This window comes from Scyliorhinus canicula, chromosome 3 (genome assembly GCF_902713615.1).
Source record: "Scyliorhinus canicula chromosome 3, sScyCan1.1, whole genome shotgun sequence".
Taxonomy (NCBI): Eukaryota; Metazoa; Chordata; class Chondrichthyes; order Carcharhiniformes; family Scyliorhinidae; genus Scyliorhinus; species Scyliorhinus canicula.
This window is the reverse complement of record NC_052148.1, coordinates 165,244,319-165,388,497: the sequence shown is the minus strand read 5'-3', so window position 1 is coordinate 165,388,497 and position 144,179 is coordinate 165,244,319. Positions and strand designations below refer to the sequence as shown.

The 144,179-nt window shown below is 45.9% G+C and overlaps 1 protein-coding gene across 1 annotated transcript; it reads right to left on the bottom strand.

Annotated features, from left to right (window-relative positions):
* Positions 1 to 35,573: 35,573 nt before the first annotated feature.
* On the bottom strand, positions 35,574 to 112,123 carry wdr1 (WD repeat domain 1). The gene is made up of 15 exons (XM_038791650.1): positions 111,838 to 112,123; positions 105,775 to 105,896; positions 105,598 to 105,688; positions 92,341 to 92,488; positions 90,354 to 90,534; positions 78,739 to 78,816; positions 76,369 to 76,449; positions 75,728 to 75,961; positions 66,890 to 66,977; positions 63,640 to 63,796; positions 56,542 to 56,629; positions 55,950 to 56,060; positions 55,151 to 55,327; positions 50,825 to 50,969; positions 35,574 to 36,231 (listed from the first exon to the last, which is right to left on the bottom strand). Exons 1-15 carry the CDS (start codon positions 111,851 to 111,853, stop codon positions 36,122 to 36,124), a joined length of 1,827 nt encoding a protein of 608 aa, XP_038647578.1. The 5' UTR covers positions 111,854 to 112,123; the 3' UTR covers positions 35,574 to 36,121.
* Between the last annotated feature and the right edge of the window lie 32,056 nt (positions 112,124 to 144,179).

Below are 144,179 nucleotides of genomic sequence, written 5' to 3'. Positions count from 1 at the left end.
GTGAGGGCCCTGGCACCTGACCCTGCTGCCAGGGGTACTGTTGGCTGGCGCTGCCCTTGCCAGTAGTATATTCCGCAGCCCCTGTCTGGCTTTCCGCTGTAACGGCTACTGTGGGCATTGCTCTGGGGTGGGCCGTGTGATGCCCCGCCGGCAGGTGGCAACCGGTTGGGGTGGTGGGATGGTGGTAGAGGGTGTGGTATGAGAGTGGTGTGGTAGTGGAGACGGGGGTGCAGGATGGTGTCTGTGGTATGGTGATGTTGGTGTGGAGGCTGGGGTGTGGGAGTGGTGGGGTGGGGGCATCCAAACGTTCAATGGCACTTTGCAGAATCAAGGCCAAGAAGGTGGTCAGGGGATGTGCAGCAAGATGGTTGCATTGCAGGCGGCGGCAATCGCGGTCCATGTCTGGAAACTGCCCCGTCCTGTGGGGGGGTCACCCTGGCCCCACAATCCGTCCCCTCATCACCTTCCACCCCGGCCCTGGCAGGGCACCTCACCACCAGGAAGTCCTACCATGTCCGGCCCGGTAGCCCATGATCGCCCCTCTGCATGTCCTACCTCCTCTCTCTGCCTCATCAGGCGCAGCGAATGTTTCCCGATTTTTAAAAGCACAAGTGAACCTCATTGGGACTTCCCCCCCCAGTGGAGGCAGTGAATTATGGAGGCCGCGGAGAATACGGGATCAGGCCCGCTAATAATATGCCAACGTGTGGAATGTAAATCATTGACGCCACTGTTGATGCACTGGAAAATTGCGATTTGGCGTAAAACCGTCCCCAGCCACGATTTTGGCGACAAAACTGATTCTCCGCCCAATCCCCTTTTCCCATTCTGCCGTCAGCTGATGGAGAATATCGCCCTTATTCTCAAGAATGGAGAATTCCACAACGGATCTTCCTTTAATAACCCCAGCAGGTATATACTGTGAATGCCCGTCCATAAACATACTGGTGGAATTTCCTCACCGTGAATACAACAGCCTGGCCGCCCTTTTCTATCTGTACATAGTTCCGCTCAGTGGCTTTGAGCTGTAGGGCATGCGATGTGCCAGGACCACACCGACAACGTAAGGCAAGGCATCGCACGTGAGGAGCAGGGGTTTGTCTAGTCTCGAAGTGGGTCAGCAGTTCATCTGATGTGAGAAGCTGCTTCACCTCTTGAAATGCCCTCTAGTTTTTGGGGGCCCCAGTCCCATTTCTGCCCCTTCTTCAGCAGTTGGAGGAGCGGGTTGAGTAGTGTGGCCACCCTGGGTATGAACTTCCCATAGTAATTCACCAGGCCTAGGAAAGAGCAAGCTCCATGTGGTCACAAAGGATGGGGACCTGGCGAATCGCCCACACCTGGTCCTCCACTGGATGGAGGCCCCTGCTGTCCACTCAGTAGCCAAGATATGTGACCTCTGGCACGTTAAAAACATACCTCTCCCTCAAGAGACGGACTTCGGCCTGATCAAACCGCACATGGACCTCAGTTAGGTGCTCTATTTTTCCTGATGCAAGGTCCTGGTGATGCGAGTCCTTGGTAGCCCTCGCAAGATATTGTCGTATAGTCCCCGATGGGTATTGAGCATCACATATTTCCAGGAACTCGGTTCGAACACAAGCTGAAAGTACGTGTGTCTCATGTCCACCTTAGCTACTGTTTTCCCCCCCACTGAGCCGGATGAAAAGACCTTCAATCCGAGAGACTGGGTAACAGTCAGGGCGGGATACACGGTTTATGGTCATTTTGTCATCCCCACAGAACCGTACTGACCCGTCTGGCTTTAACAAGGCGACTACAGGCATGGCGCAATCGGCATAGTGGACAGAGCAAATAATACCCAGCTGTTCCAAACGGTCCAATTCCCGGGATATCTTGGCGTGAAGTGTCTACGGCACAGAGAGCGCGCGATAATGTCGGGGCTGAGTGTTCTCTTCCACATTTAACGCGGCCATTGCTTCTTCAATACTACTGAGGCCTTCGCCGAAAACCAAAGGGAATTTGGAATGCACTCCATCCGGTCCACGGGGGTACATTTGGCGCACATGTTGCCAATCCAAATGTAGCTGACACAACCAATCACGCCCTAATAGGCTGGGCCCGTTTCCGCAGAATACCATCAATGGTAGGCACGCGGACTGGTCTCCGTATGCCAATGGGCATGTGGGCGGTGCTTTCGATTTCTTTAAAAAAAAAATTTTATTCAGGTACTTTCATAAAAAACAAACCAAATCAGAAGCAAAGTTATACAACATTATAAATAAACAACACCCAATCAGCCTCCCGCTCCCCATCCTCGCCCCCCTCCTCCCGTCCTGCCTTCCCCATTTTAAGCCCCTTATCCACCCTTTCCACCCCTTTTGCTGATTTCTCAATCCTCCTTAAAGAAGTCAATTAACGGCTTCCATCTCCGAGGGAACCCGTCAACCGCCCCCTCAGGACGAACTTGACCTTCTCCAGCCTCAAGAATTCTGCCAGGTCGCTCACCCACATCCTCGCTTTCAGCGGTTCCAACTCCCTCCATCCAAGTAACATTTATCTCCGGGTTATCAGGGAGGCGATGGCCAAAATGTTGGCCTCTCCCGTCCCCTGGACACCCGGATCTTCCGAAACCCCAAATATCGCTACCTCTGGACTCGAGGCCACCTTCACCCCCCCGCACCTCCGACATTACATCCACAAACCCCTGCTAGAACCCCTTCATCTTCGGACAGGCCCAAAACATGTGGACGTGATTCGCGGGCCTCCCAGCACACCGTCCACATCTAACTTCTACCCCCTCAAAAACCTACTCATCGCCCTACCGTTATATGCGCCCTGTGAAGTACTTTAAACTAGATGAGGCTTAGCCTTGCACACAAGGACACATTCACCTTGTGCAGGGCCTCAGCCCACGTCCCGGCCACCACTTCCCCAGCCAGATCCTCCTCCCACCTCTGCTTTATATCCTCCACCGAGGCCCCCTCCTAGTCATCAGCTCCTTGTAGAATTCCGGAACCTTCCCCTCCCCTATCTCCTCCTTCGATAATGCCTTATGCTGCAACCCCAAGGGCAGTAACCTAGGAAAGGACAGTACCTCTCTCCTCACAAAATCCCGGACCTGCAGGTACCTGAAACCGTTCTCCCTGGGGAGCTCGTACTCTTCCTCCTGGGTCTCTAATTTCAAGAAACTGTCCCCTACAAACACGTCAGCAAATCGCTCAATCCCTACCTGTCGCCACCCTGAATCCTCGCATTCAGCCCCCCCTTGGTACAAACCTATGACCATCACAGATCGGTGCCCATGCCGAGGCACCCTCCTGTCCCAAATGCTGCCTCCACTGCCCCACACCTTCATGGGCGACACTGCCAATGAGAACAGCAGAGTCGCTGTTAACAATGCCCTTAAGCTCGTTCCCCGACAAGAAGTCTCCTCCATCCGCCCCAGCGCTGACCTCTCTCCCACTACCCATTTCCTAACCATGGTGATGTTCGCCGCCCAGTAGTAATTAATTATAATCGGCAATGCAACCACCCCCCCGACCCCGACTCCTCGCCCCCAGTCTAAAAAAGCCCTTTTGACCCGCGGGGTCTTCCTGCCCATACAAACCCAGAGATCAGTGCGTTAACCTTTTTAAACAACAACTTTGGGGCAAAGATCAAGAGGTTCTGAAATACGAACAGAAACCTTGCCAGCACTGTCATCTTAACTGTCTGCACCCATCCCACCAATGACAGTGGCAGCACATCCAAACTCTTGAAATCCCTCTTCATCTGCTCCACCAAACTAATCAAATGTAACTTATGCACCTGTGCCCAGCCCCACGAGACCTGAATGCCCAGGTAACTAACGCTCGCCTCCCACTATCTTCAATCCCCTAATCTCTTCTCATGCCCTCTGGTCTAAATCGGGAACACGTCGCTCTTTCCCATATTTAACTTGTATCCGGAGAACCGGCCAAAGTCCACAAAATCCCCATAATGCCCCCAATGCCACCCAGTGGGTCCGAAATATATAACAGCAGGACGTCCGTATACAGCAAAACCCTGTTGTGCTCCCTCGCACAACGTTCTCCAATCCCTCGATGCTCTAAGCGCCATTGCCAATGGCTTTATAGCTGGGGAGCATCCAAAATGGAAATGTTGGCCCACAGTTCTGTCTGATGGCCTGGTATCGATGGGGACATTGAAAGGATCATGCACAGCTCTCCGGAGTACCAGGAGCATCAGAAACTCCCACTGGCAGCCTTTCATCTTCCTTGGGAATGGCTGAGATGCCTATGAGTATGCCTGTCCACAGATTTTGCAGGACCGTTTCTAGGCTCTATTTTCCTCGTGAATTCTCACTTGAAGTATCTAGAGGTGTCAGATGGCCTCCACAACGTCCAAGGCCATGATAGAGAAGCTCCCAGGTATATTTAGCACCCATGGAATCCCCTGAGGTTCAAGTGACAGATAATGGGATGTTGTTCACTAGCGAAGAGTTCACCATATTTATGAAGAGTAACTGCATTCGCCATATCAGAACCCATCCATATCATCCCTCCTCCAATGGTCTAGCAGAAAAGGCAGTTCAAACCTTGAAGAGGGGCTTAAAGAAGCAATCCATGGGGTCACTGGTCGTACGTCTGGTGCGGTTCCTTTCTAATTAATAATAATAATCACTTATTGTCACAAGGAGACTTCAATGAAGCTACTGTGAAAAGCTCTCATGGCCCTAATTATCACATGACACCCTATATGACAATGGGAGTCGCTCCGGCGGAACTGTTGATGGGTTTCAGACTCAGAACCTGGCTGAATCTGACATCTCCAAGTCTAGGCAGAAAGGTAGAGGTACAACAGGAAATGCAGAAAAGCCTCCATGACTTGAGGACGCCTGGGCGCACATTTCACTTCGGGGATGCGGTCTATGCTCACAATTCTGGCGTTGTGGCTCCGAGGAGTAGTACTGGAATGAACGGGTCCAATCTCCTATAAGGTCTAGGTTCAAGGTAAGGTCCACCGGAAACATTTGAACCACCCATGAAGCGGGAACCCAGACAGCTCGACACCTGACTGGCGGGATGACCACCTCTGCCGCGGCAGGAACCGCCCGTCAGCCTGGAGACCCAGCTGTCCGGGTCACAACCCCAAATCTAGTGGGAGGAGGCTGAATCCGACATGGACGCAGAGGAAACCAATCTGGTAGACGATAACGTATCGTAGATGGAGGTCCCAGGTCCCATGGAACTCTTCGGCGGTCGGCCAGGAAATGACGGTCAGCAAATGGATACACTCCACCCAACCCAGAGCCGCAACAGGCGGAAGCCCAGGTGCGGGAAATGCGGTGCAGAAGGATTCCGCCATTGGCAGCTGAAGAGGGACTTTGGGGCGGGGAGAGGGGTGTCATAACCCTCACGAGGACCATAGGAAACCACACTGATCTTCCCTTGGGACTCGTGAAGTACCAGCTCCCCAGATAGGGAGCGGAGGCCACCCGCTTGGGGCTCCTTATGTACTAATATAAAAGCTGGCCCAAAGCACGGGCTGGTGTGGTTGGTTCTCCCAGCAAGGTCTGTACTGGGAGATATATGCTACTTTGAGCAGCACTCTGGAAACAGTTTAATAAATTAATGTTCATTTACCATGGCGTCAAGTTACTAAAGAACTGTTTACCTGAGTTAAAAGGCAAGTTAACATCATGTGGGCTCAATATTGTTCAAAGAATAAACACTGCATTTCCTTGGAATCTGTCTGTTATAATTCCAGCTTCTATCAGTGAAGGAAAGAGTTTCCTAACTCCTAACCTTGGTTCATGACTAAGTTCTTACGGAGGATTTAAATTTCATTGCAACATTGTAACTGCTCTTTCCTTGAATCTAACTTCCTACTGTGGCAAGTTCTTGGAATTAGAGCGTTTGGAAACTCGGGAAGGTATCAACTGTTACCATTTTCTTCGTCAACAGAATTCTTACCTGACAGCTTTTCTTAAACATTTTAAGCTTGAAGAATCATTTTCAATAATAAGTATTGTTAAATAATTGTCCCCCGCCTTTTCACCAATTCCATAATTTCATCCACCTCTGCCAGATCGTCCCCTCTCCCTCATGCCTTGCCATCTTTTATATGCCATCCCTCGCATGCCAACCCCCATCTCATTCCTTCCACCCCTCCCACGACACCTCCCACCCTCTTCAGGTAGGATAACCTTGTTGTTGGGATCCCTTTACCTTCCGCTGCTTTTATACGCCACCAGCTCACCAACCCCGTCATTGTTGCCACCATTGGCAGTGGTGTGGGGTGACGATGTGTCAATAAATTGCTTGCTGATTTTACAATGAGTGGGCTAATACTAATTGATTGAGTTTTTCAGTCATTAATTCGGTTAGCCGGCATAATATGATCACACCAGGTGGAAACATATATATGGCTCAAATATGGCTCCTGTAACCCATGGATTCTTTGAGAAAGGACTTAGTTCACTAACTATTTCTCTCCTGAATGTTCTTGAATAAACCACACCAGTCCCTGCATTGGGCCAGCTTTTATATTAGTACATAGCGAGCCCCATGTGGGTGGCCTCTGCCCCCATCTGGGATGTTCGAAATCCACGAATCCCACGGGGAGATCAATGATGGTTTCCCCATGGAAATCATGGGGTTATGGCAAGTTTCCAATTAGGCTTCCCTATTCAGCGACAGTGAATAAGTCACAAGGCCAAGTTTCTGACAAGATTTGTATTCATATTGCAAGCCTGTTTTTACAAATGGACAGCTTTAAGAAGATATGCCAGAGTGGGATGTTTTGATTCTGTTGAAGACTTTGATGAAAGGATAATTAGAAATCCTGCATGCAGAGGAGTACTATTGCAATAAAGGTATAATTTGACCACAAATTTATGCGGTGTAGGTTTCTGCTGGTAATCTATTACTTCCTGGTGCACCAATAAAAAGTCAGATGCTTAGATACCCCTACTGTCATCAGGCACTTTGTAACCACTGTTCAAAAGTTCCTCTATGATTCACATTTTTAATTGTTGCATCTTTTCAGACAAATTGCGTTGATCGTTTAAAACAGTGATGAGTTTTCCCCCTTTCCGTGAGTGGTGGTCAGGAAATGGAGCATGTACAATCATAATTGTTGACTTCCCACACTGACAACAGGGATGATTGTCACTTCCAACGATAACACTGGAATTCCACAGCTCTCTCTCTCTAGAGGCCTGGACCAACAACAACAACTTTCATTTATGTCCCAAGGTGGTTTACAAGTTTAGTGGCCACAGAGAAATCCAAAACGAGAGACGTAAAGAAACTCATTTTATTGCAAAGCACACTATATGCAGAGTACACTCCGGGGACAGCTGGGATTAATCATGCTTGGGCTGACACGATAGACAGGATAGTCTTATCCTCCTTGAAGAGCCCCAACAACAGTTTGTGGTCTGTCAGTATTATAAAACGACGAGGAAAATGTACTGATGGAACTTTTTGACTGCAAAAATTACGGCAATCCTTCTTTTTCAATTTGTGCATAGTTTCTCTCTGCCACAGCCAGTTTTCTGGAGGTGGATACAATTGGCCGTTTTCTACCGTCATCCATGCGGTCTGACAAAATGGCGCCAATACCATACAGTGAGGCATCGCACGTGACTACCAGTGATTTGATGGGATCTTAGTGTGTTAGCAGGCTCGATGAAGTCAATTGCCTTTTTACTTGAGTAAATATCTCTGTGTGATGTTCTACACACCCACGATTGTTTTCTTTTTCAGCTGGACGTGCAGGGGGCGAGTAAGGTTGCGAGTCCAGGAATTAATTTGCCATAGTAATTCACGAGCCCCAGAAATGAGTGCATCTCAGTTGTGTTCTCCAGTGTCGGGGGGTCTATTGAATTGCTCACACTTTCTCGTCTACTGGCTGTAGTCTATCCCGGTCTACGTGGTAACCCAGGTAAATGACCTTCTCTCCTGTGAGGCAGACACCAGATTCTGTAAAGCAGCAGAGCACCTCACCAGATTGTTCAACTGTTCTTGCTACATCGTACCCATGACCAATAAGTCATCCAAATAAACCGCCACACATGGCATCCCCCTCTATTTACATAAGAGACGCAACCCAGCCTATCAATCCTTTCCTGATGTGCATTTCTGGTATCATCATTGATCATTTATTAATAATAATCTTTATTGTCACAAGGGGGCTTACATTAACTGCAATGAAGTCACTGTGAAAATCCCATAGTCGCCACATTCCAGCGCCTATTCAGGTACACTGAAGGAGAATTCAGAATGTCCAAATTACCTATCAGCACGTCTTTCGGAACCAGTAGGAGGAAACTGGAGCACCCGGAGGAAACCCAAGCAGACACAGGGAGAACGTGCAGACTCCACACAGACAGTGACCCAAGCTGGGAATTAAACCTGGGACCCTGGCGCTGTGAAACAACAGTGTTAACCACTGTGCTACTGTGCCGCGCGCCCTACACCCTCTCTCGTGCCTCGGTATACTTTTCATAATCTGGCAACCAGAACTGCATGCAGGACTCAAAAGTGTGATTGAACCAAGATTCGATACAAGTTTAAGACAACTTCCCATGTTTTTTCCAATTCTATCCCTTTAAAAGTAAAGTTTGTGGTTGGATTCCTATTCATATTTATTTATGACCTTACGAGCCTGTGGTGCAATATTTAGTGATTGGTGTATTTGTACTTTGAGATCCCTTTGTTCCTCTACCGCACCTAGACTTGCACCTTCCAAGTAATAATTAACCTTGCTATTTTTTCTGCCATACTGAACTCCCTTGCATGTATTGGTGTTGAACTTTGTTTACTTGTTCATTCTGCAAGCTGATTAATACCCTCCTGTAATTTTTGTGCAGCTATACTCAGTATTGACCATTACCGCAATTTAGTGTCATCCACAAACTTGGAAATAGTTTTTGACTCCAAAGTCCAATCCATTAATAGAAATTGCAAAAACAGTGGTCCCAGTACTAATCTTTGTGGAACATCACTTTTTATTCTTTATAGAATGTTGGCGTCACTGGCTAGGAAAGCATTTATTGCCAGCATTTATTGCCCAATTCATAATTGACCATTAGAAGGTGGTGAGCTGCATTTGTTTCTATAAATGCTTTTATTTGTTTTACATGAAAAATGAAATGAAAATCGTTTATTGTCACGAGTAGGCTTCAATGAAGTTACTGTGAAAAGCCCCTAGTCGCCACATTCCGCCGCCTGTTCGGGGAAGCTGGTACAGGAATTGAACCATGCTGCTGGCCTGCCTGGGTTTGCTTTAAAAGCCAGCGATTTAGCCCAGTGTGCTAAACCAGCCCCAACATTTATTTACAGCAACATTTGCCCCTACATTTATTTACAGCAACATTTGCCCCTACATTTATTTACAGCAACATTTGCTGTGCAGAATACACAATAATAAAAACAAAGAATAATAAAAAATGGGAACCTACAAAGTGGGTATACAAATGGAAATAATGAAGGACAAACAAACCTTTATACATTCACACAAGTAGACCAATGAATGCACAGGAATGGGGAGCCTGTTAATGAGCACCCTGGAGCTAGTTGCCCCTGCTGACCCCTGGTATTAGAATATACTGGGGGTTGGGGGGGGGGGGGGGGGTGCAGTGGCGTGTTTGGGTGTCGGCCATGCATGCCTATGGTTTGCTGCTGTGGTCACTGTGGTCGCCCCCAAGTGTGCCTTAATTCATTGTGCCTTCTGGCTCCCCTCCCCTGCTTGCCCCGTGTTCACCTTGGCGTCCTCACCCCCCCACACTCCTATCCCCACCTCCCTATCCTCCCCCTCCCATCTCTCCCTCCATTGTCCTGTTCACTTGTCCCTCTCTCCCCCCCCTTCCCCCTTGCTTACTGGTTGCTGGTCATGAACAGGTCTTGGAACAGGTTGGTGAATAGTCTCCCCGTGTTGTGGAAGCCTTCCTCCATTCCCTGAATGTTTTTTCCAATTTGCGATATTCTGCCAAGTTGGACAGCCAGTCTGCGGCCTTGGGTGGCGCTGCTGATTACTAAGAGAGGCAAAATGTACAACAAGAACAAAGAAAATTACAGCACAGGAACAGGCCCTTCGGCCCTCCCAGCCTGCGCCGATAATGTAGGGCATCTGCGCCTCTCCCCTTAAAGAGCTCTGGCTGCTCCGAAGCCCCGAAGACCGCCACTAGTGGCCGTGGCCTTACCTTCACTCCCACAACCTTGGACATCACCTCGAAGAAGGCTGTCCAGTACCCGACGAGTCTGGGGCAAGACCAAAACATGTGGGTGTGGTTGACTGGGTCTCCCTGGCACCGTTCACTTTGACCTCCACCTCCGTGAAGAACACGCTCATTCGTGTGCTGGTTAACTCCGTCCTGTGCACTATCTTTAGCTGCGTTAGGCTCAGCCCTGCGAATGAGGAGGCGGAGTTTGCCCTGTGCAGTGCTTCGATCCAGAGTCCTCCCCCCATCTGCATGCCAACTCTTCCTCCAACTTCTCCCGCGCCTCATCCAGGACCCTATCTCCTCTAGTAGCCATCCATACATGTCGGCACAATTCCCGTTCTCTAGTTAGCCCGCAGTCAGAGGTCTGTCCAGTAGGAAGTGTCCTGGTTGCTGGGGGAACGTTGCTGTTTTCTTTTGGAAGAAGTTCCTTATTTGTATGTTTCTTAGCTCGTTCCATTCAGGAGTGGCAGCTTATCCGAGAGTTCCCCCAACCTCTACCATCTATGAATAAGTCGCCTACTGTCAGTACCCCTTCGTCCTGTCTCACTTTTAAAGGGGGTGTCCATAGTCGTGGGGGAACGTATGGTTATTGCAAATGGGGCCATGGTGGACACTGTGGTCAGACCAAAATGGTGTCTCAGTTGATTCCACATTCTCTGTGTGGCCATTACCACTGGGTTTCTTTTTTCAAAAGTATTTTTATTCAAAATGTTTCACATTTGAACATTTACATTGAACAAAACCACAAAACCCGCCCCCGATACTCTAACCAACCCTGCTTTTGGCCCCTCCTCCCCTCCCCCCCCCCCCCCCCCCCTGCCAGCAGCTGATAGTAACCAGCTCCTTGAAGTGCAGTATAAACAAACCCCATCTCTTACAGAACCCTCACTACCTCCATCAGAGCAAATTTCACCTTTTCCAAGTGCCGGAACTCCATTAAATCCCCCAGCCACACCCAGGCACAGGATGGAGAAACTGACCTCCACCCCAACAGGACCCACCTGCAAACACAACTGGGCTTCTTGAATATCTGGCTGGGGGAAATGGGAGTGGAGCTGTGGCCAGTGCTTGAAAGGGTGTCCTGTGCAGCAATTCACCTCCATTTTGACCCATTCCGCTTCCGACTCCTGTACTCATCCCCGTACTCTTTCTGCGGTAGCTGCCCAGTGGTAGAATAGGAGGTTCGGGCAGGCCAGGCCTCCCATGTTCCTCCTTCTTTGTAGCAGATTCCACCCCAAGCCATTCACTCCCCTCCTCCCCCCCCCCCCCCCCCCCTCATGCAAGCACAATGATTGCTTTGTCTGCCTTAGTGAAGGTGGCCTTGGGGATGAAGATCGCGAGGGATCTGAACAGGAAGAGGAACCTAGGTTCATTTTGATTGTCTGCACTCTCCCCACCAGGGAGGGTGGGAGCGAGTGCTACCTCTGCAGATCTCTCTTTACCTCTTCTATTTGGGTCAACAGATTCCACTTGTGGATCCGTGTCCATTCGTGGGCTATTTGGATCCCCAGGTATTGGAATTTGGTTTGGGTCAGCTTGAATGGCGACTTCCCCAGCTCTAATTTCCACCCACACCCCCTCTCCCGTCACGGGTTCATGGGGAAGAGTTTGCTCTTATTCGGGTTAAGTTTGTAACCTGCGAAGGCTCCAAACTCCCTCAGGTGTTCTATTATCCCTCCCATCCGGCCAGGGGGTTTGAGACGTACAGGAGCAGGTCATCTGCATAGAGTCAGAATCTTTGCTCTGTCTCCCCTTCCGAATGCCTCTCTACCCCTTCGCTGATCTGAGATCGAAAGCCAGTGGCTTGATTACCAGGGCAAATAGCAGCGGGTATAAAGGGCATCCCTGCCTTGTGCCTCTGTGCAGCCGGAAGTATTCAGAGCTGGTGGCATTTGTCCATACGCCCGCCGTGGAAGCACTGTACAATATTTTCACCCACGAGGTGAACCCTGGCCCAAACCGTTCCAGAACCTCAATGAGGTACCTCCATTCGACTCTGTCGGAGGTCTCCTCTGCGTCCAGGGAGATGATCACTTCTGGTGTCTCCTCCCCTGGTGGGGTCCTTACCACTTTCAGCAGACGTCTGATGTTCATTGTTAGTTGTCTGCACTTGACAAAGCCCATCTGATCCTCCATGACAATGAGGCATAAGACATGGGAACAGAATTAGGCCACTCGGCCCAAGGAGTCTGCTCCGCCATTCAACCATGGCTGATATTTTCTCATCCCCATTCTCCTGCCTTCTCCCCATAACTCCTGATCCCCTTATTAATCAAGAACCTATCTATCTCTGCCTTAAAGACACTCAGCGATTTGGCCTCCACAGCCTTCTGTGGCAAAGAGTTCCACAGATTCACCACCCTCTGGCTGAAGAAATTCCTCCTCATCTCTGTTGTAAGGATCGTCCCATTAGTCTGAGATGGTGGCCTCTGGTTCTAGTTTTTCCTACAAGTGGAACCATCCTCTCCACGTCCACTCAATCCAGGCCTCGAAGTATCCTGTAAGTTTCAATAAGATCCCCTCTCATCCTTCTAAGTTCCAGCTGCTTCTCATATGACAAGCTCTTCATTCCAGGGATCATTCTTGTGAACCTCCTCTGGACCCTTTCCAAGGCCAGCATATCCTTCCTCGGATACGGCGCTCAAAACTGCTCACAATACTCTAAATGGGGTCTGACCAGAGCCTTATACAGCCTCAGAAGTACATCGCTGGTCTTGTATTCTAGCCCTCTCGACATGAATGCTAACATTGCATTTTCCTTCCCAGCTGCCAACTGAACCTGCACGCTAACCTTCAGTGAATCTTGAACAAGGACTCCCTTTGTGCTTCTGATTTCCTAAGTATTTCCCCATTTAGAAAATAGTCTATGCATCCATTCCTCCTTCCAAAGTGCATAACCTCACACTTTTCCACATTGTATTTCATCTGGCACTTCTTTGCCCACTCTCCTAGCCTGTCTAAGTCCTTGTGCAGCCCCCCATCCCCGCTTCCTCAATACTACCTGTCCCTCTACAGATCTTTGTATCATCTGCAAACTTAGCAACAGTGCCTTCAGTTCCTTCTTTCAAATCGTTAATGTATATTGTGAAAAGTTGTGGTCCCAACACCGACCTCTGAGGCACACCACTAGTCACTGGCTGTCATCCTGAAAAAGACCCATTTATCCCCACTCTCTGCCTTCTGCCAGTCAGCCAATCCTCTATCCATGCCAGAATCTTACACTTAACACCGTGGGCTCTTATTTAACAGTTTCCTATGTGGCACCTAATTCAAAGGTCTTCTAGAAATCTAAATAAATCACGTCCACTGGTTGTCCTGTGTCTAACTGCCTTGTTACCTCCTCAAAGAACTCTAACCTCCCCTAGACGAAGCTGTGCTGACTCAGTCCTATTTATCATGCACTTCCAAGTATTCCGCGATTTCATCTTTAATAATGGACTCTAAAATCTTGCCAATGACCAAAGTCAGGCTAACCGGCCTAAAATGTCCAGTCTTCTGCCTCCCTCCCTTCTTAAACAGCAGTGTTATATTAACTACTTTCCAGTCCTCTGGGACCCTCCCTGCCTCCAGTGATTCCAGAAAGATCACCACCAATGCCTCTACAATCTCCTCCGCTCCCTCTTTTAGAATCCTGGGGTGTAGTCCATCCGGTCCAGGTGACTTATCCACCTTCAGACCTATCAGTTTCCCCAAAACCTTCTCCTTAGTAATGGTCACTGCACTCACTTCTGTGTCCTGATTCTCCTGAAGCTCTGGCATTCCACTAGTGTCTTCCACCGTGAAGACTGATGCAAAGTAGCTATTCAGTTCGTCTGTCGTTTCTTTGCTTCCTATTATATTCTTATCCAGCCTCATTTGCCAGTGGTCCATTGTCTATTTTTGCCTCTCTTTTACCTTTTATATATTGAAAAAACTCTTCCTATCTTCTTCTATATTACTAGCTAACTTACACTCTTATTGTAATATTGCCTTTTTTATATGCTTTTTCTATCTCCAGATTTATTTTCTGCCCCACATCCTGACTACTGCTAGGAGGCCTATACATAACTCCCATCAGGGTTTGCAATTCCTCAACTCTACCCACAGAGATTCTATGCCTTCTGATCCTATATTGCTCCTTGCTATCAATTTAACTTCATTCCTTACTAGCAATGCAACCCCGCCCCCTTTGCCCATCTGCCTGTCCTTTCGAAAGGATAGATATCCTTGTAAGTTAGATCCCAGTGCTGATACCTTTATAGCCACGTCTCTGTGATGCCCACATCATACCGGCCAATTTCAATGTGTGCAACAATCTCATTTAACTTGTTCTGTATGCTGCATGGATTTAGGTACAACACCCTCAATCCTGCATTGACTACCTCCCTTCTCATACTTGTCATGTTCTTTGCTCTGCCTGAGGTTAGATTCCTGCCACCTTCTATACTCTCTGTTTTATTACGTAGTTTGGAAACTACTTACCTCTCCTAAGCCCTTGGTTCCTTTAACTAGTTGAAAGTCCTCATCATTAACCTGCACTTCTACCTTCTCCTTTAACTTTGATTTTCTAATTCTCCTTACAACTGAACCCTCCCCCCCACTATATAATTTGAAGCTCTATCTCCAGCCCTAGTTTTATGATTCGCCAGGACTCTGGTCCCAGTATGATTCAGACGAAGACTGCCGCTGGCATATAATTCTCCAGTCACCTAGAAGGGCCTTTGGCAGAGCTTTGGCATCAGTGATTCAGAGTGAGATGGGTCTGTGTCCTTTTTATGGATCAGTGACATTGAGGCATGCGCCAGGGTGGATGGCAGGGTCCCTCTCGATAGCCAGTCATTGAACATCTTCCACAGGTGCGGGGCCAGTGCTGTCGCGAATTTTAATAGAAGTCCACCAGGAATCTCTCTTCCCCGGTGCCTTCTCTGACTGCATGGAGTTAATGCTCTCCATGACATCCAATCACCAAGTTCTCGTGGTGATTCCAGTCCCTGCTCTTTTCCTCCATCACGACTGGTATGCTAAATTGTCCCTTAGTGTCCAAAGGTTACATTAGGTGGGGTAACAGGGTTACAGGGATCGGGCAGGATTGGCCGAGGTAGGTGCTCATTGGGAGGGTCGGTGCTCGCAGGTGACATGCACACCATCGATCGCCACCTGGACCTGGGGCATCCCAGCGATGGCAGAAAATTGTGCAGCCCAAGCCCATGCATCTTGGTAGGCCTGATCCAGCTAGAAGGTGATATTGTCGGATTCCTGGGCATACAGAGCATCTGTAACCTCCCGGATGCACCTGTGGATGGAAGACTGGGAAATGCTACACTGGTCCCTGATAGAGCCCTGGAAAGATTCAGAGCAGCAGTGAGCTTCCCAGCCACTGGGAGCGGGTGTCCGCCTTTCCTCCATGGGGTGCCAAGTCCGCGAGGATGTGGCACAGATCCGCCTATGGAGAATCCTGCAGGAGGAGCATGAAGTGATATCACAAATAACAAGGCTAATTCATCATTTGAAATAGCCTTCAGCTGTGATTCGAGAGGCTGCTCACAGTCAGATGGAGTGAAATTGAATTTCAGGATAGAAACAGGGCTCTATCCTGGAGGTGTTGGATTGGATTTGTTTATTGTCACGTGTACCGAGGTACAGTGAAAAGTATTGTTCTGCAAGCAGTTCAGAGAGATCATTCCATACTTGAAAAAAAATATGGGGCACACATAAATACACAATGTGAATACAAAGACGCAGATATCGGGTGAAGCATACAGGAGTCTAGTGCTACTCAGTGGAGAAGATGTGTGAAGACATCAGATCAGTCCATAAGTGGGTCGTTTAGGAGTCTGGTAACAGCGAGGAAGAAGCTGTTTTTGAATCTGTTCGTGCGTGTTCTAAGACTTTTGTATCTCCTGCGCAATGGAAGAAGTTGGAAGAGTGAATATGCCGGGTGGGAGGGGTCTTTGATTCTGCTGCTCGCTTTCCCCAGGCAGCGGGAGGTGTAGACAGAGCCAATGGATGGGAGGCAGGTTCGTGTGATGGACTGGGCTGTGTTCACGACTCTTTAGTTTCTTACGGTCTTGGGCTGAGCAATTACCATACCAGGCTGCGATGCAACCAGATAGTATACTTTACATTTTTTAAAATGTATTTTATGACAAACATGTATCAAAACAGATTAAAACACATAAATACCCCGGGAAACATGCTTCCCAGCAATCGACTATACAATCCAAACAAATTTGTGCCCTTTTCCACCCATGCCCCCCCCCACCCTGTGCCGAACAGCTCCTAAAAACATGGTCACAAACATCCTCCACCTTTTCTCAAACCTCTCTGCAGAGCCACTTAACTCATATTTTATCTTCTCTAACCGCAGGAAGTCGTACAGGTCACCCAAACATGCTGCTACCCCCGGTGGCGATGCCGACCGCCACTCCAGCAAAATTCATCGCTGTGCAATCTGAGAGGCGAAGGCCTTCCTCCTCTCCATGAGCTCCGGCTTCTCTGAAACCCCAAATATCACCACCAAAGGGTCCGGGTCCACCTCCTCCTCCACTATCCTGGCTAAGACCGCGAACACTCCCGTCCAGAATATTCCCAATTTTTCACAACCCCAAAACATATGTGCGTGTTTCGCTGGCCCCCGCCCACACCTCTCACACTCACCTGCTACCCCCTGAAAGAACCCACTCATTCTCTCCCGAGTCATATGCACCCTGCGGACCACCTTAAACTGTATCAGGCTCATCCTTGAACATGAGGAGTTCCCGTTTACACAGTACCTCACTCCATGCTCCCCAATTGATCTCCCCTCCCAACTCCGCTTCCCATTTCTCCTTATTCTTCTCCACCTGCTCAGCTCCCTGCCGCCCCCCCCCCCCCCCCCCCCCCCCCCCCCCCCCCCCCCCCCTCCAGCCACTTGTATAAATCCCCAATTCTTCTCTCCCCTTCCACATCCGGAAGCAGCAGTCGCTCCAGCAGGGTGTATCCCGGCAATCTAGGGAACCCCTTCCAGACCTTTCACACAGAGTCCCTAACCTGCAGATACCTGAACTCACTACCCCTCAGCAGCTCTACTCTCTCCCTTACCACCTCCAGACTGGCGAACCCTTCCTCCAAATACAGATCCCTCACTTTGACCAGCCCCACTTCACTCCACCTCCTGTATACACTATCCATCCCCCCCGTCTCAAACCCATATACACTATCCATTTCCCTCCCCCGGCTCAAACCCCTGATTCTCGCACTGCGGTGTTAATAATGACATCCCTTCCACCCCAAAATGCCTCCTCAACTGATTCCATATCTTTACCGTGGACTGCACCACTGGGCTCCCTGAATACCTACTCGGAGCTATTGGCAATGCTGCCGTCATCTTAGCCCTCAAATTGGACCCCTTACAAGATTCCTCCTCCATCCTAACCCACTCTACCCCTTCTCCATCCCACCATTGCCGCACATTGTTCACATTCGCCTCCCAATAATAATGAAGTAAGTTCGGCAACGCCAACCCCCCCCCCCCCCCCCCCCCCCCCCTCTCCTTGCTACCTCTGCCTCTGTAGCAGAGTCCTCCCCACCCTCGGCACCTTCTCCGCCCATACAAAGTCCAAGATGATCGTGTCTACTTTCCGAAAAAAGGCCTTTGGTATAAAGATTGGGAGTGCCTGAAAGATAAACAAGAACCTCAGCAGAATATTTGTTTTCATGACTTGACCCTCCCTGCCAACGTTAAGTGCAGTGTGTCCACCTCTTATGATTCTCCCTCGCCTCCTCCACCAGCTTCGTTAAGTTCCATTTATGGAGCTGCTTCCATTCCCTCGCTACCTGAATCCTCAAATACCTAAAGCTATCCTTCACTAACGTAAATGGCATCCCCCCTAAATTTGCCCACCGTCTCAGCTCATTCACAGGGAAAAACTCACTTTTCCCTCCATTCAGTTTATATCCCGAGAACCCTCCAAGCCTCCCCAGCTGGCCCATAATCCTTTCCATACTCTCCAGAGGATGTGAAACATACAGCAACAGGTCATCGCATAGAGCGACACCCAATGCTCCCACTGTCCCCATATAATCCCCTGTCACACCGTTGACCCCCTGAGACCCATTGCCAACGGTTCTAAGGCCAGCACAAACAATAATGGCAACAGGGCACCCCTGCCTTGTACCCGTGTGTAAGTCATCGCTTCACAAACTCATGTTATTCATCCTCACACTCGCCTTTGGTGCCACATACAGCAAAACACCCATGCCACAAATCTCAGCCCAAACCCACACCTTCCCAAAACCTCGAACAAGTACTGCCACTCCACCCGATCAAATGCCTTCTCCGCTTCCATGGACACCACCACCTCAGGTACCAGAGCCCCCGACGGATTCATCCCTACATTCAACAGCCATCATATATTACCCGCGAGCTGCCTGCTCTTCACGAAACCTGTTTCGTCTTCTGCAACCACCCTCAGGACACAATCCTCCATCCTCCAGGCCAACAACTTAGCCAATATTTTCACATCCATGTTCAATGATGATATGGGCCTATACGACCCACATTCCACTGGGTCCATCCCCTTTTTCGGGATTAGCGTGATTACTGCCTGCATCATCGTCTCTGACAACTCCCTCTTCTTCAGCGCTTCATTAAAACGCCCCCAACAGATGAGGTACCAGGCCAGTCGGAAATTCCTTCTAAAATCCCACCGAGTACCCATGTGGCCCTGGGGCCTTCCCCGACTTCAAACCCCTGACACTATCCAGCACCTCCCTCAGCCCCAGGGGCTCCTCCAACGCCTGCCTCTTTGCTTCCTTCACCTGGGGAAATTCCAGCTCGTCCAGAAACCGCCCCATGTCCCCCTCCTCCCCCTCCTCCCCCCCCGTGGGTACCCCTCGTACAATCCCTGGTAGTATTCCCTAAACGTTTCGTTTATCTTCCGTGGCTCCGACACCACGGACTGAATTCTCCACCGTCAGGATTCTCCGTTTTGCCTGCACCTTGGGGGTTTCCCGGCAGCATGGGGCTGCCCCATGATGGGAAACCTCACTGACCAGCTGGCGGGAGGGAGAAACCTGCCCCACATCTCTAGCCCCAGTCTGTACCTGCAGTATTCCTCTGGACACAGCCTGCCTCCACAGCTGGTGCGCCAGCATGCGACTCACCTTCTCCCCATATTCATATTGCACTCCTCTTGCCCTGCGCAGTTGCCCTACCGCCCTACCCGTTGTCAGCCTGTCAAACTGCCCCGCAACCTTTTCTTCCTCACCAATCCCTCCACGGTGGGCACTCTCAAATATTCCCTGTCCACCCCCACTATCTCGCTCACGAGACGGTTATGTTCCTCCCTCTTTTCCCTATCCGCATGAGCCTTAAACAAAATAATTGCCCCCCGGACCACTACTTTCAGTGCTTCTCAGAAAATGGCTGCCAACACCTCCCCATTCTGATTCAACTCCACATACGTCTGCACCTTATCACAAAAACCTCCATCCACCAAAAACCCCGAATATAACCACCATGCTGGCCTCTGCTCTTGTCCTGACCTAAACCAGCCAATGGGGCGCATGGTCTGAGATAACTATCCCTGCATACTCTGCCCCCTCCACCCCAACCAAACTCCCCTGATTGTGTGAAAAGAAGGAATACTCCCTTCCCCCTGGGTTCAGAAAGTGCCATGGATCCACCATACCCATCCTCTCCATAAACCCCCCCAGCTCCCTTGCCATTCGTACCCTACCCATCGACCTGAGGCTCAACCTGTCAACCCTCAGCTCTAGGACACAATTAAAATCTCCTCCCGTGATCAACTGGTGCGTGACCAAATCCAGTATCGCTGCCAGAAACGCCCTCATTAAACCCACATCATCTCAATTTGGGGCATACACATTTACCAACACCACCGGCTCCCCTTCCAATACCCCACTCACAATCACATATGCCCCACCCGGATCCCTCACCTCCTTCGCACTCACAAATCCCATTATTTTGCTCATTAAAATCGCTAGTCCCCTCGATTTCAGATCCAACCCTGAGTTAAAAACCTGCCCGAACAACCTCTTCCTAACCTAACCTGGTCCTTCACGCGGAGGTGCGACTCCTGCAGAAAGACCACCACAGATTTCAAGCCTCTGAGGTGCGCGAACACCAGCGACCTTCTAATTGGCATATTCAGTCCCCAATCCCCTCTACCGTCCGTCATCTTCCCCACTTAAGCCCCGCCCCCTTTATTCCTATACCTAGCCCATCCTAGATGGCCCCCTCCTCCGCACCTGGCCATGTAATATCTCACCCCCTGCCACATCTCAACAACCTCCCGGTCACCCCCAGAAGGAAATAAACAAATGCTAAACACAAACAGTCGCATAAAATAGTAGGGGGATGGGAGCATCTATCCCCCCATAAATGTAAACAACAAACCCCCAAAATACCCTCTCCAAACCTGAGGGGACGAAAATCCCACTTTGAACATATTCCCAACCATTACAAAGTGCCGGTTCCCCAGAATTGTCCACTCAGTTCTCCCCCAGTTTATGCTCCTTAATGAAGTCTTCGACCGCTTCGGGGGTCTTGAAATAATACTCCCGGCCACCGAACGCCAGCCATAATTTCGCCGGGTAGAGCACCCCAAACCTGATCTGCCGTTATTACAGCACGGCCTTGGCCTTGTTGAACCCTGCCCCCCCCCCCCACCCCCCTTTGCCAACTCGGCTCCGATGTCCTGATAAATTTGGATCTTATTCCCCTCCCAGTCGCAGGTGCGCTTCTCCCTGGCCGAACGCAAAAGCTTCTCTATCTCCACAAATTTGTGGAGTCTCACGATCACCGCCCGCGGCGGCTCCCCAGCTCTATGCTTCTGCCTCAGGAACCTATATGCTCGGTCCACTTCAGGTGCCTTACCTAGCACCCCTTCTGCACCAGCCCTGCCAGCATCTTCGAGACATACCTTATGGCACTCACACCTTCCACTCCTTCAGGCAGGCCCACTATTCGCAGGTTCTGCCGTCCCGAGGTATTCTCCTGCTCCTCCACCTTTGCCCTCAATGTTTTACAGAGGTCTCCGAGGAGCCCCACCTCCGCCTCCAGAGTCACCACATGATCGCAGTAGTCTGAGATCACTCCTTCAATCTCCCGAATCTGTGACCCGTGCACCTCAAAACACTTCTCCACCCGTTCCAAAGAACTCTTCAGGGGTGCCACAGCTCCTTTGATGGCCTTCGAGCGATCCTCCCCCGTTTCCTTCCTCTGCTTCTGGAATTCCACCTTAATAAAAGCCATCAATTTCAACTGGGCCTACCAGATTGCATCAGCCTTTCCCCTTCCTGCATGTTTACAGTGGCTGCTGCAGCACAGGCCTGCTCCAACTTTTCAGCCAAATCTCTCACTGCTTTCTGCCCGGTCAGATAACCAGCAGACATACCACTCCCGGGGAAACTACGCCTCCAATCTTCACCTACGCCATTTCATCAAAATCCCAACAGTATCAGGTAAAAAGAGCTCTTTTTTGTGCCTTCAAGCAGGAGCCACCCTGTGTGCGACCACTCACACCATGGCTACCACCGGAAGTCAGATAGGATGCTTTCTATGGTGCATCTATAAAAGTCGGTAAGAGTCAATGTCAACATGCCTAATTTCCTTAGTTTCCTGAGAAAGCTGTTGTGCTTTCTTGGTCGTAGCTTCGACGTGGGTAGACGAAGACAGATTGTTGGTGATGTGCACACCTAGGAATTTGAAGCTGTCAACCATCTCCACCTCAGCCCCATTGTTGTTGTTACACCACTCCACTAGGTTCTCTATCTCCCTCTTGTATTCTGACTCATCATTGTTCGAAATCCGACCGACTATGGTCGTGTCATCAGCAAACTTGTAGATGGTGTGAGAGTCAAATTTTGCCACGCAGTCGTGCGTGTACAGGGAGTACAGTAGGGGGCTATGTATACAGCCTTGTGGGGCCCCGGTATTGAGAACTATTGTGGAGGAAGTGTTGTTGTTTATCCCTACCGATTGTGGTCTATGGGTCAGAAAGTCGAGGATCCAGTTGCAGAGTCCTCGGTTTTGGAGCTTTTATATGAGCTTGGCTGGGTTTATGCTGTTGAAGGCGGAGCTTCAGTCAATAAATAGGAATCTGACGTGGGGGTCCCTGTGTCGAGATGCTCCAGGGATGAGTGTAGGGCCAGGGAGATGGTGTCTGCTGTGGAGCGGTTGTGGTGGTATGCGAATTGCAGTGGATCTAGGCATTCTGGGAGTATGGAGTTGATGTACCTCATGACCAACCTCTTGAAGCCCTTCATAATGATCATGTCAAGGCCACCGGCGATAGTTGTTGAGGCACATTGCCAGGTTTTTCTTTGGCACTGGTACAATGATGGTCTTCTTGAAGCAGGTGGGGATCATGGAATGGAGTGCGGAGAGGTTGAAGATGTCCACAAACACATCTGCCAGCGGGTCCACGCAGGATCTGAGTGCACGACCAGGGACTCCGTCAGGACCCGTTGCTTTCCGAGGATTCACTTTCAAGAAGACCGATCTGACTTTGGAAGCTGTGACGGTGGGTATGGATGTGTCCGAGGCTGCTGGAGCAGTTGAGCTGGCTGGATCCTAAAGGACATCGCTGCTAGACTGGGAATGCAGCAGGTGGTGAGGGAGCCAACAAGAGGGAAAACATACTTGACCTCAACCTCACCAATCTGCCTGCTGTAGCTGTATCTGTCCATGACAGTATCGGTAGAAGTGACCACCGCACAGTCCTTCTGGAGACAGAGTCCTGTCTTCACATTGAAGATACCCTCCATCATATTGCGTGACACGACCACCATGCTAAATGGGATAGACTTCGAACAGATCTCGCAACTCAAGACTGGGCATCCATGAGGCGCTGTGGGCCATCAGCAGCAGCAGAATTGTACTCAGCCACAATCTGCAACCTTACGTGCAGGGGATCAACCCTGGTTCAATGAAGAGTGCAGGAGAGCAAGCCAGGAGCAACATCAGGCAAACCGAAAAATGGGGTGTCGACCTGGTGAAGCGACAACACAGGACTACATGTGTGCCAAACAGCATAAGCAGCAAGCAATAGACAGAGTTAAGCGATTCCACAATGAACGCCACACCCCTAGCCAAGCTGTTCCAGTATAGCTACAACACTGGCATCTACCCGGCACTATCTTCTGGAGGGCAAGTAGAGATGGGCAATAAATGCTGGCCTAACCAGCGACACCCACACCCGTAAATTAACTTTAAAAAATGATGGTTTCCTGCTCGAACCGAGCAGAATGCATTGAGTTCATCGGGGAGGGGTACGCTACTGCCGGAGATTCTACTCGGCTTCACTTTGTATGATATGTTGTTGAAACCTTGCCACAACCAACGAGAGTCTGTGTCATTAGTCTGTGACTCTAGTGTGGTCTGATATTGTCTCTTGCCATCCCTGATGACTTTGCGGAGGTCGTACCTGGATTTCTTGTCTAGAAATCAGATGTCTGCAGCTGTGGTTGTTCCTATTGTGTGTCTCCACAAAATTTCAAGATAGCTTGAAGACCTCATAGATGCAAAAGCCCCTCACCCCTCCTGGCCCATGGGCAAGTTCCAACCTGGAATGCTTCAGCCTCCCCAAACCACGCTTAACCCCCTGAAAGGCCACCCAGGCTGACACCCACCGTGCCCTTGAGCTGTATGCCGGCAAATAGAAATGGCTACTCACTTCCCCTCAGTGGATATTGCTGCAGGTTGCCATTTTTGAAAAGGAGTACGACATGATGCCCCCGTGACTCCCCGCTGGGGAGTCGGGTTGGGTAATTCCCAGTTGGCTGATGCATTCAACTTCAATTTTGATAATGAGAAAAAAAAATGAATGCAAATGGGGTTTGATGATATTCGCACCATTTGTGGGCATGATCAGGAACTTGCCATCGGGAGCGGGTCAGGTGAATCGCAAAATGGTTTGCACCTGGCTCGAATCTCGATTTTGCCCTCTCCAGATATTCAATCGGCCGAATGGTCCGCGTTGGGTGCATCATGGTCGCTATATCGCGCCCGATATATACAAACTATATAGATGAGAATGTGGGGGTGTTGATAAGTAAGTTTGAGGATAACACATAGATTAGCAGGGTGGTTAATAGTGTCGAAGGAAGTCTTAGGTTGCAGGAAGGTATAAGTGGGTTGGTCAGATGGGCCGATCAATGGAAGATGGTATTTAACCCTGAAAAGTGCAAGATGGACTTCCAGTGGCGGCCATGGACTGAGTGGTCGCACATTTGGTGGCTCCCACTCAAGGTGGATTGTTTTCGGTCTCTCCCCAGAAAAAGGTTGTAGTATTTGAGGGCAATAGGTGCAGGAGTGCCTGGGGAAGGTAACACTCTTCTGAAGTGGCTGGCACATGGACCAGCGGAAGAGGAGCGCCACGAGAACGAAAGAGCATTTAGAGCAGGAGAGTTTTTGCCACAGGTAAAGATGGTGGAGGGCAAGGGGGGAATGCTGCCCACCCAGTGGTTGATGGAGCAGCTTGTGGAGTTCTTGAACAAGTTCCAGCAGCAGAGGAAAAAAGCCATGGAGGACTTGGCCAAGGTGGTGAAGCCGCTGAGATCTGGGATTGAGCGAGTGGAGCAGAGGCTGGAGTCCCAGGGCCGGGCCATCCAGAAAGTGGAGGAGACGGTGGCGGAGCATGAGGAGCAGGTGGCATCGTTGGCAATGGAGTTGGGAGTGATGCGGGAAAGATAGAAGAGGCTGAGGGAGAAGGTGGAAGACATGAAGAACTGCTCCAGGGGGCAAATGTGAGGATTGTTACGATACATAGAACATAGAACAGCGCAGCACAGTACAGGCCCTTCGGCCCACAAAGTTGTGCCGACCACTTAACTTAATCTAAGGTCAACCTGAAGGCATTGAAGGTGCAGAGGCCGTTGTGTGTGTGGTGAGAATGCTGGAGACGTTGATGGGGGAGGGGGCCTTTGATCATCTGCTCGAGGTGGACCAAGTGCACAGGACACTGAGGAGGAGGCCGCAGGAGGGCAAGCCGCCAAGTGCAATGGCGGTGCACCTGCATCACTTTTTGGATAAGGAAAAGATCCTACGTTGGGTGAGGCAGACCAATCAGGAAGTGAGTCGTGGATCTATCAAGACCTGGGTGCGGAGTTGGCGAAGAGGAGAGCCGGATAAAGGTGGCCCTCTTTGAGAAGAGGGTGCAGTTTGGAGTATTATACCCGGCCCACCTGTGAGTGTCTTTCCAGAAACAGGAGCTCTATTTTGACATGCCAGAGGAGGTGACGGACTTTATGAAGGACAATGGACCGGGAGGAGTGTCAGGATATTGGACTTTGGGGAAGTTGGTGCTTTTTTAAGTGTCTGGGGCTTGGTATTCCGGGACAGGTCTTGGCTGGGAAGCACTGAAGGTGAGTGTTCCTTTTGTTACTCTTTGTGTTGGGTTGGTCGAGGGCGGGGGTACTTGGAGCTGGAGGGAAGAGATGAAGTTGGAGGCCTTGGGCGGGGGCCACGATGCTAGCTGGGTGGGCTAGTTAATGGGAGTGAAGCAGTGGGTTGCCAGGAAGCAGGTGGGTGTGGGGGGGGCGGAATGGGGTTCTTTTCTTGTTTGAGGGTGAGCGGAGGGGAGGATTGCTGGCGAGGGTGTGGTTTGTGTGGCGCAGTTGGGAGGGAATTGATGGCGGTGGATATCCATGGGCGGTCCTGGAGGGGTGCGTGTAGTAGCCCGGGGTTTGGCCCAACAAGGGATATGGCTGATCAACCCTTGTGTCTGCGTGGGTGTCGCCCCCACAACCCAAAGTGATGTGCAGGGTTGGTGAAATGGCCATGCTAAATTGGCCCTTAATTGGTAAATAGAATTGGGTACTCTAACAAAAATGTTTTAAATGGCTGATCGGCAGGGGAAGGGAGTCGGGGAGCCCCCCCAGCCAGGCTGGTCACGTGGACTGTGAGAGGGTTGAATGGACCAGTTAAACGGTCGCGTGTGTTCACATATTTAATGAGTCTGAAGGCGGACGTGGTATTTTTGCAGGAGAACCCCCCCCTGAAGTTGGGGGATCAGATGAGGCTGAGAAAGGGAAGGATGGGGCAGGTTTTTCATTCAGGGTTGGATATGAAGATGAGGGGTGTGGCGGTGTTGGTCAATAAGAGGGTTGCGTTCGAGGTGGTGAGCTTGGTAAACGTTTATGCCCCGAATTGGGACAATGTGGACTTTATGAGGTGGGTGTTGGGGAAGATTCCTGACTTGGACTCGCACCGGTTGATTATGGGGGGGGGATTTTAATACGGTCAGATATCCGAATTTAGACCGGTCGAATCCCAAGTCGTTGAGGGTGTCGGCAGTGGTGAGAGAGCTGAGGTAGTTCATGGAGAGCATGTGGGGTGGTCCCATGGAGGTTTGCAAGCCGAGGGTGAAGGGGTTTTCATACTTCTCCCATGTGCACCGGGCATACTCCCGGATTTACATTTCGTCAGGGACAAGGAGCTGCTGGCGGGGGTGGCCAATTGTATTTGCCAATTGTGGTTTCCAACCATGCGCTGCATTGGGTAGATTTGCGGTGGCTCGGGGGTGGGCAACAGCCGCGGTGGAGGATCGACAAGCGGTTGCTGCCGGATGAGAAGGTGTCTGACTGAGTGAGGGCTGCCATTCAGGACTACATGGAGTTGAACGACATGGGGGAGGTCACAGCCGCCATGTTGTGTGAGGCACTGAAGGCTGTATTCGGGGGGGGGGGAGTTTATATTGATCCAGGCTGTTATGGGCCAGGGTTTAGAGAACCCCAAAGTGTATCATGGAGTTCACCTGACCCACAACGTTTACTAGATTGTGGTATGGGGAGCACACGGCCCACTCTACAGGTGTGGTGCAGCAGAAATGGAAAAGTATTTTTTAAAGCAAAACAATGTTTATTCTATGAACTCAAGGTAACCTTTTTAAAACATACAGTGAACATCTTAGCAACCATTAATTCAAATACAACCACCAAAGACTACAACACTAAGTAAACCTTTAAGCTTTCCTTTGTAACCTCCATACAACTGAAAAACAAAACCTTTATCAGAAGCACATCAGGTTAAAGTCACTACTGAGAACATATATAATTCTGAATTCACCAAATGATCAAGAGATAGTCTTTTGATGGCAAAGTGATCAGCAGTACACCTGCTTGGTCTGGCTTCAGCTCCAACACTGAAAACAAAACTAAAACACACCCTGCAGCCTGCTCAAAAACGAAAGTAAAAAGCTGACAGACAGCCCAGCTCCACCCACTCGCTGACACTGCAGTAGTAAACACCCATTTCTTAAAGGTACTCTCAGTGCAGATATCTATATACATACCCATTTATAAACACACATTTCTTAAAGGTACTCTCACATGACAAGGCGCACAAGGAGAAGGTGGAACGGGAGGAGAGGGCAAGGCTCGTTGATGAGATTTTGAGGGGAGACAGGAGATACTCAGAGCTGCAGAAGGCAGAGTTTTGAAGGAGAGGACAGAGGCTCCAGATGGAGTTTTCTACAGGGAAGGCGGGGGGCAGCTGCGGATGGCCAGAGGGGCACCGTATGAGTACGGAGAAAGGCGAGTAGGATGTTGGCTCATCAGTTGAGGAAGCAGGAGGCTGAAAGGTAGAGTGAATGATGATAAGGGTAAGGTAGGTAATGAACCCGAAGTGGGTGAATGGGGTGTTTGAGGCCTGTTGTAGGAGGCTCTATGAGCCATTCCATTGCTTTTCGCCTTGTTGATAGAGCCGCTGGCAATGGTGCTTAGTGTGTTGAGGGATTGGAGAGGGATTGAGCAGGTGTGGGGGGTGCTGCTGAGCATAGGGGTCTCGCTGTACGTGGACGACCAGTTATTGAATATTTCGGATCTGGTGGGTAGCATTTGCGGCATTATGGATATTTGGGGGGAATTCGGCTGTTTTTTGGGATTGAACATGGGAAAGGTGAAGGGCAGGTTTCTCAATCCTGCTGCACCAGAAATTGGGACTCTCCATTTCACCAGCTGGTCAATGGGGTTTCACATTGTGGGGCAGCTCCACACTGTCAGGAAACCCTAGGGCTGCTGGCAGAACGGAGCATCCCGATTGGCAGAAAAGTCAGCCCGAGGTGTTCCCAATAAATGCCAGAGGGCAGGAAAGGAAACCAGGGGATTTGCCGTTTAGGGTGGTGGAGGCGAGTTTCAGGTATTTGGGTATCCAGGTGGCAAGGAGCTGAGTGCAGCTGTATAAACTGAACTTGGTCTGACTGGTGGAGCAGATGAAGGCAGATTTTAAGGTGCAGACAGTAAAAATGGTGCTGCTACCTAGGTTTCTGTTTCCTGATCTTTGTTCCCATTCTTTAGGAAGGTCAATGAGCTGATCTCCAGGTTTGTGTGGGTGGGCAAGGCCCCATGGGTGCGGTGGGCCTTTTTGGAGCGGGATGAGGAGGGGGGCGGGGTCACTGTCCTTGCCGAATAAATTATGACCAAGCAGCGAACATTGCAATGGTGTGGAAATGGGCCATGGGGGAGGAGTCTGTGTGGGGCGGGTGGAGGCGACATCGTGCAGGGGTACGTATTTGAGGGCTTTGTTACCACCTTTCTCGTTTTCGCCGGCCAGATTCTCCGTGAGCCCAGTGGTGATGTCAGCCCTAAGGGTGTGGGGGCAGTGGAGGCAGCATTTGGGGCTGGACAGTGTCTTGGTGTGGGCACCGATCTGCGATAAACATAGGTTTGTGCCAGTGTGGCTGGATGTGAGGTTTAGGAGGCTGCAGCAGGTGGGGAATGACCGCTTTGGAGACAAATGTAGGGGACACATTTGTGGGGCTGGAGGACTTGGAGGAAGTGTATGAGTTGCTCATAGCGAATGGTTTTAGCTACCATAGCTAGCCAAATTCCCCCTAAAGTTTCGGGACTTCGTGAGGAGAGAGGTGTCGTCCTTTCTTGGGCTGTCGCCACTGGGGTGCAGGACAAGGTGCTTTTGAAGGATGGAAAAGGGGAGGGGAAGGTTTCGGAAGTCTATAAGGAATTGATGAAGTGGGAGGGAGCCCTGGTGGGGGACAGTAAGTGTAAATGGGAGGAGGAACTGGGAGGGCAGGTGGGGGCCGAAACATGGATGGAGGCCATGCGGAGGGTGAAAGCCTCATCCAGTTTAAAGTGGTCCATAGAGCTCATATGATGGTGGTGCGGTTGAGTAGCTTCTATGCGGGGGTGGAGGATAGGTGTGGGCGGTGCGCGGGGACCTGCTATTCATGTCCACATGTTCTGGACATGTCCAAGACTGAGGTGTTCTGGCAGGCGTTCTCGGACGTGATGTCCGAGGTGTTGGACAAGGGGTGGTTCCGAGTCCATCGGTGGTGGTATTTGGTATTTGGGGCGTCAGAAGATCTCGGAGTCCAGGGGGTGAGAGCGGTTGATGTTTTGGCCTCAGGACCCGGAGCTGCCAAGGTAGAATCCATTTATTGACTTCTTCAATGAGGATTGAGGGGTCAGCAGAGGTGGGGCGGGAGAGGGGGGGGGGGGTGGTGGTTGTGCTTTGGGGGAGGTAAGGGGGTTAAAATGGGGGTTGGTATCAGGCAGCACGTTGTGGATTTTTATTGAGTTGTTTTGTTCTGATATTTTGTGTACATATGTGAAAATGCCTGGAATAAAAATATTTTAAAAAAGAAAACTGGGAGATGATGCACTTTGGAAGGAGTAACAAGACAAGGGAGTACTCAATGAATGACAGGACACCAGAAAGCTCAGAGGTATCTTGGGGTGCTTCTCCACAGACCCATGAAGGCAGCAGGAAAGGTTATTAGGGTAGTTAAGAAGGCAGATAGGACACCTACCTTTGTCAGTCGTGGCATAGGTTATAAGAGTAGAGAGGTTATGTTGGAGCTGTACAAAACCTTGGTTAGGTCACAGGTGGAATACTGTGTGCCATTCTGGTCATCTTATGATAGGAAGGATGTGATCACAGTGTGCAGAGGAGATTTACCAGGATATTGCCCCGGATGGAGCATTTGAGCTATGAAGAGAGGCTGGGTAAGTTTGGGTTGTTTTCTTTCAGGCAGAGAAGGCTGAGGGACGACCTGATTGAGGTGGATAAGATTATGAGGTGCATAGACACGGTGGATAGGAAGCAGCTGTTCCTCTTAATTGAAGGATCAACAATGAGGGTGACATAATGTTAAGATGAGGGGCAGGAGGTTTAAAGGGAATTTGAGAAAATATCTTTTCACCCAGAGCACTGCTTGGGACGGTAGTTGAGACGGGAAATCTCACAACTTTAAAAAAAGTGCAGGGATGAGCACTTGAAATGACATAACATTCAAGGCTCGGTCATGTGCTGGAAAGTGGGATTAGTGTAAATTTACTGTTCTTTTGTCATAGAATTATAGAATTTACAGTGCATCAAGAGGCCATTCAGCCTATCAAGCCTGCACTGGCCCTTGGAAAGAGCACCCCACCTAAGCCCAGGCCTCCACCCCATCCTTGTAGCCCAGTAACCCCACCTAACCTTTTAGGACACGAAGGGCAATTTAGCATGGCCAATCCACCTAACCTGTACATCTTTGGACTGTGGAAGGAAACTGGGGTACCCGGAGGAAACCCACGCAGACATGGGGAGAATGTGCAGACTCCGCACAGACAGTGACCCAAGCTGGGAATTGAACCTGGGACCCTGAAGCTGTGTAGCAACTGTGCTAACCACTGTGCTACAGTGCAGCCCGTTGTCAGTGCAGACTCAATGGGTCGAAGGCCTTTGCTGTACTGTATGACTCTGGCATCTGTTATGCTGGGGATCTCATGAGGAGGCTGAAGTGGATTATCTTGCTGACGATTGTTGTAAATGCTGGATCATGAGGACATTGATTGTGGATGTTCACAATTATGCTGCCACTGATGAACTACAGGCTTCATGGTTGCCCAATCTTGAATTGCTATATCTGTTAACAGCTATCCCATTTCTTAGAGTGATAGGGCCACACGTAATGGAGGGTACTGACAGGATTTTATCTCAACAAAGCCTACTCGGAGGTCTCGACTACCAAAACTGTCATGGACAGACACATCTGTGACAGGTAGTTTGGTGAGGACAAGGTCAAGTAGGTTTTCCTTCTTGTTGCTTCTCTGACCACTTGCCATACATCCAGCATAGGATCTATGTCCTTTAGTTGTACGCTACCGAGCCACTCTTAGTGATGGACATTGAAATCTCCCACCCAGAGTATATTTGGTGCTCCAGCCAACCTCAGTGTTTCCTATGAATATCACTCAACATGGAGGAGTACTGATTTATCATAATAATAATCTTTATTAGTGTCACAAGTAGGCTTACATTAACAAGGCAATGAAGTTACTGTGAAAATCACCTAGTCGCCATATAGGGGTGGCGGTAAGTGGTAATCAACAGGAGGTTTTGTTGCCCATGTTTGATCTGATACCATGAAACCTTATTGGGTCCAGATGCAATGTTGAGGACTCCCAGTGATTGTATGTCACTGTGCCACCACCCCTCATGGGTCTGTATTATCAGTGACACAGGACATATCCAGGGATGGTGATGTCTGGGATATTAGCTGTCAGGTACAATTCCATGAGTATGACTATGTCAAGCTGTTGGTTGACCAATTTGAGCAACAGCTCTCTCATTTTGGCACAAGACCCCAGATGTTAGTAAGGAGGACTTTGCAGGGTCATCAAGGTTGGGTTTGCTGTTGCCTCGGTTGATTCCATCTTGTTTCATTCCTTCTTGGAAACTTCATAGCAATTTGATACAACTGAGTGGGTATTTCAGAGGGCATTTAGGAGCCAACCATATATTGCTGTGGGTCTGGAGTCATATGTAGACAAGACCAGGTAAAGGTGACAGATTTCCCTCCATGATGGACACCAGTAAACCATCTTTTATTCCCACTCTGCTTTCTGTCATGGCACCAGCTAGCAATCCAGTCTGCTGTTTCTCCCGACTCCACATTCTATATCGGCATATTTTAAAAAGGCCTTTGAAAAATCAAATAAATTGCATCACTCTCTGACCTAAAAAAAAATCAATAATGTTGGTAAAGTGAGATTTTTCTTTTGAAATCTATGCTGAATATTCATTACTACTTGTTTCTAGATGTTGAGATGCTTGATTACTTTCTTCTTTCATTTCATAGAAATAAAGCAGAAATAAACATGTTCCCTCCGTTACGCAAATTTAAAATGCCTTTTTAATATACATTTCCCATGCCCTCTAAAGCTTGAATCTGCTTCTGTTCCATTTGATTGGCTTCCTTTTGCCACTTGACCTACATGGGTCCCCTTTTTCATCAACCTGAAGCTATATTTGCGTTAACATGTAGCTTTCCCCCGATCAGTTTGTTCTCAACTGCTGTCAGTCTGGTTTTTAAGTGAAAATTGCAAAGAAGCAGCTGTGCCATTAATAACACAATTGTTGTTTAAACTTTTTCAGCATAGAAGGTATTATATTACTGGCAGTCAACATTATGACTTATTTTCTGACATTGGGTAGAAAGCAGGGGAAGCATGGTAAACAATCAACGGCTGCTCCCAATGTCTTGGAAAGGACACAGAATACCGGTGTCCCAACTGTTTGCATTGGTAGTCAGAGTCCAAAGCAGGATCCTCTCCCCGGCCTTGATCTTCGGTCGGAGTGACCTGTTGACCCTGTCATTCTCCAGTTGGTTACGGAAGCTGTCCCTTCTGACCAGGTTGCCCAGTACCTGGGCCACATAGTCAGCCGGGTCTCTGCCCTCGATCTCCTCTAGCAGGCCCACTATTCGAATCTTTTGGCCCCAAGACCGGTATTCCTAATCCTCAACTTTCCTCTTCAGGTACCCTTGGGTCGCCACCACCCTTTTTATCTCAGCTTCCATAGCTACAATCCTGTCACTCTTTTCAAGCTCCTGGGACGTCTTTCCCTGAGACTCCAGCTTCTTCCACATTCCATCGAGTGCCATCTGCATGGCTAACAGCGCTGCCGCCAACTTGACCATCATCTGGATCTCCACTTGGACTTCCTCCTTCATCGCGGTCAATTCCTTGGTTGGGAATGTCTTCCATCCCTCTCCAGGTTGGTGGGGATCCAGAGAAAGAGGAAATGCATTGTCCGGGTGATTGGTCTCCCTCTCTCGGGGTAGCCGGGGGCTCCTTGCCTCATGGATCCGCCGACTCACACTGCTCCTGCCTTTTTCCACCGCTTCTGGTTTCCCTGTGGCTTCTTGAGCCACCACTTGCTGGCATATTTCACTTTTTCTCTTCATTTTCTGTTTAAGGGTTGAATAAGTCTGAATTTTCAGGCTAAATCCATCCCTAAAGTGCCTGTTTTACTGTATTCTGGAGGAGAGTCACCTGATATGCGACTGCTCAGCACATCCCCATCGCCGGCCAGAGTGGCTTCATTAACATTTATGCTAAAAGTAGCCTTTACCAGTGTGAGATCCCAACAATAAAAGACTGCCTGAAGAGTTCTCTAGTTAGTGATCATTGTCCTCCGGCTTGAGCCAATTCAGTCAACTCCTACAGTCCATTTGGAAAAGCCCACCGGCATTTCTGGTTCACACTGGCAGCATTAATATGGTTCATACACAAGGCAGGCATATCAAAATTAAGATCCTGTTTATGGGTGTCAGTGCATGAATACTTGGGCCTGAGATCTTAATTATATGCTCACATGCTGCATCTATCACTCTTTCGGACCCACTTCATTTGATGAACTGCAGCAAAACCACTAACCTGACTAGGTTATTTGCTTTTCCAATTAGTCGCCACTCTTGGACTAAAATCACTGTTTCAAACGTTAATGGTCTCTCCCAGAGGTATGCTAATCACACAATAGAATGAATTACACCTGACAACAGCAGTGACGATCTCATGAGGCCTCAGCAATGCTCGTTTACCATAATCTCCAAAATCCTTGAGTCATCCTCATTTTCCTAATCTTTTAAAATATCTCAATGTGGTTTAATCATCACCATTTCCCAGAGTTCAAGTGAGCCACATCTTGTGGTCAGCAAAATTTGCTAGTTGATACATGGCCTCCTGCAACCATTGGATTCGGAGTTCAATGTTCCATTTTTCTGGGTAGGTTTATCTCTCACTTGTAATATTCCAACTCTGCAGCGAGTATCATAGAATCTCTTCAGTGCAGAAGGTGGTCGTTTGGCCCATCAAGTCGGCACCGACCCTCCGAAAGAGCCCTCTACCGTGGTCCACTCCCCCACCCAATCCCTGAAACCTAACCTGCATATCTTTGGCTATACAACAAAACCCATGTAGACATGGGGAGAAATTTCAAACTCCACACAGACCATCACCCAAGGTCGGAAACGAACCCAGGTCCCTGATGCCGTGAGGCAGCAGTGTAAACCACTGTGCGCCGTGCAATGTTTGTTCATTAAAAATCTTTCAACATCATGAGACAATGGAATCAGTCATGTTTCTTTTCTCTGAATTTCCCTGTTTTTTTTGTCTGCTTATTTTCCTCTGGGTGTTTTCTACTTCCTTTCAAATTATGTGTTCCTTATTTTTAAATTCAAACATGTTAGCCTAAAAACAGAAGGGTTCTTTTGCCATACTTTATGCTCAATCCATTTTATGGCCACGTTATAACCCTCATCATTCTCTACAATCTCAGGGATCTATTCCACCAATTCTTTTGATACCTTTAGCCAATTTCCTGAAACATTGCAAATAATTGCAGCAAATGTTTGTAGGAATATGTATCCATTAAATTTGTCTTGCTGCAGTTGAGACCAGAAATGAAATCGTGAAATTATTTAGTAATTATGATAAATCTGACATTTTTTTTAAGCAATGCTCAGGTTAATTAACAAAATTGTCATGAGTTGTACTAGATTGTATTCCTGCTGTGACCCATTTCCAAACTAATTTCCAATCTATCTCAATTGCATTCACTTTCATTTTTACTAAGAAAATAACTACACATTTCAAGGACTGGTTGTATCACTTTGATTGAAGCATCGTACCCCAAGGCAGAAATTAAATACCATGAATGTCCCCCCCAGGCAATAACCAGTTTCTTTTTTTTTACACTTGAGGATTCAAATGATCAATTTATTCTAACATTACCATTGTTACACATATAATAGATGGATTGTGCACAAGCCACAAGAGAAGGTTTGATGGAACCATTTGGACTTTTCTGTCTATATCTGCTCTTAATGTTAAAATACTGAAGGATGCTCTCAGAATGTAAATTTTTCAAAAGTCTGTCAGCATTTTAAAAAGTTTGAAAAGCCACCAGTTTCTTTCCTTTCCCTTTACAAGCCCACTTATTCACACTTTTAAATAGTTGCAGTAATTTTATGAAGACATAAATCAAAACAAACTATCTTTTGTTTCACATTATAGACATTTCTGGAAGTGTTCAGCACCTGAAGTCATGTGTCTCACTCATTTGGCTCACTGAATATCAATTGTACCACCTCATGAAAAAACACAGCAGACTTCACTTAAACTAACCATGCATAGATGAATTTTTAAAGCATTAAAAATTTATTAGGTACTTTTCTGACCATCTGGAGAAAGTCTGAGGCAACAATTGTGCAGTACAGATTTCTAAAGCAAAGAAATAACCATGTACAATATACAGTAGCTGCACTTACATCATTTCAGATCACAATTTTCCAAGAATTTTTGTCACTGTACAGAAATATTCTCTAGTTGCAATTGAGTATCTCTACATTCAACTCAATACAACTTCATAAATCTGGACTTAAACAAAAAAAAAGCTGCATATAGGGCTTTATAGGAATAGAAATAAGGCTGTTGCCTCTGGAATGTTGAACATACGAGGTTAAGCTCCAGAGATTAGGTTAACAAGTGCTTTTCACGTGCAATTTGTTTTCTGCTAAAGCTTTCCAAACACAGTATATTAGATATGAACACTTATGGTGAACTAGGATTGTGATATGAGGCCCAATGGGCAATAAAGAAATATTCCGCTCAATGCTAAGTTTCTACAGCAGCACCCTAGTCCCTGAAATTCTACATGTTCTCCCCAAAAACAGCGATTCTTGTTCAGTTGTAGGTGATGGTCCACTGCTTCACACAAGCATCAGGAGAAGATGTCACCAGAGTATGTTCATCCAACCAAGCAATACAGTTGACGTGATATAATCGATGAGCATCTAAGGAAAAAAGGCAATAAACTTTATATACAAAGTCCACGCAGGATTGGAGAGTTTTGCAAAAATAAAAAGACAGCATCATTGTCCACATTTACACTACAGAAAACAATTAGTCCTACTTCAAGTTCATGAACTTAAAATTGGTGTTTTGCAATTTTTAATTTGGGGCAGGACAGTTGGTACTGAAAACAAAAATCACATTGAAAGCTAGTTGCTGTAGCAGTGTTCTGGATTATTAATCAAACAAATGAAAACACTAACATACTTTGTCACTTCCGCAGGTTTAAAATTGAATTATATTGGGTCTTCTAAATGGTCCTCTTGCATATTGCTGCAAGTCTAAATTTTAAAGTGGAGACGTACCAGGTCACGTGCATTTAGTGCAATTCAGCTTTTATCTGAATCTAACTGCCTGCCTTCACCAAATTGTACATTTTAAATTACAAATTTCACCACAAAATGAAAGGTACTGCATTTTAATATTGATTTAAAAATGTTTTTTTTTTTTAAGTAGCCAATTCTTTTTTTTTTTCCCGATTAAGGGGCAGTTTAGCGTGGCCAATCCACCTGCCCCTCCACATCTCTGGGTTGTGGGGGTGAGGCCCATGTAGACAGAGAGAGAATGTGCAAATTTCACACAGACAGTGACCAGAGGCCAGAATCAAAGCTGGTGCCTCGGCGCAGTGAGGCAGCAATGCTAACCACTGCACTCCCGTGCCCCCCTAGAGATGGATTTTAAAAAATCCATGGACATATGACAAATATTCAACCCACAACACAATTTGGATAATTTGGATAGGGGCTGGTTTAGCTCACCAGGCTAAATCGCTGGCTTTTAAAGCAGACCAAGCAGGCCAGCAGCATGGTTCGATTCCCGTACCAGCCTCCCCAGACAGGCGCCGGAATGTGGCGACTAGGGGCTTTTCACAGTAACTTCATTAAAGCCTACTCGTGACAATAAGCGATTTTCATTTTCATAAACCTACTCAACTAATATGGGTAGTTTCCACCTATGATGCATGTGAAATTATTGTTTGATGATGGCTCAACTTTCTGTTAAAATTAATACACATCACCTCAAATGTGAAATCTTCCTTGAGCCATCAGCAAGTAACAAAATGTAACAGTATATTTATTGTCTAATATAGCCGTTGATGTATTTAAGAGTGATAACCCAATTCAGTTTTATTAGTACAGCTGAAAATCAGCTCATCAACAATAAGATCTTGAAGAACGTTCAGTAGACTTCCGGTGGTGGCAATGTGCTGAGCAGGTGGCTCTCCTCTCAACTAGAGCCAAAAGAGCTAATTTGCAGAGTCTTTTAACCCAAAAAGCCATCATAAATAAAACAAACCCCAATGCGAAGACGAACAATGGGAAAAAGGATGCTAGCGAACGCCTATGAGGGCAGGAGTGAAGGAAAAGGGCAAGATCAGCGAGCGGACGGAACGCCAGAACCACGAGGCAACCTGAAAGCCCTGGCTACCCAAGAATGGTGTAGGCCGGCGACCCGAACGGAGGCACCGAAGCAGAAGGCAACCCCAACCACAACCTCTCCCTCTACCACCAGGGAATGGGTGGAACTGACCACCATGAGGGAAGCGATCAAAACAGAGTTCCAGGTTCCAGTGAAGGAGGTGGTGACGGAGATGATAGCGCACAGTAGAGGGCTTGGGGAAGAAAGTGGAGCAGCAGGAGAGAACAATCCTGGACCTCGAAAAGAGCTTTAGATGCAGAGGTGAAAAGCTTGGTGGCGGCCCAAAGTAACTTGAAAGGGAAGGTCGAGGACCAAGAGAACAGGTCTCAACAGCAAAATATCTGGATTGTGGGTCTGCCGGGCGGCATTGGAGGCAGGGACCCAACAGACTATATCGCACAAATGCTGGGTAATTTAAATCGGGAGGGACAGATTCCCCAACCCCCCAGGGCACACAAGTCACTCCAGCCAAAGCCTACAGCAGGGAAACAGAGCAGAGTGATTATCGCTAAGCTGTCAGGGCCAGAAAAAGATCCCGAGGTGGGCCGGCAGATGAAGTCGAGTGCATGGGAAGGACATAGAATCCGGGACTGCCAGGACATTGGGGTGGACCTTGCGAAGAAGAGGGCCGAATTCAATAGAGCAAAATCTGCACTATAGTGGGGTACGATTTGGCATGCTGTTTCCTGGCCAAACTCTGGATCACATACTAGAAAGAACATTACTTTAACACCCCGGCAGAGGCCAACGAATTTGTAAGAGTCAACGACTTAGACAGAGAACAGGCTCGGCAGCGGTGAAGAGGCGTTGGAGAAGGACGAGAATGGGAGAGAAAAGCGTACACCAGAGATTATTTTATAGACTGTTTGAGCGGGACTGTTCTGCCTCGTTTTGAACCAAGGGTTAGACCACAGAGAGGAGAGAACGGTGATAGGGAAACCAGGTGATGGGAAAATGAAGGGAATGTAGGTAGGTAGAGAACTTGGCCATAGGGCTGAACCAGCCTGGGGAGGGGAGCCACTGTACTAGCAGGGAGGGCTAGCACGGGAAGACAGGCAGTAAGGGGGGGCCACGGCACACCTCTAAGGGGAGAGGGAGCATCTGGTCAAGGTGGGGGGAGAGAACAGCAAAGGGGAGGGTGAACACGAGTGGGGGGGGGGGGGGGTGGAGTAGGGGAGCAGGCATGGAGGGTGCACAGAACAGCTAAGTGACAGAGAGGGAGAAGGGTTGGCAGCAAGGTAAGTATTGGCTTTGGCAGACAGGGAGCAGGCCGAGAATCCAAGATGGCGCTGCAATCATCAACTCTGGAGGGCCCCTAAACAAAGGGAGACCCCAGTGTGCAGGGGCGCACCCACGTGGCATAAAAACAGTTGGTAGTCATATTGGTACACCCTGGACAAAAGGGAAACCCCGGGGCGCAGGGGCCCGATCACCAGGTAAGTATGGGTGATCCCGCAGGAATGGGGCAACAGAACCCCCCCCCAAATCAGGATAGTCACCTGGAATGTAAGGATACTTAACAGCCCGGTGAAAAGATCCAAAGTCCTCACCCACCTGAGAAGACAGAAGGCAGACATAATCTACCTACCGGAGACACACCTGTGGACAGGTTACTGGTAAGGAAGGGCTTTGTGGAGCAGATGTACCATTCACGTTACAGGACGCGGGCTAGGGGAGTAGCCATACTAATTAGCAAGAGGATGAGATTTACTGAGACCAGAACAGTGATGGACCCAGGGGGATGGTACGTCATGGTCAGTGGTGTCCTGGAAGGGGCACCAGTAGTCCTGGTAAACATGTACGTGCACAACTGGGACGAGGCAGAATTTATGAAAAAGACCATGGCGGAAATCCCCAACATTGACACACACCGACTGATTATAGGGGGGCGAATTTAACTGTGCACAGGACCCAGAGGGCACCACGGTGGTGCAGTGGTTAGTGTTGTGCCTCACGGCGCCGAGGCCCCAGGTTTGATCCCGGCTCTGCGTCACTGTCCATGTTTGCACATTCTCCCCCTGTTTGCGTGGGTTTCATCCCCACAAACCAAAAAAGATGTGCAGGGTAGGTGGATTGGCCACGCTAAATTGGAAAAAATGAATTGGGTTCTCTAAATTTATAAAAAAGAAAAAAAAAAGTGTACAGGACCCACTGACCAATCAATGAAACCCCAGAAAGGGGGAAAAAAAAACCAGACATGGCTAAGGAACTGGGAACATTTAGCAGATGGGGGCTGTGGACCCATGGGAGGTTCCTATACCCGGGAGAAAAGGAATGCTTGTTCTTTTCACAAGTACACAATGTATATACCCAATCGACTTCTTTGCAGTGGGGAAAATCAGTGCTTTCAGGAATTGATGGAGCCATCTCAGACCACGCTCCACAATACGTGGATGAGGTTGGAGACAGGCCGTGCCCAGCGCCCCACATGGAGGCTGGGCACGGGCCTCCTGGCCAACAAGGCCTTCTGCCAGAAAACATCACAGGCCATACGCGACTACGCAAGTAACAATCGGAATGAGGTCTCATCCTCCACGTTGTGGGAAGCACTGAAGGCTGTGATCAGAGGGGAAATTATAGCTGACAAGACGCTTGGAGATAGAGAAGAGAGGGCGGCCAGCAACAGCTCATCAACTCCACCTTGGAGGTCAGCAGAAAGTACTCCGAGGCGTCGACTGTAGAGCTGCTGGTGGAGTGAAAAAAAAGCTACAAATGGATTTTAACCTGCTATCCACTAGGAAAGCAGTGCACCAACTCCACCAGACACGGGGGACCTTTTATGATCATGGACAAAAGGCTGGCCGCCTACTGGCCCACCAGCTGAGAAAGCAGGCAGCCACGAGGTAAGTAGCACAGGTAAAAGACAGCAGAGGCTGACTGGTAGCAGAACAAAACGAGCATTCGAGACCTTCTACCGAGGACTGGAAATACTAGTTGTGTGAGGTGGGGGGGGGGGGGGGGGGAAGCACCAATAGATCCAGCAAAATCATGGAGAGCATCAGCTCCATGCAGGCGGGAAAGGGAAAGGCGCTGGGGCCGGACGGGTTCCCGGTCGACTTCTATAAAAAATTTGCACCGGTCCAGGCCTGCATCCAAGGGACATGTGCGCAGACTCACTAGCAAGTGGCACCTTGGCTCCTACACTAGAGCAGGCCACAATTTCACTGATGTCCAAAAAAGCCCCCCCACTCGGGAGAGAACACTAGAGGTGCTCATCTGCCTGGACACGGAAAGGTCTTCAACAGAGTCGAATGGAAGTACCTCCTTGACTGGAACGGTTTGGGCTAAGAGCAGGATTCACTGCCTCGGTGAGACTCCTGTAACAATGCTCCCAAGGTGAGTGTTTAAACTAACACCAACTAGCTCTGAATACTTCCAGCTGCAAAGAGGCACAAGGCAGAGATGCCCACTGTCCCTGCTCCTCGTTGCACTAGCGATCAAACCCCTGGCGATAGCTTGCGGGATGCAAAAAGCTAGAAGGGCATCTAAAGAGCAGACAGAGCGCACAGAGTCTCGCTCTATGCGGATGATCTGCTCCAGTACATCTCAAAGCCACAGGAAGGACTGAAAGCAATCATGCGGATCCTGAAAGAGTTTGCAGCCTTCTTGGGTTACAAACTTAAACTGTGCAGGCAAGAGTGAGGCACGTCCAGTGAACCCAAATAGGGGAGGGTCAAGTGCTGGAGGGGCTCCCGTTTAAAACAGCCCAAAATAGATTACGTTACCTGGGGATCCAAATAGCCAGGGACTGGACACAGATCCACAAGTGGAATCTGACCAGCCTGGTGGAGGAAGTCAAAAAGGACCTTCAGAGGTGGGACACACTCCCACTCTCCCTGGTGGGGAGAGTGCAGACGATCAAAATGAACGTACTGCCAGGGTTCCTCTTCCTGTTTAGACCCATACTGATCGTCATCCCCAAGGTACTCTTCCAAAGCACAGATTGGGTAATTATGGCGTTTGTGTGTGGTGTGGGGGGGGGAGGGGGGTGACGAAACAAGAGTTCCCAAATCAACACTGCAAAGGAGGAAGATCAAGTGAGACCTGGCATTGCCAAACTTAAAATACTACCACTGGACAGCAATAGTGGAAAGAGGGGGTGGGTTCACAAACCCAACTGAGGAGTGGGTGCGGATGGAGGCCTCCTGCAAGGGGAAGACACTTCAGGCCTTAGCCACGGCAGCACTCCCACCCCCCCTTGGCAAAATACACAGAGCCCAGTGGTGGCGGCCACACTGAAAGCGTGGGGTCAACTAAGACAGCACTTGGGGTTGACCAAGATGTCCCCCATACCAATGGTAACCACAGGTTCATGCTAGATGCAACGTTTCAAAAAATGGAGACAGGACAGGGGAAGGCTGACAGTTAGGGGCATTTACATAGGGCACAGACTAGCGACACTGAACAAACTGACGGATGAATGGGAATGGACAATAGGACAGGAAATGAGACACCTGCAAATAAAACAATTCTTCCGCAAAGAGACAGTAGGGCACCCATGGGCCCCAGAGACCATACTATTAGAGTACCCGATGAATAAGAACAGTAAAAAAGGGGGACTCGGTGGGAAAATATATGTACAGCTACTGGACAGAGCCCGAACACCACTGGATGAGACCAGATGGAAATGGGAGCAGGAACTGGGGTGCGGACTCTGGAGCGTAGCACTGTGCAGGGCCAACTCCACCTCCTCCTGCGCAAGGCTCAGCTTCATGCAGTCAAAGTAGTGCACAGAGCACACCTGACCAGAACCAGAATGAGCAGGTTCTTCCTGGAGGTGGAGGATAAATGTGAACGGTGCCAGAGGGGCCCAGCCAACCACACCGACATGTTCTGGGCAGGTCCCAAACTTGCTGGGTTCTGGACAGCCTTCTCCGAGGCAATGTCCAAGGTTGTGGGGGTGAGGGTGATGCAATGCCCAAACGTGGCAATCTTCAGGGTATAAGAGCAGCCAGGGATATACATGGGGAAGAGGGCCGACGCCCTAGCTTTCGCTTCACTAATCGCACGCCGGAGAATCCTGCTCGGCTGGTGATCAGCAGCACCACCCACAGCTGCAGACTGGCTCGCTGACATCTCGGAATTTCTCCATCTGGAGAAGATAAAATACGCCATCCCAGGGTCGGGGGAAGGCTTCCTTACTGCATGTGGGCAATTTGTCGGTCTGTTCCAAAACCTGTCGGTCTGTTTGAGGCCAACAACAGCCAGTAGAGGGGGAAACTGAAGGAATAGAAAGGAAAACGACAAGGAGGAACGTTGGGGGGGGGGGGGGGGGGGGAGCTGCTGCTGCTGAGACGACAGAGCCAGAGAGGGACAAAGAGAAGCAATGCAAGTGGGGTGGGGGAATCCACTGAAAAGGTACAGCTGATGCTGACGGAAGGAGAAACAAGGGGAGGGGGAGGAGGAGGGAAACATCAGGGGAGGTGGGCGGGGAGGGAGGACTCGCCGTATCAGACAACAAGAATATGTAACCAAAGGGAAATGCTGGAAAATCTCAGCAAGTCTGGCAGCATCTGTAGGGAGAGAAAAGAGCTAACGTTTCAAGTCCAATGACTCTTTGTCAAAGCGAACAGACAGAGAGAGTGGGAAATATTTATACTGTGGAGTGAGAATGAAAGATGAGTCATAGCCACAGAAACCAGGGAAACTGGGTGCTAATGGCTTCAGATACTAAGGGGAAAGAGAGAACAAAAGATGTGAAAGGCCAAACAGCAGTGAAACTAACATCAGAGGATTGACTGTGGGTGTGGGGGGAGGGGAAGGAAAGAGGAGAAAGGTGCAAGAAAGGTGGATAAGATTGGGGGGGGGGGGAAATTAAATGTATATTAAGAAAGAAATGGTAAAAGACAGTTAAAATGAAATGAAAACAAATGGGTCGAGGTGGGGCAGATCATCTGAAGATGTTGAATTCAATGTTCAGGCAGGAAGGCTGTAGTGTGCCTAACCGGAAGATGAGATGTTGTTCCTCCATTTTGTGTTGCGCTGGAACATTGCAGCAGGCCAAGAACAGACATGTTGGCATGGGTGCAGGGTCTTTGTTAAAATGGCAGGCAACAGGAAGGTCAGGATCCTGAATGCGTACAGACCGAAGATGCTCAGCAAAGCGATCACCCAGACTGCGTTTGGTCTCTCCGCTATAGAGGAGACCACATTGGGAGCAGCAAATGTAGTAGACCAGGTTGAAAGAGGTGCAAGTGAAACGCTGCTTAACCTGGAATGAGTGTTTTGGGCCTGGAATGTTAAGCATGGAAGAGGTAAAGGGGCAGGTATTACACCTCTGCGATTGTATGGGAAGGTGCCATGGGTGATGGGAGAGGTACTGGGTATGGTGGAGGAGTGGACTAGATTGTCTCTGAGGGAACAGTCTCTGCGGAATGCTGACAGAGGGAGTGAAGGGAAGATGTGTTTGGTGATGGCATCACGCTGGAGTTGGCAAAAATGGCGGAGGATACGGAGGCTGGTGGGATGAAATGTGAGAACGAGGGGGACTCTTTCCTTGTTCTGGGAGGCAGTGGAGGGGGTGAGGGTAGTGGCACGGGAGATGGACCGCACACTGTTGAGGGCCCTGTCCACAACTGTAGGTGGGAAATCACGGTCGAGGAAGAAGGAACACATTTTCGAAGCACCATTTTGGAAAGTGGCATCGTCGGAACAAATGCGACAGAGGCGAAGGAGTTGAGAGAAAGGGATGGAGTCCTTACAGGGTGTAGGGTGTGAAGAGCTGTAGTCCAGATAGCTGTGGGAGTCAGTGAGCTTGTAGTGGATATTAGTGGATAGTTTATTGCTGGAAATGGAAACATGGAGCCGGAGAAGAATATGTAAATAGAGTAAAATAAGAAAATGCCTTTTCGCACTGTATAATAAACGAAGACTAACGACAATGTACATAACTTTCATTTTTCTAAACTTTGAAAATGCCAGTAAAAATATTTTTTTAAATTAAAAAAAATAAATCAAACATTAAGCGTCCAGGTCTCCACTTATGAATGACTGGATAAAAGTGAATAAAAATATAACTATTTGATAACTTGATTTGTGCACAGTTATAGTAAATTAAAACATTTAGGATAATAAACTCTCAAAAATGTGCCTAAGCCATACTAATAAGAATGCCGTTTGAAGAACTTTCCCAAAATCAAACCTGGACAGTTTCACGAGCAGGACCCAAGTCAGAAAGGAAAAGTGAAGCAGCGTGAAAGATTAGCGAAGATAAAAATGCAAGTGGTTTTGAACGTAACCCACTTGCATTTAAATTCACTGCTCTTTTGTGCCAGTTTGGTTAATTCGATCCGAATGACACTGATACAAGACCTAAGCATCTGCTTTATCTTTCTCTGCTCCTTGAATAGAGGTGAACATTGCCTCCTCTTAGTCCTATTTTGGCATAACTTCAAATCTGATATCAAAGTGATTGGATTGTAAATTTGCAGATGCATCACCCAGGAGTTATTGGAAAGTTACACTGGAGGTGTGGACACATTTTGCTGTGTTCAGCTAATTTGAGTGGATTTACCCAGAATCCCCATTATTCTGAATTTAGTTAATACAATTTCATGTTGTGTCAAATGCTTTTGGGACCTACACCAAGTCCGAGGGCTTTTCATTTAGTTCATTTAGAATATTATTTTAAAAGTTCAGCAGTTTGATCAGGCAGGATCTTCTAAAAACTTATGTGGAGTGCAGTTCACAGTATTATTGTAGATAATAAAGTTTGTAATACCCAATTGTTTCATTAGTTTCCGTAAATATTTTTGCAAAGTATATTTTTCTTCTATAAAAATTGAGTGCATCGTTCGTGGCGGAGGAGGTGGTGGCGGATAAGGAGGGTAGGTATGTGATGGTGAAGGGTAAGCTGCAGGGGGAGAAAGTGGTGATGGTCAACGTATATGCCCCGAACTGGGATGACGCGGGTTTTATGAGGCGCCTATTGGGCCTCATTCCGGGACTGGAGGCAGGGGGCTTGATCATGGGGGGGGACTTTAACACAGTGCTGGACCCCGGGCTAGACAGATCGAGCGCAAGGACCAATAGGAGGCCGGCAGCGGCAGAAGTGCTGAGGGGGTACATGGAGCAGATGGGAGGAGTAGACCCATGGAGGTTTGGTAGGCCGAGGGCGAGGGAGTATTCCTTTTTCTCCCACGTCCATAGAGTGTACTCCAGAATCGATTTCTTCGTGTTGAGCAGGGGGCTGATCCCGAGGGTACGGGAAGCTGAGTACTCGGCCATTGCGATCTCTGATCATGCACCGCATTGGGTGGATGTGGAAATGGGGGAGGCGCGGGACCAGCGCCCGCTGTGGCGGCTGGATGTGGGGCTGTTAGCGGACGACGAGGTGTGTAAAAGGGTCCGGAAGAGCATTGAGAGCTATCTGGACTTGAATGACACGGGTGAGGTGCAGGTGGGGATGGTCTGGGAGGCCCTGAAGGCAGTGATCAGGGGAGAGCTGATCTCCATAAGGGCGCATAGAGAAAGAAAGGAGAGGCAGGAGAGGGAGAGGCTGGTGGGGGAGCTATTGGAAGTGGATAGGAGATATGCGGAGGCACCAGAGGAGGGGCTGCTGGAAGAACGGCGCAGCCTGCAGGTCAAGTTCGACCTGCTGACCACCAGGAAGGCAGAGACGCAGTGGAGAAGGGCACAGGGCGCGGTCTATGAGTATGGGGAAAAGGCGAGCAGGATGCTGGCACACCAGCTTCGCAAACGAGATGCGGCTAGGGAGATTGGGGGAGTGAAGGAGAGGGGCGGGAAGGTAGTGCAGAAGGGGCAAGAAGTGAACGGGGTCTTCAGGGATTTTTACAAGGAGTTGTATCGGTCTGAGCCGCCGACAAGGAGAGGGGGAATGGAGGACTTCCTAAACAAATTGAGGTTCCCAAGGGTCCAGGAGGGGCTGGTAGAAGGGCTGGGGGCGCCAATAGGGCTAGAGGAGCTAGTCAAGGGAATAGGTCAGATGCAAGCGGGGAAGGCGCCGGGGCCAGATGGGTTCCCGGTGGAATTCTATAAGAAAAATGTGGACTTGGTGGGACCGGTACTGGTACGAGCCTTTAATGAGGCGCGAGAGGGGGGGGTTCTGCCCCCGACAATGTCGCAGGCTCTGATCTCCCTGATATTGAAGCGGGATAAAGACCCCGTGCAGTGCGGGTCCTACAGGCCTATCTCGCTTCTGAACGTGGATGCCAAGTTGCTGGCAAAGATCCTGGCAGCTAGAATAGAGGATTGTGTGCCAGGGGTAATCCATGAGGACCAGACGGGGTTCGTGAAGGGGCGGCAGCTCAACACGAACGTGCGGAGATTGCTGAATGTAATTATGATGCCGGCAGTGGAGGGGGAGGCTGAGATAGTGGTAGCGCTGGACGCGGAGAAGGCATTCGATAGGGTGGAGTGGGAGTACCTGTGGGAGACGTTGAAACGGTTTGGGTTTGGGGAAGGGTTTATTAAGTGGGTGAAGTTGCTCTACTCGGCCCCGACGGCGAGTGTAGTGACAAACGGGAGGAGGTCGGAGTATTTCGGGCTCCACCGAGGGACCAGGCAGGGATGTCCCCTATCCCCCCTACTTTTCGCACTGGCGATTGAACCGTTGGCGATGGCACTGAGGGGTTCAGGGGGGTGGAGAGGACTGACTAGGGGAGGGGAGGAACATCGAGTATCGCTGTATGCGGATGATCTACTGCTGTACGTGGCAGACCCAGAAGGGGGAATGCCGGAGATAATGGAACTATTAGCAGAGTTTGGGGACTTTTCGGGGTACAAATTAAATTTGGGCAAAAGCGAGGTTTTTGTGATACACCCGGGGGACCAGGGAGAGGGTATTGGGAGACTCCCCTTCAAGCGAGCAGGAAAGAGCTTTAGGTACTTAGGGGTGCAGGTGGCAAGGAACTGGGGGACCCTCCACAAGTTGAACTTTTCCAGGCTGGTGGAACAGATGGAGGAGGAGTTTAAGAGGTGGGACATGGTACCGTTGTCGCTGGCGGGGAGGGTGCAGTCAATCAAAATGACGGTCCTCCCAAGGTTCTTGTTTTTATTTCAGTGCTTGCCCATCTTCCTCCCTAGGGCCTTCTTCAAAAAGGTGACGAGTAGCATCATGAGCTACGTGTGGGCACATGGCACCCCAAGGGTGAGGAGGGTCTTTTTGGAGCGGAGTAGGGACAGTGGAGGGCTGGCACTGCCCAATCTCTCGGGGTACTACTGGGCGGCAAATGTGTCAATGGTGCGCAAGTGGATGATGGAAGGGGAGGAGGCAGCTTGGAAACGAATGGAGAGGGCGTCCTGTGGCAACACAAGCCTGGGGGCCCTAGTAACGGCACCATGGCCGCTCCCCCCCACGAGGTACACCACGAGCCCGGTGGTGGCGGCCACCCTCAAGATATGGGGGCAGTGGAGGCGACATAGGGGTGAAATGGGAGGTCTGTTGGCGGCGCCAATAAGAGGGAACCATAGATTCATCCCGGGGAACATAGACGGGGGATTTCAGAGCTGGAACAGGGTGGGCATACGGCAGCTGAAGGACCTGTTTATAGAGGGGAGGTTTGCGAGCCTGGGAGGGCTGGAGGAGAAGTTTGAGCTCCCCCCGGGAAACATGTTCAGATATTTACAAGTGAAGGCATTTGCTAGGCGGCAGGTGGAGGGGTTTCCCCTGCTCCCCAGTAAGGGGGCGAGTGATAGGGTGCTCTCGGGGGTCTGGGTCGGAGGGGGGAAGATATCAGACATCTACAAGATAATGCAGGAGGCGGAAGCAGCATCGGGGGAGGAGCTGAAAGCCAAGTGGGAAGGGGAGCTGGGAGAGCAGATAGAAGACGGGACGTGGGCGGATGCACTGGAGAAGGTCAACTCTTCCTCCTCGTGTGCGAGACTGAGCCTCATTCAATTTAAGGTGCTGCATAGAGCTCACATGACGGGGACAAGGATGAGCCGGTTCTTTGGGGGTGAGGACAGGTGTGTCAGATGTCTGGGAAGCCCAGCGAACCATGTGCATATGTTCTGGGCATGTCCGGTGCTGGAAGGGTTCTGGAAGGGGGTGGCAAGGACGGTGTCGAAGGTGGTGGGGTCCAGGGTCAAACCAGGATGGGGGCTTGCGATCTTTGGGGTTGGGGTAGAACCGGGGGTACAGGAGGCTAGGGAGGCCGGAATACTGGCCTTTGCGTCCCTAGTGGCTCGACGAAGGATATTAATTCAATGGAAGGACGCGAGGCCTCCAAGCGTTGAAACTTGGATTAACGATATGGCTAGCTATATTCAGCTAGAAAGGATCAAATTTGCCCTGAGAGGGTCGGTACAGGGATTTGCCAGGCGGTGGCAACCTTTCCTTGACTTTTTAGATCAGAGATAGACGTTCGGGGTCGTGGCAGCAGCAACCCGGGGGGGGGGGGGGGGGGGGGGGGGGGGGAGGGGGGGGGGGGAGGGAGGGGGGGGGGAGGGGGGGAGGGGGGGGAGGGAGGGGGGGGGAGGGGAGGGGGGGGCAGCAAGGGTCGTGGGGGGACACGCACGACTGTAACGCGGGCAAGCCTGCTCGCTGCTCATGTCTGAAACTGTAGGCTGCCTTGGTTGTTAAGGTTGCCGGGGGGGGGGGGGGGGGGGGGGGGGGAGGACTGGTGCGCGCGAGAGGGCGGGCGAGGGAGGGACATTTGCCTAGAGGGATTGTGTTGTAAATAATTTAAAAATTAGTAGGGGTAAATGTCTGTATGGAAAAACTCTTTCAATAAAAATTATTTAAAAAAAAAAAAAAATTGAGTGCATAAATTTTCTCAGATGGCCTGTTCTGCAAACATCATGGTAGACAAGCAAGAGACCTCTGTGCAAATTCATCCTCTTAAGTTGTTTTTCTGTGGTGGAAAGCAAGATATACAATCCTGGGAAATACCAAAAAGAAAAACATCTATTTTCCTAAAAAAAAAAAAGAACAGTACTAAGCTTAGATAGTTAGTTGATGCTCAACAGTTTCTAATGTTTTGTTTAAAAATAAGGCACCTTGTCGACTGGATAATGCAGTAGAGAGAGTACATTTTTTCTTGCAATCTGATTAGTCATCAGTTGGTCATAATGGTCGGGACTAGCTAGGTTGCTCTTCCTGTATCTTGTGGGCTTCCTCCAGGTGCTCCGGTTTCCTCCCACAGTCCAAATATGTTCAAGTTAGGTGGATCGGCCATGCTAAATTGCCCTTAGTGTCCAAGAGTTAGGTGGGGGTTACAGGGATAGGGGAGGAGATTGGGCCCAGAGGGTCGGTGCTGACCTGATGGGTTGATTGGCCTACGTCTGCACTGCAGGATTCTAGGAGTCCCAAAACAGATTCTAGGAGGTCTTATGGCACAGTGGTAGCATCCCTACCCTGCATCAGAAGCTCTGGGTTCAAGTCCAATGGCAGGACTTGTTGGCCATGGAAGGAGCATTTATATCGTCGTTCAACAGCCTGAAAATCAGCTCGGGGATCCTTCCACCATGTCCCCACTATTCCCCGAAAGGAAAAAGGTCTGAGAAGAGAAGATACGCTTAAATTTTCTCAGATGGCATGTTCTGCAAACCTCATGGTAGATAAGCAAGAGACCTCTGTGCAAATTCATCCTCTTAAGTTGTTTTTCTGTGGTGGAAAGCAAGACATACAATCCTGGGAAATACTGTACTATTTTCCTAAAAAAAGAACAGTACTAAGCCCAGATCCTCACAAAGATTTTTAAAAATTTAGAGTATTCAATTCTTTTTCCAATTAAGGGACAATTTAACATGGCCAATTCACATCCTTGCACATCTTTTTTATGTTGTGGGGGGTGAGACCCACGCAGACACGGGGAGAATGTGCAAACTCCACACGGACAGTGATCCAGGGCCAGGATCAAGCCCAGGTCCTCAACACCTTGACGATCCTCACAATGATCACCTACAGTGAAAATACACATTGCTCGAGAATGATAGCTGGTGCGACATGCAAAAATAATCAATAAATATTGCATTAAAATCTTTCCTCCATTGTAGCTAATATTCACTGTTGTTGCAAAGTTCAGCTTTGTAGTGACTGATGGAGGCATTGATGAGAAAGATGCAAGGGTCAACAATTAAAATAACATCCATTATACCCTTACAAACTGCTCGCAACGATTAAAACAGGCATGCTTTACAGCTCACTATAAATACCTGGCATTTTGAATAGTTTATTTTGATCCTTCAGGGTCCAAATAAAGACTAATCCATCCATCCCACCAGTTGCAAAATGTTGATTGTCTGGAGACCAGGATATGCAAAGAACTTTAGCGTGATGTCCATAGTATGCACCTTCCTCCTGTTGAAATGCAGGCAGTTACAATACGGCTTCTTGTCGACCAATATATATAATTTTATACGACTACAGTATCTTACTTGATTGTGCAGTGTAGAACATTTGACAGTTTATCAATATTCTCACACCGAGTTTCTTACTAATGTGGAAGTCTAAATAACAGTTTGTCACCTCCCACATTATTTATTTATTTTTTGGAGGGCATCACGGCAAACAGAAATTTCACAGCCACTTGTGTACCTCGTCATTGGGCCTGAACTGACACCAGAATTTACTTTGCTATGGAACACAGGGAAATCCAATTTTTATTTTTGACATTCCTTTCCGCATAATCATTCCAGATCTCCTAAAGATCTCCCTTGCTCAATGGAGTCAAACCATGATACTGGAGTGTCACAATTTTCTGGGAATGGCAACATGCAAGTCATTTCAAAAACAAAAATCAACCATCCACCATAGCTTGAAAACATTTAAATGAAAAACTATTGAAGTTACTGAGAAATTACACAGGTCTTCATCGTTTGCCCTACATGGAGTGTACACGCAGTAGAGACACACACCATTTGAGAAAGTGTTGACACGGCTGTCGTAACTGTTTGAAAATAGTCTTCTCAGAAATTTAGGCATTGTCGCAATTAATGGGATGAAAGATCTATCCACTGGGTGCACAAGATCAACCAATGGGTTGAGGGAGAACGCCTTAAACTACAACATAGTTCCAACATGGCAAAGAACAAGCACCTCTGGCCTGATCGATTTTGAGAATTCAAAGGAGGTCTAAGAACAAAGAAGAAAATTACAGCACAGGAACAGGCCCTTCGGCCCTCCCAGCCTGCGCCGATCCAGATCCTTTATCTAAACCTGTCTCCTATTTTCCAAGGATCTACTTCCCTCTGTTCCCGCCCATTCATATACCTGTCTAGATGCTTCTTAAATGATGCTATCGTGCCCGCCTCTACCACCTCCGCTGGTAAAGCGTTCCAGGCACCCACCACCCTCTGCGTAAAAAACTTTCCACGCACATCTCCCTTAAACTTTCCCCCTCTCACTTTGAAATCGTGACCCCTTGTAATTGACACCCCCACTCTTGGGAAAAGCTTGTTGCTATCCACACCTCTCACAATTTTGTAGACCTCAATCAGGTCCCCCCTCAACCTCCGTCTTTCCAACGAAAACAATCCTAATCTACTCAACCTTTCTTCATAGCTAGCACCCTCCATACCAGGCAACATCCTGGTGAACCTCCTCTGCACCCTCTCCAAGGCATCCACATCCTTCTGGTAATGTGGTGACCAGAACTGCACACAGTATTCCAAATGTGGCCTAACCAAAGTCCTATACAACTGTAACATGACCTGCCAACTCTTGTACTCAATACCCCGTCCGATGAAGGCAAGCATGCTGTATGCCTTCTTGACCACTATCAACCTGAGTTGCCACCTTCAGGGTACAATGGACCTGAACTCCCAGATCTCTCTGTACATCAATTTTCCCCAAGACCCTTCCATTGACCATATAGTCCGCTCTTGAATTTGATCTTCCAAAATGCATCACCTCGCATTTGCCTGGATTGAACTCCATCTGCCATTTCTCTGCCCAACTCTCCAATCTATCTATATTTTGTTGTATTCTCTGACAGTCGTCCTCGCTATCTGCAACTCCACCAATCTTAGTATCATCTGAAACTTGCTAATCAGACCACCTATACCTTCCTCCAGGTCATTTATGTAGATCACAAACAACAGTGGTCCGAGCACGGATCCCTGTGGAACACCACTAGTCACCCTTCTCCATTTTGAGACACTCCCTTCCACCACTACTGTCTCCTGTTGCCCAGCCAGTTCTTTATCCATCTAGCTAGTACACCCTGAACCCCATACGACTTCACTTTTTCCATCAACCTGCCATGGGAAACCTTATCAAACGCCTTACTAAAGTCCATGTATATGACATCTACAGCCCTGCCCTCATCAATTAACTTTGTCACTTCCTCAAAGAATTCTATTAGGTTTGTAAGACATGACCTTCCCTGCATAAAACCATGCTGCCTATCACTGATAAGTCTATTTTCTTCCAGATGTGAATAGATCCTATCCCTCAGTATCTTCTCCAACAGTTTGCCTACCACTGACGTCAAGCTCACAGGTCAATAATTCCCTGGATTATCCCTGCTACCCTTCTTAAACAAAGGGACAACATTAGCAATTCTCCAGTCCTCCGGGACCTCACCCGTGCTCAAGGATGCTACAAAGATATCTGTTAAGGCCCCAGCTATTTCGACCCTCGCTTCCCTCAGTAACCTGGGTTAGATCCCATCCGGTCCTGGGGACTTGTCCACCTTAATGTCTTTTAGAATACCCAAAACTTCCCCCTTCCGTATGACAACTTGACCGAGAGTATTTAAACATCCGTCTTGTCCCTCTCCTTTGTGAATACCGATGCAAAGTACTCATTAAGAATCTCACCCATTTCCTCCGAGTCCACGCATAAATTCCCTCTTTTGTCTTTAAGTGGGCCAATCCTTTCTCTAGTTACCCACTTGCTCCTTACATACGAATAAAATGCTTTGGGATTTTCCTTAACCCTGTTAGCCAAAGATATTTCATGACCCCTTTTAGCCCTCTTTTTTGCGCGTTTGAGATTCGTCCTACTTTCCCGATATTCCTCCAAAGCTTCATCAGTTTTGAGTTGCCTCGATCTTATGATTGCTTCCTTTTTCATCTTAGCTAGTCTCACAATTTCACTCGTCATCCATGGTTCCCTAATCTTGCCATTTCTATCTTTCATTTTCACAGGCACATATCTGTCCTGCACTCTAATCAACCTTTCCTTAAAAGACTTCCACATTTCAAATGTGGATTTACCCTTAAACAGCTGCTCCCAATCCGCATTCCCTAGCTCCTGCCGAATTTTGTTATACTCTGCCTTTCCCCAATTTAGTACTCTTCCTTTCGGACCCCTCTTGTCCTTGTCCATGAGTATTCTAAAACTTACGGAATTGTGATCGCTATTCCCAAAGTAATCACCGACTGAAACATCAACCACCTGGCCGGGATCATTCCCCAATACCAGGTCCAGTATGGCCCGTTCCCGAGTTGGACTATTTACATACTGCTCTAAGAAACTCTCCAGGATGCTCCTTACAAACTCTGCTCCATCTACGCCTCCAACACTACACGAATCCCATTTAATGTTGGGGAAGTTAAAATCTCCCATCACAACCACCCTATTGCTCCTACATTTTTCTATAATCTGTCTGCATATTTGTACCTCTACTTCATGCTCGCTTTTGGGAGGCCTGTAGTAAAGTCCCAACAATGTTACTGCACCCTTCCTATTTCTCAGCTCCACCCATATTGCTTCAGTGCTCGAATCCTCCATCGTGCCCTCCTTAATCACAGCTGTGATATCATCTCTGACGAGTAATGCAACTCCTCCACCCCTTCTACCTCCCTCTCTATCCCTCCTGAAGCATCTATACATTAGTGGGTGAATCTGCTTTCATCTCTAGATTTTCACCGTGTATATTGCTCTAGATTTCTATTATCAAAAACTTCAACATCAACTTTTTGATTTAAACAAAAATCAAATCAGATTTCTCATTCCTTAATCTTCTCCTGAAATTGGTCACAATGCTTGATGTGGGTTACATTTGTGCTATTTGCCTTCCCTTACTTTGCTTGGGCATTCTTCTTGCGCAAGCTTAGAAGCAAATGTCAGAAGGCTGTGCAAGTGAGCCTGAACTAGGTTGCACTTGCTAGCAAGAGTAACTTGAGTAAATGTTAAGAGTGGTGTCCCTGGGTATACTTTCCACCCCCACCAACAGCTCATCCCTTTGCCTTTTAGCATTTACTTAAAATTCAAATACATAGCAACAGTACTAGTATAACTTCTGGCAAAAATAAGCTGGAAGAAAGGGAAGGTCACCAGAATGAAGGATTATTCCCCCTGGTGACCACCCCTGCATAAATGATGGAAAAAATTGTTTTACAGATTAAGTTAAATATAGATTACAGCAAAGATTGCCTATTTGTCACAGAGATATTCTAATGCACACCGGAAACCAGTTGTGTAGCCCTTAAGCTAATCAAAACTTAAGTCGATAATGCACTGTAACCATTCTGTTCAGATATAACACTAAAAGACAAGAGTCATTTCTAAAATGATTGCAGAAATAAAATCACCTTGTATCCATCTGCGACATCAAATACTGTTATGGCTCTATTTTCAGAACAAACAGCAAGGTTTGCACCATCAGGCGAATAAGCCATAGCAAGCACTTCTGCCAAATGTGTAGAAATTAAAACACAATCTTTTTGCAATGTATTTCCTTGAATAGAATACAGATGCACTGCGGAATCCTGATGGTAAAAGAAAACATGTTTGAAAATTATAGATTATACAGTAACTTCCTACTTAGTCATTTTTAAAAGGCAGAACAAAATAATACTACACAGAATTTGCAAATGTCATTTCCTTGCCTATTGAAAATATTTCACTGCATCCTACTGCACCATGATGCAGTTTTCTTACTGACAGACGCCCACTTATTTAAAATCTATCTGCTCAATTATCAAAGTTACCACTTCCTTCAATAGTCACAGAATTTTAAAAGATTACTAATTCAAACATGCAGACAAATGCCAGAAAATTAAAATGCAACCGGAAGCTGAATATTTCAATAGAACACCAACATTGAAAATTAAATACATATATTAATATAAAATGTCATGCTAAAATTAATACCCCAGTGAGCTTGTATTACAAGCATATTACTACAATTTTGAAGGAATAAATATATTTTTACATTGGTGCATATTTGACAATATTCATGTTCACTGACTATGCATATTTGATGCACATTTTGGCACAACTACAGCTCAATTAAACAAGTAATAAGTCTCTATAAGAGGTTTATTCCTCAAGACTCCGTATCAACTAAAAAATATTTTCCAACAATGATAAACAGAAGACATATCTTACATTTCCTCCCACAGCCACAGTTCCTCCTCCAGGATGAATTGCTACACATCTCGGATCATAATCGACGTTCTCGATCACAAAGACTTTCTTCTTGTCCTTTAGCAGTACAATCTGAACAGATGAGCAAATTTAATACCGTTTTTACACAAGTCCTGGGTTCCAATTTGAGAATTAATACAACCTTCAGAGTCACAAGCTAAATAATTGCTTTTAATTTAACCAGTTAGAAATTATTAGCTAACGAATTAATTTTTTTCATTGAATTGGAGGCAGAATAAAGTTGTAATGATGTGCATTATATGTTTTATGGATGCACGGTGTACTGGGTGTGAAGGTCACAAATGCAGCCATTTGTTCCACAGTCCACTAGCTACTATTAAGATTGGACTTCATGTGCCTTGATGAAAAACTTGAGCACTTCAATCCTATAGCTAAAAATAAAAGCTATATATTTACACTTAAGCAAATGATGCAGTTATTCATTACAAGCACAGTTAAGAGGCTAATAAAATATTTTTTAAAAACTTTAAAATAATACCGTTATATTAGATGTAAAACTGCATGTTATCCACAAGTGGACAATAGTTATTACCTGCCCAATGCAAACGACCACTGTATAGCCACCAGGACCAACTGCAACACCCTTGGGTTGGGCATCCATCTTTACTCGGTCTTCAGTACTATAAACAATATGCAGTGAAAATATTACGTAGCTAGAACATAGATAGAACATATGCAAGCAGTACTGCTAACAGACATGTGAGGCTGGGATTTACTGCACAATTCATCATGTGTTGCGCAGTGGCAAGGAGTGGTCAGCCATTGACTGGTGGTAGGATCTTCTGGTCCCGCCATTGTCAATGGAGTTTCCCGTTGAATGCACACCTTTCCGCTATGAAACCCGTTGCGGGATGTGCCGTCCCAACAGGAAAGGCCGAAAGTTCCAACCACTGACAGAATTATACCATAAGTGAATAAATTCTTGAGGGGGTAAAATTCAAAGGCTCCTGAAAAGTCAGCACCGGGATTGCAATATGTAATTAATCCGTGCTCGTTTGACTGCAATGCAGGCAGCACTCCAACTTTCTATGGGCGGCACGGTAGCACAGTGGTTAGCACTGTTTCTTCACAGCTCCATGGTCACAGGTTCGATTCCCGGCTTGGGTCACTGTCCGTGCGGAGTCTGCATTTTCTCCCAGTGTCCGCGTGGGTTTCCTCCGGATGCTCCGGTTTCCTTCCACAGTCCAAAGATGTGCAGGTTAGGTGGACTGGCCACACTAAATTCCCCTTAGTGTCCAAAAAGGTTAGGTGGGGTTACTGGGATAGAGTGGAGGTGTGGGCTTAAGTAGGGTGCTCTTTCCAAGGGCCGGTGCAAACATGATGGGCCTCCTTCTGCACTGCAAATTCTATGATACTATGATTTGTTTCTATGATTTTAGTAACCATCCAGTGCTGACTATGCTGCTGATTGTCTGGAAACATCAGAAGGAAAAGACCCGAGTAGCTAGCACTACATAAAGTTAAAGTAAAAACAAAGTGCTCAAAATACTCAGGTCTGGCAGCATCAACGAAGGGCGTCTCAAGGTTAACGTTTTAGATCTGCGATCTTTCATTAGAATTGGGAAGAGTTAAAAGCCAATTCCATTTTTAGCAAGGAGAAAGATGGAGGGTGGGAAGAACGGCAAAAGGAAGGCCTGTGATAGGTTGAAGAGCAGAAGGGATTAAATGAAAAAATATCTCAGCGCTGGGCCAAAGCCATGTTAATGGGCAAGTAAATAAATAAAAGATCTGTGCCGAGAGTTCATGTAAATGGCAGCTGCAGTGCAAAAGTTATGGAAATTTGAAAAACATAAATAACCAAACCTACGATCAATCTAGAAGACTGCAAAGTTTCCAGTCGATTATTGGAGCTGTTCCTCAAGCTTGTGTTCAGCTTCATTGGAACACTGTGGCAGTCCAATGACAGAAAGGTCAGATTGGAAGCAAGATGGGGGAATTAAAATGACAGGAAATTGGGAGATCAGGATCACGCATACAGACTGGACAGAGGTGTTCAGCAAAACCAGCATTTGGTCTCTCCAGTGTAAAGGAGACCACAATACGAGGAGTGGATCCAGTATATTGAAACGAAAGTAGCACAAGTACAGAATGAGGTAAAGAAAGCAGGTGTTGCACCTTCTGCACTTGCATGGAAAGGGAAGGGATGCTGGAGGGACAACAGGATAAATTAGAGCAGGGATTTTCAAAGTGCAGGTGGCACGAGAGCATCAGGAGGGTCACAGAATGAACAGTCGCAGTGCTCCCGATCGTGGGAGAAGCGACGAACGGCCCATACTGGTTTTTAAACGCGGACGATACCCTTCCAGCCAGAAGGGGCAGCAGAAATCAGGTCATGCACCGACTATGTATGCTTGACGTCAAGCGCCCTACACGCCAGGCTATTGGCGCACAATCACGGAGAAGAGCTTCCTCCATTTTCGAACTACAAGAAAGAAAAAGCAACAGGATTGTGAAGATGGATTGTTTTGTTATAAAGGAAGAGAGGGCTAGTGTTCCTCCTGGCCAGGATCTCACAACTGAATATGGACAGTGCTGCCTTGGAGAGTCATTGCAGGAAAAAACAGCACTAGCGCAGCGCTGTACAGAATTCCAGTGCCCTGGTGAACAGCCAACAAAGAATTGAAATCAGGAACAAAGCAGTATAAAAATGTTTTATAGAGAAATGGCTTTGTTAATTGTGCCAATGCAAATCAGGATGCAAAGCCCATGTGCAATAAATGCAGGGAAGTACTGGTAAATGAGTTTAAAACCCTCAAGACTTCAAAGGCATTTAAAGACCAAGCATGGCGATTTGGAGGACAAACCAAATTTTTTCAAAAGATACAGCGAGAACTTCAGCTCTAGTCCTTAGCAGGAATGTAATATGGAATGACAAAACACAGCTAGCCTCTTATATGATACCTCACCATGTAGCTCAAGAAAAAAATGCCCCATACTGTAACAAAGAGATTAATTCTCCCTGCAGATTACACATGGCTCATATGGTCCAGGTCAGCTAAATAATGTGCCGTCCCAACAGGAAAGGCCGAAAGTTCCAACCACTGACAGAATTATACCATAAGTGAATAAATTCTTGAGGGGGTAAAATTCAAAAGCTCCTGAAAAGTCAGGAGTAATAACTTAGTAATAACACAGTAGGCTTGCCGAATTTGTGATATTGCTGAGAATTTAGAAGCCCAGTTTATTTCTTGTTTAAAGTCAGCACAGGAACTCTCAATACAACTAGATGGAAGTACAGACATTTCAAGATTGTGCAACCGTGCCAGTTTAACTTGGGTATGTTCAGCACAATGAATTTGTTGAGGATTTGCTGTGCTACCATGACATTACCAACCAGCATAATTAGCGCACAGATTTTTGAAGCCTTGTAGTTATCTGGTTATAAAGTGCGGGCTCGACTAGCTTCATTGGAGAGGAATCACAAGTGATGGGCCAGTCAACATGGCTGGGCAAAACAGCGGAGTTCTAATAAGGATTAGGGAGTAAGCTGGTCAGGACATTGTTTGAAATCATTTTCCTCCTTGAAAATCATGCCGTCTGGCTGATTTGTTTGGTGATGAAACTTGAATGCTAATTATGTCTTAGCTTGCAGACATCTTTTCAATTCTGAACAACTAAACTGCAAATTGCAAAGGATGATTGTTTTTGACAACGTAGACGCATCCCAAAAGTCATTGATATTGAGAATACAAAGCCAAAACTACTTTGACATATCAAAGAAAAGTGTTAGTCGGGGAACTATCAATAGCCTTATTCAGTCACATCTGTCTGCGCTAATCAACAGATTTTGTCGCTACTTTACAGAAGTTTCAGATTTTGAAAAGAGGCGAGTGAAAATCCTTTTGAGTTTGAGACCCCAGAGTTGATTATTAACTACAGCTGACTCCAAATGAAGAGACTGAACATCTGCACCTCACCTGCAGCACATTAAACACACGCCACAAGTCCATGAGACTGTCAGCATTTGAGACTATCATTCTGAAGTCGCATCTCCGAGGAGCATCCAGTGCTGAGTAAAGCAAGTATTTTGCTATTTGCCCTTCACAATGAACTACATGTGCGAAGTTGGATTTTCCATCCTCTCAAAAATGAAGACGGCACAAAGGAATTGGTTGAAGTCTGCACCTGATATACACATTGCGCTCTCTTCCTGTAAACCTGATTGGAGTGAGATTGTGAAGACCAAGCAGCACCACCTGTCACATCAAGGCAAGCAAAAACAGTCTGTTGCGAAGGTTGTCAAAACTGGATCCCGGGAGAAAGGTTTGAAAACACTGGATTAGAGTATCACAGCGGGAATAGTTTTTTTTCCAGAATATGAAAGCAGGGAGAGGGGAAGGTGTGCTTGGTGGTGGCGTTATGCTGAAAGTGGCAGAAATGGCAGAAGACGACCTGTTGAATATGGAAGCTGGTTTGAGGGGAATGTGAGGACAAGGGGAACCCTATTAAAGTTCTGGGAAAAACGAGCAAAAGCAGAAGAGAAAAAGAATGGACATGATTGAAAGCCTAGTCAACCACAACAGGAGGCAATTGTCCGTTGATAAAAATGGAAGGTGCAATAAATCAGTAATATAAAAGTTGCTTCACCTGAACAGATGCGATGGAGCTGGAGAAACTTCAGAAAATAAGGCGTCAGTAAATGTGGGATTCTTGTAAATATTGGGCAAAATATAGACAAAAGTAAAGAAAAGAAAGGCTTAGAGTCATTTAAAGCTAGCCTCCGCTTCTTACAAGGCATCTCAATACATCAAGTGCTGGCAGATATGTGGGGAGCATGACCTTGGAAACATTGGTACATGGGAGTGGGTTCCAAGGTTATTGGATGCTGCACTGAAGGCTTTGTTGGAGCAGGTGGCGAGGAGGGCAAATGTGGCCAGGAGGCTGTCACGGCATTCAGACCATAGAATGTACAGTGCAGAAGGAGGCCATTCGGCCCATCGAGTCTGCACCGGCTCTTGCAAAGAGCACCCTACCCAAGACCACACCTCCACCCTACCCCATAACCCAGTAACCCCTCCCAAAAGGGCAATTTTGGACACAAAGGGCAATTTTAGCATGGCCAATCCACCTAACTGCACATCTTTGGACTGTGGGAGGAAACCAGAGCACCAGGAGGAAACCCACGCGCACACAGGGAGAACGTACAGACACCGCACAGACAGTGACCCAAGCCACTCATTCAGAAGGCAGTGGAAACAGATAGCCATGGAGGTCAATACCCCAAGGATCGAGACACTGTGCTAATTTAATGACCTCTCATATTACTTAATTTACCATACAACCACCAGTCAGTTTTTTAAAAAGGTGGATGTTTGTGTTTAAAATGAGAAAGTGTTCATATTATCATACCTCATCCTTCATGCATCCGATTCCCTCTGACCCAACATACTCCTGACTTGCAAGTTGCAGGTGGTGTAAGTACTAATTCTTCTCCACCCCTCCCTAGTTCCACACCACAACCAAACTCCTTTGTTTCTTAGCCATGATGTGGAGACACCAGCGTTGGACTGGAATGGGCACAGTAAGAAGTCTTACAACATCAGGTTAAAGTCCAACTGGTTTGTTTCGAATCACTAGCTGATTCGAAAGAAACATGTTGGAACTAAACCTGGTGTTGTAATACTTCTTACTTTGTTTCTTAGTGCAACCTTGTGAGGGAACAGGATGATGCCAAATCTGTTAATCTGAGGAATTCACAGTTACTGATATTACATTTAGTGGAGCTGTTGAAATTCCAGCCCAAAAGCGACCATCGGGCATGCCCCAGTGTGACCATGGCTGCATGAGGAAGATTGCAGTTGTGTCAGAGGAGGGTATTCGTTTTGCCACTGTGCCTTGCTGTTGACACTCAACCAGCCAGCCCAAACAGCTGCCTCTCATGAATTATTAGGTCCAAAACACAGCTAAGCCCAGAGCTGCTAGAGGGCAACCTCCAAGACCATATATGGTGGATCATCTGCTAAACATCAGCAGCCATCCACAGCCAGAGGTAGTATTACGCAAGAACACGAGGACAGACAGTGGCACCCAGACAAGAAACACAATAAGGGAATACAAAAGAAAAATCTGTTGATTTTTGTATGCAATCTGACAATTTCATTTTAGAAATTTCTTTTGGAATGTTCAGTTTGTTACACCTTTAATTTTTGCATCATGGCAGTGACAGAGGGAAGCAAGGTGCAGAATGGTTAGCAAATGGAGTTGTATTAATGATATTGCTCTCTAGTTCTTCGCAGATAGCCCGAGTAGAAAGGGGCACCTCGGTTGCCTCCTCACCACCTCTTCTACCTCGTGCTCTTGCTTCTCAGCTGGTCACCATATAATTGATGCCAAGAGTTGTCTTTGTGTCAGAGAGGTTGAACAACATGCTACAGGCCATGAACCTTGCCAACTGATCTGCCGAATATTCCAAGATTCCCCAAATGTTGTTTCAACATGCCAATGGTTTACTCTACCACATTTCGTGGAGCAACATGGCTTTAATTGACGATATTAAGCCATGATATCTGGGCGAAGGTGACATCTTGCCAATATCAATTGCTCACCACTCCACTCTCAACAACATTGAGCAACATACACTTGTGTGCATAATCTTTCTCTCAACCCCTCTGCAGCCTTTGACATGGTCACCTACACCATTCACATGAAAAGCTTTTTAAAAAAAAAAATCACTCCCAGCAATAACTTCCTTTTCCCTCTGAGCTCTATAAACCCTGGGTCCACAAGGATTCATCCTCAACTCCCTCTTCCACATTCTGTCAATTGGTGACATCATGTGCACAAGTGAGATTGGTTTCCACATCTACCATTTGGAATCCTCCACTGGCAATGAAGCATACAATCCCTACAGTGCAGGAGGAGGCCATTCGGCCGATTGAGTCTGCACCGACCACTTGAAAGACCACTCCACCACTCTACTCCTGCAACTCCACCTAAAAGAAAAATTTAGCATGGCCAATCCACCTAACCTGCAATTCTTTAGACATCCAGGAAACCGGAGCACCTGGATGAAACCCTCGCAGACATGGGGAGAATATACAAACTCCACACAGTCATCAGAATGAAAACCAGATCCCTGACAGTGCAAGGCAGTAGTGCTAACCACTGCCACTTTGCCGCCCTGGTAAGACCCATCCAATAACAACAATAATCTTTTATTGCCACAAGTATGAAGTTACAAAGCCCCTAGTCACCACAATCTGGCACCTGTTCAGGTAAGCTGGTACGGAAATTGAACCCATGCTGCTGGCCTTGTGCTGCATTACAAACCAGCTACCTAGCCCACTGAGCTAAACCAGCCATTAATCTGCCTGTTTGTTAAATCTTAAATCTCCTCTGAGCACGAGACTGAAATATTGTTTTGGGCTCCCACTAAACTCCAGTCTTTTGCACTCAACTCCATTCCCCATCCCTGGTCTGCACCAGACCATTTACAACCACCATATTCTGCTTGCAAAAGCAGCTTTTCCAACCCCATAGTCGATACTAAAGGTGTTAACCAAGTGCAACTAATTGTTAAGGAGAGACCTTACATCCTAAAAGGACACGACTCAGCAAAGTTTCAGATTTTGAAACAGGATACATACTAGCTGATAACAGTAAAATATGCAACAATGTAACAGCATCTTACTTGTATTCTTTCTTGATTATATTTGTGAAACGCACATCATCATCCATACCACAAGTGACCAGCTCATTTGAGTCATTGACCACCATACATTGCACCTGGTTCGTGTGCCCTTTCCCTGCAAAAGTATCATTCTCTCCAGTTTGAGCATTCCAATTATGTGAGACCTTATTAGTCAAGGAAATATTAAAGCAAACACTTTGTCAAACACATTCAAAAGTATTGCATGACACATCTGAGGGAAGCAGTATAATTTGAGTGCAATCTTTATGGATTGATTCCAAGTTTGATAATAAGGTTTTTTTCTCAAAAATTAAATGTATTCAATAGAACTTCAACATATCTTGCATTTCTTTTTTTTTAAACAATGGAAAGGTTTTGTCAATGAATTATATTTAAGTGTAGTGCTTTAAAACAATAAATTCACACAGGGTGAGCAACAAAGCCACAGGTTGCAGGCACTGAAGAGGTATTCAAACGTCTGGTGTGTGAAAGAAAAAGCTGGTTTTACTGACCAGTCTATTAATAGATAGATAGATAGAGAAATACAGCACAGAACAGGCCCTTCGGTCCACGATGTTGCGCCGAACTTTTGTCCTAGGTTAATCATAGAATTTTGGACAATTTTTCATGGCCAATCCACCCAACCTGCACATCTTTGGACTGTGGGAGGAAACAGGAGTACCCGGAGGAAACCCACGCAGTCACGGGGAGGATGTGCAGACTCCACACAGACAGCGACCCAAGTCGAAATCGAACTTGGGACCCTGGAGCTGTGAAGCAATTGTGCTATCCACAATGCTACCGTGCTGCCCTTAATTAGTTAACCTACACTCCATTATTCTACCCTAATCCATGTACCTATTCAATAGCCGCTTGAAGGTCCCTAACTTTTCCGACTCAACTACTTCCACAGGCAGTGCATTCCATGCCCCCACTACTCTCTGGGTAAAGAACCTACCTCTGGCATCCCCCCTATATCTTCCACCATTTACCTTAAATTTATGTCCCCTTGTAATGGCGTGTTCCACCTGGGGAAAAAGTCTCTGACTGTCTACTCTATCTATTCCCCTGATCATCTTATAAACCTCTATCAAGTCGCCCCTCATCCTTCTCCGTTCTAATGAGAAAAGGCCTAGCACCCTCAACCTTTCCTCGTATGACCTACTCTCCATTCCAGGCAACATCCTGGTAAATCTCCTTTGCACCTTTTCCAAAGCTTCCACATCCTTCCTAAATGAGGTGACCAGAACTGCACACAGTACTCCAAATGTGGCCTGACCAAGGTTTTGTACAGCTGCATCATCACCTCACGGCTCTTAAATTCAATCCCTCTGCTAATGAACGCTAGCACACCATAGGCCTTCTTCACAGCTCTATCCACTTGAGTGGCAACTTTCAAAGATCTATGAACATAGACCCCAAGATCTCTCTGCTCCTCCACATTGCCAAGAACCCTACCATTAACCCTGTATTCCGCATTCATATTTGTCCTTCCAAAATGGACAACCTCTCACTTGTCAGGGTTAAACTCTATCTGCCACTTCTCAGCCCAGCTCTGCATTCTATGTCTCTTTGAAGCCGACAACAGCCCTCCTCACTATCCACAACTCCACCAACCTTCGTATCGTCTGCAAATTTACTGACCCACCCTTCAATTCCCTCATCCAAGTCGTTAATGAAAATCACAAACAGCAGAGGACCCAGAACTGATCCCTGCGGTACGCCACTGATAACTGGGCTCCAGGCTGAATATTTGCCATCCACCACAACTCTCTGTCTTCTATCGGTTAGCCAGTTTGTTATCCAACTGGCCAAATTTCCCACTATCCCATGCCTCCTTACTTTCTGCATAAGCCTACCATGGGGAACCTTATCAAATGCCTTACTAAAATCCATGTAATGTAACACCAACCAGGAAGAAGAAACATAAGTTTCCCTAGAGAGAAAAGGAAGAGAGAGATAGTCATGCAACTAAACAGCACCCAAGTAAAAGCTTGGTACAGCGAGGAGAAACTTGCTTATAAAGCCCTCAATCAGGTGAGAAAGTGAAGTCTGCTCATAGAAGCAAAGCGTAATTGCATTAATTTTGGCAACATGGAACTGCAACAACCAAAGAACATTTTTTCCCAATGTCTGGCTTCAGAAAAGCAAGTGGATACTTGAAACATATTTAATTCAGACCACAAGATACATAATCAGAAAACGAGAAATACCCAGCAAGTCAGACAGTATTCTTTAGAGCGAGAAACAGAGTTAAATGTTTTCTTAGGTCAATGACTTCTGAGTATTTCCATCAGTAATTCCAGCAGTTTCTGTTTTGGTTTCAGATTTTCAGTCTCTGCTTTTCAGACTGAAGGGAAGTGCTGTTGTTAGACTAGAGTAGAGACCAGCACTGTTGTACCTGGCAGAATAATGAATACCTGAAACTCAACCATTAAAACATAATCGAACAACTGATCCACAGCATTACCTTACTACAAAAACTGAAAAGAAAAGATAAAAGCCATGGAGGTCATTCCTGAAGTCCTACTTCACTGAGCTTTAAATGGTCCATACTTCAGACCTAAATAGAATTCACAGACTAATAAAGTAACTCAAACGTGTTACAAAAAGAACATATCACCAAGTATATAACTACAGGGAAGGCTAATTTTTCCAATTTTAAGGCATTTTATTTTTTTTGCATTTTCAAGCAGGACTATAAAACATGAGCCTTGGCAGAGAAGGAAGCAAAATACATGTTACTATATTGCCTAAATAAAGCAATACATTAACGGCAAATTCCAAAATTGCTCCAATAATTAAATGTCTACAAACTGATAAGTAAATTTCAACAGATTGAAGCCAAGGAAGTGTAGAACAAAATGAAGAAATTTAAAATAAAAGCAGAAATTGCTGGAAACACACATCACAGGTCCAGCGGTTACCTGTGGAGAGCAGCAGAGCTGACATTTAAGATAATCTTTCGGTTGAGCTAAAAGTCATCTACCCGTAATGTTAACCCACGTGCCGCTATATCTGCAGTATTTGTCTTTGTATTTGTATGAAAAAATACAAACAGGAAATGAAGTAACTGAAAATGCAGATGATATTTCTTTTAAAAAGTCATACAAAAGATGGAGGAATTGAGAAAAATAAAGAAGCTAAATCATTTCATCTAACAGGTTCCAAGTTACACAGCTTGATATTTTGGCAGGTAACTGAAGCAGTCAAAGTACCAGAACTTATATATGCACCGAAAAAAGGATATTGATATGACCATCATGGCTGCCCGAGAAGATGGCCTGCTTCTCATCATCAGTGTGGACTGTCAAGGATTGAATGGATTTGCTGTGCCCCTATAAAGTAAAACAGCCCAATCAAAACATTTTTGGATATATTTGGCAAATGCATAAATACAATGGTAGTTATTGTACGCAGTTGCTTTTGCAACCAAAATCAACTGTATAATTCAGGAATAAATAAAACGTTAGGCAAATAGATGGAACAATAGCTAAAATTCAGCAAAGAAAATGCATCAGAAACAGTACAAGATTGTTTGACGCTAGTTAGTAGCTGAACTGCAAATGACAAATGGGTTTACACAGTGCAGCAGCCAAGCAGCATAGAAGTGGATTCAAGAGCTATGCTGATTAGCCAATCCAGACCAGGATTACAACTGACCTCTTTAGTTAGCATAAGTAAAATGCCTTGGTTTGGTTTCCTGATTTAATCACTGATCAACAACCCTGGACAAAAATATGTGGGCAAATCTTAGGCAAAGACAAGATCGAGCTCAACTGTGATAATCCATGATCTTGACAGTCATCATTAAGGTATTAATAAAGGTCATTTGCAAGGGATACTGGCCGCACATGATGCTCATGAAATCACAGCCCAGCAATAACTTCCAAGAACAGAAGGGAGATGCATATAGGAAATAAAGTGAACAGATATTTTTGCCTGCTTTTTAAAATATTTTCCTTTAAACCAATGCTGAAAAATATTTGAGGGAAATGCAAGGTAAATTACTAAATGATTATAGTTAGAATATTAAATGGCCTGGGTAAAGACAGCACAGTGGTGCAGTGGTTAGCACTGCTGCCTCATGGCGCTGAGGACCCGGGTTCAATCTTGGCCCAGGGTCACTGTGTGGAGTTTGCACATTCTCACCCCCTTGTCTGTGGGGTCTCACCCGCATAAACCAAATATGTGCAGGGTAGGGGGATTGGCCACATTAATTGGAAAAATAAAAATATATAAATAAATAAAATTAATGCCCTGGGTAAACATCTCTCCACTGTAGAATACTGTAGAATACTCCAAATATTAGATTTAATCTCAAATATTCAGTACTTTTAAGAATCTACAGAAGTGAACAAGATAAACAACTAATATTAGATTGGACAATTGAAAAATAGATGGGGCTGGTGTAGTGGTATTGCCACTGGACTAATAATCCAGAGACTGAGGGCAGTGCTCTGCGGACCTGGGAGTGTGGTGAATGGGGAAAGCAGAACTCAATAACAAACTAAAATTAAAAGTCGAATAATCACCATGCAATCATTGCTGATTGTTGCAAAAAACCATCTGGCTCACTAATGTCCTTTCAGACACCAGGTCCACAGCAATATGGTTGACTCTTAAATGCCATCTGAAATGGAATATCAAGCTACTCAGCTAAAGGACAATTAGGGATGGACAATAAATGCTAGCCCAGCCAGCGACACCCACATCCCATGAATTAATCAAAAAAAGGAGCTGCACAGGAAACCTTTTTAGGGCCAGTTAATGATGAGCAATTCATAAATTGCGAAAGGAGGAATGGTCCTTAATGGTTAAGTTGGTTGATGCAGAGTATCTGTATCAACGATTGTATTCTTAGGATCACCGTATTTATTTTTTTCCTTCACAGGATGTTGGTGTCACTGTCCAGGCCAGGGTGTTTTGCCCATCACTCATTGCCCTCGAGAATCATTACTTTGAGGACAACATTTCTGACCGATCTTAAGCATCATCACAGCTTCAGTAATTAGCATAGAGAGACAAGATAAAAAATAGATGCATTTCAAACCATTTTTTGAAAAGTGGCAGCAAGCCATTAAATCAAATTCTTATTCCAAACTTTCATTTGCAATAAGACTGTGACTCAAACCAGGAATTAGCCTTCATAAATGTGTGTTGGTTCTATTGTTGTTCAGAGCACAACCAATTTACATCCACTGTAAAATTGGATTAACTAATTTAGTTAAGCTTAACTATTACAGTATTGGTATGCTCAGCATAGTGTACTACAGTTGATAAATCATCCATACTGCAGCTATTACAAAGAGCTTGAAGCTAGAGTACACTTTACAAATATATAAAGTCTGAATTCATGCTGTCTCAAATATTTGTATGTACAGCTTTCCCCCACTTATGACATTGCTGAAAAATGGAGTTGCATGCTATGAATTTAGATCAGGACATTTGAACTCTCAAGGCCCACTAACAATTCCATTTAAATCAATTCCAGCATGAAATTATTATTTTCGGTTCTGATGAAAAGTTATTGACCCGAAACATTGGAACTACCTCTCTTCCCTCAAAATGCTACCAGGCTGGAGAATTTCCAGCATTGTGCTTTTTGCATATTTTTAGCATTCATGGTATTTTGCTCTTGAAACTATGAATACTGTTTATTAAAGTTGATTAACTTAAGAATTAAGGAATATGATTAAGTGAAAGATATTAACCTAATCCACCTCTGAAAGGTGCAAGGATGAATGCTCTTCATGGTTAGTATTTAGCACTAAGAAAACCCAAGATTGATATTGGCGGCTCATCAACATCCTTGTATTTCATAGATCCTTTCATTTGCCTGTCACTTCTGAATTTGCTTCAGTGAGATTGAAAGAGCTATTTACAGTTCAAATCAGCGAGGTCCGCAGGCTTACGGAGTTACATGGAAGATCAGTATATTTGGAAACTGACCCAATAGGATTCACAATGAAGTGTCCCTCTCCAGATTACATCACCAAAGGCGAGTTTAAATATGACTGTGGTTTATAGCAAACACCAGATGCTTGTTGTAAAGTTCTCAGACCCAACAGTAGAACATTACTTCAGAGGTATTGTGAAAAAAAGGAGACATGCTGTGCAAGTTTTTAGTCTTGCGCTCATCAGCATGGATGAAGAAAGACAAAGAAAGCAAAAAATTTATATTGCATGAGAAAAAAGGTGCTGATTGGTTGGCAAGTCAAATTTGACTTCCCATGAGAGTGCACCAGGGAACTATTACCTCCCTGCACTTTTTGTTTAACTCCAAAAGGTGCAATTGCCTGGACATGTTGCTTTTTCCTGCAGAGGACAAGTTGCTGCATATTAGCAAGCATAAGTGAGTCACATTGCACCAGTACAAAAAATCATATTCCATGTAATTCATTTGGTGGTTGCCAGAACATCTTTTACATTATTACAGATCATTTGTTCTGCAAGGAACAAAACGTTTGTAAACCTGGATAAATCATTTACACCCTCTGCAAACAGTAGCATTGTGTTAACGTCACTGGATTAATAATCCAGAGACACGGTGAAGGTCTCAGGAGAGCCGGTTTTGAATCCCATCAAGGCAGATGTTGGAATTTAGACCCTATTAAAATCTGAATATTAGTATAATGATAGTAAGGAGTCTTACAACACCAGGTTAAAGTCCAACAGGTTTGTTTCAAACACGAGCTTTCGGAGCGCAGCTCCTTCCTCAGGTGAAACCCCAACTGGTTCATCAATGTCCTTTAGGAAATCTGCCTTCCATTCCTAGTCCTGCGACTCTAGATCCACAGCAATAAAATGGCTTAGAAAGCCACTCAGTTCAAGGGCATTTAGGGAAGGGCACATCCCATAAAATGAATAGGAAAAGCAAAGTATCGGTGTTCTTGTAAGATGATTGGCCCTTTCATGGTCAACTACAATGAAATAAGATTTTCTATTGGCAAGTATCACCAATTATTTATGAAAAATATATTGAAAAACTTTATTGCCACACTATCCGGAGAGCATTTTACTAAGAACGTTCTGAACACTTATCAAACAATGCCAATAAGCCCAAGCCAAATCACCACAGCACAAATTATGGCATTTTATTCTACAATGTCCTCTGTTGAAGGACAATATTTCTCCAATTGTTATAGCTCAGGATTGTTCTCGTCATGATAATCTCAATATAAATAGTAACACGAGCCCAAGAGGATTTGTTTCTTCGGAAAAGTTAATCTTTAGCAAAAATGATTTTCCAGGAACATAACGTCATAAAACATGTAAAAATCACAGCAAATTAAGGAAGATTATCTTGATTGATTCATAGAATCCCTGCAGTGCAGAAGGAGGCTATTCAGCCCATCAAGTCTGCGCCCACCCTCGGAAAGAGCACCCTTCCCAAGCCCATGCTACCACCCCATCTAAGTAAACCAATAGCCCCACCTAACCGTTTGGACACTAAGGGGAAATTTAGCATGGCCAATCCACCTAACCTACATATCTTTGGTCCGTGGGAGGAAACCACGCAGACCTGGGGAGAAAGTGCAAACTCCACACAGTCACTGGAGACCGGAATTGAATCCAGGTACCTGGCACTGAGGCAGCAGTGCTAACCACTGTGCAACCATAGCTGCATATTATCACATACAAAAAAATTTGCATAATGTATAAGCATTATACATATATAGATGAGGCTGGTTTAGCACAGAACTAAATCGTTGGCTTTGAAAGCAGACCAAGGCAGGCAAGCAGCATGATTCAATTCCCGTACCAGCCTCCCCGAACAGGCGCCGGAATGTGGCGACTAGGGGCTTTTAACAGTAACTTCATTTGAAGCCTACTTGTGACAATAAGCGATTTTCATTTCATTTTCATAAAGCACAAGAAAAAGGAGCAGAATTAGGCCATTCAATCATGGCTGATATTTTTCTCACCCCCATTCTCCTGCCTTTTCTTAGCACAGTGGTCTAAACAGCTGGCTTGTAATGCAGAACAAGGCGGCAGCACAGGTTTAATTCCCGTACCGGCATCCCGAACAGGCGCCAGAATGTGGCAACTAGGGACTTTTCACAGTAACTTTATTGAAGCCTATTTGTGACAATAAGTAATTATTATTTTCCCCATATCCCCTTATTAATCAAGATCAGATTTGTGCTCAAGGTGCTGTTACCCACAGGGCTACAGACCAATAGTTGGAATTAGACAAAATAGTTCTTTCTTCGAGCATAAGAACTAGGAGCAGGAGTAGGAAATTTAGTCTCTTGAGCCTGCTCGACTGTTCAACAAGGTCATTGCTGATTTCATCATGGTCTCATCTGCCCGTTCTCCATAACCCTTCAACCCATTTCCAATTAAACACCTGTCCAACTCCTCCTTAAATTTCCTCACTGTCCCAGCATTCACTGTACTTTGGGGTAGCGAATTCCACAGATTCATGACCCTTTGGGAAAAGTAGTTTCTCCTCATCTCGGTTTTAAATTCACTACTCTCGTTCTAAAATGCCCGACAAGAGGAAGCATCCACTCCATGTTTATCCATACCTTTTATCATCTTATTACCTCAATTGATCTCCCCTGATTCTCTTAAACTCGAGAGAGTATAGGCCTAAACTGGTCAATCTCTCCACAAGATAAATCCCTCGCCTCTGGAATCAATCTTGTGAACCTCCTCTGAACTGCCTCCAATGCCACTACATGTTTCCTCAAATAAAGGGGACAAAACTGTACTCAATACTCCAGGTGCGGTCTCACCTATGCTTCGTACAGTTGCATCAACACTTTCCTACTTTATATCTATTATAGCTACAAATGCCAGCTCAGGATGTCCAAAAAATTGCAGCAAGTTCATACAAAATTCCTTTTGTAATGAGTTTCCTTATTTTTTTTTAATGGCCAATTAATATATTTTCCCAAAAAGTAACAAATATAACCATGCAATTATTTTGTATATATTTAGACATATAAACAAGGGTGCGCATACAAACCACTGGACCATGGAAAGATAATTAGTTTACACACATCAGCTCCAGCTGCAGCTTCCCGACTACTGCACCCCACACTCCCACAGCTGTTGGTATATTCTTCCCTTTGCACCCCTACTCCTACTGTCAAATGATCTATTCTTAACACTTGGGGTTGGATTCTCTGTTTTTGGGACAATGTCCCCACATCGCCATAAAAACTGTGGACTTTGGAAAGGGCCACATATTCCTAGTCCTGCAGGGGGCTAGTAGGGACCAGGCAGAAATACGAGCCTCCGCACTTCTAGGTCAGAAGTCACACATGCAAATGGCGGGGGCCTCTAGTGGCCACGCCGTGCTCCATGGAGGACTTAGACCGCAGAGCTGGACATTAAAAATTGACCCCCCCCCCCCCCCCCCCCCCCCCCCCCCCCCCCCCCCCCCCCCCCCGATTGGTCACGTGCCAGACCCTGACCGGCTGCTCAAACGTTGCCCGGCCACGTACAAGGCCCCCACTGCCTTCCGATTGGCCCGCCCCTGACCAGGGCGGCTGCGGACTGAGTCCACAGCCGCCACACTAGTTTCCCGACTGGCAGGATCATGACTGGTCCACGCTGTCAGGAGTTCTGCCGGTCGAGGGCGGAGTGGGTCTCCAGCAATGACCGCAGGTAGGTGAAATGCGGCGTGGCGTACTCTCCAAGCACGCCACTTTCCGGGGCCCGCAGAATGGGACAACCGGCACCAGTCCCGATTCAGTGCGGGGAAATGGATTCTCCGCCCTGTCGCCGGCCGCGATTTTGGCGTAGGGGTGTGGAGAATCCAGCCCGTGGTCTTTTTCAGCTCTAGCCTGAACTCCAAATATCTGATTTGCAGATTTAAAAAAAACGTTGGTGTATTAAAATCTGTTTAATATACAATAGACGCACAATTGATCGGCTATTCAACTGGATGTTTCGTACAATTTTTTGAATTAAACTAATTCAAAGCATACTCTGGATACAGTGGCTCGGGACCGGATAAAAACAGACTGCATCGGCAAAACACAAGCCTGAACCAAACAGGAAAAGTAGTTAAGTAAGTTTCGACAATGTTTTCCCATTCTTCCTCCAGTTTTTATTCCCCAACCAGTCTCTTCACTCTCTGATAGCAGTTTAAAGATCTTCCCAGAATCATACATCTGCAACCAGCGTCCACAGTATAGTTCTCCAGATTTCTATGCAACATTGCATCCTTTTAAATCACAAAACAATTAATGGAGTTTTAGAAATTGATGGGTTAGTTTTCAGTGGTGGAGACTTAGAGTTTAGAAGATTCCGCCAACGAAACTATGGTAAGTGAAGAATAAGAGGTGACCTTATTGAAACACAAGACGCTGAGGGGATTTGATAAGGTAGATACCGGAAAAGGTTCTATTGCGGTAGAGACTAGAACCAGGGAACACCGTGTAAGAATAAGAGGTCATCATTTAAGACAAAGATTGGGAGAATTTTTCTCTCTGAAAGGGTTATATGTAGAGTTCTCTTTCCTAGAAAGCAGAAGAGGTTGTCATTAAATTAATTCCACACTATGTGACTGATTTTGATAGACAAGTGAATATTGGCTTATGGAGGTAAGATTGCAAAGTGAAGTTGAGACCACAATCAGATCAGCTGTGCTTATTGAATGGCAGTGCATGCTCAATGGGCTGAATGGCCTAATCCTGCTCACAAATCCTTTGTTCCAATGCAAGATGTGCTAGCCCTTTTTCCAACACTTGATAAATGGTTGGGCAGAATGGGAATTGGAATCATAGGGATAAGTCTGACTGAAAAGATCAAAGAGCCCACATGATATAATGGTCGTCATGTTACTGGAGGCAAAAGGCATTGCCTGTGAAAATCAGCCAGTCAAGGCTGACCAGTGCAACTGTAAGAAATAATAAAAAGTATTGTGGGTCTATTTCTGGTTATCTTTTGGGGGAAATACACACTAACAAATTTTTTGCTAAGAGATACGTGATTTGTGGAAGACCAATAAAACAAACTAGTTCTCAGTAACATTGTAACACTGTGGTGGCATATACTGCAACTAATGTTATTTTGTGGTAGTGGCTGAATGTTGTTTGTTTGTCTGCTTGTCGCATTTGCACCATTTGTATTAATGGACCAAATCTGCTGGCTCCCTAGATGTATGGCTGAGATCAACGGTGGAAGTCCTGATGGGTGTACCTATATCAAAATTTACCAGAAAGTTAAAAGTTCTGATGGGCAACTCCCTGCTCTCGAGTCCACAGTACTTACCTGGATAGCTACGGACATGCTGGACACATTAAAGTCTGATATAACACAGGGGCAACAACACAACTGACCACCCTCTTCCCCCCCACAATCATTCTCCAACAGGGTTACTGCTCCCCAGTGCCCCTACTCCCCACCTGACAATCAACCAACTTCCATCCGAACTACACCTACAAACAGACCTATCACCTCACCCCATTCACTAACAGTCAAAAACTGGACCTTTAAACCTATCATACAGCAGCCAATGCCATAGAAAGGGAGTTGTCCTGTTGTCTCCTGACTGTACTCCACTCTGGAGATCCCCAAGGGATACACAGCAGTATCAAGTATCAAGCGAGCAGCAGCTATTCACTTGGCAATGATGCTGCATGAAAGATTCAGAACCTTGCGTTTCAGAGTTAATATATGGCAACTTTTAATTTTGAGGGAGCTTGGGGGCAGAGGTGGACTAGGGCCAGGCACCAAAGCACAAGTAGAAATGTTAGAACAAAGTTTTCCAAGCACTGTATTTTATCAAGGCCTACATTAAAATTACTTCTCTCCCACCTAGTTTTAGGTAATATTGCCATGAAAAGTATTCCATTTCAATTCAGAAAAAGAACCTCTGGCGTAAAAATGGTAAATTTGTAAGGAAAATATAATTCTAATTACAGCAAAATAAGTACACAGCTTTTCATGTAATAAGTTTGTATGCTATGTAATTGTTTACAGTTGCTTTAATGGTGATTTATTGAATTGTTCAGAGAAGGGCAACAATAAAAACAGTTTAGCACCTCTGAACTAACCCCTTTCAGAACATCCAGCACTATAGATGTCAGTGTTTGGGGCAAACACATGAATACAGCAATTTCAATACCTTGAGAACACGGAGAGGCTTGCTGGGATTTGCTTTATCCAAATAGTTGATATAGCCAGAAAGTGAAACGCTCATCAAATGATTATTCTGCCACAAGCAGCCTAATTGTTGGTCCAGTACATCAGACCCCAAATTGAATGTTGTCACTGCAGAGTTGGCTTCAACATCCCATAGTTTAACAGTTTTATCACCAGAAGCAGAAAGTAGGTGCTTACTCTCGGGACTCCAACTAACCTATGGAAGATAAATGACAAAAAATAAAATATGGGGTTTCAACGTTAACTGGCTGTCAGCTTAAAATAGTTGCTAAATTACAACCAAGTCAACATGTATATACAAGTTTCAAACTGTACACTGAAGTTAATCAAGATTTCTCCATGACAACAACAGCTTCAATGTATTTCTTTTTTTTAAAAAAACCAAGATGAACAAAAATACAATAGTTAGATGATACACCAGAATGTTATCAAATTAGCAATGGAAAGAGGGATAATAAAAAAAAATTATATTTGTCTTTCAGTTCCCAAGCTAAGCTGAATTTCAAAGTTATACAAAGTAACAAACATTAGCTTTGTAGTAAATGTTTACAAGTTCATTTTAAGCCTAATGTAACAGACTGGTGGGCCTTGAAACAAACTTACAGCATATACACCTCCACTGTGGGCACTGTCACCTCCAAGAGCACATATCTGACTCCCAGTCTTCCCATCATAGATAAAAATCTATTTTGAAAAAATTCGCAAATTAATTAGTACTTAAAATGGAGAGAAGTACAAGGAAAAACTTGAAATCAGGTTTTGAATTTTTGCAAGAATCTCCAAATTGCATTTGCATGTTGAGATTCCCAAATAAGATGCATGCACTGACTGACTATTATAAATACAACAATGAAAGAAACATTTATAACATAAAAATATATTTAACACCTCCCCCACAAACAGAAAATCCTGTTTGTTATAATGGAATTATATTTTGTATCATCCAGTGTTCAAAGCTGCCCATTATTCCAAATCTTATGTTAAAATGTTGAATGACTCCTGAAATCACAACTTTCCCTAACATTCATTCAGCAGCCTTGCCTCCAACAGTTATTAACCAGACAAACTAATCAAAACTGCAGGGCCTCGTTTTTCCACACACAAAAGGGAACTGAAGCAGACACAGAACCTTTGCGTATGTAAATTGATCCAAATGCCAAATTCAGGTAGCCATCAGGCACTTTTTAAAATAGTGAGGACAAACATGGCGGCAGCCATGCACAGATTTTGGGCCCATAAATTGACATACTGTGTCCATCTTATGTTTAAATAAAGGGCTGGGAAGTATATTTACATATCTATAGGATGAGACAGAATATTAGCTCGTAACTGTTTAAAATTATTTAACAGATTTGGATTGTATTAAATTTAAGCCTAAATGTTGTCTCGTGTCTCTTGGTTATTTCCAGCTTTATTTGTTGCTTTCTTCGAGATGGTAGTTAAATATTTATTTTTGTTGACAATCAGGATCAATGATTATGGTTTGACAAGATACTTTTGCCAACATTTGCAAGTTTTATGCTTAAAATGTGGCATTTCACAGGACACATTTTCAGTTAATGTTAACAATACTTTTGTATACGGAAGAGCAAGAAAAGTATACCCCATCAAGAGCCAGCTGAGTAATATTTATTGGCAGGCATACACAGTATAACTGTTAAAGTAATTATGCACTGAACAGTGAACACATCTTAAAATATCTGTCATATTTCTATATGCATGTTTACACTTACTATACTCAATGCAGGGCATTTAAATCCTTGTAGGCACCAATTTGCAAGCCCTGTCATCTGCATAACTGAACGCATGTCTTTTTCCCCTTCTAGGTTGTTCACACCGTACAGAGGAAAGACAAGACACTTCTCTGAAGACATGAATTGGGATAAATAATTTAACATTCACAGTAGCCGTTTCTAAGATTTCATTAAAACTAAAGAAACACTGGACAGCCTTCTTCGAGGCTATGTCCAAAGTGGTGGGGGTGAGGGTGGAGCCATGCCCGATAGTGGCAGTCTTCGGGGTTTCAGACCAGCCAGATCTATTCCTGGGGAGGAGGGCGGACACCCTTGCCTTTGCCTCCCTGATCGCCCGCCGTAGAATCCGGTTTGGCTGGCGGTCAGCAGCACCGCCCAGAGCTGCAGACTGGCTGTCCGACCTCTCGGAATCTCTCCAAATGGAGAAAATCAAATTCGCCATCAGAGGGCCGGACGACGGCTTCCACAGAACGTGGGAGCCAATCATGCAATTGTTCCGGGACCTGTTTGTGGCCAACGTACAAGAGGAAGAATAGTCGGGTGGCCAAGAATCGGGGGAAAAGGACGGGAATGTGGGGGGGGGGGGGGGGGGGGGGGGGGGGGAAAGAGGGCTACGGGTTCGTTATGGGGGTTTGATGGCTAGCTAAGGCCCAAAACCATACTGTAAATAAATGCCTATAAACATGTGCCTCGGCCATATTGGGGAATGTAAAATATGTATGCCGGCTAAAGGGGGTGGCCACAGTTGTTATTATGAAGATGCTTACCTATAAACATAAATGTTAATTTTTGCGTGTTTTTTTTTCTCTCTCTAATAATTTGTTATTTGTTCAATATAAAATATGAAAACTCAATAAAAAACATTTAAAAAAAACTAAAGAAACAGATCCCAATGCCGTATGGTAATTAGACCAGCTTGCCACCCTTTGGAAATGCCACTGAAGCAAATTGTGACTGCTAATAGATTAAATATTGCCCCTGCAAAAAAAGGTACATACTGGATCACTATCGGAATTTTTTTAAATTACCATCAGCAAGAAAGAAAACCAGCTTTGCTCTTCTGCCAACATGCAAATTCAGGAAGATCAAACGGATCTAATTACATGTTGAGACAGAGTTCATAGCACTGAAATTTTCACCCTGAAGAAACGTAAGCAGTGAGCACTTACAAACTTGGAAATGAGATACTGTACTCTAGAATAATTTAGTTTAATTTTACCTGCCCATCTGCACCAGCTGAAGCAAACATGGTCCCATCAGGAGAATATCGCACACAGTTAACAAACCTTGAATGGTTCTGAGAAGAGAGAGAGAAACCAGTCTAGAAAATGTATTTCATAGGTACGAGATAAGACAATTCTTTTCTAGTTGAGATTTTAAATATTAAAGTAGAACAAAGGCCACACATAAATTTGACAATAGCTCATACCTGCCACAAAACAGACAGTAAACCTCATTGTGAATAACTAATTTCCTTTAAGTACCTTTATTATTATGAATGAAATAGGGAAAAAAAGCCCAACTAATGTCCTGAGACAAATAAACTCAACTAAACATTGACTAAAAGGAAAATCTTCATGGAAACTACCCTATCCACATGGCAAACAACATATGGTGGGCTGCCAATAATTATTCCAAGAAACATGGTTGAAATGTTGTGAACGCCTTGAGCCAAGTGCTGAGTTGATGATTCTATTCTGTCTCTTCTCAAAGTTCCCATCATTACCGCGAGTGCTCAGCCAATTCAAATGACGTTAAAAAGTGGAGTGTTGAAGATTTGTGTTTCATAGCTGGCTGAATTTCAATAAGACTGTTCCAGGACAGCTACAACACTGGCACCTATCTAATGAAAAAGTGCACAGGTATGCTCCATTCCCGAAGAAAAATAAGCTGAATAACTCCATCACAAAGAACCTCCACTGAATCCAACTGGGAGCTAATGTAGGGTAGGTCAGCAAGCACATGGGTAATGGGTGAATGGGGTTTGGTAAAGTTTGAACATAGAGCTTTGAAGGAAATAGGTTTACTGAAGGTTTGAGGTGGAGGCTAACAAGAAGATCATTGGGATATTTGATGCGTAAGCCACTTAAACCTGTTCTGCCATTTAAGGAGACCACGACTGATCTGTGACCCAACTCCATGTACCCACCTTTGCCCTGTATGCCTTAATACTGTGAGCTAACAACCTATCAATCTTCAATTTAAAATGAACTGATCGACTATCAATTGCCATTTGTGGAAGAATTCCAAACTTCTACCACCCTTTGTGTAAGAGTTTAAAAAAAAAAAATTGATGATATCTGAGCATCATTGGAGGTGCCAGCATTTGTTGTCCATTCCCAGCTGCCCTTGAACTGTGGGGTTTACCAGGCCGTTTTAAAAGGCAGCTTGGAGTCACCCACATTGCTATGTGTCTGGAGTCACATGTAGGCCATATCAGGTAAGAACAGCAGATTTTCTTCCCTAAAATACATTAGTGAACCAGATGGATTTTTACAACAGGCGATAGTTTGTGTCGCTCAACAAAATTCAAATATTTAAACAAAAATACCTTCCTGACTCATCCAACGTCATGATTCAGTCAGAGGTGATATCACCAAGCTCATTACTGTATTCTATAATTACCATCAGCACTGACTTGCCCCCACACAACTAAAGCACATAAGTTATGGATTCTTATTTAATCAATTTTTAAAATCAAGACAAATTTAAATATTCCTATTACCTGACAGTTTCCTTAATGTTAAATGCTCAAAGTACAGGTAAAAATAGGCAAATAACTCCTTTCCAGGAAGGCTGGTTAATATACCCAGGAGCAAACTATTTAGAATAGGGACAGCAAAATAGTAAATTCATTTCCAGCTTGTTTACCAAATTCAGTGGCATACTGCTCAAGTACAAATGTTTTTGCATAAATTAATTTGAAATATGACGGAAAAATTTCAAATTATCATTTTCTGCACAGATTAAATGTATTTTTTAAAAATAAATTGTTGGAAAATAGCAATTTATACCAACTTACTGCAAAAATATTCAACAGAATATTCCAATGTGAGGCTTTATTTTATGAGAATTGGTTGCTTGGAAGGTTATCATAGAATTTACAGTACAGGAGGAGGCCTTTTGGCCCATCAAGTCTGCACCCCAATAGCCCAGGCTTCAACCCTATCTGCGTAACCCAATCTAACTTTTTTGGGACTCTTAAGGGGCAATTCAGCATGGCATTCAGGTTATTGCTAGTTTTAGAACATAGAACATAGAACAGTACAGCACAGAACAGGCCCTTCGGCCCTCAATGTTGTGCCGAGCCATGATCACCCTACTCAAACCCACGTATGCACCCTACACCTGTAACACAACAACCCCCCATTAACCTTACTTTTATTAGGACACTACGGGCAATTTAGCATGGCCAATCCACCTAACCCGCACATCTTTGGACTGTGGGAGGAAACCGGAGCACCCGGAGGAAACCCACGCACACAGGGGGAGGACGTGCAGACTCCACACAGACAGTGACCCAGCCGGGAATCGAACCTGGGACCCTGGAGCTGTGAAGCATTTATGCTAACCACCATGCTACCCTGCTGCCCCTATTTTTATTTATTTTTAATTGAACATTTTCATTATAACAAAATGACAATAAAACAGATGCTTCAAGTTACAATATAAAAATAGCACAATCAACAATAAAGAGTTAAACCCCTAACATTAAACTAAAACCCCCTTAACAAGTGACTGACTCTTTTAAAAAGGAAATAAATGGCTGCCGTCTGAGGTATAACTTTTCTACCGCCCCCCCTAATAAGTAACCTAAGCAGAACCTGTCTCCGGATTATTAACGAGGCAAAGGCAAGGACATCTGCCTTCATGCCCGTCTGCAGCACCGGCGAGAGCGACACCCCAAAAACAGCTACTAGCAGACAAGGCTCCTGTTCGACTTTAGGAATCTCTGAAATGGTGTTGAAAGAGATCCAAAAGCTCAATAACTTGGGACATGACTAGACCAGGAGAGTATGTTCACTGGCCCCAGAGAACATCGTTCACACCGGTCGTCCACCCGCAAAAAACACACTAATTTGCGCCTTGGTCTGATGACTCTGTGCACCACCTTGAACTGGTTCAAACTAAGCAGAGTTCCATGGGACGTGGAGTTGAACTCACAAAGAGCCTGGCTCCTCCTCACCTCCGCATCCAGAATAGGACCTATCACCCTCCCATTTCCCCTTCACCTCATTCAATGAAGCCAACTCCACTGATAGAAATACACCTCCACCAGACATGACCAAAGACAAAATCCTCGGTGGTACCAAAGGGAAAAGAAGGAAAAGCCGTATGCAAAAACTATCATAAATCTGGAAATATCTAAACAAATTGCCTTGGAAGTTAAAATTTCTCCGACATCGCCTCAAAGCTGGCAAACTCACCCTTCACGAACAGGTCCCCAAACCTCTCCAAACCCTTCCCCTCCCATAACCTAAATGTAGAGTCTAAACCCGCTGGCACAAAGAGATGATTACTGCAAATAAGGGTCAACAACAATATGGAACCAAATTTAAAATGCTGTCTGAAGCGCTTCTAGATTCTCAGGGTGGACTCCACTACCGGATTTGAAAATCTTGAGAGAACGGAAGTGAAGCAGTTACTAAAGCTCTCAAACTAGAGCCTCTACAAGAACACGTTTTTATTTTCTCCCACATTGAACTCTGATCACCTTATTTCTCAATATTGACAGTCCAATAATAAAACAACAAATTGGGTAAAGCTAAACCACATATCTATCTCTATGGAGGAATGCCCTGGGGATTCTTGGGGTCTTGCCCACCAAATAAAAGAGGACATTAGTTTAACTCTGAGAAAGGCGGCTTTGGGGAGAAAAGTGGGGAGACACTTAAAATCAATGTCCTCACAAAATTTTTATTTATTTTTCATAGTCCAAACCATGCCAGCCAAGGACAGGGGAGGTTATCGTACTTCTGCAAGTCAGATTTGACCCCATTTGTCAGACTAGCATCATTTAATTTATGGAGCGAAGATAATGAAAGTTAGGTCTGGCCAGGCATACCATGTCCCCAGATAGGCCGTTCCCTGGGCAGTTAACCGGAAAGTATTTGCTCATCTACCCAGAAAAGGAGCCAAAACTCCTCAGTAGCTTCATTATCTCATCTATAGTGGAAACAGAGTCTGTAACATAAAGATGATTATTTGCATACAAGGACACTATGCTCCCTCCCCGATTTATCCCCCTCCACTAACCGGAAGATCTTAACGCTATGGCCAGCGGTTCAATTATTAAAGCAAATAGAAGTTGAGCCAATGGAAAGCCCTGTCTTGTACCCCTATCCAGCAGGAAATAACCCAAGCACAAGGCACTTGTGCAAACATTAGCAGTGGGAGCCCTATACAGTACACAAATCCAGGATATTAACTTTTTCCCAAAACCAAACCTCCCAAGAATCTCAAAGAGGCATCCCACTCCATCCTATCAAATGCTTTTGCCGTATCTATGGTAACACTCACTTCCAATTCGGGCACTTGAGAGGTGGAAAGGATAATATTCGACAGCCAACATATTTGGCCAACGATTGCCAACTCTTGACGAAGCCTGCCTGGTCACCTGAGATTAGCTCTGGGAGGCAAGGCTCCAACCACTGTGCAAGCACTTTTGAAAGCAATTTAGCATCTGTATTCAAAAGCGAGTTGGTTTGAAACAGTCCACATGCCACACGATCAGAGAGCTGGAGGCCTCTGCAATAGGCAACAAACCCAGCACAAGGAGTCATTGAACATATCTAATATTAAAAGGAACCAACTGCCCTGAAAAATTATAAAACTCAATACGGAATCCATGGAGGGCTGGGAGCTTTATCCATCTGCATTAACTCAATGAATTTCATAATTCGCTAAGGGCCCAATAAGGATTCCAACTCCTCCCCACTCTCCGCCACTGGGAATGATAAACCCATCCAAAAACTCAAGCCATGATCAAATTCTCCTCCGGGGGTTACGACCTATAGAGATCCCGATAGAAGTGTGTTTCAAAAGCCACATTGACCTTAGGTGGGGTGGAAACCAAGCTGCCACCAAGTCTCTTATCTGCACAACCTCTCAGGAAGCAGCAGTGCCACCTCAGCTGATGGCATAAAAGGCGACTGGCATTCTCCCATGGTTCATAAAAAGCCCTCCTCGAACATCGCTGCCGGTGCACCGCCTTACCTGATGATAGTAATTCAAATTGTGTCTGCAACTTTTTCCTGCTCACTAGCAACTCTGGGGTAGGGGCAAGTGAGTATTGATGGTCCATCTCCAGGATAGAGTCCACCAGCCTCTGCTGCCCCATCCTTGCAGACCATTCAATATGTGCTCTGTAGGAAAATGTCACCTCCCTGATGACAACCTTAAGAACTTCCCACAACACAGAAGGTAAGATTGACTCACTCTTATTGAATTTAATATATTCCCCAATGGCAGAGGATGTGCGTTCACAAAATCTTTTGTCCACCAACAACGCCGCATCCAATCATCATGGCGGGCATTACGACGGATGTGACTCACATCAAATCCACAAAATGTGGGATATGATCCGAAATCACAATCACTGAATACCCCGCCCACTTCAGTCATGGGAGGAGGCCCGAACAACCACAAAAATGTCCATACTGAGTAAGCCTGATGGACATATTATTTATTATTAATAAATTGTTGTCACAAATAGGCTTCAATTAAGTTACTGTGAAAAGCCCCTAGTCACCATATTCCGGTGTTTGTTCGGGGAGGCTGGTACAGGAATTGAACCTGCACTGCTGGTCTTGTTCTGCATTACAAGCCAGCTGTTTAGCCCACTGTGCTAAACCAGCCCCTCAATAACCTTTTATTGTCACAAGTATGAAATTACTGTGGAAAGTCCCTCGTCGCCACATTCTGGCACCTGTTCGGGTAAGCTGGTCCAGGAATTGAACCCATGATGCTGGCCTTGTTCTGCATCACAAACCAACTGTGTAGCCCACTGAGCCATACCAGTCCTTTTTTTTTGGGACATGGAAAAATAAAGAAAATCACAACCGTCCCACCACCCCTATCTGCTCCATGAAAGTCACGCCTAATGGTGTTAGAGATTTGGGCCTGGATTGGTCCAATCTCAGATCTAGAATACAATTTCAGTCCTCTCCATGATTAGCTGATGCGAATCCAAATCAGGAATGGAGGCTAGCAACTTCGGCACATAGGCATTAACGAGGACCACTGGGGTGCCCACTAAGGGCCCACTGACAATCACATACCTTCGATTACAATCCGTCAATATAATAGTGGCCAAAAATGGAAGCCTTTTATTGATCAGAATTTCTGTCCCCGCCAGGCCCTACCGTCAAAGCCAGAGTGAAATACTGACCCATCCAACCCTTCCGCAACCTTGTCTGGTCCCTTACCCACAAAAGGAGTCTCCTGCAGAAACACATCAGTACTCAGGAGCAAATATCCTCTACCTTTTTACTGGACCATTCAACTCCCTACATTCCAGGTGACCAACCAAATTGCAGGCCTCCAACCCCACCTCAAGCCAGAGTCAGCCATTTCCACCAAGAGGGGCCATTAAACAATTACTTCAGTATACTGGCACCAAGCCCACCCAAGATGCCCACCAAACCCACCAGAAAGACAAAACAAAATCTGTAGTCACCTTCAGGTACTATCCCTGCCCCACACCCCCTCTCCCCGCTCCCACACAACACTACACCCAAATGTACATAAAACAACAGTAAGGCGAGCAGAAACACTAAACCCTACTTTTACAAACCCTCGCCCAAAACAAAACAAAAACACTAAGCTCATTATCAAAAATGTAAGTAATATAACGAGCTGCAGCTACCCCCATTACTTCGCGCCCATTGGCTAATTCTTCAGCTCGCAGGGCAGGCCTCTGCCCAGAATGAAAAAAAAAAAATGGGAAAAAGACAAAGTATAAAAAACCCTGAAAACATATTTCCCAGGCTTCCGCTGCAGCAGCATGAAGTAACAGTGGCATCTTGGGTTACTCCCACACAGGTTTCTGCACTATGGGCTTCTCCGCCCGATCGGAAGAATTAAAAAATCCCAGACTTACTCAGCAATGAAATTGACCGCAAAGAGTGCGATGTTGAAAGTGACATCGAAGAGGGGTGGAAGGGTAAAGTTACAAACGATGAGCCCGATCCAGGAGGCATCAAAGATGGCGAAGAAAGCAGCTATGGCCATCACCCTTGACAGGACAGGGGTGGTAGCCAGAGAATTAAAGAAATTTGGTGGAGAAATGGACGAAAGCTTCAAAAAAATTGGTCAGGGATTGAAGGCTTCATTTAAAGCCATGGAGGAAGCATTGGGCTCAGAAAGGGAGCAACTGAGCAAAACAATTGAAGCAGTAGGAAAAATTGAAGAATGTGTAGGAGGCCTTATCCAAGCACGAAGACAGACTTACATCCTTGGGAGGTCGAAATGGTGATTGCCGAAGATAGGGCTTCAAGGCAAAGTTGGATGATTTAGAAAATAGATCCAGACGTATGATCCAGAGGCCGATGGGTCTCCCCAGGGGAGCTGAGGGTGCAAGGCCCACCAAATACTTTGCTGCAAAGTTTTCCCCATTGATGAGCAGTCATGGAGGTATTTGCTGCGCCAGAGCTAGACAGGGCACACTGGGCCTTGAGACAGAAACCATGACCAAATAAGCCATCTCAAGCGGTGATCATTTGGTTTCGTAGTTTTCAGAGAAAGGAGTGGGTCCTGGAATGGGCGCTACATCAACTGGGATGGCAACATGGTAGGATTTATCAGGACATTGGCATGGATCTGTAGAAAAGACAGACGGCCTTCTGTTTAATCAAAAAGAGTGTGATTTGGGTTTGTGTGCCAGCAAAATTAAGGGTCACGTTTGACTCAAAAGATTTCTATTTCGAAACTTCAGAGCAGGCGGAGGGCTGTATCAAAGATAGTGATCTTGACATGGCTTGAGGAATGTGGGCAGGTGGCATGTTAATATTTTACTGTTGGGTGGCACGGTAGCGCAGTCGTTAGCACTGCTGCTTACAGTGCCTGCGGACCTGCGTATGATCCTGGCCCTGGGTCACTGCCCGTGTGGAGTTTGCACATTCTCACCATGTCTGCTTGGGTTTCACCTCCACAACCCAAAGGTATGCAGGTTAAGTATTAAAAAAGTTAATATTTTACTGTTTTCATTGTTCATGTTCACTTTGTTGAGTTGGGTTAATGGTGGAGATGGTTTGGATGGGGTTGTTTCCCCTGATCTTTTTTTTTTAATATAAAAAGATTTTCTTTCTTTATGAGCTTAGTAGTTGCTGGAATGTCGACCGGGGGAGGGGGGGGAGGGGGGGGGGGGGGGGGGGGGGGCAGACTCGATGGGCCGAATAGCCGCCTCCTGCACTGTATGGTCTATGACTATGCCTTATCAAGCTGGTTTTATTAAGCCCGATGGATCTAGGCGGGGTGGGGGGAAAGAAGTGGAAACTTAACAGTGATCAGATATTTCCCTCTGCTCCACCATTTAGGTGGGAAGAGTCACCCCCATGGGCCTGTGGCCTGGCATCAGTGAAGCGATGACATTTTGTGTTGGTAAAGACTGACTAGCGTACCCCTACAAGGCTGGTCATCTGGAATGTGCAGGGCCAGTCAAAAGCACCTGGGTTTCTGCTCATTGGGAGCCAGTGAGACATTCCTCAGGGAACCCAAGTGCACGAGCAAAATCAGGCGCAGCTTCGGAGAGCCAAGTTTTCCATTCAGGATTTGACAGCAGGGCCCGGGGTGAGGTTGGGGAAACCCATCAGCTTATTAAGGGAGGAGAACACAATTGAGTGTTGGACCCAAGGCTAGATCATTCTCGGCCAAGTTCACTGGTCGAAAGGGGTATGGCAAAGGCGTTAATTGCTGTGGAAGTCAGATTCAGAAAGAGGACTGTTAGACAAAAGGTGCCCATTGGCTTAGATTCCTGTATAAGAGGCAATTTGTAGGAATACATAGTGTATAAACAATGCTTGTAATTTTATAAACTAAGAATTACTAATATCAGAAAGGACACAAAATGGCTGTTAGCTGAGCCAGCAATACTAAAAGACACAAAATGGCTTTTAGCTGAACTAGCCACATTCCTGAACAATCATTAGCTGGGTTAAGTTACAAACTGGTATAAACAACATCATTTAATTACAGACAGCAGAGTTAGTCAGGGGGTAAGAATGATTGAAACAGACATGGGAAGACTTAACCAGTGACTGATAACAGCTCCACAGGACAAAGAGCATTATGTATCCTCGCCAGCTCAAGGTCTCCAGGGGCAGGCAGGAGACATAACTTTGACACTTAGTATGAGTGACTTCTTCATGAAGTCAGGGGGTAGTAAGGGGCCAACCCACTTTACGGAATGTCAAACCTAATTGTATATATATATATAAAACTAATGTATGTAACGCATAAGCAAAATTATTGGACAAGGTCCAGCCGAAATGGGCTGTGTAGCTGTTTTGAAAAATATAAGAATAGATGTTTTGCTTTGTTCGGTGCAGAGACGGTCTGGGACTTTAACAGATGGCATCTCCCCACCGGCGAAATAAACTGTTTGTTGCAAGGACCAGCAGCCCTGGAGGTTGAGTGATTTCTTTGTGATCCTCTCCTGCTAACAATTGCTTTTATGGAAACATCATGGGGGGAGAATAGATTATATTTTGAACAATGACAATGGGAAGAAAGTGGGGAACTTATCTTTAATGAGGTTAGTTCGCTAGCTTAGGGGAACTGAAAGAAAAATATGGGCTCATTGGGTTTGTGCATTTCCAAGTGCACAGCTTGGTCTAAAAGTACTTTTTAGCCTTTCCGATCAAGCAATCTTCTGCCTTGCTCGAGAGGATCTTATCATGCTCTAGTTCAAATATATACGTTGGATATATACCGGCAGATGATGGGGGAGGAGACCCGCTCTGATGAGGGTGTGAAGGCAAAGTGGACCAAGGTGCTGGGTCCGCTCTTGGGAGGAGGTGGTTTGGAGTGAGGAATATGAACTCAACCTGTGCGAGGCAGTCTCATCCAGCTGAAAGTGGTGTTCCGAGCACACCTTACTTTCTATTTACTAAAGGGGTGGATGCTAGATGTGATCGGTGTTTCGGAGGGGCCGGCGCATCATGTGCACATAGTCTGGTCATGCTCAAATCCAGCAAACGTCTGGAGGTTCTTTTTTGAGACTATGTCGGCAATCCTGAACATTGGGTTGGAGCCTTGCTGATGGGTGGCGCTTGGAGGTTTGTCATGAGAATGTCACTGCTCCTTCCTCAGGCCTTTGAGGAAGGAGCAGTGCTCCGAAAGCTTGTGATTTGAAACAATCCTTTAGACTTTAACCTACTGTTGTAAGACTTTTTAAACTTCTATTTCTTGCTAGCTTACTCGCTCATTCTAATTTCTCCCTCTTGATTATTTTTCCCAGTCATCCTTCGCTGTTTTTGAAAAGTTTCCCAAGCTTCTGAAGTGCCACTAATTTTTGCAGCATTGTGCAACTTTATTTCAATTTGATATCAGCTACAAATTCCTTGGCCGGTTAAGGATGGTTCATTGAGTCTCTCTCAATGAAAGGCATCTTTGTTGAGGTTTATGAAATATCTTAAATACTGCCTCTGCTTCTCTACAATTTTATCTTTCAAGCTATTTTGCCAGTCCACTTTTCCCAACCCTATTTTCATTACTTTGAAATTGCCTTTAAGGCTCAGGTTTCTCACCCTCAAACTATTCATGCAATTCAATCATGTTATGATGATTCTTGCTTCGTGGATCCTTTATTAGGAGATTTATTAATCTGGTCTCATTACCCATCATCAGAACTAAAATAGTCTGCTGCCAGTCAGTTCCAGAACATAACGTCCAAAGAAACTAACGTAAAAACACTGAACTCAAGATTAGCTTTGCCAATTTGATTTGTCCAATCTACAAGCTGATTAAAATTGCATACACAATTATTGCAATACCTTTCATACAATCCCCCATTTCTTGAATTGTACTCTATTTTACAGTCTTGGTTGGGGGCTGAACTGACTACTGCCAGTCACCTCTTCCCCATGTTATTTCTTGGTTACCTTTGCACAACATCTCCATAATGGCCATCAAATCACACTCATTTATTTCCATTTGCACTGTTAAGTCATCCATCTGGTGACAAATACCTTGTATGCAGTCAGGTAAAGAGCTATCAACCTGGTCTATCATTTTTCTCTATGACCCTATTTGCTGCTCGTGTGTAAATGATCTATCCCTTTGTCACACTCTGGCTATTACCGGATTGCTACTTTTGTCTCTTGCCTTGTCATTTCTCATTGACTTTCTAAATTACCCCTTACATGTCTTCCCTAACTATTTAGTTTAAAGCCCCATCTGCAGCCTTGGTTTTACGACTCACCAGGACACTGACCCCAAAGACGTCCAAGTGCAGCCATTTCCAACTGCACAGCTCCTTGTTCCCCAGTACTGGGGCCTGCACCCTCCGAGTCAAAACCCATTTCTCCAATCTCAAACTTTGAGCCATTCCATCAATCCTCTGATTTTACTTACCATCTGCCAATTTTCTCATGTCGATATACAGATATGATCACCCCAGGTGTGATAGGCAAAGCACAAACTAGACAAATCATAAATTCAAGAAAATTTAAACGAACCTAATGTAATGTACTCATTTAGAAAAGTAAAACTGCAAACTACTTAAAATTTGTGAACTTTTGTATGATGGGATTATAATTTAGTTACTCCACAGTTTTAACTGCATAACTCAAAACGGGGTCTGTTCATCAAAACATTTCAACATAGGCCACTTACATTGATTGTAAAGCTGAATTTCAAAGGCAGTCCTTCAAAGAACACGCAGCTATAATCATCACTTCCAGTCACAACTCGGAAAGGTCGATTCGGCTTAAAAGCGATGCTGTTTACAACTTTGCTGTGGCCAGTAAGCGAGCCAACAGAAGTTCCTGTATCCCACTGGAAGACTGCTCCATATCTGCAATGATTCAAACAGAATCAATACTCTTATTCAATGTAAACAGGTACGATACAATGCATGTGGTTTACTTCTCCACAGTGCTGTGAGCTTTCTTCAAAGTGTCCCAATGAAGTCTGTGCTGCTTCTGTAACAGTTCTTCGCCTCTGCCCTCATCTCACGCTGGGCATTCCCAGGATTCCATTCTTACCACATTTGACCACAGTGCCACCCCTGTCCTTGCCCCTCAAGAATTCCAGCTTGTTCAACTCTACATTCAGATTTAACATCATCACTCTCAAATTTTGCATGAAGTTCTATCAAATAACGATCATTTTTTTCCCCCCAGAGAATCTTTTACAACAAGATTCCTAATTAACGCCAACCCAATTACAATAGACTGTTCCCTAGTCGACACAAACATTTTTCTGGATAACACGAATGCATACCGTGACCTCATCCTCCTCGCGACTTTCACCCATTGGGACAACGACTGGAACTACCCCAAGAACAGTAAGTGCTGGAAAAATTCAGAGGGTTCAGCAGAGTGTAACATAGAGTCTAAAATGACCCTTTGGTGAAGAGTTATACTGGGCTCAAAATATAAACTCTTTCTCACTCCACAGATGCTGCCTCACCTGCTGGGATTCCAACACTGCTTTAGCAACAACCAACTGGGTGCCATTTTTAAAAAAAGTGAAAGGATGGAGTCAAGATGTTTTTTGCACTAGCTAGCATTATTCAAGTTCAGAAATGATTAGACCAACAATGGCAGCTCAGACTGCACTTTTATCCAGTTTTCACTTATTTCTTTAAAGGAATGTATCCTGGGCTTGGTGTACCATTTCCCCATAGCAGCACACAGCTAAAAACACAAATTTTACTATTTTGTAGGGGTTAAAAGCGTTGCCAGTCAATTAATTAGAGTTTCTACTTTACATTTGTTGCTTAGAATGAATCTTTTCTGCAAAGTAACTCACCCATATAGAATTCACTTCCATTCTTGTCTCATATGCAACTGCTGCTAATTCCATAAGGAAGATGCTCCGCATATAGCTGCATTGCTAACTGCTGCCTGCAATACTTTCCTAAGTAATGACAGCAAATTTCTGAGATGCCTTATTAAGATTAGCTTCAAAATAACATTTTGATTGCTAATCTCAAACGAAACAGGGTAGTTAATTTCAGATGCCCCCAAGCGACTAATTATGTAAAAAGAAAAAGGGTCCAGTCTTTAGAAATGATTTCCCAGTGACCACAGGATGTAAACAACTTCAACTCTACCAATGAAACCACAGGTTTTAACTTGCACTCGAGTTAAAGTGTGCTACCCTATTGGATAGAATAAGAACTCTAGGATTTCATACATCACCGGATGACTATAAAAGGGTAAAATATTGCAGATGCTGAAAATCTGAAGTATAAACAGCAAATACTGAAATATTCATGTTCGACAGCATTTTGGAAATGAATATGAAGAAATTAGCACCGAGTCATGGAGCTAGAAATGGGAAAGGTCCAGCGTTTTCAAAAACAACAAGAACTTTAAAGCTCTTCGTGCTCACAGTTTAGTTTCTTTCTAAAAGATGCAACTATCCCAATTTGGATAGAGGAATTCAAGACAGGAATCAAGTATTTCTGCAGATAAGCATTTTTAGGATGTAAAAGTCTCTATTTTGAAAAAAAAACACGATATCTTTTGCTATCTGAACATAATGCAGTATACTAATACAGCACAAAGTAGACACATCCAAAAAAAAAAATTTGCCGAGTTTTCATCACTCTTTTTTCTAAACTTGTTCCTTATTCTGTAATTTGTGGACTTACATTTCCTTTCCTTTTCCAACAACTGCAACTTTTTGACTATCCCCAGACCAACAAATATCTTTGATTGTTCCTGAAAAGGGTTGGTACTCATGCTTCAATAGGTGTTCCTTCTGGGTAGTATCCCAAATGCGAATTTTTCCAGAAATATCTGTTATAATACAAAACAAAAACTTACTTTAAGGTGATGTGTAGCACACCAAACAAAAAAAATATAGAAAACCCTTCAATACTGGTGGATTGTCAAGTAGGCCAAAACGTCCCTCAAACTCTTAACGTTCAGAAATGGTAACCATGAAACTGTCTATTGTCATAAAAAAAAACTACTGGCTTCACTAATGCCCTTGAGGGAAAGAAATCTGCCATCCTTACCTGATCTGGCCTTCATATGACTCCTGACCTACAGCAATGTGGTTGACTCTCAATTGCCTTTGAAATGGCTGAGCAAACCAATCAATGCATAGTCAATAGGGATGGGCAACAAGTGCTAAGAATTGCAGCACCCACACCCCATGGAAGAATTAAATTACTTCATTGCCATAATATTACTCCAGCTCAAAACAAGATTATCCTGAAGAAACTGGACGTCTGATATTTAATATTGCAGGAAAATCTGTGTCTGCCCAATTCCTATTATTTTTGTGAAAAGAAAATTGCGTTTGATTAATAATTAGAGCTATTTGAGGATGTAATAAGCAATGTCGATAAAGGGGGACCTATAGACGTGGCCTACTGAGATTTCCAGAAGGTATTTTACACATCAACAACGGTTACACCACAAAATAAAGAGCCCACAATGTAGGAGATAACATATTAGCATGTTTAGGGGATTTATTGATTAGTTAATTGGAAGCATAAAGTAGGGTCTCTTTCAGTTTGGCACGATGCAACAGAGTGCTGCAGGGATCAATGCCGAGACCTCAACTATTTACAATCTACATTAATGGCTTGGATGATGGGATCGAATCGAAGGGTGCTAAATTTGATGACATCAAGATAGGTAGAGAAGCAAGTTGAAAAAAGGATAAAACCAGTCTGCACAGGGATATATATAGGTTAGGGGAGTGGCAAAAATTTAGGAAATTGAGTACATGTACAAAATGTGCCCTTGTCCACTTTGGCATGAATAAAAAAAGGACCATAATATTTAAATGGCACAGATTGCTGCCTTAGTAGGATCTGGGCATCTTTGTACACGAATCAGGAAAAGTTAGTATACAGGTACAGCAAAGAAGTAAGAAGGCAAATTGAATGTTATAGTTTGTTCTCACAAGAGGAACAAAATATACAAGTAGGGATGCTTTGCTGCAGTTGCGTAGGGTATTAGTGAAACCATATCTGGTGTACTGTGTAGAGTTTTGGTTGCCTTATTTAATTACATAATTGTTTCAGAAGCAGTTCAGAGAAGGTTCACTCTACTCATTCCTGGAATGAGTCATCATAAGCGGAGAAGTTGGATAATTTGGGCTTGTATCCATTGGAGTTCAGAATAATGAAAGGCAATCTTATTGAAACATATGCTAAAAAGGATGTTTCGCCTCGTGAGAGAGACTAGAACCATGGGGACAGTTTAAAAATAAGGGGTCTCCCATTTAAGATGGAATTGAAGAAAAAACAATTCTGAGGGTCATAAGTCTATGTAACTCTCTCCCCCAGAAAGTAGCAGAGGCAAGGTTATTTAATATTTTAAAGACAGAATTAGATGGACTTCCTTGTCAATCAAGAATCAAAGAGTATAGGACAGGATGAAAAGTGGGGTTGACACCACAATTGGATCAGCTATGATCTTATTCAATGGTCGAGTCGGCACAAGGGATCAATTGGCCAATTCCCATCCTAATTCAGATGTTCATATGGATTTTAGTTCAATGCAATCCCCAAAAACAATATGTACCCTTATAAAAACTAAGCTTTTGAGACATTCAAATGTAGTCCATTGGTTATCACAAGTCACACTAGCCTTGAAAGCCAAAAATAGAGTTTGTAGTCAATCTGCAGATAAAGTTAATTCTCAGAAAAAGCGCTAATCTAAAAATTGAGACTAATCTATTCAGATTTCCAAAGGACGTATTATTTACAGTCAACACACAGACTAATATTTTGCGGCATCATCTTAAGGGTTGTAGATGCTCCACCATTGAATACATTTAAGGTTGAGACAGACAGATTTTAGATGTCTCAGAGAATCAAAGGATATGGGAGTGGTGGTAAAGTGGAGTGGAAGAAGCCATGATTGTACTGAATGTAGGGAAGGTTCCAGGGACCATATAATCTACATTCTTATGTTATGAGCTCATGCCAGCATTCAACAATATCATGACTGATTCACAATTTGATTGCGTGTTCTAATTCTACCTTCTCCAATTGAAGAGAAATGGTAGATAAGGGGAACCGAACCTAGCAAATCAATAATTAACTTTCTCAATTCGAGGGAATAAAACCTTATATTTTGCAATCTTTCTTCATAATTTAACCCTTGGGAGTCTAGGTATACTCTATAAATCTACATTGTACGGCACTCCCTCAAAGGCCAATATATCCTAACAAAGACATGATATCCAGAGCTGTTCAGTCCTCTATGTTTGGCCAAAACATGGCTTTGTTTAGCGAAAGCATGATTTCTACTGTCCTCTTGATATAAAAGGCCTGCATAACTTTTTGACATTGTTACGACTAGAATGGGGGGAGTACACAAATGATCTAGCCCCACTACTCCATGGATCGTACCATTTATTTAAAATTTGCTCACCAAAATGGCCAATTGTTTACCTTCACTACTAGAATCCAGAATAAAAGACCTCATCCAATAAATTCAGAACAATTGATTTTAAAACAAACTTCTTAATAAGTTGCAGGAATTGGTCAACACCCAACTGTAATCTAGAAGTATAACTATCTATCTCTTCTTAAAACTTCCCCAAAGTGTGCAACACAACACTGAGGCAACAAACAACATATTATTGTGGGCAGCACAGTGGTTAGTACTGTTGCTTCATAGCTCCAGGGTCCCAGGTGCAATTCCTGGCTTGTATCACTGTCTGTGCGGAGTCTGCACGTTCTCCCAGTGTCTGCGTGGGATTCCTTCGGGTGCTCCTGTTTCCTCCCACAATCCAAAGATGAGGTTAGGTAGATTGGCTATGCTAAATTGCCCTTAGTGGCCAAAATAGAAAGGTTAGTTGGGGTTACGGGGATAGGGTGGAGGTGTGTTAGGGTGTTCTTTCCAAGAGCCGGTGCAGACTTGATGGGCCGAACGGCCTCTTTCTGGACTGTAAATTCTATTTGTTACTGGATCAATTCTTTTGGCTCAACTTTGCATGTTTCTAAACATAGACAAGTTACAATTAAATAAGGATTCTCTAGATACAGATGGATAACCACATATGGCATTTTGAGGAGTCAGTTAGGGTGGTGGGATGGCATGGCAGCATAGTGGTTAGCACTGTTGGTTCACAGCACCAGAGACCTGGGTTAGATTCCGGCTTGGGTCAGTGTCTTTGCGGAGTCTGCATGTTCTCCCTGTGCCTGTGTGGGTTTCCTCCAGGTGCTCCGGTTTTCTCCCACAAGTCCCAAAACACTTGATGTTCGGTGAATTAGACATTGTGAATTCTCCCTCAGTGTACCCGAACTGGTGTCGTTGTATGGCGACTAGGGGATTTTCATAGCAACTTCATTGCAGTTTTAATGTAAGCTTACTTGTGACACTAATAAAGATTATTATCCGTCCTTCTCAGCTTATTCCCCAAAAAAGACAGAATTAAAAAACACCCAAAGCTTGCCTCAGTCATGTGATTTCAGTCACTAGCCTTTGCCTTTTTAAAGTATTTACCTGCCCCCCCCCCCCCCACCCCCCCCCCCCCCCACCCCCCCCCACCCCCCCCAACTACCACACACACAATCAAGTAAAGTCATTGCTGCACAAAACAAACAGCTGTTCCCAAAGTACCGTGCTGGTCAGTTGATTTCTTTAGGACATGGTTTTGGACTGGGAGTAACAATAAATTTCTTGCAACAAATAAAAAAAAAGGTCCAAGTCGTGCAATGTCCTTCCAAATTTAAAATCCAGTTTGTGAAGTGCTATTTTCCCAACAAAGTTTCTAGATCTTAGTGATCATGTTGTGATTTCTTCTCTTCGGACCTCCACTGTTTCTTATTTTTCACCATTTACCCAGCACTATCCTTCATTGTCCAATGGATAACCTCACATTTGCTGACAATGGAATCTATTTATCATTTAAGCCTATCCAGTTTTGTTCATGACAAAAGGATGTGGCTTTCTACCCTGTCATTAACAAATATAGTGGATTGTTGAGATCCCAACACAGACAAAGTGGCATACCACTAACCATATTCAATAGCTGCTGATTATCACTACTCTAGCTTAGAACTTAGAACAGTACAGCACAGAACAGGCCCTTCAGCCCTCGATGTTGTGCCGAGCAATGATCACCCTACTCAAACCCACGTAACCCGTAACCCAACAATCCCCCCATTAACCTTACACTACGGGCAATTTAGCATGGCCAATCCACCTAACCCGCACATCTTTGGGCTGTGGGAGGAAACCGGAGCACCCGGAGGAAACCCACGCACACACGGGGAGGACGTGCAGACTCCACACAGACAGTGACCCAGCCGGGAATCGAACCTGGGACCCTGGAGCTGTGAAGCATTGATGCTAACCACCATGCTACCGTGAGGCCCAAAGTAGAATGTTCGTGATACCGTGAATACCGTGAGCTCCTGCCTTTCAACTCATTTTCTAAACAGGCGATAATTTGCCTTCAATTCAATGGACTTCAGTCCCTCAGGACGAACACCCCAAAACATACCCAACACCCTCCCACGTTCCAACTCCTCCACCTCCCTTTCCCCCCCACTTTTTACACATTGTCCAAGCTGGGTGTTAACGTAGTTCGTTGCCAATACACAGAAACATATGTACAGGTTTTGGAGGGGGGGTCCTTCGCTTTAGGTTGCTGATGATTGGGTACCCGACCCTTCTGTTCTACTGCTTTCTGGTATTGAAACATACCAGGGGCATGCTTGTGGTCCCCCAGGAGTGCCCTTCCTGGCTGTCCTCCCTTACCCCTGTACCCTTTTGGCCCCTCTCCCCTACGTCACCCGTGTTCAGGGTTGGGTCACCTCTCTTCTCCCCCTTCTTGGATCCCTTTCCCCCTGCTCACTCCTTCCTTGCCCATCCACAAAGTTAACTAACTCTATCTGTTTACAAGTCTACCTTATCTTCAAGTAGAAATTCTAGCAATTTCCTGACAGATGTTAAATTCAACATGGAAAACTAAAGGTTGCTGCTTGAAGTGCTTTATGGAAATAGAATCTTTGTCACTGGCTTACCACTGAAATGCATTAAACAGCATAATGCTACTGCACTTAGTAGATAAACTAAACCTTTCCAAAGAAAATCAGAGCCAGTCTAAGGCAAGGAGCGTGTTTGATTGCCATTTAAAGTCCAAACTTATTCGACAGCCTGGATTAACGGAGAGATTTTAATGATGGTGCAAGGAGCTAATTACTACCAATGAACAGCACTGGTAGTGAAACCTATTTTCAATATCAAATCTCACCCTGCAGGTGTTAATGGGTTTGATATTTTAAAAACTTAAATGCTTTTCCTTTCTGTCTCAATCTCTCTGTCTCCAGTTTGATGGGGAGGGTGAAGGCTGATTTGTCGAGATGGGGTAATCTTCCTCTCTCTCTGGCAGGCGGGTACAGGCTGTGAAGATGAACATTCTACCACTATTTTGTTTTGTTTCAGTGCCTGCCGGTCTTTTTATCATGGGTGGATAGGCTGATCTCTTCATTTGTATTGGCGGGGAAGGTGGTGCTGCAGAGGGGATGGCAGTAGGGGCAGGGGGTTAGGCTTCCTGAATTCAGAGAAAGTTCAGGGATGGAATAGGGAGACAGGCTTTGTGGGGAAGAATGGAGATGGGTTCATGTAGGGCTCGGAATTACAGGCGCCGCAACTGGTTGGCTCCAAGGAAGTATCGGTGAGTCCAGTCACGGCCACACTGTCGATTTGGAGGCAGTTTAGGTTGGGAGGGGGTCCGGGTGCCAAATCAGGGGAAATCACGGATTTTAACCATGGAGGATGAATGTGGGGTTCCAGGGATTGTTTCTGGGAAGGCGGTTTTGCGAGCTTGGAGGAGCTGAGAGAGAAGTTTGAATTGTCCCGGGGAGGGATTGGTTGGGAGAAGTGTTTCCGTAAAAACAGGTGCGGGACCTTGCGAGGAAGGTTTTCCCCGATCTCCCAATAGTGCCGGCCTCTTCATTGTTTGAGGAAGTGCTGTCAGCTGGGTGGGGGAGGGGGTGGGTCGTTGAGGGGAGTCGTCTCAGCTATTTCTTTTTTTTTAAAGCAGACAATTTTATTGAGGTATTTTTGGCATTGTAAACAGTAACAATATACATTAGTGTGCAGATACCAATTACAAAAAACATAGTGCAAATAACAGTACCACTCTCGCAAATAGACCCGCCTATTCTTCCCCCTACTCTACACTATTCTACCCCCCGCTGACGATTAGTTTCCCCCGAAGAAGTCGATGAACGGTTGCCACCTCCGGGAGAATCCCGATAGTGATCCTCGTAAGGCGAACTTGATTTTTTTCCAAGCCGAGAAAGCTTGCCATGTCTGCCAGCCATACTTCGGTCCTTGGGGGCTTTGAGTACCTCCAGGCCAACAGTATTCGTCGCCGGGCTATCAGGAAAGCAAAGGCCACAACATCGGCCTCTATCCCCTCCTGGACTCCCGGGTCTTCCGACATCCCAGAAATTGCCACCTCTGGACTCATCGTCACCCTTGTTTTCAGTACCCGGGATATGACGTCCGCAAATCCCTGCCAGTATCCCTTGAGTTTTGGACACACCCAGAACATGTGGACATGGTTCGCTGGTCCTCCCCACATCTAGCACACTTGTCCTCTAGCCCAAAGAATTTGCTCATCCGGGACACCGTCATGTGGGCCCGGTGAACTACCTTGAACTGAATCAGGCCGAGCCTGGCACATGTTGCAGTTGCATTTACCCTCCGCAGAGCGTCTGCCCATACGCCTCCCTCCAACTCCCCAAGCTCATCCTCCCACTTGAGTTTCAGTTCCTCGGTCTGTGTCCTCCACTCCCATAAGCTCCTTATAAATATCCGAGACTCTCCCCTCTCCTACCTCACCCCTGGAAACTACCCTGTCCTGGAGCCTCCTTGATGGAAGGCGTGGAAAGGACGGGACCCGTCTACGTACGAAATCCCGCACCTGCAAGTACCGAAAGTCATTCCCCCTCACCAGCCCGAACTTCTCCTCCAGCGCCCTCATGTTCGCGGAGCTCCCTTCCAGGAACAAGTCGCCATCCTTCCCACCCCCGCCCTCTGCCACGCTCAAAACCCACCATCCATCTTCCCCGGGACAAATCGGTGGTTATCACATATTGGGGACCGACTGACGCTCCCACTTCCCCCGCATGCTTCCTCCATTGGCCGCAAATCCGCAGAGCCGCCACCACTACAGGGCTGGTGGAGTACCTGGCCGGCGGGAGCGGCAGGGGAGCTGTGACCAGGGCTGCCAAGCTGGTGCCCCTGCATGAAGCAGCCTCCACCTGCTCCCAAACCAACCCCGTACCCACCATCCATTTCCTTATCATGGCTATGTTAGCCGCCCAGTAGTAGTTGCTGAGGTTCGGCAACGCCAGTCCCCCCTTGCTACGGTTCCGTTCCAGCATCCCCCTCTTTACCCGCGGGGACTTCCCCGCCCAAACAAACCCCAGGATGATTTTATTGATTCTTTTAAAGAAGGACCGCGGAATGAAAATAGGGAGACACTGAAAAATAAACAGGAATCTCGGGAGGATCGTCATTTTCACTGTCTGCACTCTCCCCTCCAGTGACTGAGAGTACATCCCACCTCCAAAACTCGCTCCTCATTTGCTCCACCAGCCTGGACAAGTTCAACTTATGCATCTTACCCCAGGCACGTGCCACTTGTATCCCTGGAAGGGGCTGGTTTAGCTCACCAGGCTAAATCGCTGGCTTTTAAATCAGACCAAGCAGGCCAGCAGCACGGTTCGATTCCCGTACCAGCCTCCCCGGACAGGTGCCGGAATGTGGCGACTAGGGGCTTTTCACAGTAACTTCATTGAAGCCTACTCGTGACAATAAGTGATTTTCAATTTTTTTTCAATTTTTCAGATACCTAAACTTTCCCCAGCCAGACTCAATGGTAGCTCCCTCAGCCTATTCTCCTGACCCCTCGCCTGCACCACAAACATCTCGCTTTTTGCCATGTTCAACTTGTAGCCCGAAAACCGGCCAAATTCCCCAAGGATTTCCATAATCCCGTCCATCCCTGCCACTGGATCTGACACATACCAAAGCAGGTCATCCGCGTAAAGCGAGACCTTGTGTTCTATCCCCCTTGACCATTCCCTTCCATCCCCTTGCCGCTGTCAGAGCAATTGAAATGAAATGAAATGAAAATCGCTTATTGTCACAAGTAGGCTTCAATGAAGTTACTGTGAAAAGCCCCTAGTCGCCACATTCTGGCGCCTGTTCGGGGAGGCTGTTACGGGAATCGAACAGTGCTGCTGGCCTGCTTTCAAAGCCAGCGATTTAGCCCTGTGCTAACGGTTTTATGGCCAACGCAAACAGCAGTGGAGAGAGGGGGCATCCCTGTCTTGTTCCGCGGCGTAGTCTAAAATACTCAGATGTCGTCCTGTTCGTCCTTACACTAGCCTCCAGGGCCTGATATAGCAGTTTAACCCAGTTCACAAAGCCTTCTCCAAACCCAAACCATCCCAGCACCTCCCATAAATAGTCCCACACCACCCGGTCAAAAACCTTTTTGGCATCCATTGCCACCACTACCTCCACCTCTCTGCCCTCCGGGGGCATCATAATCACATTGAGTAGCCTTCTTAGATTGGCTACCAGCTGCCTGCCCTTAATAAACCCCGTTTGGTCCTCCACAATCACGTCCGGTACACAGTCTTTGATTCTGGATGCCAGGATCTTGACCAGCAGTTTAGCGTCTACATTAATCAGGGAGATTGGCCTATAGGACCCACAAACTTCCGGATCCTTATCCCGTTTTAATATCAGCGAGACGGTGGCTTGCGTCATCATCGAGGGTAGCACCCCATTGTCTCTCACCTCGTTATACACACTAACCAGCACCGGCCCTAGTATACCCGCAAACGTTTTGTAGAACTCCACTGGATACCCGTCCGGCCCCGGGGCTTTACCCGACTGCATGGCCTTCAGGCCCCCCAGTACATCTTCAGCTCTAATCGGGGCCCCCAGCCCCTCTGCCATCCCCCTTCCCACCTTTGAGAAGGTCAGCCCATCTAATAAGTGCCTCATACCCTCCGGCCCCGTGGGGGGTTCCGAGGTATACAGCTCACTGTAAAAGTCCCCGAATACCCTGTTCAATCCTGACGGGTCTCCCACCCGGTTCCCTGCCCCATCCACTACCGTCCCTATTTCCCTGGCCGCCTCCCTCTTCCTAAATTGCTGTGAGAGCATTCTGCTGGCTTTCTCCCCATACTCATACACCACGCCCGTGGCCTTTGAGCTGCTCTACGGCCTTCCCAGTGGATAGCGCCCCCAGCTCCGCCTGCAGTCTCCGTCGTTCCCTAAGTAGCTCTGCCTCGGGGACTCCGCATATTCCCTATCCGTCCGTTTCATCTCCTGCACCAGTCTATCTCTGCCCTTTCCGTTCTGTCCCTATGGGCTCGGATTGAGATCAGTTCCCCTCTCACCACTGCCTTCAGCGCCTCCCAGAGCACCGCTGCCGAGACTTCCCCTGTATCGTTGACCTGCAAGTAGTCCTGCATGCATTTCCCCACTCTCTCACACACCCTCTCCTCTGCCAACAATCCCACCTCTGACCTCCATTGTGGGCACTGGTAACTTTCTTTGCAGACCAGCAGGTTGACCCAATGTGGAGCATGGTCCAAAATAGTGATCGCCGAGTATTCTTCATTCCTCACCCCCTCCAAAAAGTCCCTACTCATAATAAAGAAGTCAATATGAGAGTGAACATGTGAATAGAACGAGAACTCCTTCCCCGTCGGCCGGCTGATTCACCAGGGGTCTACCCCCCCTCATTTGTTCCATGAACCCTCTCAGTTCTCTTGCCATTGCTGGGACATTGCCCGTTCTGGAGCACGACCGGTCCAGGTCGGCGTCAAGGACTGTGTTAATGTCCCCACCCATAATCAACTTGTGCGAATCCAAGTCGGGGATTTTCCCCAGCAGCCTTTTGATGACATCTACATCATCCCAGTTTGGAGCGTAAACATTCACTAGTACCACCCCCTTAAGCTTGCCCCGGACCATGAGAAATCTACCACCCCCATCCTCAACTGTGCTGTCCGCCTCAAATTTTACCCGTTTGTTAATCAGGATCGCGACCCCTCTGGTCTTAGTGTCAAGCCCCGAATGGAAGACCTGGCTAACCCAACCCTTCCGTAATCTAAACTGGTCCGCCACTTTCAAATGTGTCTCCTGCAGCAACATTACATCCTCCTTCAGAGCCCGTAAGTGCACAAACATACGTGCCCTGTTGACCGGACCGTTTAGTCCTTTAACATTCCAGGTGATCAGCCTGGTTGGAGGGCACCCTGCCCCCCCTACGCCGATCAGCCATCCCCCTTCTTGAGCCCACCCCCGCCCATTTGCCGCGCCTCCCCTGGTCTGCCTCTTGGCAGCTCCCACACCCGACCCCTTCCGTTACCTCGTTCAGTGCCCTCCCTCGTCAGCAGATCATCTCTCCTCTTTCCCTCTCTTTCTTTCTCCCCCCCCCCCCCCCCCCCCGCCGCAACAACCCCTTGTAACTTAACCCCTGCCATATCCAGCTTGTCCATCAGCCTTGATTGTTGCTCCTTCAACTTACTAATGTCCACGTCCGCTACCGTTTGGAAATCCGCCTGATCTTCCACTGTCTTCTCTAGTGCCTGGACCTTCTTATCCTGAGCATCCAGCCTCTGGTCAAGTCGCTCCACCGCTTTCTGGAGCGGTTCCAAATTATCCCGCTTCAGTGCTGCGAAGCTCTCTTTCATGACCTGCAGCATGCTGTCCAGTGCTGTCTGGACCGTCCTTTCCGTGGTCCGTTCATCGGCCATCTTTCCTCCCACTTGAGCTTCCACACCACCTTTGTTCAGCCCCTTCTTCGCCTGTTTTCGCTCCCTTCTGCTCCTTAATCCATACAACTCTGTATGGATTCAGATCTAGAGTGCTATTGTTTTTCACTCCAGCGCTCAAAAAGTTCAAAAAAGTCAGGGAACAAGGTCTCAAAGTCTGACGAGCGAGAGTCTCGGCTATTTCTGGAAGGATTTTGGAGGATAAAGTATCCATAGAGGGGGGGTTAGGGTTAAGTGGGAGAAGTTGGGGTCAGCGTTGGAGGAAGGATTGTCGTGTGAGGTGCTATGGAGGGTGAATGCCTCGACTTCATGTGCGAGGCTGAGGCTGATACAGCTGAAGGTGGCGAACAGGGCGTACCTGGCAAAGTCGAGGATGAGCCAGATTTTTGGGGGGGTGGGAAGAGGATATCTGTGAGAGATGTAGGAGGGGCCCTGCCCGAAGCGGTTTTGGAGGGTGGAGGTCAGCTTCTCCACCCTGTGCCCGTGTATGGCGGGGGGGGGACCTGTTGGAGTTGTTAGCCATGGAGGTGAAATTTGCTCTTAGGGAGACCAGTGATGGGTTCCATAAAAGCTGGGGTTTGTTCATTCTGCATTTTGGAGAGTTGGTTACTGTTAATTGCTGGGCAGGTGGAGGGGGGGGGGGTGGGGCTGCAAAGCAGATCAGATGCTGGGAATTTTCAGGCAAATAACTCAACTTCTGTCTTTTCAGGTCAACCCACCACCTGGTGCAAGTCAGGAATGTGATGGAATGCTCTCCATTTGACTGGATGGGGGACTGGATGGGTGCCACCGCACTAACATTCAAAAGACTCAACAGCATCTCGGACAAAGCAGCCGCATCATCAGGACACCGTTCACCACCTCAGCAGTGGCAGTAGTATTTAGCAACTTAAAGTACAACTTAATTAAGTTGACTCAAAAACCATGGATATGTTATGTGAATGCAAAACAAAAAAAAAAACCCAGCACTTTACATTTACTTTGAATGCATTAGAGGAAAAGATTCTACATCCAAGATCATTGAGCACTCTTCCCTCCGAGTTGAAGGGTCATTTAATAAACATTCACCCAATGAGGCACTACTGCTTATCCCACAAGGCTTTCTGAATGATTTAATGTGCCGAAGTGAAATACATGCAGCATAAGGTGACAGAGCAGTCACACACAAAATGAGTGATAAAATGAAATAGTAAAACAGGAAAGAATATTTATATTTCCTCCTGTGAGCAGTGCCTGAACAGGTCAACATCAATTTTTCCACTGTCAGAATCTATAACGATTTTCTATGTTAAAAAAAATTTAAAAGTATCGGTCACATTTCTTCCTTCAACTCTGTTCTAACACCACACCTGCAAAGCCCAAAGTAGTTTTTAATTTGTTAATAGGATGTGGGTGTTCCTGGCTGGGCCAGCATTTATTGTCCCTCTATTGCTGTGGGTCTGGACTCACAGCCAGACCAGGTAAGGATGGCAAATTTCCTTCCCTCAGGGGCATGAGTAAACCAAATGGGTTTTTAAGGACAATCGACAATGCTTTCATGGTCATCGTTAGACTTTTAATTCTAGATTGTTTATGATGTGAAAGATTATGCCATCTTCACTCCAGGAAACAAACTCTGTGTCACAAGCAATTAATTTAGTAATTAAAAGTCACAAAGCAGACTATTATCTGATATTGTATAGCAGTATCAAACTTTCTGCCGTCTCTGCAAAACATTGCCAAAGGCAAAAGAACTATTAGCTACAGCATGCTTTGGTCAATAGACATTTAGAATGAGAAACTTGGGAATTATAGGATGATAAGAGGTAGCCCAGCTATGAGCTTTCTTTTCAATTGAAGAATCTTTGGAATCCATGCAATGCAGAAGGAGGCCATTCGGTCCATCAAACCTGCACCAGCCCTCTGAAGGAACATTCCCCCACCATATCCCCAGGCATGGATCATGGCCTATCCACATAACCTGCACATCTTTGGACTTACCAAGACTAGAGTCAGCATTAAAAAATACCACCTATTCCTTTGACAAGCAGATTGACCGTAGTAAATGTCAAAAAACAGTACCAGAAATTCTTGCTGCAGCATATAACAAACAGCGTTGAGTACATCTAACTGACATACCTCCTGAGGCTATGTAATATCCACTAGGTGCATATTGGGCAACCTGAACTTGATGAGCATGCTCAGTATATACATCAGCAATTTCCGGATTCTGAAACAAGGAAAACATTTTTAGACGTTCTGAATTTTTAAAATATGCATACTGGGAAATTTAAAAAGTTTTTGAAACAGTATTACATCAATGTTCCTTATGATGACACTTTTGTTATTGGTATAAAGAAAGTTGATTCCTTTTGGATCACCTCCAAGGACCTTTGAAGCACCTCTTTCGACTAGAGGGAGGCTAGCAAACACTTTACCTGTTGAGAAATAAGGAAAAAAAACTGAGAAAACGCAGCATCTTAAAGTTCTGCAATAATATGTCAAAATTAAAAGTAAAATGTGCAAATCAAATCTTTCCCAGATCCAAAATGCCAAGAATATCACCTCAATTTTTCATATGAAATATTTGGTAATTGATGCTAATTTTTATTTATTCCAGAAGCCAAGGTCTTTGTCACAAAACAAATTTTTAAAAAGCTCGCAGAAGCAAGGGAGACAATAAGAACTCTTTTGAATAATGAAACTGCATAATTATACACCTATGTAGCTGGGCATGTCTCCTGCTTACATGACCAACTATCATTTTTGAACACTATTATAAATTTTCAGCTGTACATTTATTTCAGTTAGCCAGTACTGAAATTTAACTCAATTCAAAATCCTGCATTCAGATACTTCAAGGCCTTTTATGTTCTGTGGAATAGATTTTGCAAGAACGGTAACAGTGTTTGGAAAACTATCAACTGGTTTATGTTTGGTTAGGTTGATATCACCATTTTCTCTAGATAAGAACATTGTTGGCAGCATGGGTAATAAATGGGCACGGTAGCACAGTTGCTTCACAGCGCCAGGAACCGGGATTTGATTCCCGCTTGGGTCACTATCTGTGCGGAGTCTGCATGTTCTTTCCGTGTCTGCATGGGTTTCCCCCTACAAGTCCTGAAAGATGTGCAGTTAGGTGATTTGGACATTCTGAATTCTCAGTGTACCCGAACAGGCAACGGAATGTGGCGACTAGGGGCTTTGCACAGTAACTGCATTGCAGGGTTAATGCAAGTCTACTTGTGACATTAATAAAGATTATTAAAGATTAAATCCAAAGGAATGCTACATGGTCATAGGCACCATCCTTCAGAAAAAACAAAGGTCCCACTTGCTTCTCTTGTTTTCAAAAACATTGTTTGAATAAAAGGTGTTCACCTGATGTCTTTAGCAACATCCCTCCTCCAGCCAACAGCACAAAAACATTAACTCACTACAATTAGAGATTTAGTTCAAAATATTTGAACATTTCACTGCATGAAGCACTGTACAGAACTCTTTAAAAAAAACTTTTTCCAATTAAGGGAAACATTTAGTGTGGCCAATCCATCTACCCTGCACATAGAAGATAGGGCAGCACGGTAGCCTTGTGGATAGCACAATCGCTTCACAGCTCCAGGGTCCCAGGTTCGATTCCGGCTTGGGTCACTATCTGTGCGGAGTCTGCACATCCTCCCCGTGTGTGCGTGGGTTTCCTCCGGGTGCTCCGGTTTCCTCCCACCATCCAAAGATGTGCGGGTTAGGTGGATTGGCCATGATAAATTGCCCTTAGTGTCCAAAATTGCCCTTAGTATTGGGTGGGGTTACTGGGTAATGGGGATAGGCTGGAGGTGTTGACCTTGGATAGGGGGGTAGGGTGCTCTTTCAAGAGCCGGTGCAGACTCGATGGGCTGAATGTATCTATGTATAGGAGGCGGCCATTCAGCCCTTCGATCCTGTTCTGCCATTCATCACGATCACAGCTGATTGTCCAACACAATAGCCAAATTAAACTGTATTTGCCATTCATTTGCCGACTTGCCCAACCTCTCCAGATCATGCTGAAGGGTCGCCACATCCTTGTCACTGTTCACCCTTCCACCCAACTTGGTACCACCTGCAAACATTGAGATGTTAAATTTTGTTCCTTCATCCAAATCGTTAATACAATGGCTGGGATTCCAGCACCGATTCCTGTGGCACCCCACTAGTTACTGCCTGTCAATTTGAAAAGTATCTGATAATTCCTCTTCTTTTCCTTTCTGCCAACCAGTTTTCTATCCATCGCAATACACGTCCCCCAAACCCATCTTTGGGTTGTGGGGGTGAGCATGCAGACATGGGGAGAATGTGCAAACATTCCTCGGCGCCGTGAGGCAGCAGTGCTAACTACTGTACAACCATGCCACTTTCTCTGTACAGACATAAGCCACTACACAAATGCAAGCATCTAAATTCCATGATTTAGTGAAGACTTCCCAAGTTTGCAATTTCATTTCCCTCAAGTTGTTTATCAGCTGTAGCTCAAGTGATGGCACTCCCGCATTTGGGGTTGGTGGATTCAGGGACCACTTCATAAACTTGGAGCACACAATCTCGGCTGATAGCTCAGTGTAGAAATTATAGTGTGCTGCATTGTCACAGCTGATATCTTTCAGAGGAGATATTAGACCAAGACCCCTGGATCATATGATGCACCTGTGGGAGTGGCTGTATTTTCCACAAGCTCCAGTTCTGTTCATCCAAGTTTTTGTTTTTATACTTGTACACATCTCTTTTCTTGTCTTTAAGTTTACATGGCTATTACTTCTTGATCAATGTTTAAGCACTTCAGCTGAGATAGTATGCTTTAAACTTAATTGATTTGTGGCGGCTGGAGGGAATTGGGGTGGAGCCTGATCCTTCATGGCGGAGTTGCTTTTGAAAGATGATGATTGCTAGCGATAAAGGTGATCCATCTGATAGACTTGGCTCTGCAGTGCACGGCATTAGGGTGCAGGTTAGTTGGGTGCAGGCTAGTTGAAGCCCAATGTTAAGAGTTGCAAGGCGTCGATATGGAGGCAGTGGCAGAGCATGAGGCGGTTCTTGTAGCAGAGAGCCAAATCTCTGGTGGAAGCCCACCTCCGCACGGTTGAGTTCATGTTGCATGGCCTGTCATCCCATCCAAACAAAAAAGGGGGCGGGGTGGCAAAAGGGAACCGACGAGGAGCTGAGGTGGCAGAAAGTTCCCAGACAAATTTAAGAACTAGCTGCCACGTTTCAGGAATCTCGAACTGGAGGCCGGGCAGCTTGATGGAGCACATTTAATCCTGACTCCCGAGGCCAGGTGTTGGGTTGACTTTCCAGCCTCTGGATCTGTGGTCTTGTTCCTGTTGTTGGTCAAGAGAAAATCGAGTTGGAGGTGTATTTGGCCACACAGTCATCTGTGTATAAGCATAGTAGGGGGCTGAGGACACAGCCTTGTGGGGAACTGGTGTTGAGGATGATCATGGAGGAGGTATTGTTGCCTATCTTTACTGATTGTGGCCTGTGGGTTAGAAAGTTCAGGATCCAGTCACAGAGGGAGGAGCCGAGGCCAAGTCCACAGAGTTTGGAGATGAGTCTCGTAGGAATTATGGCGTTGAAGGCTGAGCTGTAGTCGATAAATAGGAGTCTGACATAGGTGTCTTTGTTATCTAGGTGTTCCAGGGTAGAGTGCAGGGTCATGGAGATGGCGTCTGTTGTGGACCTGTTGCAGCGGTAGGCGAACTGTAGTGGATCAAGGCAATGCGGGAGGCTGGAGTTGGTTCGTGCCATGATTAACCTTTCGAAGCACTTCATAATGTTGCCTGTATCCTGTTTGGGTGCAGATGAGTGCATTTATCCGTGGAAGAAACCTGTCGAGAGTTTTGTCCGATTTATCTCGTCTTATTTATTCCCAATTATGTAATGATTATTGTTTTATGATGTAAATTGTTAATTGATACCTGTAGCCATCTGCTTTGTTTGTTTGATGCGATTTTCTTGTAAAGAAAATTGAAAATGCCAACAAATAAACATTTAAAAAGATCCCATGTTCCTGGAGTGTAAAATATTGCATGGCATTATTTAAAAAATAGGAGTTCTTCTGGACAACATTTATTCCTCAATCAACATATCTGGTCATTTCATTCTTCACCAATTTTGAGCTTTGTGTGCACATTTTCTACATTAGTGAATACACTTCAAAGCTCTTAATTGGCTGTAAATCACTAGGATGTCCTCAAGGCATGAAAGGCAGTAATTTTCTAAAATTACGCAATACCAAAGGGCTATGCATGCAACACACTTTGGAATATATATCCACCTGGAAATGGAAAGGCCCCTGGTAGTTATGTAAAAGTATATATATTATATATACTCATGGCTGGAGGGAACGTTTGCTCACTAACTCAACATTAGCGTGGTTATAAGCAGAATAACTTGGTGACAAATTATGATCACAAAGAGAATACGGACTCGCTATCCCAATGCTCCCACCATAGTGATTTGCTACTTGTATACAGGGGGTACCAAATATGCTGATGACTGCTTGAAGACAGGTATCCACCGTAGACATAGCAGTTACACAACATGGATGATACAGTATCTGTATTTTGTGTCCACGTACTGTATGCTTATCCAATGCCTTTCTTTTTGGAAACTTTCTTATTGATTCTTTCGGGTTGGGTGTGAATGCTCCTATTGAAATATTTCCATACAGATAGTCTGCTATTTCCCAAGTCTGAAAACTAAAAGTGCAAGATGCACTATATTTGAACTTTTGAAATCATTTATATTATTGAAGATCAGTGCCCATTGTATTAGAGGTTATATATGGATACAGTACTAGCCAAGTAATGCAAGACTAGAAGAACATTGCTTATATGGGCTAGTGATGAACCCACAGACCCTCATTTAGGATTTCCTGTTCTTCAAACATAAATAACTTAGTGTGCACAAAAGACTAATGACAAAACTTACTTCCAAAAGAAATTGAATTCAACAGTATATCAAAAAACATGAAATGCAATTTAGGAGATAAGACATGATGAATACAGTTCATTGCTGATAGTAATTAAAGAAAAACAGAAATATACTCCAAGTAGTAACATTTACAAGAGGGCAGAACAGATGCGACACAATATCTACAATGAATAGTTTTGGTATTTTCAAATTGTAAAAAAAAAATCACAGGGGGCTTAAGACAGCATATACTTGCTCTCTCTAGTTAGTGGGTTGCCTGCTTGGACCTGTAAAACCCGCAGGGGTGGTGTTTTGGCGAGGCATTCAAGTTACAGAGTCCAGCAATGATGCAAACATCATAATCTCACTCAATGGTGGCTCATTATGGCGACATGATACAACTTTTAAGCAATAGCTTAAATAATGTACCAGCAATAATTATCCAAGTTAAATTATCACTCATCAGACCTATGGCAAAATAAATGCTTGCATATTGCGTAAAAGTGTTTACAATTACGAGTTGGTACTTTTAAGTCAATTAGAATTTTTCTTACATGTTCCCAGTCTTTATTAAAATTATTGCAAACATGATCTTATAATTCTAGTGCATGTGACAGAAAAGTTTTATGGACTACCAGAAGTGATTTGCAAGTTGAAAAACACTTATTGAAACAACATAAATGAAAGTAACAGAAGTAATGGTTACAAAATAACACTCCAATTAGCAAAAGGAAACACGATTCAACAGTTTGAAACATTCTCGTGGTGGTTTTACGCGAAAATGAATAGTTCCTGAATTATGTCACCGATTGTCCAAAAGGTTTAAAGTATTTAATTGCAGTCTACTGGTAACCTTCAGTCAAAATAGAAATCAAACAACAGTACAGAAAGTGTGTTTATGAAGATTAGGTGGTTCTGAACTTTAATCTGTTTGGAGGGAGGGGGGAATGAGAAGCAATCTTAAATTCTGTGTTGAATAAAACACTCAAATATGTAACTATTCGCGGGAGATGGGTCTTCACCGGATACATTTCAGGTTGCAAAAGCGAACAGGTAAAAGAGGCCACTTGTTAACTCTCTAATTCCAATGTATTGAATTCGCTGACCAATCCAAAAGATACGCCCTTTTTTTGGTTACTCCTGAATGAGCATAAACCCAGCGGCGGCTGGAATGCACTGTCAAGTTTGAACCAGTTTAAAACCAGGGGGAAAAGGAGGAAGGAAATGGGTAAACCCGCAGAGAGAGACAGGCGGGTGAGGTTCCATCCTCACGGTTGCCTTTCTCTGCTGGGAACCCCGGGCCCAGCATTGGGACACGGGCCAGGGTCAGCCTCACCCCTATTATCTCCCCCCCACCTGAAGCCTCCGCTGTTCGTAAGCGTCGCTGGAGACAGACCCCGGGCCGGGCGGGAGTGCCCGCCTGCAAATACTTACACAGTGCGTGAGGCATCTCCGCGGGCTGGGCTGCAAGCACACCGGCAGTCGGTACACACAAGGCAGAGAGAGCGCGGCGGTGGCTGCTGCTGCTGGCTTGGTTGGTCAGTCAGTCAATCGGTCGGTCGGTAACGCTGAACACAACCGCCTTACCCGGACACGGCCGCCTTCCCTTGCAGGATTCACAGACAGGGCGGAGGCTGTGAGCGCTGCAACCCGGAAACAGGCGCTCGCTCCCTCACTGCCTCGCCGCTTTGACCAAATATAGTCAAAGCCGCTCCAGCAGCCGCGGCTCTGAGCCCGAGCGCTAACCACCTCCTCCTCCATGGCTTGACGTAGAGCGGCTGACGTCAGCGCGCACTGCGGTGGCGGCCACGCAGAGGCGGGGGGAAGGGGGAAGGTCTGGCTGCTGCCCATTGGCCCTAGCGGGCGGGGGCGGGGCGACTGGGGAGACTGTACCTGTGGCCCAACTCGAGCTGGCGGTGGAAGAGTAGTTCCCAGGTGCTGACTTGTTGCAGCTTAACGGGGATGGCAGTTCTAAGAAGTGGGAAACAAAATCTCGCCGCACCGCCTCGCTTTTTATGCAATAGAACTTTTCTGGGGCTCTTTGCCAGACGAGTAACAGACATGCGTTCTTCAGTAACATGCACTTATAAACTGCATTCAACAAGGCGCTTCATCATCAGACTTCGGATACTTGACCAAAAGCTGAGGCAAAAGGAGTAACTTTTTAAGGAATGTTTTGAAGGAGTAGGGAGGCGACGAGGCTTGCAAAGACAATTCTCCAGCTTCGGATGTAGATAGCTGAAGGGACAGCTGTCAGGGGTGGGGCGTGTAGAAGAGTCCAGAGTTGTTGGAACACTGTTCTGGGAGGGTAATAGGGCAGCAGGTTATAGGGTGAAGAGGTTCAGCGGGTGAGAATTTTAAAATCAGGGCATTGGTTGATTGGGAGCCAGTGTAGTTCAGCAAGCCCGTGTCTTCATGGCCAAGGTAAAGTGCTCTTTTGGAGGATGGGTGCAGACTCAATGGGCTGAAGACCTCCCTCTGCAGTGTATAGATTCTATAAGCCTGAGGTGATGAATGATTGTGGCATGTTGCAACTTAGGATACAGTCGGGAGAGGTTTGGGTGAAACCCAAGTTTTGGGAGGGTAAAAGATGGCAGGAACGCATTGAAATATTCAAGATTTGAAGTTATGAAAACAGGGGAACGTTCGGGTTTCAGTTGCAGACAAATCCTGCATTACCGACTGGAAGAGGATTTGGCACAGGATTAGCTGTTGTATTTGAGTGAATGAAATACCGTGTGCAATTTGTGGATCCTGAGCCAGAAAAATGGCCTGGCTCTGAAGATTTTGCTTTTATTGTTTCAAGTGTTCTTTTGGAGTTCAAATCAGTTCTTGGGAGGGGAGGTAGAGAAATGAGACAACAAGGCTGGTGGCAGGAAGTCACCTGAGTATCCAGAAATCCTGACAGCTCAGCAATCACGTGGGTAAGAATTTTGGGGTTATTGACGAGAACCTTTAGCACAGTGGGCTAAACAGTTGGCTTGTAATGCAGAACAATGCCACTAGCGCGAGTTCAATTCCTGTACTGGCCTTCACGAACAGGTGCTGGAATGTGGCGATTAGGGGCTTTTCACAGTAACTTCATTGAAGCCTACTTGTGACAATAAGCAATTATTATTGACCTAACTTTACCAGGCATATAAATATTATTGATGCACAGGAATAGGTCAGAGGTTGGAAATTCTGCACCTGCTATTTCATAGAATCAGAGAATTTACAATGCAAAAGGAGGCTATTTGGCCCATCAGTTCTGCCCCGGCCCTTGGAAAGGATACCCTAGTTAAATCCACACCTGCCACCCTATCCCTGTAACCCAGTAACTCCACTTACCTTTTGGATACTATGGGACAATCTTAGTGTGGCCAATCCATCTAATCTGCACATGTTTGGCCTGTGGGAGGAAATGCACATGGGGAGAAAGTGCAAACTCCACACAGACAGTCACCTGAGGCTGGAATTGAACCCAGGACCCTGGAACTGTGAGGTAGCAGTGCTAACCACCATGCCACCCCAAAGTCTGTCCAGCATCTACAAGACAGAGGTGTGATTGAGTATTCTCCACTTGCCTGGATGAATGCAGCTTGAACAACCCTCACAAATCTTTTTTTTTTAATTTAGAGTTCCCAATTCATTTGTTTCCAATTAAGGGGCAATTTGGCATAGTCAATCCACCTACCCTGCACATCTTTGGATTGTGGGGGCGAAACTCAGGCAAACACGGGGAGAATATGCAAACTTCACACGGACAGTGACCCAGAGCTGGAATCGAACCTGAGGCAGCAGTGCTAACCCCAGCGCCACCGTGCTGCCCTAACCCTCAAAAATCTTGACACTATCCAGGACAAAGACTGTTTGATCATCACCAAATACCAAATCGGGCTGCATCACAGCCTGGTATGGCTACTGCTCAGCCCAGGACCGCAAGGAACTTCAGAGAGTTGTGAATACCGCCCAGTCCATCACACGAACCTGCCTCCCCTCCATGGACTCCATCTGCACCTCCCGCTGCCTGGGGAAAGCGGGCAGCATAATCAAGGATCTCTCCCACCCGGCTTACTCACTTTTCCAACTTCTTCCATCGGGCAGGAGATACAGAAGTCTAAGAACACGCACAAACAGACTAAAAACAGCTTCTTTCCCACTGTCACCAGATTCCTAAATGACCCTCTTATTGACTGACCTCATTAACAGTACACCATGTATGCTTCATCCGATGCCAATGCTCATGTAGTTACATTGTATATCTTGTGTTGCCCTATTATGTATTTTCTTTAATTTTGTTTAATTCCCGTTTCTTCCCATGCACTGAATGATCTGTTGAGCTGTTTGCAGAAAAATACTTTTCACTGTACCTCGGTACACGTGACAATAAACAAATCCAATCCAATACCATGCCTTAAACATTCACTCCCTGCACCACCGATGCACAATGGCAGCAGGATGTACAAAACGCACTGCTGCAATTCACCAGACTCCTTTAACAGCACCTTCCAAACCTTCAACCTCTAGCAGAAAGAAGGACAAGGGCAGAAAATGGAATCACCTTACCCCCCATGATGCACACCATTTGGAACTATATTATTCTTCTCTTACTTTCACCGAGTCAAAATCATTGGATCTTCTTTCCGAGCAGCACCGTGGGTGTAACGTAACTTCAGCTATTCAAGAAGGTGGCTTGCCAATACCCTCTCAAGGGTAATTAGGAATGGACTCAATAATCAACCAATCAATGCTCTTCGCATGAATATATTTAACTTTAAGTTATAATATACTTCCAGAATCTAGGGAATTTTGAAATTTTACACAACCAATGCAACCACTATCTTTTTTTTTATTGTTCAAAGGTATCGCAGGCTGGGCCAGCATTTATTGACCATCCCTAATTGCCCTTGAGAGGACACAATTAAAAAATCAACCACATTGCTGTGGATCTGGAGTCACATGTAGGAATGGCATATTACCTCATGAACCAGGTGGGTTTTTAAGACAATCAACAATGGTTTCATGGTATTTTTAATTCCAGATTTTTATTGAATTCAAATTTCACCATTTGCAATAGTGGGATTGGAACGTGAGCCCCAGAGTATTACTCTTAATCTAGTGACAATACCACTATGCCACCACCTCTCCTCATCTCTGCAGCCACTTCTTTTAAGGTGGTAGAAACCAGTCCATCCAGTCCAGGGAACCTGTAAACCATTAGTTTTCCTAGTTATTTTTCTCTAGGGATAGTTTTAACTTCCTCCTTCCTTTTGCTCCTTCATTTACTAATATTCTTGCGATGGTTCAGTGTCTTCGACTGTGAAAACAGGTGTTATGAGATCCAATTTACTTTCTCGACAAGCAGGGGCAGAGAACTACATTTCCAAGAATGTCTCAGGAATTGACATGCATGTGTGAACCAGAAGTGGGCTGCGCATGTGCAGTGCAGCATAGAGGTATCAGAGTGCCTACATTAAAAGAAAAAAAATGGCATGAAAACCTGGATCTGGAGACCGGAGCAGAGTGCCATAATCCAGTGAGAGAAGGCATAGGGAGAGGCCCGAATTAAGAACAGGAGCAGAGAAAAAGGCTCCAAGCAGAAAAACGGCTATGGTGGGCAGAATATAAGTGGTGAGGGCTCAGAAGCAGTCCTGGCATTTGAAGGGATCTCAGGAGAAGCTCTGTTGAGCAGGGCTCTGGAGAAGTCCCAAGGATCTAAGAAAGCAGAAAAAGGTTGATGTCTCCATGTTATAGGCTGTTGGGGTAAAGGTAACCCACTGGGTTCTGCTTGACACAAACAAAGAGCTGAAGTTGTGCTTATGAGTTATTGCTGACAAGCAGACTCGACAATCCTGGGGAATGGAGTCTTGGGAGACAAGACTGAAACCTTCCAAGGTGAGTTATTGAGGCCATCTGAGTTGGAGCAAACCTTAGAGAGAATTCCAAGACAGGATCATCATAGGTGAAGACTGGAATCCCTCATGAAAGACAGACTTTGTGAAATTTATTGATTAAAGTTTATTCACATCTGTGGATTGTTGAGAAATCCATGGAATCTGTCTTGACCACATTACAATTTATCGTGCTTTGTGTTTGGCCCCATTTTATCTGTTCATTGATGTATGCCTCACATTAACCTTGCATGTCGAGAGTATAAGATAGATATTGGAAGAGATGTACCCAAATGGGGAAAGTGCCCTGTAGCGCAAGATTATCCGGGTATTTCTCGGCACTCGGAGCACCGAGAAATACCTCCTATCTAACGCTCAACCGGGTAGATACGGGGCCTCAACAGCGAACTCTCCGACGAGGCTGCACTTAGCCTCATTTTCTGCACTGAGGAGCTCCATTAAAAATGGAGTCCCCAATGTGACCTCTGAACCCAAACTCACTATAAGGGGTTCCTGGGACTCCCTGCGCCCCTCCACATCCACACAGGACACATTCTAGCCCAATCGCGGCCATGCCAAAATGCCAGCTTGGCACCTTGGCAGTGCCACCTGTGCAGTGCACCGGGAGGCCTCAATCCCTTGGGAGACCTCCACAAGTGCCGTTCTGTCTGATCCTCATTTGTGGAGACCAGGACTGGACAGCGCTCACCCAAGGTGTCTAAGGTGAGGGGATTAGGTCCCACGCCTTGGTTAGATTTCGGGAACACATATTAGAGTGAGATTAGCTGTCTTATCTTTCTGACCTTGTACAGTCAAGTTTATTTTTGTTTGTTCAAAACCCATGGAATTTTGTGGCTTTATTCTCTTTGTAAATGTCTTGAATCTCAAACTTTGACACTTGAATAAAAGATTTCTATTTCCAAGCAGGATTGTTTCCAAGCAGGATTGTATCAAAAACGTGGGTGTCTGGTCCAGAATCATAACACGGGTACCAAAATACTTGTTCTCTGTCTTTGCCATTTCCTTGTCTCCCATCATTAATCCCCAGTCTTATCCATTATAAGATCAAACTTTTCTTCAGCTGTTCCCTTTTTAGAAACTTTACTGTCTAATTTTATATTTCTTGCTAGTTTACTCTCATTCTAATTTATTTACAATTCCTTTAGTTATTCTTCACTGGCTTGTAGAATTTTTCCAATCTTCTGACAAGTAGAAACGGTTAACAGCTGTGATGTCAATAGATACAGTGCATCATCAGTGATGTTAGAGGATGCCTGATCACATGTAACTGGAGCCTGAAGGAAGAAGGTTCTAATGGAATCATAGAATAGAATCATAAAATCCCTGCAGTGTAGAAGGAGGCCATTCAGCCCATCTAGTCTGCACCAACCCTTTGAAAGATTGCCTTACCTAGGCCCATTCCACCGCCTGATCGAAGCGACCACGTCTAACCTTTTGGATACTTAGGGGCAATTTAGCACAGCCAATCCACCCGATCTGCACATCATTGGACTGGAGTCCAGCAAAGGTGTGCTTCTGTAAATAGTGAACAAATGTTCATTTTTTGGCAGCAGCATGGCTTCCAGCTCTCTTCTATCAAAGGCACCTAGAGCCCAGTCATGGTATTAATACACTTGCCTACTGTTAATCTTCGTAGTATTGTCTGCTTTTTCATTCAAATTGATACCTTCCTTAGTTAGCCACAGATGGTTTATCCATTGATAAACCTGAATTTTAGGCCTGGTGAGGGAGCACGCTTGGCAGGACCAGAAACGGATGTGAATTAACTGCCAGCCTGTGTAAAAAATGCGCTGAGAGAGGCTCAGTGCTACAAGTGGGGGTAAGAAAAGGATGGGTGTCAGGATAAATATGGGTGCGAGGAGGTGAGGTTCAAATGGAGTTCCCTGAAGGCTCACAACCAGTGCCCAATGGTCTCGGGGAGCTGCTTTGAAGGGTTTTACTAATTTCAGTGATTGTGATAAAACTGTCTGCAGTATGTCATCTGCACCTGAAGCCCATGACAGGTGGGATGGAAGTGCCCAAAGTCAGTCTGCCCCCCTCTCTGATGAGTGCCTGCGGGTTATGCTGTGGAGGCAGTCAGTGCCCGACATGATATCATGCTGCCATGACAGAAAGAGGAGGCCACTCACCTAATAAAGAATACCTGGATGGAAGTGGCAGGTCAGGTCAACAGACTTGATATCATGCGAAGGGCCTGAATCCATGCGCTCTGCCACAGTGAGAACTGAATTCCAAGCGTGGATATTGTTTTTGTGGGTGGCAACAACTGTTGGTGCTCATGGGTGTTAAATGCAGAGCGTAGAGTGGTACATATTCCTTTATCTTGAAAGCCTGCATGTGATTAGATAGGATGGCTGGCAGTGGCGGACTGGGTCTAAAAATATTGGTTGCCAGGAGACAAAGGGGACCCACCCACAACTATAATGCTATCATTTAATTTTCATAACGAATAAATAAAATTTTCAAAAAATACATATGGAAGAAAGGGTACAATTAAAATGCTTGTGGAAAAAATGTGTATTCTTAGTAATTACAATGTACATGTACTGTACATATTACTGGCAGTAGATACCAAATGTAAATACAGAATGTTATAATTGAATTTTTTATTTGTAAAATTTTTTAAAGTAATTGAATAGTTTACTGCACAATTTACACATTAACAGATAGTTCAAAAGCACAATAGAGCATTGCATGCAGTCCACTATATTGAGAGCAATCGTTTGTGTTCGCTAGATGATTGTGCGAATCTGCCAATAATTGCTTCTGCATCCAATTCATTTAACAATTCCTTTTCAATGGATAGCAACATATATGATTCCAAATTCTCCTCAGACAGCGAATTTCTTAACCTTGTCTTTATGATCTTTAGCTTTGAAAATGTCCTCTCACATTGGACTTGAGTAACTGATAGTGTGCAGATGACTTTATAAAGTTCATAAAGGTTATCATATGCCTTGTCATGAAGTCTGTTGGATGCCAGAATTTTTAGTACACACGATGGGCAAGTGCTGCAAATTTTACAATTGTTGCAACTGGAATCCATATTCTCACCATCATTAAGCAATAGCTTTAATACATCAAAGTTTGAATCAAAAGAAAACAATTCCAATATTACTTGATCTTTGCTGATCTGTGGAAACAGCTTAATAATACCTTCCAATGCTTCATCTTCAAGGCCCTTCTCTGCAATATTTTTAAACTTTGCTGTGTCCAAGCAGGACAAATCTTTATACAACTGTTTGTGTTGTACAAAGCGTGATTCTAGTGACTGGACAATGCGACCCATTATTAAGTTAAACACATTTACTCGAAAATCAGCTAGAGAATCTGAGGAATTTCTTTCATCATCAATAAGCTCATCTGCCATTCTTTTCTTCTTCCTCTGCCTCTTAACTGGCAATGCTGTTTCCAACGCATCAATTTCCAATGTTTGATTTTCATCCATATTGATCTGTGAAATCCTGTCATTACATTTATTTACAAATTCCAAAGCCTTGCTGTGAACGTTATCAAATGTTCTTGTCTGTTCCTTCAACTTTGTTGTAGCTGAATCTACCAAACTCCTTGCAGTAAACATATAGAACATAGAACAGTACAGCACAGAACAGGCCCTTCGGCCCTCGATGTTGTGCCGAGCAATGATCACCCCACTTAAACCCACATACCCCTAACCCAACAATCCCCCCCATTAACCTTTACACTACGGGCAATTTAGCATGCCCAATCCACCTAACCCGCACATCTTTGGACTGTGGGAGGAAACCGGAGCACCCAGAGGAAACCCACGCACACACGGGGAGGACGTGCAGACTCCACACAGACAGTGACCCAGCCGGGAATCGAACCTGGGACCCTGGAGCTGTGAAGCATTGATGCTAACCACCATGCTACCGTGAGGCCCCATATCTAAACCACTTGTCTGTAGATAACTTGAATACGGGGTTGTAGTTTCAAATATATACAAGTAAGTAAATGCTGTCAATATGGTTTCAAACTTTAGAAGACTTTGAAGTAAAACATTTGCTTCATGTTTTGTTTTTGCATCAAACTTTTCTGAATCTGGTATCATTGATAAGCATGTCAATAGATTTACGAAAGTACTGGCAGCGGCATCATCAAAACGTCCAAATATAGTTGTTGCTGCATTGGATTTTCCTGACCATCTGGTCCCACCAATTAGCTTTAATCGTATCATTTTCTTGTCCTAGATGTTTTCCAACAACTTCTATCCATACAGCCATTCTCTTGTATGATGCTTTCACAAAAGTTGCTATGTTCTGGAGGAAATTGAAAAAAGAAACTGCAGGTACACAACATTTTGTTGTTTCAGTTATCACCAAATTCATGACATGGGCATAGCACCATATATGAACATGTTGATCAGGCACATCAGCAATTTTACTTTGTAAACCATTATACTGGCCATGGTAGCTTGCAGCGTCATTTGTGCTATCAAATAAATATTTTTGGGGGTCAATTTTAAGATGCTGTAATGTTTCAATCAATAGATCAAAAAGTCCCTGTCCTGTACCATCATTACTTGGCACAACTGAAAGTAGTCGCTCACAGATAATACCTTTAAGCACATACCGAATAATAATGCTAAACTGATCGATGGATGAATTATCTGGTGTTGAATCAACCTGAATAGAATAATATTTTGCTTGAGAAACGTCATGACTAATTCTTTCTTGTATCATATTCTTCATAATTTTGATTAACATGTTTATAGTTGTTTTACTCAGGTATGTAACAAGTCCACCACAGTCTTTACTTTGAGCCTTTCCTTGTTGCTCTAATTGCTTGATTCTTTGTTTAGACTTGTTTTGCACTGCAGGAACGTGAGCTGCCACAATGGGGTCATATTTTCCCATCAACTGAACTGTAGCTAAAAAATTGCCATGATTCAGAACCTCATTATCTAGAGTGTAGGCCAATTCATTTCTGTGACCTCGAAAAGGAAGTGCTTGCTTGCCTAACATCTTTATGATGTCTATAATCCCCATGGCAATACTTCTCTGCTTCAATACTTCTTCTTTCCTTTTAATTAGTGATGCTGCAAAAAATTTATCTAAGGTGCCATCATTAACCACACTGATATATTGCTGAGCATTTCTGACATGTGTTGTTGTCGATTCATGTAAAGTCAAGCTCTGGCTAATACGGCTGTAGTCACTAAAGCCACGTACAAAGGGTGATGGATTACAAGTGTTGGGAAACTCAAAGGTTAAGCAGTATGAACAATATAAGCATCAATTTCTTTGTTATATGTTAGCCATTTTCTTGGGACTGAGTCATTCATAATTTTCCTCTCATACAAACGAGCATCAAATGGCAGATCAGCAAGTGGCTGAAGTGGATGTTCAGCAAAAAACTGTTTTAGCTTTGCTCGTGATGGATATTGGAAGATTCCAGTAATTGATCTTTCATTTTCTTGCATAGGTTCATTTACAGGATGTGCTTCAGAAACCAAGTCATTTATGCTTGAAGGAATATCTGATTCCCTGTCATTAGTTGAAGCTATGTGTTCAGATGTTGCAACTACAGGCAGTACAGATACTGGAACAAGGAAGCCAGAAGAAATATTGGGCCTGGGTTGATTAGTAATGGATGCACTTGTATTTGTCTTTACATTCAAAGTAGCTCTTCTCTGTTCTTGTAACTCGCATCATCACCAGAAATCCATTTCAAGAAGCAAACCGACTGCATGCACTCTGACTTCATTTTGCTGTTCGAGACTGACATTTTGTCTTCCCCCTTCAAATGGAACATTCTCATGACCCCTAAAGGTCTCTTGACCTCTGTGGATGGCCAGCACCCATGTCACATCCTTCCTCTGGTCCATGCCCTAGCGCAGGTACGGGTACACTGTGGACATACGTTTATTGGAAAAGATAGTGTTGCACAGTGATGAAGGTACATGAAATGAATGAAATGAAAATTGCTTATCATCACAAGTAGGCTTCAAATGAAGTTACTGTGAAAAGCCCCTAGTTGCCACATTCTGGCACCTGTTCGGGGAGGTTGTTACGGGAATTGAACCGTGCTGCTGGCCTGCCTTGGTCTGCTTTAAAAGCCAGCAATTTAGCCTAGTGTGCTAAACCAGCCCCAGAGGACTCCCCTGAGGAGCTGGTCGAGGCAGGGAGTCCCTAGGATGCCAGCAATTGGAGGATTGCTGGAGATCAGGATAATGCTGCACCCGAGGCAGACGATGAGCTTCTGGAGTCATTCATCAGGCAGCAGATACTGAACATCCAGTGGGATGTGCGTGAAGATGTGGCAGAAATCACCAAGTACCTGTGTGCCACTGTCTCAGTGTTGGAGGTGCCCATGCGGATCATGAGCATTGTGTTGGTTCAGAACTCTGAACGCACAGCTTCCTTCATTGAGGGAGTGATGACTCACATGGAGAGGTAAGTCCAGGAATCAATAAGGAATTTCTTGAGTTTCATTCAGAACTGGGAGCCCACACACTGGCAGTGTCCTCATTAGGTTACTGCCAATTTAAGAGTTGGATGAGGCACCTGGTGACTCTACTAGCTGCCTGTCCATCTATGGTAAGCAGGGACATTTAAACCACCTCAGGTTGTTGGACAACTTGCAGCTCCGTATCTGGGGGCTCTTCGCAAGGCGCTCTTGATGATGGCAGCAGCTCCTCTGTCCCTCTGCCGGTGACCGTAGAATCTGTAGGGACCACAATGACTCAGTGCCCAGTCATGGCACTGGCTCTCACCTTATACAGGTCCGAACGAGCAGGGTCACCATGGTCATCAAGGCCAATGGGACATTAGAGTCAGCAGGCTGTCTTCAACCCAGTTAGTTGCATGTGAGGCGATGAAGCACTCGGTGAGCGTAAATTTAAGTCACAATGATCACATAAGGGATCTCATGAGTAATTAATTTTCTTTCACACGTGTGCAATGGTTAATGTATATCTCTCCCGTCAATGTTAAAATGTTAGATCATCTGCAATGGCCTTAGTGTTCTTCATGCAATTGTTAGGGAAGAGGCCTGGAATTGTGTGCCACACATATGAAAGGTCAGGACTTGAGTGAAGGATGACAGAGTGTCTCACTGACCAGCACTGACCCAGTAAGATGGTGTTTCCCTTGCTATCACGTTGATTCCTTGCTTTGGAGTCCTAATTGAAAGTCCTACTGCTCCTCATCCTGGGGCATTCTTTGAAGGAGCCAGATTATGGTGGGTGCAGCAGACTACGAGAATAAATGAGATGCATTCTGGAGGATATTGCAGTAATCCTCCTGAGCAATCCAGGCAGCAAAAACTCATTTAGATTAGGCCTATAGTCCTCACAATTATTGCCGTTGTGGAGACATGACTGCGGCTGCAGCTGTCTTCAGCTTGTCAGTGGCCTCACCAGCCAACTTTTCAGCATATAGTCTTTGTTCCCAGTAGCCAGCCAGGGAAAGGGTAGGCCCACTGATGGACGGGGGAGGGAATCTATGTGTGGAGCCAGAGGAAATGGGCGAGGTACTAAATGAGTACTTTGCATCAGTATTCACCAAAGAGAAGGAATTGGTGGATGTTGAGTCTGGAGAAGGGTGTGTAGATAGCCTGGGTCACATTGAGATCCAAAAAGACGAGGTGTTTGGCATCTTGAAAAATATTAAGGTGGATAAGTCCCCAGGGCCTGATGGGATCTGCCCCAGAATACAGAAGGAGGCAAGAGAGGAAAATGCTGAGGTCTTGACAGAAATCTTTGGATCCTCACTGTCTTCCGATGATGTCCCGGAGGGCTGGAGAAGAGCCAATGTACTTCCTTTGTTCAAGAACGATAGCAAGGATAATCCAGGGAACTACAGGCCGGTGAGCCTTACGTCAGTGGTAGGGAAACTAGTGGAGAGAATTCTTCGAGATAGGATCTACTCCCATTTGGAAGCAAGTGAACGTATTAGTGAGAGGTAGCATGGTTTTGTGAAGGGGAGGTCATGTCTGACTAACTTGATAGAGTTTTTCGAAGAGGTCACAAAGATGATTGATGCAGGTAGGGCAATGAATGTTGTCTATATGGACTTCAGTAAGGTCTTTGACAAGCTCCCTCAGGGCAGACTGGTACAAAAGGTGAAGTCACATGGGATCAGAGGTGAGCTGGCAAGATGGATACAGAACTGTCTAGATCATAGAAGACAGAGAGTAGCAATGGAAGGGTCCCTTACTGATTGGAGGGCTGTGACCAGTAGTGTTCCGCAGAGATCAGTGCTGGACGTTTGTTGTTCGTAGCATATACAAATGATTTGGAGGAAAATGTAACTGGTCTGATTAGTAAGTTTGCAGACGACACAAAGGTAGATGGAATTGCGGATAGCGATGAGGACTGTCAGAGGCTATAGCAGGATTTATATCGTTTGGAGACTTGGGCGGAGAGATGGCAGATTGAGTTTAATCCGGGCAAATGTGAGGTAATGCATTTTGGAAGGTCTAGTACAGGTAGGGAATATACAGTGAATGGTAGAACCCTCAAGTGTATTGACAGTCAGAGAGATCTAGGTATACAGGTCCACAGGTCACTGAAAGTGGCAACACAAGTAGAAAAGGCAGGCAAGAAGGCATACGGCATGCTTGCCTTCATTGGCCGGGGCATTGAGTATAAAAATTGGCAAGTCATGTTGCAGCTGTATAGAACCTTAGTTAGGCCACACTTTGGAGTACAGTGTTCAATTCTGGTCGCCACACTACCAGAAGGACGTGGAAGCTTTAGAAAAGGTGCTGAAGAGATTTACCAGGATGTTGCCTGGTATGAAGGGCATTAGCTATGAGGAGAGATTGAATAAACTCGGTTTGTTCTCACTGGAACGTCGGAGGTTGAGGGGCGACTTGATGAAGGTCTACAAAATTATGAGGGGCATAGAGAAAGTGGATAGTCAGAGACTTTTTCACATGGTAGAGGGGTCAATTACTAGTGGGCATAGGTTTAAGGTACGAGGGCAAGGTTTAATGGAGATGTCCGAGGCAAGTTTTTTTCACAGAGGGTTGTGGGTGCCTGGAACTCGCTGCCAGAGGGGGTGGTGGAAGCAGTGATGATAGTGACGTTTAAGGGGCGTCTTCACATATACATGAATAGGATGGGAATAGAGGGATATGGACCCCGGAAGCGTAGACGATTTTAGTTTAGACGGGCAGCATAGTCGGTGCAGGCTTGGAGGGCCGAAGGGCCTGTTCCTGGGCTGTACTTTCCTTTCTTCTTTGTTCTATCCAACCATGCTAATGCAATGAACAGTCTTGGTACCTGGGAGTGACACAGGATGTAGGCATCATGGCACCTTCCTGATATCTAGCCCAAACCTGCAGGATTTCCGCTCTTGTGATCACACACAATCTGGACATTTAGTGAGTGGAAGCCCTTTCTATTGACAAAGGCAACTAGTTCCTGCACTACAGTTTTATGGCACAGGCACGCAGTCAATAGGGCAGCACGGTGGCACAGTGGTTAGCGCTGCTGCCTCACAGCGCCAGGGACCTGGGTTCAATTCTGGCCTCAGGTAACTGTCTGAGTGGAGTTTGCACATTCTCTCCGTGTCTGTGTGGGTTTCCTCTAGGTGCTCCGGTTTCCTCCCACAGTCCAAACATGTGCAGGTTAGATGGATTGGCCAAACTAAGATTGCCCCTTAGTGTCCAGGGATGTGCAGGTTCAGTTAAGGGGTTTTTGGGATAAGAGGTAGGGAGGTGAGCTTGGACGGAGTGCTCTATCGGAGAGTCGGTGCAGACTCAGTCGGCCGAATGGCCTCCTTCTGCACTGTAGGGATTCTTTGATTCTATGAATGGTTCCCTGAATTGAAAGAAATCTGACAATTGCAGCAAAGTCTCTGGATCGCTCTGCCTGGCTGGCCATATCTGTCCTGAAGTGAATGAAGGTGTTGATCCATTGGAACAGTGTATCTGTGATCAACTTGATGTAGCCGTGGGCAGCGGATTGGAAAACTCCACAGAGATTTCCCACTGCCTCTTGGAATGAAACGTTCAGGGTCACTGTCGGCTTCAGTCACGGGCATAGGGTGGCCACCCACACAGTTGGAAGTAATTTTGGGGCTGATCATGTTGCAATTAGAGGTAACAGTGTCCCTGGAAAGGCATAGCCTTTTTCAACACTGAACCTCGGACATATCCAGATAGCATGATCGTGGGCTGTACATCAACCTGCTAGGTAATGGCGTCATCTCCGTACCTTCTGCCTTGTAATTCCTGCTGGCCCTCCACCCCTTCTGCCTGGACCTCTCAATTCACAGGGAAGATTCTGGAATGGTGCCTTCAGATGATTTGCCTCCTTTCTGATTCTGGGTGCCAAATATACAATCCCCACGTTTGTCCAGATGGTTGCATAGGCGTCTGCACTGAAAGTGGCTTTCTGCAGAAAGCGTGTGCAAGTGTTTAAAAATCAGAAAGAGTTATCCAAAACACCCCAAAAATGCCAGAATGATCCCCGAACAAACTCCAAACAATTCACATCAAAATTACCAGTATCCTGTTGGCCTTTTATCGCACCCTGGATGTGGAATGAATGGAAAATGTGAAGGATGATATGAGCGCTGAGCATTAAAGCACAAAGGTCACTCAAAATCGCTATCAGTTGGCCTTATAATGAGTTGAATTGACCATTTAACCTTTGGCAGGCTTGCTTCTGACTTCCACCTGTGCGCAATGGTTGAAATATCGTGAGGCCACGTGATGATATTTGACACCTCCTGCAATGCCTCATTTTGCGTGCCTGTTTGACAAATTAATAATTCAAGCCTTTCTCAAAGAGTATATTTTTGAGAGTTATTAAATATCTCTTTGTGTGTGCCACTCTTATCTACCATCTTAATTTCCCTCGTCCGCTTTAGACAACTCTGTCTTCATCCATTTGTTCAAGTTTAAGACACTCGTTTCAGACCCAAATTTTTCACTATCAAAATGAATGTTAAATTCTATCATATCTTCACTCTTAGAAACATAGAAAATAGAAGCCGGAGTAGGTAATTCCATCCTTAAGAGCATGTTCCGCCATTCAATATGACCATGGCTGATCGGCTCTGCCATGCCCTTAACACTTTTCAGTCCAGAAATCCATTTACTTCTTAAATATGTTCAGTGACTTGGCCTCCATAGCCTTCTGTGATAGAGCATACCACAGGTTCTCCACCCTCTGAATGAGGAACTTTCTCCTCATGTCAGTCCCAAGTGATCTACCCAGTTTCCTGAGACTGTGACTCTTTGTTCTGGACTCCTCAGTTAGAGGAGGTAACTTCTTGCATCTGTCTTTCCAACCGTCAGAATTTTATACGTTTCAATTAGATCCCCTTATTCTTCTGAATTCCAATTAATACAGGCCCAGTCGACCCAATCTCTCCTCACAGAACAACCCTGCCATCCCAAAATTCAAGTGTGGATCTTCATTGCACTCCCTCTAAGGCCAGAATATCCTTTCTTGGATAAGGAGACCAAAACTGCACACAATACTCGAGGTGTGATCTCACCAAGATCCTGTACAGCTGCAGTGAGATATATTGGGAGTGATTTAATGGCCGTGTTCTGCTTGAGCAAGAATGCGACAAGGCCATTAAATCGTGGGAGGGACACCGATCTGTTTGCGATCTAACCGGCCCCTCCCGTTGGCGAAATCAGGATCCCACCTTCGCGAGGCGCGAACCTAATAATCACCACTTAAGCCCAATTTCCATACAAATAACGGGAGCGACCCCCTATCTATCGGCCCCCAGTGATCTAACAACCTCCCCAGCAAGTGGTCATGCGGGCGCCGATTAGTACTCCTTTTTTAAAATGTGAAACGCAGAAATGCTGCTGCGGGAACCCAAGGTGAGTTACCAGCTTTGTTCCCAGGCAATGAGCCCTGGAGCACATGGGTTCCTGCCCCGGTGCTCGGAGGGGATGGAGAGCCCCCGGCGGGGCCAATCTCAGTCAGGATCATCTCGTGAGAGCGATTGGATCCCCACCTCTGCGCTGTATGCCAACCTCTATGTTGGTTACAGAGATGTCCTCGGCCACTCCCGCGACCTCCAGGCCCGTTCCCCGTCGGGGATGAGGACTCCGATATTTGGCACCCTGCTGCCTGTCTAGGCCCCCTCCCATCTTTTGTGGGTCAACTCCCATCTCCAGGGTCACGGGGGGGGGGCTTGGGGGTTCGACAGGGTGGGTGAGGTAGCCCGTATGGGGGTGGGGTGGGGGGATGGCATGGGCACACTGCTGGACATGGGTGAACCAGGGCACGGAACGATGCTGGGCGGTGTGGGTACCAGGTGCATACTCATGGGGGGGGCAAATGGATGTCCGGTGCCAACTCACCCGTGCGGCCCGACGGAGGTCATTGATCTGACAGCTCTAGGTGTCGGTCCTTCTGGTCATACCCCTTAAGCTGACGGCCACTGTCACTTTCTTCCAGGCAGCACTGGCAGCCTTGTGGGGGAATAGGACATTCCCTCGGGGGAATAGGACATTCCATCTGGCCTGGACCAAACCCAATAATCTGCCCAGTTTAGCATCCCCGGATCGTGGGGCTGATCTTTTCAGTGGCACGGCTGTGAGCCAAGTGGGGTTGACTGCGCAGGAGCAGTTTAAGTGCTGTTCTCCCATGTTAGCGGGGAGAGGCTGGCAAGCATGGTACCAGCAAATCAGCCGACAGGACCATCATTTGCGGTGCAAGGCCTCGTTAAGTGGACCAATTAACATTTTATAGCGGTGATGGCCTCCCGGGCCGAGCGTTAGGAAGCTCGCAGCAGTTCCCACTCGTGAGCACACTTAGAAACCTTTTGGTTAAATTGCAGCCATTACATTTTGAATACCTCATCCCAGTCATTGATGTATACTGTGAACAGCTGGGGCACAAGCACTGATCCCTGCAGTATCCCAGGCAGTCTCTGCCTGCCACTTTGAAAAATAACCATTCATACTTCTGTTTCCTGTCTGCTAACCAATTGTTAATCTATGCCAATATTTTACCCCCAATCCTATGCACACTACCTCTTAATGTGGGACTTTTATTGAAAGAGTTCTGAAAATCCAAATATACCATATCCAATGGTTCACCCATATCTATCTCCAATAGGTTTTCATAAATGTTGACTTTGTCTAATGCTGTTGATATTTTCTAAGTTTCCTGTTATTGCATCCTTCAAAATAGGCTCTAGAATTTTCCTTACTATTGATGTTAGGCTAGTCAGTCTGTAATTTATCAGCTTTTAGTCCCATTAATTTCTCCTACACTATGCTTTTAAAAAAATATTTCCTTCAATTCCTCCTTCCCACTTGACACTTGGTTCCTTACCATTTCTGGGAAGTTATGTATTCTTTCTCCGCTAAGACAGAACTAAAGTAGTTTAATTGCTCCGCCATTTCCTTGTCTTCTATTATAAATTCTCCTGTTTCGGACTGTAAAGGACCTACTTTTGTCTTCATTAATCTTTTATAATTTACATACTAAAAGCTTTTACAGTCCGCTTTTATGTTACTTGGGCAAGTTTAGTCTCATAGGGCGAGGTTCTCCGCAAATGCGGAGAATCGTAAAGGCTGCCGTGGGACAGGCCGTGACCCACGGCAGCCTTCACGCCCACTTTCGAGGCCGATTCTCCCCCCCCGGGCGGGGCTAGGAGCGCGGCCCCGTGCGTCACGGCGGCGCGGCCTAAACGACGGTCGTCAACGCCGCACGTCAAGTGTCACGCCGGCTGATGAGGCCGATGACGTCGGCCGCGCATGCGCAGGTTGGACAATGCCAACCCTCGCATGCGCCGTTGGCGTCTTTTCCCTCAGCCGCCCCGCAAGAGGGAAAAGAGTGCATCCGTTACGGACGCACGGCCCCCCTTGGCACGGCCGTGGTACTGCCGTGTCAATCGGGCTCCCAGATGTCCCAAACGGGCATCTGGCGCCCGTTTCATGACGGCAGCGAGCAGGTGTGTTTGCTGCCGTGTTGAAACGGGCGTGAAGGCCCGGCCGCTCGGCCCATCGGCCTCGGAGAATCGCCGCTCGCCGTAACAAATGGCGAGCGGCGATTCGTGGCGTGGGTCGGGCGTGGGGGGGGGAGAATAGCGGGAGGGTGTGAAAAATGTCGGGAGGCCCTCCCGCTATTCTCCCACCCAGCGTGGGGGGCAGAGAATCGTGCCCATACTCTTTTTTCCCCCTCTTAATCAATCTCTTAGTCCTCCTTTGCTGAAATTTTAATTGCTCCCAATCCTCAGGCTTGCTACATTTTCTAGCAACTGTATCTGACTCCTCTTTGGATCTAATACTATCCTTAACTATTTTTGGGCTACTTTTCTTGTTTTTTTGCACCAGAAAGGAATGTCTAACTGTTGCAATGCATACATTTGTTCTTTGAATATTAGCCATTGTCTATCCTCCATCATGCCTTTTAATTAAGTTCCCTAATCTATCTTAACCAACTCACACTTCATACCTTCGTAGTTTCCTTTGTTTGGATTGAGGATCCTAGTTTTAAATCGGACTTCTTCACTTTTTAATCCTAATGAAGAATTCCCTAAAAGAGCCTGCACAACAAGATTATCAATTAACCCCTTCTCAGTGCATAATACCAAATCTAGGATAGCATGGTTGGTTCCTTAATATACTGGTCTAAAAACCATTGTGTACACACTCCAAGAATTCATCCATCACAATATTGTTAATTTGATTTGCCCAATCTATATGTAGATTAAAGTCACCCATGATTACTGTAGCATACTTGTTACATGCATCTCTAGTTTCCTGTTTAATACCATTCCCTACCTCACAACTACTGTTTGGAGGCCTATAGACAACTCCTACCAATTATATTTTTGTTGCTTCTTAGCTCCACCCAGATTGATTCTAGATTTTCTGAGCCAATATCCTCTCTCACTTTTATTCTGATTTAATCATTGACTAATAACACCATTTCACCTCTTTCCTTTTTGCCTGCCCTTCCTAAATCCCTTGGACATTCAATTCTCAGCCTTGGTCACCCTGTGTATCATATCGTACCTGTATATACCAATTTGTCCATCTTATTGTGAATGCTCCATGCATTCAGATACAGTGCCTTTAGACTTGTTTTTTTTAAAAAACATCTTTACACATAGGTTTTTGTACTATGGCCCTATTTGCTGCTCGCCCTTATTTTCTCGGCCTTCCACTTTTTGCTTTCTATTTTCTGTCTTTCATTTCTTTGTTTCCCTCTCTTGTCTATCCCTGCTTAGGTTCCCATCCTCCTGCCATTCTCGTTTAAACTCTCCCCAACAGCACTAGCAAATACCCCTGCTAGGGTATTGGTTCTAGTCCTGCTGACTCACCTTCCCCAGAATCATTCTCAATGCCTCAGGTATCCAAATCCCTCCCTCCATCACTATCTATCCAGCCACATATTCACCTGGTCTATTCTCCTATTCCTGCTCTCGCGAGCATGTGGCAATGGGAGTAATCCTGAGATTAGTATATTTGAGGTCCTGCTTTTTAATTTTTTTCCTAGCTCCCTATATTCTGCTTTCAGGGCCTCATCCCTCTTCTTACCTATGTCATTGGTACTGATATGGCCCACAACCTCTGGCTGTTAACCCTCATTCAGAATGTCGTGCCTCGTAGATCCTATATAATGAGGTCATTAATTAATTCTGTCTTATTACACATCATCAGGTTTAAATTAGCCTGTTCCCTGGTTGGTCCCACAACATATTGTTCTAAGAAACTGCCATGAATGCGCTCTATAAGCTCATCCTCAGGGGTCCTTTAATTAATCAATCCAAATCAAGATAAAAATTGGCCACAATTATTGCAAAACCTTTCTCAAAAGCCCTTATTATTTCTTGATTTATGCCGTCACGAAGCACGCTGATGTAATCCCAACTTAGAACACCAGTTCCTGGGGGTGTATAGTTTTGTTTTGGTGTGAGGAGACAAGTGAAACCCCAGTGAGAATAACTAACCCAGTCGTTGGGTAACAATTATTAAAGATTATTTATTAAAGTAAAGACAAATATACACAAACTGGACTACTCTACTATCGCGCAATTTAAGATGTATGAATTATTAAACACTTTCCATCGAACATTTCCCTTGTTACAAAATATATCTATGATACCGGAACTTTGTAAGACTTTCTCTGTTCCCCAAACAACATCCAAATTGAAGTACATGTAGACAACATCCACTCCCCTACCCTAATCAATCACCTTCTCCATTTCCTCGATAAACTCAGTCAAGTTAGTGAGACATGACCTCGCCTTCACAACTTTGTTGCCTTTTGCTAATATGGGTGGCATGGTAGCACAGTGGGTGGCACTATCGCTTCACAGCTCCAGGGTCCCAGGTTCGATTTCCGGCTTGGGTCACTGTCTGCACGTTCTCCTTCTGTCTACATGGGTTTCCTCCAGGAGTTCCAGTTTCCTCCCACAATCCAAAGACGTGACGGTTAGGCGGATTGGTCATGCTAAATTGCCCTTACTGCCCAAAGGGGTTGGGTAGGGTTGCTGGGTTACAGATGTGGGCTTAAGTGGGGTGCTCTTTCCTAGGGCTGGTGCAGACTCAACGGGCCAAATTGCCTCCTTCTGCACTGTAAATTCTATGTCCAATATGTCCATTTATTTCCAAGTGGGAGTAAATCGTGTCTCAAAGAACCCTCTCCAATAATTTCCCTACCACTGACGTAATTGTCACCAGCCTGTAATTACTTGGATTATCCTTGCTATCTTCTTAAAGAAAGGAACAGCATTGGCTATTGTCCAGTCCTCCCCTGTAGCCAGTGAGGATACAAATATTTCTCTCAAGGCCACAACAATTTCCTCCCTTGCCTCTCTCAGTATTCTGGGGACTTGTCTACCTTAAATGTTTTTCAAGGCACCCAATACCTACTTTTTGATCTCAACATGACGCAAACTATCTTCACTCCCTTCCCCAGACACATCATCCACGAAGTCCTTATCTTTGGTGAATACTGACGCAAACTACTCATTTAATACCTCACCTATTTCCTCTGGCTGGCTCCACGCATAGATTCCCTCCCCTATTCTTGAGTGGGCCAACCCTCTCCCTGGCTACCCTCTTGCTCTTTATATATGTGTAAAAAGCCTTGGGGTTTCCTTAATCCTGCTGGCCAATGACTTTTTGTGACCCCTTTTAGCTCTCCTGACTCCTTGCTTTAGTTTCTTTCTATTTTCCTTGTATTGCACACTTGCATTGTGTGTTTCCAGACTCCTAGCCTTGACAAATGTTTCCTTTTTCTTTTTTAACTACGCTCACAATATCTCTTGTCATCCAAGGTTCCCGAAATTTGCCATACTTATCCTTCATCCTTACAGGAACGTGCTGGTCCTGAATTCCTATCAACTTGCACTTGAAAGCCTCCCACATGCCAGATGCCGATTTGCCCTCAAAGATTTGCCCCTGGGTTTCGCCCCCACAACCCAAAGATGTGAAGATTAGAAGCAGCACGGTAGCATGGTGGTTAGCATAAATGCTTCACAGCTCCAGGGTCCCAGGTTCAATTCCCGGTTGGGTCACTGTCTGTGCGGAGTCTGCACGTCCTCCCCGTGTGTGCGTGGGTTTCCTCCGGGTGCTCCGGTTTCCTCCCACAGTCCAAAGATGTGCGGGTTAGGTGGATTGGCCATGCTAAATTGCCCGTAGTGTCCTAAAAAGGTTAAGGGGGGAGTTGTTGGTTTACGGGTATAGGGTGGATACGTGGGTTTGAGTAGGGTGATCATGGCTCGGCACAACATCGAGGGCCGAAGGGCCTGTTCTGTGCTGTACTGTTCTATGTTCTATGTGCAGGGTAGGTGGATTGGCCACGGTAAATTGTCCGTTGATTGGAAAAAATGAATCGGGTACTCTAAATTTATTACAAAAAAGAAAAAAAACTTCTGCCCCCAAACTATATTCTTCAGTTTCTGCCTAATATTGTTGTAATTAGCTTTTCCCCAACTTAGCACCGTCACCTGACGACTGCACTTATCCATCAGTACCTTAAAGCTTACTGAATTCTGGTCACTGTTCCCGAACTGCTCCCCTACTGAAATGTTGATCACCTGGCCGGGCTCATTCCCCATACCAATCCAGTACAACTCCTTCCCACTTAGACAATCTACATACTGTTTCAAGAAACCCTCCTGGATGCTCCTTACAAGCTCTGCCCCAGCCAAGCCCCGAGCCCTAACGGAGGCCAAGTCACTATAGGGGAAGTAAAAATCATCCCACAACAACCCTGTTACTTTTATACCTTGCCAAAATCTGCCTGCAAATCTATTCCTTTATCTCCTGCTGGCTGTTGGGAGGCCTATACTGTAGTAAACACCCAAAGTTGTGACTACACCCTTCCTATTCCTGAGCTCTACCCATATTCCCTCGCAGTATTAGCCCTTCAAGGTGTCCTCTTGTAGTACAGCTGTGATATTCTCCTTAACCAGTATTGCAACTCCCCCACCCCTTTTACACCCGCACTCTATCCCGCCTGAAACATCTGTATCCTGGAACATTCAGCTGCCAATCCTGCCCTTCCCTTAACCAAGTCTCTGTAATGGCAACAACATCATAGTTCCAAGTACTAACCCAATCTCTAAATTCATCTGTTTTACCTGCTAAACTTCTCGCATTGAAACAAATACACTTCAGTCCACCAAAACCTCTTTGATCAGCAAGCACACCCTGCCTGCTCTTCCTCTGTGTCTTCCTGGCCCTATTCTCTAGTTCCCCTTCAGTTAATTCACTTTTGCTTTGGTTCCCACCCCCTGCCAAACTAGTTTAAACCCACCCGTGTGACACTAGCAAACCTCCCAGCCAGAATGGGGTTGTCAAAAGGTTCACTACTCACCTGTGCACATCTGACTTATTCAGCATAATGTAAGAGTATGGTGATTCCAATGGAATTAAAATTTTAATATTTTTCAATCTATTTAATCTAATTTTTTCAAAATATCAACCTAACTAAGTCAGTAATGAGATGGAATATATTCCACTTGCCTGGATGAGCACAGTTCCAACAACACTCAATATAATCCAGGGCAAGGCAACTGATTTGATTGGCACCCCGTCCACCACCTAAAACATTCACCCTCCCCACCACCTTGCACAGCTGTAGTATCGTGCATTATATACAAAACAAACTGCAGCAACTTGCCAAACATCCTCTGACATTCTCTTCCAAATGCGTGACTTCTACCACCGGGGGAAAACAACACGGAGAGCTGTGCATGAGAACGCCACCACTTGCAAGTTCAAACCAGACATTATCCAGAGTTGTAGCTCCAGAGCTGTTCCTTCAATGTTGCTGGATCAAAATCCTGGAACCCCTCTCCTGACAACACTCTGGGTGCACTTACATCACATGCACTGCAGCAGTTCAAGAAACTCACCACCACCTTCTCAAGGGAAATTAAGGTGGGCAACAATTGTGGCATTGCCAGCAACACTCACACCCCATGAATGTATTTTTAAAAATCAACCATTCTTCTAAGTAAATACACACTCCTCAACATCTGTCCTTCACAACTCTGCCCTCATATCCTGTTACATAGAAACAGAAGATTTACAGCAGAGAGGTAAGCCACTCAGCTCATTGTGTCTGCGCTGGCTGAAAAAAAACTAACAAGACTAATCGTACCTTCAGCTCTTGTACCCGAGTACCTCAAATGCATATCGAAGCATTATTAAAATGCAAATAAAGTTTTTTGCCTCCACCATCCATTCAGATAGTGACTTCCAGACCCTCAGTGCCCTCTGGATGAAAAAAGGTATTCCTCAACTTCATTCCCATCCGGACTTCCGGTGGCGGCTATGGAGGAGTAAGTCACACATTTGGTGTCTCTCGATCCGGCCGGACTTTTGGACCTTTTTCCCCGACTTTTTTGTACTTTTGAGTGCTAGTTCGGAAGGCATAGGCACTCGGGCACTGACTCCAGACACAGGTGTATGGAATTAAGAAGCAGAAAGAATCGCAAACAGTTGAAGAAGTGGGCAAACAAGGGCAGTGTAGAAGCTGTTGCTGAGGACAATATGGCCGATGTCCGGACCCCGGTGCAGACAGCTCAGCCAACAACGGAACATCTGTTGAAGGTCATCCAAGAGGGCTCTACTGCTTTGAAGTGGGACAGTTTAGACCCGATTCAGAAGTCTATCGAGCACCTTGAGCATAGGCTGGATGCCCAGGAATGTACGATCCAAAAGCTGGAAAAGGAGCTGGAGAAGCAGGAGGATCACCAAACGGTGGTGGCGGCGGAGGTGGAGAGGCTGAATGACCAGCAAAAAAGGCTCCTGGAAAAGGTGGAGGACCTGGAAAATAAGTCTCGTCAGCAGAATTTGAGAATCGTTGGTCTCGCGGAGGGGGCTGAGGGAGAGGATGCCGCAGCGTATGTGGCGGGCATGTTCTAGAAGCTGATGGGAGATGATGTCTTCACGTGCCCGGTGGAGGTGGACAGGGCACACAGGGTGCTGGCGAGGCAGCCGCGACCGGGATGCCCCCCCCCGAGCGATGGTGGTATGGTTTCACAGGTTCCTGGACAAGGAGCGGGTGATACAGTGGGCCAAGCGCACACGGAGCTGCCATTGGAATAACAGTGTCTCGCACATCTACCAGGACCTGAGCGTGGCCAGAAGAAGGGCAGACTACAGGCAAGTCAAATAGATTCTGTTTAAGAAGTAGGTGAAGTTTGGGCTGCTGTATCCAGCGTGCCTGTGGGTCACACACGAGGGACGGCACCATTACTTTGAGGAGCCCGAGGATGGTATGGACTTCGCCAAGAGAGAAGGGCTGGTGGCGAACTGAGGACTTTTTGGACTTGGGTTAATAAGACACTGAGCGATGTTTACACATTTTTCTGGTGCTATGTGTTTTTCTTTTTCTCTTCCTGGTTTTTCTGTTTCCCTCCTGTATTTGAGTTTTTTTGGGATAAAAGAGGGAGGTTAAGGTATGTGGTGCTGGTCCTGGTAGATGCGCGAGACACTGTTATTCCAATGGCTTTTTGTGTTAGGATCGGGGAGGTTTTGAAGTGCCTGTTACTTATTCTGTTTTATTTGATTTGCACTAGTGTTGGAGGTTCTCTTTGTTTCTCGTTTTGTTTGTTTCTTTTCAGAACAATTGCTCGAGGATGGCTGGTTTGGGGAAGTGGTGTTGATGGGGCGGGGGGTCAGAGGAAACAATAGGTGGGAGACATATTGGCGCCAGAGTCGAGAGTCACCGGGCTAGCTGGGTGAGCTGATCTATGGAAGCCAGGTTGGGAGGGGTGTCTATTTAGTTAGTTTATGGCAGGGGTTAGGTTATAGGGTGTTTTTAAGGGGAGAGGGGGGGGAGTTTTTCTGCTGGCGAGGGAGGGACTTGGGTGCGGGATCATGGAGGAGGTCGCAGGTGGGGACTGCCAGGAGGCGTGCCAGGGGAAGCATGACACAGGGGCTGGGGGCGGCCCCAAGAAAGGGGATGGCTGATCGGCGGGGGGGGGCATGGTGCCCCTCAACCAGGCTGATCATCTGGAACGTTAGAGGGTTAAACGGGCCGGTAAAGAAGGCACGTGTGTTCGCGCATCTGAGGGCACTGAAAGCGGACGTGATAATGCTTCAGGAGACTCATCTGAAAGTAGCTGACCAGGTCAGATTGAGGAAGGGCTGGATGAGCCAGGTTGTCCACTCGGGGCTGGACACTAAAACCAGGGGGGTCGCGATTTTGGTCAACAAACGGCTGCAATTTGAGGTGGGCAGCACAATCTCGGATGGGAGAGGCAGATTTGTCATGGTGAGTGACAAGCTTGAGGGGATGAGGGTAGTCTTGGTCAAATTGGGATGACGTGGAGTTTATCAAGAGACTGCTGGGGACGATACCTGACCTGGACACGCACAGGCTGATTATGGGAGGTGATTTTAACACAGTCCTTGACCCCGGCCTCGACCGGTCGTGCTCAAGAACGGGTAAGATGCAGGCAATAGCGAAAGAACGGAGGGGGTTCATGGAGCAAATGGGGGGGCTGATCCATGGAGGGCTAGTTGGCCGATGGGGAGGGAATTTTCATTCTACTCACATGTCCATAAGGTGTATTCCCAAATTGATTTTTTCATCATGGGCAGGGATTTGTTAGCGGGGGTGATGGACGTAGAATATTCGGCGATCGCTATTTCGGACCATGCCCCACACTGGGTTGATCTGCAGGTCTGCAAGGAAAGTTTTCAGCGCCCTCAATGGAGGCTGGAGGTCGGTTTGTTGGGGGACGAGGCGGTGTGTGAGAGGGTGAGGAAACGTATGCAAACTACCTGTGTGGTGAACCACTGTGCACCTGTATTAGGGGATGTACGGTAGGACCTGCACTACAGGTTCGCCGGTAGCCCCTGCCGGCTGGTTCCGCCCACAAGGAGCCGTATAAATATGCGTGCCCTCCTCCTGATCAGCCATTTTGCCAGCTGCAGTAGGAGGCCACGCATCTGACTGTAATAAAGCCACAGTTGTACCAATCTGAGTCTTTCGTGCAATTGATCGTGCATCAACCGGCAGGTCAATGACACAGGGGAAGTCTCAGCGGCGGTGCTCTGGGAAGCGCTGAAGGTGGTGGTGAGAGGGGAGCTGATTTTGATCAGAGCACATAGGGACAGGACGGACAGGGCAGAAATGGACCGACTGGTAAGGGAGATCATACAGACTGACAGGAAATACGTGGAGACCCCGAGGGCAGAGCTATTAAGGGAGTGACGAAGGCGACAGACTGAGTTTGGGGTGTTGTCCACAGGTAAGGCTGTAGAGCAGCTTAGGAAGGCGAGGGGTGCGATTTACGAGCACGGGGAGAAAGCTGGTAGAATGTTGGCACAGCAGCTGAGGAAGAGGGAAGCGGCCAGGGAAATAGGGAAGGTAGTCGACAGGGGGTAAACTTGGTGGGGGATCTGGCAGGGCTGAACAAGGTGTTCAGGAACTTCTATAGTAAGCTTTACTCCCTCGGAACCCCCTGCGGGGCCGCAGGGGATTAAACACTTTCTGGATGAACTGAGCTTCCCAAAAGTGGACAGGGGATTGGTAGACGAGTTGGGGGTCCCCGATCAGGATTGAAGAAATATTGGTGGGCATGAGGGCCGTGCAATCGGGTAAAGCCCCGGGGCCAGATGGGTATCCGGTGGAGTTTTACAAAAAGTTCTCCGAGATAGTGGGGCCGCTGCTGGCGAGGGATTTTAATGAGGCAAGAGACTGAGGCGTGTTACCCTTGACGATATCACAGGTCACCATCTCCCTGATATTGAAACGGGACAAACACCCGGAGGCATTTGGGTCCTATAGGCCGATCTCTCTGCTCAACGTAGATGCCAAAATTCTGGCCAAGCTCTTGGCGGCTAGGATTGAGGACTGTGTGCCAGACGTCATTGTGGAAGATCAAACCGGGTTCGTCAAGGGCAGGCAGATGGTGGCCAACCTAAGAAGGCTGCTGAATGTGATTATGATGCCCCTGGAGAGTAAGGAGGTAGAGGTAGTTGTGGCAATGTCTGCCAAGAAGGCTTTCGACCGGGTTGAGTGGGACTATCTATGGGAGGTGCTGGGACGTTTTGGGTTCGGGGCGGGCTTTATCGACTAGGTCAGACTGTTGTACCAGGCTCCGGAGGCGAGTGTGAGGACGAACAAGACGGCATCTGACTATTTCGGACTGTACCGTGGGACATGGCAGGGGTGTCCCCTCTCCCCACTGCTGTTTGCATTAGCAATAGAGCCGCTGGCAATTTCCCCAAGAGCTTCTAGGGGCTGGTACGGGGGAGGGTAGAACACAGAGTTTCATTGTACGCCGACAACCTGCTCTTATACATCACGGTTCCAGTGGCTGGGATGGATGAAATCATGGGAATCCTGAAGGAATTTGGCCGGTTCTCGGGGTACAAACTGAACATGGGAAAGAGTGAGTTGTTTGTAGCCCAGGCGAGGGGCCAGGAGGGTAGGTTGAGGGGGCTGCCGTTTAGGTTAGTGGGGGACAGTTTTAGATTCTTAGGGATACAGTTGGCATGGGACTGGGGCCGTCTGCACAAGTTGAACTTGTATCGTTTGGTGGAGCAAATGAGGGCTGAGTGCCGGAGGTGGGATGTGCTCCCACTGACACTAGCAAGGAGAGTGCAGACGGTTAAAATGACGATCCTCCCGAGAGTCCTGTTCGTTTTCCAGTGCCTCCCCATTTTCATTCTGTAGTCTTTTTTCAAGAAGGTTAATAAAATGATTATGGGATTTGTGTGGGTGAGAAAGTCCCCGCGGGTGATGTTCGAGAGGAACCAAGGGGAAGGGGGCTGTTGCTGCCAAACGTTAGTAATTACTACTGGGCGGCCAACATAGCTATGATAAGGAAGTGGATCGTGGGTGCGGGGTCGGTTTCATGTAGGGGTCCAGTTTGGCGGCCCTGGTTACGGCACCCCTGCTGCTCCCACCGGCACGGTACTCCACCAACCCCATAGTGATGGCGAATTTGTGGATCTAGGGTCAATGGAGAAGGCACATGGGGGGAATCGGAGCATCGGTTTGGTCCCCAATTTGCGACAGTTACCGTTTTGCCCCAGGGAATATAGACGCAGGTTCCGAGCATGGCGGAGATTGAGAGGATGGTGGATTTGTTCTTGGAAGGGAGCTTCCAGAGCATGAGAGATTTGGGGAGAAATTTGGGCTGGCGAGAGGGAATGAGTTCAGGTACCTGCAGGTGCGGGACTTTCTATGCAGACAGATTCCATCCTTCCCATGCCTGCCACGAAGGGGGAATCCAGGACAGGGTAGCGTCCAGTGGATGGGTGAGTGGGGGAGGGGAGGGTCTCGGATATATATAAAGAACCTATGGGAGCGGAGGAGTCACAGACCGAGGAGCTGAAGCTTAAGTGGGAAGAGGAGCTCGGAGGTGAGTTAGAAGAGGGTTTGTGAGCGGAGGCATTGAGCAGGGTAAACGCGACCGCAACATGTGCCAGGATCAACCTGATTCAATTTAAGGTAACGTAGGTTAGGGGGGGTAGTTAGGCTGGTCCTTGTGGGAGGGGAGCTGGGTTTCTTGCACTATAAGGATTGTTTTTTCCACACTGTTTTATATTATTGTTGTTTATTGTGCCAAAATGTCTTAGTAAAATTGTTTGTCAAGAAAAAACTTCATTCCCATCCTTGTTACAAATGCAGGACTCATAAGATGGTTATGTTTTAAAATGTAGCCTTTAACCGGTGCAATAGAATGCTCTGGATAAGGGTATGGTGGTCATACTAAACCTCTCTGTGGTGACAGACCAATGTGATCTGATTATTGCAAGGAAAGAAACCCAAACCAAAACCTACTGAAAATCAAGTGATTGTTTTCACACCATGACACAGAAAAGGGACAGCTGATTTTTGGGGAATGACACAGAGGCACGCGGGGGGGGGGGGGGGGGGGGGGGGGCGGGGAGAGAGAGAGAGAGAGAGAGAATGCTGATACTCTGAAGAACAGTAAAAAGACAATTTTCACTGAACAACCAAGAAGGATGCCGGGGAGGGCTGGTTCTTTGTTTGAAAAGAAACTGAAGCAGATAGGACTTCTCAAAATTTAAGGAGCAAAGGGTTGCCAAGGTGGGTTTTGGTGGTGGAAGTCGGTCCTAAAATACTCAGGCTAAGTGAAATGATTTTTGGGGACACTGGAAGATTCGACTTGGCATGGTAGTGAGAAGTCAGCCTGCTGAAAAGCTGTGATTAACTTGGAGCTTGATCTTGCAACATTTTTTATCTGCAGAAGCGCAGTGCACATTGGAAGATGTTGGAAAATGTATCTCGGTTACATTATTTAGTTAATGTGAAAGTACCTTTTCTTTATTCACTGTATTAGTTGCTCGTTAAGTAATGTTTGATTTCTGTTGTTTTTTTGGTTTGTTACAATAAGAGTCTTAAAATGTGATATATTGTCCTTTGGTTAGTTCAGTTAATTGTTCGAGAAATGAATCTCTATAAAAGTTACTGGTCTCTACAGGGATCCTAACATCCTTCAATTACTTTAAATGTATCGACTGTTTATTAGCCTCACTTTCTTTATATCCGCTAATACTAGCTCCATCATAATCTTAATCACTTCAATTAAATCTGCTCTCAGCCTCTTCAAAAAAAAATAACCCCAACCTATCCAATCTTGTGTCACAGCTATCTTCTGTCACAGCTAAAATTCTCCATTTCAGGCAACCTCCTCTTAACTCTCCTCTGTACCCTCCCCTGTGTGATCATATAATTCCTGCAATACATTACAAAAACAGTTACAGTTCTGGCATAACCTCCCTTCTCTTATACTCTATACCTCAGTCACTCAGTTAAGTATCTTGTATACCTTCTTGACCATCTCGTCTACCTGTCCTGTTACCTTCACTGGATAAAAGCAAATTACTGCGGATGCTGGAATCTGAAACGAAAGGGGAAATGCTGGAAAATCTCAGCAAGTCTGGCAGCACCTGGAGGGAGAGAAAATAGCTAAGCTTTGACAAAGAGTCATCGGACTCGAAACGTTAGCTCTTTTCTCTCCCTACAGATGCTGCCAGACTTGCTGAGATTTTCCAGCATTTCCCCTTTCGTTTCTGTTACCTTCAGGGATGTGTGGTCCCGAACTCAAGATTTCTCTGTTCATCTACATTTCTCAGAATCCTATCATTTATTGCTTTATCCATCCCAAATGAATTACCTCACATTTGTCAGAATTGAATTGTATTTGCCACTTTTCTGCTCACTTGACAGCTGATTCATACTTTTCTGCACTTTACAGCTTTCTCCCCATCAATTACATAACCAATTTTAATATCATCTGCAAAGCATTTCATCATGTCCCCTACATTTAAGTCTAAATCATTAGTATATACAGAAGCTGTGAGGGACCTACAATGGAGCCCTGCAGTATCCTACTGGAAGTACCATTCTAGTCACAAAAACACCTGTTCACCCTTTGTTTCCAGCCAATTTAGATCCAACTTGTTTCTTTCCTTTGAATTCCATTATGTTTTAATTTTCTAATCTCTCTGCCATGCAAGACCTCGTAAATGCCTCATTAAAATCCATGTAGACGACATCAACCATGCTACTCTCATTGATCCTCCAGGTTATCGCCTCAAAAAAAATCAATTAATCTGGTGAGACATGACCTTCCTTTAACAAATGCATGCAGACTGTCCTTGGTTTATAGAACATAGAACAGTACAGCACAGAACAGGCCCTTCGGCCCTCGATGTTGTGCCGAGCAATGATCACCCTACTCAAACCCACATATCCACCCTATACCCGTAACCCAACAACCCCCCCCCCCCCCCCCCTTAAACCTTACCTTTTAGGACACTACGGGCAATTTAGCATGGCCAATCCACCTAACCCGCACATCTTTGGACTGTGGGAGGAAACCGGAGCACCCGGAGGAAACCCACGCACACACGGGGAGGACGTGCAGACTCCGCACAGACAGTGACCCAGCCGGGAATCGAACCTGGGACCCTGGAGCTGTGAAGCATTTATGCTAACCACCATGCTACCGTGCTGCCCTAAATGACGATTTACAACAACTCTCATAATTTTATTTTCAATCGCTTTCCCAGCGTGGAGTCTAGGCTGACAAGCTTGTAATCATTTGGGCTCTGCCTCCTTCCTCATTTAAATAACAGTGGCAGTGCTCCCTTCCTCTGGCACCATACCTGCAGCGAGGGAGGATTGGAAAATGATGGTTAGAGCTTTCACTAAGTTTTCTTTTGCATCCCTTAGGATATAGTTCATCCAGGCCTGATAGTTTATCCACTTTCAAGGATGCTTTGACATTTCCTCAATCACTGTGTTTAGCCCATTCAATAATTCACACTTTTCCTCTTTAAGTTCTATGTCTGCTTTGCTTCCTTCTTTTTTGAAAAGCAAATGATAAACAATTATTAAGAACCATGCCCCATCTTCCACCTCCACAGAGAAGTTGCCCATTTGGTTTCTAATTGGCATTACTCTTTTCTATTGCT

Bases quoted from the DNA above. Each gene is read 5' to 3' on its own strand.
- wdr1 (XM_038791650.1), bottom strand. The intron at 63,797-66,889 runs ATATCCTTTTTT...ATAAGGTCTCAC, and splicing joins CAGCCATGATGGTCATATCA to ATAATTGGAATGCTCAAACT. The intron at 50,970-55,150 runs GTGATTTTATTT...GCATTTCAACAG, and splicing joins ATGTCGCAGATGGATACAAG to GAGGAAGGTGCATACTATGG.